Genomic DNA, 144179 nt, shown 5'->3' on the forward strand with positions numbered 1-144179 from the left:
GAGTATAGTGAATCAAGGGGATGAGCTCAGAGCGTGGGTCGATGCCTGGAAGTATGATGTGGTGGCCATTACGGAGACTTGGATGTCTTGGATGTATTGGAGGGCGGCACGGTAGCACAGTGGTTAGCACTGCTGCTTCACAGCTCCAGGGTCCCGGGTTCGATTCCCGGCTCGGGTCACTGTCTGTGTGGAGTTTGCACATTCTCCTCGTGTCTACGTGGGTTTCCTCCGGGTGCTCCAGTTTCCTCCCACAGTCCAAAGATGTGTGGGTTAGGTTGATTGGCCAGGTTAAAAATTGCCCCTTAGAGTCCTGGGATGCATAGGTTAGAGGGATTAGCGGGTAAATATGTGGGGGTAGGGCCTGGGTGGGATTGTGGTCGGTGCAGACTCGATGGGCCGAATGACCTCCTTCTGCGCTGTAGGGTTTCTATGTTTCTATGTCTCAGGGACAGGACTGGATACTCCAGGTGCTGGGATTCAGATGTTTCAGGAAGGACAGGGAGGGAGGCAAGAGAGGGGGTGGAGTGTCACTGCCCATCAGGGATAGTGTCACAGCTGTAGAGAAGGTGTATGCTGTGGAGGGATTGTCCACCGAGTCTCTGTGGGTGGAAGTTCGGAGTGGGAAGGGGCCGGTCACTTTGCTGGGAGTTTTCTATAGGCCGCCCAATAGTAACAGGGAGGTGGAGGAGCAAATAGGGAAACAGATCCTGGAGAGATGCAGTAATAGCAGAGTTGTTGCGTTGGGAGACTTTAATTTCCCAAACATAGATTGGAATATCCCTAGGGTAAGGGGATTGGATGGGGAAGAGTTCGTTAGGTGTGTTCAGGAGGGTTTCCTGACACAGCATGTGGACAAGCCTACAAGAGGAGAGGCTGTACTTGATCTGATACTGACCAATGAACCTGGACAGGTGTCAGATCTCTCAGTGGGAGAGCATCTTGGGGATAGCGATCATAACTCTATCTCCTTTAGGCTTGCATTGGAAAAAGAGAGGATCAGGCAAGCTAGGAAAGTGTTTATATGGAGTAAGGGGAAATATGAAGACATTAGACAGCAAATTAGAGAAGTAAATTGGAAGGAAGTATTCTCAGGGAAATGTACTGAAGAGAGGTAGCAGTTTTCCAAGGAATGTCTGTCTAGAGTTCTACAGGACAACGTTCCGAGCAGACAGGGAGGTGTTGGTCGGTTAAAGGAACCGTGGTGCACGAAAGCTGTGCGGGACCTAGTCGAGAAGAAAAGGAAAGCGTACAAAAGGCTCAGAGAGCTTGGCGAAGATAGGGATTTAGAAGAGTATACGGCTTGTAGGAAGGGATTAAAGAAGGAAATAAGGAGAGCCAGAAGGGGTCACGAGAAGGCCCTGGCAGGTAGGATTAAGGAGAACCCTAAGGCGTTCTATAAATATGTGAAGAGTAAAAGGATGAGACGTGACGGAATAGGGCCTATAAAAGGTGAAGACGGGAAAGTCTGTATGGAAACAGTAGAAATGGCAGAGGTGCTCAATGAGTATTTTGCCTCGGTTTTCACAGAGGAGAAGGACCTGGGTGGATGTACTGCGGGCGTGCGGTGGACTGAAAGGATTGAGTACGTGGACTTTAAGAAAGAGGTTGTGCTGGAATCTTTGAATGGCATCAAGATAGATAAGTTGCCGGGTCCGGATGGGATGTACCCCAGGTTACTGTGGGAGGTGAGGGAGGAGATTGCAGAGCCTCTGGCGATGATCTTTGCGTCGTCGATGGAGTCGGGATAGGTGCCGGAGGATTGGAGGATTGCGGATGTGGTTCCTATTTTCAAGAAGGGGAATAGGGATAGCCCAGGTAATTACTGACCGGTGAGTCTAACCTCAGTGGTTGGTAAACTGATGGAGAAGATCCTGAGGGACAGGATATATGAGCATTTAGAGAGGTTTAGTATGCTCAAGAATACTCAGCATGGCTTTGTCAAGGGCAGATCGTGCCTTACGAGCCTGGTGGAGTTCTTCGAAAATGTGACTAAACACATTGACGAAGGGAAGGTGGTAGATGTGGTTTATATGGATTTTAGCAAGGCGTTCGATAAGGTCCCCCATGCAAGGCTTCTAGAAAAAGTGAGAGGGCATGGGATCCAAGGGGCTGCTGCCCGGTGGATCCAGAACTGGCTTGCCCAAAGAAGGCAGAGAGTGGGTATAGATGGGTCTTTTTCTAAATGGAGGTCGGTCACCAGTGGTGTGCCCCAGGGATCTGTTCTGGGACCCTTGCTGTTTGTCATTTTCATAAATGACCTGGATGAGGAAGCGGAGGGATGGGTTGGTAAGTTTGCCGACGACACGAAGGTTGGTGGGGTTGTGGATAGTCTGGAGGGATGTCTGAAGTTACAGAGGGACATAGATAGGATGCAAGACTGGGCGGACAAGTGGCAGTTGGACTTCAACCCAGATAAATGCGTCGTGGTCCAGTTTGGTAGGACAAATGGGATGAAGGAGTACAATATAAAGGGAAAGACTCTTAGTACGGTAGAGGATCAGAAGGACCTTGGGGTCTGGGTCCATAGGACTGTAAAATCGGCCCTGCAGGTGGAGGAGGTGGTTAAGAAGGCATATGGCGTGCTGGCCTTTATCAATCGAGGGATTTAGTTTAGGAGTCCGCAGATAATGATGCAGCTATATAAGACCCTCGTCAGACCCCACTTGGAGTACTGTGCTCAGTTCTGGTCACCTCACTATAGGAAGGATATGGAAAAGATTGAAAGGGTGCAGAGGAGATTTATAAGGATGATGCCTGGATTGAGTGGCATGCCTTATGAGGATAGGCTGAGGGAGCTCGGTCTTTTCTCCTTGGAGCGACGAAGGATGAGAGGAGACCTAATAGAGGTGTATAAGATGTTGAGAGGCATAGATCGGGTGGACTCTCAGAGGCTTTTTCCCAGGGTGGAAATGTCTGCTATGAGAGGACACAGGTTTAAGGTGCTGGGGGGTAGGTACAGGAGAGATGTTCGGGGTTCGTTTTTCACACAGAGAGTGGTGGGCGAGTGGAATCTGCTGCCGTCAGGGGTGGTGGAGGCGAACTCAATAGGGTCTTTTAAGAGACTCTTGGATGAGTACATGGAGCTTAATAGGATGGAGGGTTATAGGTAGGTCTAGAAGGTAGGGATGTGTTCGGCACAACTTGTGGGCCAAAGGGCCTGTTTATGCTGTAGTTTTTCTATGTTTCTAAAATGTAGATGGACAGGTAAGTAAGTGTGCAGATGACTTTTCTCATTTTGGTCAATTAAACTCGGGCAGGACTTACTCAGTCAATGGTAGGCCGTTGGGGAAAGTTATACAACAAAGAGATCTAGGGGTACATGTTCATAGCTCATTGAAAGCGGAGTCACAGAGTGGTGAAGAAGGCATTCGGCATGCTTGGTTTCATTGGTCAAAACATTGAATACAGGAGTTGGGACGTCTTGTTGAAGTTGTACAAGACATTGGTAAGTCCACACTTGGAATACTATGTAAGTTCTGATCACGCTATTATGGAAAGGATATTATTAAACTGGAAAGAGTGCAGAAAAGATTTTCTAGGATGCTACCAGGACTTGATGGTTCGCGTTATAAGGAGAGGCTGGATAGACTGGGACTTTTTTCTCTGGAGCATAGAAGGCTTGGGGTTAATCTTATAGAGGTCTATAAAATAATGAGAGGCTTAGATCAACTGGGGCGGCACGGTAGCACAGTGGTTAGCACTGCTGCTTCACAGCTCCAGGGTCCCGGGTTCGATTCCCGGCTCGGGTCACTGTCTGTGTGGAGTTTGCACATTCTCCTCGTGTCTGCGTGGGTTTCCTCCGGGTGCTCCGGTTTCCTCCCACAGTCCAAAGATGTGCGGGTTAGGTTGATTGGCCAGGTTAAAAATTGCCCCTTAGAGTCCTGGGATGCGTAGGTTAGAGGGATTAGCGGGTAAAATATGTGGGGGTGGGGCCTGGGTGGGATTGTGGTCGGTGCAGACTCGATGGGCCGAATGGCCTCCTTCTGCACTGTAGGGTTTCTATGTTATAACTAGGTAGTCAATATCTCTTCCCAAAAGTAGAGGAGTCTAACACTAGAGGGCATAGATTTAAGATGAGAGGGGACAGATACAAAAGGGTCTGAGTAATGTCAGATCAGATGTGGATTGGGGATTGGCTATCCGACAGGAAGCAGAGAGTCGGAATAAATGGGTGCTTTTCTGGTTGGCAGATGGTGACTAGTGGTGTGCCGCAGGGATCAGTACTGGGGCCTCAACTATTTACCATTTATATAGACGATCTGGAGGAGGGGACTGAATGTAGGGTAACAAAGTTTGCAGACGACACAAAGTTAAGTTGAAAAGTGAATCGTGTGGAGGGTGTAGAAGGTCTGCAGAGAGATTTGGACAGGCTGAGTGAGTGGGCGAGGATCTGGCAGATGGAGTATAAAGTTGACAAATGCGAGGTTATTCACTTTGGAGGAAATAATAGCAAATTGGATTATTATCTAAATGGAAAAAAATTACAACATGCTATTGTGCAAAGGGACTTGGGGTCCTTGTGCATGAGACGCAAAAACCCAGTCTGCAGGTGCAACAGGTGATCAAGAAGGCAAATGGGATGTTGGCCTATATCGCAAGGGGGATAGAATATAAAAGCAGAGATGTCTTGCTGCATCTGTACAGGGCATTGGTGAGGCCGCAGCTGGAATACTGTGTGCAGTATTGGTCCCCTTATTTGCGGAAGGATATATTGGCCTTGGAGGGAGTGCAGAGAAGGTTCACCAGGTTGATACCAGAGATGAGGGGTGTTGATTATGAGGAGAGACTGAGCAGATTGGGTTTGTACTTGTTGGAATTTAGGAGGCTGAGGGGGGATCTTATTGAGACCTATAAGATAATGAAGGGGCTGGATAGGGTAGAGGTGGAGAGATTCTTTCCACTTAGAAAGGAAACTAGAACTAGAGGGCACAGCCTCAAAATAAAGGGGAGTCAGTTTAGGACAGAGTTGAGGAGGAACTTCTTCTCTCAGAGCGTGGTGAATCTCTGGAATTCTCTGTCCACTGAAGTGGTGGAGGCTACCTCGTTGAATATGTTTAAATCACGGATAGATGGATTCCTGATCGGTAAGGGAATTAGGGGTTATAGGGATAAGGCGGGTAAGTGGAACTGATCCACTTCAGATCAGCCATGATCTTATTGAATGGCGAGGCAGGCTTGAGTGGCTAGATGGCCTACTCCTGCTCCTATTTCTTATATTCTTATGTTCTTATGTCTGAAAAGGCTGGGGCTCGTTTCTCTCGAAAAGGGTTTGAAGGCTGATCTTCAAAATAATGAAAGGGTTTGATAAGGTAGACATAGAGAAATTGTATTCCAATTGTGGGCTGCCCAAAACAGGAAGGTATCATTGTGAAAGTCACAAATAATGTTCACCAAAATTCAGAGGAAAACCTCTTTATTCAGAAAGCAGTGAAAATATTGAATGTGGTTATTGAGGTAAATCCATCGATGCATTTAAAGGGAAGTTAGATAAACACATGATGGAGAAATGAAATGCAAGCATATGCTGATAGTACTGAGAGTCAGGTGAAATAAGGTGGGAGGAGGCTTGTGTGCCGCATATTAGCAATATTGATTACTTGGGCACATTGGCTTGTTTTGGAGCTGTAAAATCACAGGGACATTTTCCAAAAGGCCACTTGTCCCATATCATTGAATGATATGATATTTCAAGTGCTCACCCAAATATCTTTTAAAGGTTTTAAGATTTCCACCCTCCATTACCTTCCCAAGCAGTGCATTCCAGATTCCCACCACCCTCTGTATGAAAACATTTTTTCTCAAGTGCCCTCTAGATCTCCTGTTCCTCATTTTAAAACTATGTCCCCTCATTAATGATCCCTCAAGCAAGGAGAACAGCTTTTTAAAATTTGATTTGATTTATTATTGCCATATGTACTAGTATACAATGAAAAGTATTGTTTCTTGTGCACTATACAGACAAAGAATACCGTGCATAGAGAAGGAAAGGAGAGAGTGCAGAATGTACTGTTGCAGTCCTAATTAGGGTGCAGAGAAAGATCAACTTAATGCGAGGTAGGTCCATTCAAAAGTCTGATGGCAGCAGGGAAGAAGCTGTTTTTGAGTCAGTTGGTATGTGATCTCCGACTTTTGTGTCTTTTTCCCCACGGAAAAAGGTGGAAGATAGTATGTCCAGGGTGCGCGGAGTCCTTGATTATGCTGGCTACTTTTCTGAGGCAGCAGAAAATGTAGACAGTGTCAGTAGACAGTAGAGAGTTGTAGCAGACATACCAAATTTTCTTAGTCTCCTGAGAAAGTAGAGGCGTTGGTGGACTGTCTTAGCTATAGTGTCGGCATGGGGGGACCAGGACAGGTTGCTGGTGATCTGGACACCTAAAACCACGAAGCTCTCAACCAATGTGTTGTCTGAACTGTTAGTGCTGCTTGGCTAATTGAGAGTGCTTTTTTTGGAAGGTCAAAAGTCAGAAGCTTTTTCCCAGGGTGGAAGAGTCAATTACTAGGGGGCATAGGTTTAAGGTGCGAGGGGCAAGGTTGAAAGGAGATGTGTGAGGCAGATCTTTTACACAGAAAGTGGTGGGTGCCTGGAACTTGTTGCCGAGGAAGGTAGTGGAAGTGGGACACGGTAGTGACTTTTAAGGGGCATCTTGACAAATACATGAATAGGATGAGAATAAAGGGATATGGTCCCCGGAAGGGTAGGAGGTTTTAGTTCAGTCGGGTAGCATGGTTGGTGCAGGCTTGGAGGGCCGAAGGCCCTTTTCCTGTGCTGTAATTTTCTTTGTTCTTTGAGTTGGGTGGAAACAGGGAGTTCAAGTGTTAAGTTATAAGGAGGTAAGTAGTCATTAAAATTGCTTTCTGGGGTAGCTAAATTAGCTCTTTAATCATCAAAACAATCAATCAAATTAGCCAATGGAGAGGTCCTGGATGACTGGCGAGTAGTTAATGTTATTCCTCTATTCAAGAAAGGAAAAAGGGATAATCCAGGAAATTATAGACCGGCGAGACTCACATCGGTGGTTGGGAAGTTATTGCAGAGAATTCTTAGAGATAGGATTTACTCGCATTTGGAAAGCACAGCTTAATTCGGGAAAGTCAGCATGACTTTGTGCGGGGCAGGTCATGTCTTGATCGATTTTTTTGAGGAGGTGATAAAGGTGGTCGATTTGTGTTGAGCAGTGGATGTTGTCGACATAGTTTTAGTAAGGCTTTCGACAAGGTCCCTCATGGTAGGCTCATCCAGAAGATTAATATGCATGGGATCCACAATGACTTGGCCGCCCACTGAACTGGCTTGCCCATAGAAGTCATGATGTGGAGATGCCGGCGTTGGACTGGGTTAAGCACAGTAAGAAGTCTCACAACACTAGGTTATAGATGGATATCTGCTCTCACAGTAAGAAGTTTAACAACACCAGGTTAAAGTCCAACAGGTTTATTTGGTAGCAAAAGCCACACAAACTTTCGGAGCTCTAAGCCTCTTCTTCAGGTGAGTGGGAATTCTGTTCACAAACAGAGCAAGAAAGGATGTCCTGAGGCATGGTACATTGGGGAAGCTATGCAGACGCTGCGACAACGGATGAATGAACACCGCTCGACAATCACCAGGCAAGACTGTTCTCTTCCTGTTGGGGAGCACTTCAGCAGTCAGAGGCATTCGGCCTCTGATATTCGGGTAAGCGTTCTCCAAGGCGGCCTTCGCGACACACGACAGCGCAGAGTCGCTGAGCAGAAACTGATAGCCAAGTTCCGCACACACGAGGACGGCCTCAACCGGGATATTGGGTTCATGTCACACTATTTGTAACCCCCACAGTTGCCTAGACCTGCAGAGTTTCACTGGCTGTCCTGTCTGGAGACAATACACGTCTTTTTAGCCTGTCTTGATGCTCTCTCCACTCACATTGTTTTGTTTCTTAAAGACTTGATTAGTTGTAAGTATTCGCATTCCAACCATTATTCATGTAAATTGAGTTTGTGTCTTTATATGCTCTGTTTGTGAACAGAATTCCCACTCACCTGAAGAAGGGGCTTCGAGCTCCGAAAGCTTGTGTGGCTTTTGCTACCAAATAAACCTGTTGGACTTTAACCTGGTGTTGTGAGACTTCTTACTGTGTTTACCCCAGTCCAACGCCGGCATCTCCACATCATGACTACCATCAACACCGCAAACTGCCGGCTCCAAGTGGAGAGGATCTCCAAGAAGATCGCGCATATCGACACAGACATCAAGTTTCTACAAAGATGCAAGAAAGCAGACAAAATACCGAAAGGGCTACGGATCACGAACCCACTCAGGTCAACCTATAACACAGACTATGCTGAGAGACTTTGCCGTCGCACCTCTCTCACCCTCCTCAACCACCTCATACACCAACTCTACAGCAAACGCCGCAGCCTGGAAACCAAGATAGAGTCCATCTTCTCAACTTGCGCTCAGGATGCAGACCACCTGCGAAACTCTGCCAAGCAGACGAGACAAAGGAGCTACACCATCTACATGCACACCAAGAACAGGAAACTTGAGAAACTCGGCATCTCCACCAGCATCAACCAAGCATCCCCCCGTACCACAGTAGAAAAGAGTACCACTGCAGGGAAGTCCATTGTCAACTTGTCCGACTACACACTTCAACCAGATGAAATCGAAGTTCTCAGCCGAGGGCTTAATTTTTGCCCCACCACCAAAATAGACCCCATCAGTCTCACAGCAGACACAGAGGAATTCATCAGGCGAATGAGGCTGAGGGAGTTCTTCCACAAACCCTAAGAACCCTAACGAACACAATGAGACAGCCAATGAACCGGAACAGCCGACAGAGAGATCCGCAGTGCATCCGAAGAGGAAAGAGTCGAATTGGACTCCTCCGGAAGGCCGCTGCCCTCGACTTGACATGTATGCCCAAGCCGTCAGGAGGTGCGTCAACACCAAATTCATCAGCCGCACTCACAAGACAGCCCCGAACATCACCCAAGCACAACGTAACGCCATCCACGCTCTCAAGACCAACCGCAACATTGTCATCAAACCAGCAGACAAAGGAGGGGCCATCGTCATACTGAACAGAACAGATTACTGCAAAGAGGTGTACCGACAACTCAACAACGAGGAACACTACAGACAGTTACCTGCAGATCCGACCAAAGAACACACCCGTCAACTCAACACTCTGATCAAGACCTTTGATCCGGACCTTCAGAACACCCTCCGTGCTCTCATCCCACGTACTCCCCGCGTTGGAGATCTCTACTGCCTCCCGAAGATACACAAGGCAAACACACCAGGCCGTCCCATCGTATCGGGCAATGGGACCCTGTGCGAGAACCTCTCCAGCTATGTCGAGGGCATCCTGAAACCCATTGTACAAAGAACCCCCAGCTTTTGTCGCGACACGACGGACTTCCTACAGAAACTCGGCACACATGGAGCAGTTGAACCAGGAGCGCTCCTCGTCACGATGGATGTCTCGGCACTCTACACCAGCATCCCCCATGACGATGGCATTGCTGCAACGGCCTCAGTGCTCAGCGCCAACAACTGCCAGTTTCCAGATGCAATTTTACATCTCATCCGCTTAATCCTGGACCACAATATCTTCACCTTCAACAACCAGTTCTTCATCCAGACACACGGAACAGCCATGGGGACCAAATTCGCACCTCAATATGCCAACATCTTCATGCACAGGTTCGAACAAGACTTCTTCACCGCACGGGACCTTCAACCGATGCTATACACTAGATACATCGATGACATTTTCTTCCTTTGGACTCATGGTGAACAATCACTGAAACAACTCTATGATGACATCAACAAGTTCCATCCCACCATCAGACTCACCATAGACTACTCTCCGGAATCGGTTGCATTCTTGGACACACGCATCTCCATTAAGGACGGTCACCTCAGCACCTCACTGTACCGCAAGCCCACGGATAACCTCACAATGCTCCACTTCTCCAGCTTCCACCCTAAACACGTTAAAGAAGCCATCCCCTACGGACAAGCCCTCTGTATACTCAGGATCTGCTCGGATGAGGAGGATCGCAACAGACACCTCCAGACGCTGAAAGATGCCCTCATAAGAACAGGATATGGCGCTCGACTCATTGATCAACAGTTCCAACGCGCCACAGCGAAAAACCACACCAACCTCCTCAGAAGACAAACACGGGACACAGTGGACAGAGTACCCTTCGTTGTCCAGTACTTCCCCGGAGCGGAGAAGCTACGGCATCTCCTCCGGAGCCTTCAACATGTCATTGATGAAGACGAACATCTCGCCAAGGCCATCCCCACACCCCCACTTCTTGCCTTCAAACAACCGCACAACCTCAAACAGACCATTGTCCGCAGCAAACTACCCAGCCTTCAGGAGAACAGTGACCATGACACCACACAACCCTGCCACAGCAACCTCTGCAAGGCGTGCCGGATCATCGACACAGATGCCATCATCTCATGTGAGAACACCATCCACCAGGTACACGGTACATACTCTTGCAATTCGGCCAACGTTGTCTACCTGATACGCTGCAAGAAAGGATGTCCCGAGGCATGGTACGTTGCGGAAACTATGCAGACGCTGCGACAACGGATGAATGAACACCGCTCGACAATCACCAGGCAAGACTGTTCTCTTCCTGTTGGGGAGCACTTCAGCGGTCACGGGCATTCGGCCTCTGATATTCGGATAAGCGTTCTCCAAGGCGGCCTTCGCGACACACGACAGCGCAGAGTCGCTGAGCAGAAACTGATAGCCAAGTTCCGCACACACGAGGACAGCCTCAACCGGGATATTGGGTTCATGTCACACTATTTGTAACCCCCACAGTTGCCTAGACCTGCAGAGTTTCACTGGCTGTCTTGTCTGGAGACAATACACATCTTTTTAGCCTGTCTTGATGCTCTCTCCACTCACATTGTTTTGTTTCTTCAAGACTTGATTAGTTGTAAGTATTCGCATTCCAACCATTATTCATGTAAATTGAGTTTGTATCTTTATATGCTCTGTTTGTGGACAGAATTCCCACTCACCTGAAGAAGAGGCTTAGAGCTCCGAAAGTTCGTGTGGCTTTTGCTACCAAATAAATCTGTTGGACTTTAACCTGGTGTTGTTAAACTTCTTACTGTGTTTACCCCAGTCCAACGCCGGCATCTCCACATCATATCTGCTCTCAAACAGTGCACAGACACAGAAATCAAGTTACAGAATGCTAATTAGAATGCGAAACTCTCCAGCCAGCCAGGTCTTAAAGGTACAGACAATGTGGGTGGAGGGAGCATTCAACACAGGTTAAAGAGAAGTGTATTGTCTCCAGACAGAACAGCTAGTGAGTTCACACTAGCTCTCACTAGCTGTTCTTGGAGAACGCTTACCTGAAGATCAGAGGCTGAATGCCCGTGACTGCTGAAGTGCTCCCCCACAGGAAGAGAACAGTCCTGCCTGGTGATTGTCGAGCGGTGTTCATTCATCCATTGTCGTAGCGTCTGCATGGTTTCCCAAATGTACCATGCCTCGGGACATCCTTTCCTGCAGCGTATCAGGTAGACAACGTTGGCCGAGTTGCAAGAGTAGGTACCGTGTACCTGGTAGATGGCGTTCTCACGTGAGATGATGGCATCCCTGTCGATGATCCGGCACGTCTTTCAGAGGTTGCTGTGGCAGGGTTGTGTGGTGTCGTGGTCACTGTTCTCCTGAAGCCTTCCTGTGCTCTCAAACAGTGCAAACAGACACAAAAAATGATGATCAAAAAACTTGATTTTGTGTCTGTTTGCACTGTTTGAGAGCACATTTCCACTCCATCTGACGAAGGAGCAGCGCTCCGAAAGCTTATGGTATTTGCTACCAAATAAACCTGTTGGACTTTAACCTGGTGTTGTTAAAACTCTTACTGTGTTCACGCCAGTCCAACGCCAGCATCTCCACATCATGACAAAATGTCGGCCATCCTTGACTCAGCCTCTTCATCAAGTGTCCCAATCGGCCCAAATGTTTCCACAATTTCTCTGAACCCCTGGACTAGGCTCGAAGCGTATTTTTCCCATGCTGGCTGCTGCACTTACATTGACTGAAGTGCTCAGTATTGCCACATCTATTAACCAAGTCCCTTCGATCGCCTGTAACCTAATTCCAGCGACAGTCGTGGAGAACGACTCAAAACCTTTGACGGCTCCCGAATCCATCCACTGTCTCCCACGACGCCCTCTTAGCCTCGTGGTCCTACTCATCCTCTGAGGGTTTCTTTCTTTACTGTGCACGGCGGATCTCCGGACGGTCTTTGTTGAAGATTCCAGTCCTTCATTTTATAGGCTGTCGAAAAACGGCACCTTCGTCGCCAGTGTTAAATCCTGTTACACGGAGGCTTCTCCTCAATAACTACCCTGCAGTTAGGCATCAGGGAACACAGATCTTTATTCAGTCTACTTGCTCCACACTCCAAATGTTGACTAACCACTCTGGGCGAATCCTAACAGCTCACCCCATACCCGAGGGATGTATGCCCCAACAAACATAACAATTATTCTATGTTCTGATGAAGTGTAGAGTATATTAAGGTGGAAAGTTTGTGCTGGCATCCTTCTGATCATGACTTTGTCTGCACTGTATAAACCTTGCTGAGCAAAACCTTGACTTTGATAGAACTGAAAAAACTGTGTGGAGTTTGCACATTCTCCTCGTGTCTGCATGGGTTTCCTCGGGGTGCTCCAGTTTCCTCCCACAGTCCAAAGATGTGCGGGTTAGGTTGATTGGCTATGCTAAAATTGCCCCTTAGTGTCCTGGGATGCGTAGATTCGAGGGATTAGCGGGTAAAATATGTAGGGATATGGGGGTAGGGCCTGGGTGGGATTGTGGTCGGTGCAGACTCGATGGGCCGAATGGCCTCTTTCTGTACTGTAGGGTTTCTATGATTTCTATGATAAATCAAGTTTATTTCAAATTTAATTCAACTTGTCCCTCCAAGTAAGGGACTACATGAATTTTCATAGATTTAACGTGGGAAGGGACTCATGGCTTCTCTTTGGTCTGGTAGTTTTAGATTTATTCCTAATCCAACTCATGGTCATGTTAAGCTTCACAGACTCTGAATCTTCTGGTGTAATTTCATACTCTTAGTACAAGCACAGCCCTCTAATAATTCTTTTCAACTCATTCTCAGGATGTAGGTGGCACAGTCTATATGTCATTTAACATTCAGGAAGTATTCTTGAGCAGACCAAAGCCAGAGTGCAACGATGAAGTTCCAAAACACTTTTGACTTGGTGCTCAGTTACCTTCTGTGTGGCTATTTTATTAATAGTTCTGGACTAAAGTTGGAGAATAATGGATATAGAGGCATACTTATTGCTATTAACCCTGGAGTCCCATATAATGACAAGATTATTGAAAATATTCAGGTGAGGTATTGATGTGCTATCTGGAGAGATGTAATAGCCTTTGCTTTGTTTAGAATTCAGGATTTGGTGAGGAAAGGGAGAGTTAAAGGAATATGTTATATCCTCTTCCCTGTCATAATGAAGCATGGTATTGATTTGAAATTTGTCTTTGTTTCACAGGAAATAGTGACTGCTGCCTCCTCCTACCTCCACCAAGCGACCAAGCAACAAGTTTATTTTTCAGATGTGAAAATCCTGCTGCCTCAAACGTGGTCAGTTATTTCCAGTTCGGTTCACAGACCCACGACTGAATCCTACGAGAAGGTAAGAAGTGAGTGGCGAAGTCTGAGAAATCCCTTCCAGCTGCTCCTTGACAGCCCATGGAACTTCTCCTGAAAATCCTGCTCACAATCAGCAGTGGCTCTTTATGCCAAAGCTTCACTGGCAGAACTGGTGCAATTCCAAGGGGATTTCCAGTAGAATCTCATACTTTCGAAAGGTTTTCCTAAATGTGCATGTTCTCATAAAGATTATCTATTAACAGCTCTCCCACAGTGAGTTAAGGAATACCCTATTTAATAAAAGAGGAAATCTTTTGCAATGAACAATTAAATTGTTAATCATGTGTCAAGAGACTAGAGATGAGGACACAGTTTTAAAAATAAGAAGTTTCCCATTTAAGACAGAGCCAAGGAGAATTTTTTGTCTCTGAGGTTGGTTAGTCTGTGGAACTTTCTTCCTCAGAGACCAGTGGAGGCCGGGTCACTGAATATTAATTTTAAGGCAGAGGTTGACAGATTCTTGACTAACAAGGGAGTCAAAGAGTATTAGGGGTAGGCAGGATAATGAAGTTGAAGCTACAATCAGATCAGCCATGATCTTACTGAATGACATATTCTTGCTCCTAACTTGTATGTTGAGAATAAGTTCCATTTTTGTTTCACGATATTTGCAAAATTGTTCTGGTGCTTTAAGGTGCTTGAGTTCCATAACCCTGTACATGTGAATATTAGGAAAAGTTCCTTTACCTGTGTCTAACAGTTTTGCCTTTTCCCAATTAGAAATCCTAACACACACAGGTTTATCAGCACTGGGAACTGGGTTATGGGATCCTGGAGGCTGTATGGTGATGGTAGATTTCAGAAGCATTAAGGTACCTAATTCTGGGGTTCACCAGGACCACCCAGGGTAAATCTACACTTTGATACCACTGGGCATGAAACATTAGGTTGTGATTCTTCAGGCCTGACAGCATGGTGGATGAAGGAAGGTATACGGTATTTGGCAACAGTGGGAATGGGAAGTGGTTCCAGGTGATGGCAGTACTGAGGAAAGCCAGGTAATAAGCTTTAACCCACTGTCTGGATAAGATACCTGGATCTCTCCATGTTGCATATAGGGTTTTCTGGGAATCTGCATTATGAGGCAAGGAGTCTCAATTCCAATGGTGTTGAGGTATATGTTGTGTTGAGAATGGAGTTTATGGAGGTGGGGTAGCGAAATTTAGGAGCATTGCAAGTCATAGAATCCTTACGGTGCAGAAGGAGACCATTCAGCCAATCAAGTCTGTACCAACTCTCTGGCAAAGCATCTTACCCAGGTCAACCCGCCGCCCCATTCCCTTAACCCCATGCATTTACCCCGCTCATCCCCTGACATATCTTGGGAGGCTAAGGAACAATTTAGAATGGCCAATCCATCTAACCTGCATATCTTTAGACTGTGGGAGGAAACCTGAGCACCCAAAGGAAACCCTTGTAGACATGGGGAGAATGTGCAAACTCCACATAGGCAGTTACCTAAGGCCGGAATTGAACCCGAGTCCCTGACACTTAAAGGAGGCAGTGCTAACCACTGTACCACCATGCCAGCCTCGATCTTAGAATAGGGGGGATAGCAGAGATCTGGGAATGGGTATTTGCCATCAAGGAAGATGGGAAAAAGAATTGAAAAATAGTGGGGGTGAAGGTGAATCTGTGCAGAAATATTAATTGAAATGTGGAATCTGACACCAATGGTGGGAGAGCCGGAGTCAGATAGCATTTGAGGACGAGGAGGGGAATCTAGATGCAGGATTGTTCCAGGCCACCAGGCACCATGGGACAAAGTTCTCAGACAGTGATGTCCAGCCAGCTTTGAGTACACACGGCACTTTAACACTGCAGTTGCTGACTGTTTCTTTATCCTATAAGTAACACAGCTATGATTATTCAGAATATTTAGACTCAAAGTCATGCCAACAGATTGGGAAAATCCCCACAGAATTTCAATCCCAAGTACTGCAAAGATATTTATATATATTTATATTTCTGCTTTGAGCAGTGCACTCCTCAACTGTGGGCATGTGTGTCTGGGCATATATGTGTGGGCATGTGCGCGCCTGTATGTATATTTGTGTGTGCCTATATGTATATTTGTGTGTGCCTGTATGTATATTTGTGTGTGCCTGTATGTGTATGTATGCATGTGCCTGTGTACATGTGTATCATTGTGTGTGAGCCTGTATGTGCGTGTGTGCCTGGATGCGAGTATGAATGTGCTTGTGCGTGCATATATGGGTGAGTGTGTTGTATATGACTGTGTTGTACATGTCCGTGTGCACGTGTGTGTATGTGTGGGTGGGTGTGTTGTGTATGGGTTTGTGTATGTATGTGTGCATGGGTGGGTATGTTGTGTGTGCGTGAGCACGGGTTAGTGTATGTGTACAGGTGCTTATGGATGGTGGGTGGGAGTATGCTCTCCGTTGAAGTGATTCCCATATCAAAACATCTATTTGTCTTTCCCTAGGCTGATGTGGTCATTGCAGAACCATACCTTAAATATGGAGATGACCCGTACACTCTCCAGTATGGCGGATGTGGTGAGAAGGGCCGGTATATTCATATCACCCCAAACTTTATACTGAACAGTCTGATCCCAGTTTTTGCCTCAAAAGGTAAATAACTAAGTTAACATTCTTGTAGCATGCTTCAACACTGATTACACAAGGAGTTGGCCATGCAGACCTCAATATGATCTGTGTAGATCAGAATCCTCTTTCTTTACCTATCTTGCCTCCATATCGCTTAATATCGTTGGCCAGCAAAAATCTATCTAGTTCAGATTTAAAATTATTATTTAGGCTAGGACCTTTTGCTTTTTTTAGATCTTGTGTGGAATCTAGGGATGTCTTCTGGAAGTCCATATCAACTACATCGATACATATTTCCTTATCTAATACTGTTTGATTTGTCAAACCATTGGCGCAATATCCAATACTGGATGACTCTCAATTTCATAGAATCTTAGAATCCCAACAGTGCAGAAGAAGGCCATTTGGCCCATCGAGTCTGCACCGTCTACAATTTCCTTCTGGTATATCTTGGGAACACACAGTCATTGTCTGCCACAAATTCAGTTCCCTAGTCACCAACTCCAAACCCTTCCCTGACCCCTCTCCGAGGCTGAAATTTGCAATCAATTTGATCATATATTGCCTTCAACACTGAGACGGTCCACTTTCACCTCCGTAACATTGCTCATCTCCACCCTTGCACAAGTTATTCACACCAAGTTCCACTCACCCATCTGTGTTTGTTCCCCTAGAATTAGCTCTCAGTCGAGCAATGACTTGGTCTTAAAACTCTCACACCTGTTTCAAATTCCTCCAGGGCCTCACCCTCCCAATCTTTGTACTTTCTTCCCGTGCTATAACCCTCTCAGACCTCTGCACTCCTTCAATTTTGGCTTCTGGAGCATTTCGGATTTCAATTGCTCCGCCTTTAGTGGCCATGCCTTCAGCTGCTAAGACCCTAATCCTTTGAAGTTCCTACTTAAACCACCCCACCTCTTTCTTCCTTTAACTTGCTCCTTGAAACCTTTTACTAAATGTTCAGCCAGCTGTAAATACATCTGTATGTGATTCAGCGAAGTTTGTTCAATAAAACTCGTGCAATATTCCTGGGACAATATGGCGAGATTTTCTAGCCGTTCCCGCCAGTGGGATCATCCGGTCCCACTGACGGCTAGCCTCCATTGTGGGTTCCCTGGCGGGTAGAGGATGCGAGTAACGGGTAAACCCGTTGACAGCAGTGGAGCTGGAATATTCCACCACCAGCCAATGGTAGGCTGTCTCTGCTGCCGCAAAACGCACTCTGGGGGGTGGGGGTGGATTGGTGGGGGAATCCCACCTTATGCGTTATATAACGACAAGTCATTGTTTTTTAGTTACTTCCTCAAACAATGCAACTACATTTCTTTGAAATGAGCTGACATTTACAAATTGGATCCCTAATTATCGCAGGTTTCTTTAAATGCTCATTCTGTACTTAATTATAGATTCCAATAACTTTTCCATAATAGATATTTAACTAACGTTTCCTGGTTTGATGTTGAGGAGACTTTCAAAACCCAAAGAATGAGAAGTTAAAAGCAGAAGAAACTTGATTCCCGAGCTCAAACAGCTCAGTGCCTGAGTTTAACTGAGGGACTTTTGAGCAACCTGCTAACCAGGGTTTGAGATCAATAGAACATGCGCGTGAGCAATGAATACACCCTTTAGCAGCATAGTTATAGAGTCGTAGAGATTTGTAGCATGGAAACAAACCCTTTGGGCCAATTTGCCCAGGCCACCCAGTTTTTATCACTAAGCTAGTCCCAATTGCCGCATTTGGCCCATATCCCTCTATACCCATGTAACTGTCTAAATGCTTTTTAAAAGACAAAATTGTACCCACCTCTAGTACTGCCTCTGGCAGCTCGTTCCAGACACTCACCACCCTCTGTGTGAAAAAATTGCCCCTCTAGACACTTTTGTATTTCTTCCCTCTCACTTTAAACCTATGCCCTCTGGTTTTAGACTCCCCTACCTATGGGAAAAGAGGTTGACTCTCTAGCTGATCTATACGCCTAATTATTCTTTGGACCTCGACAAGATCACCCCAACCTTCCTTCGCTCCAGAGAAAAAAGTCCCAGTCAATCCAGCCTCTCCTTATAACTCAAACCATCAAGTCCTGGTAGCATCCTAGTAAATCTTTTCTGCACACTTTGGAGGTTAATAACATCTTTTCTATAATAGGTTATATGGGAAGGAGGGAAATTTCCAATTATTTGAATATGTTTTTGAATTTAACACCTTGTAATAAGTCCTTGGAGGCAGAAGTTCCTTCACCTAAATCTTTTTATTTACAACATCCAAAAACACTACACGGAGTGCTCTCAGTATGCAGTCTACATCCGGAGTGCCAGAGGAACTGACACTCCTGTTTCGCGACAGAGCATGGGGCTCCTTGGGGGATTGGACCATCAATTTGGCCCTTAATCAGGGAGTTCATATTCAAGCAGCCAACCTCAATTACCTGATTAAAATCAACACAGATTATTCAGGTTTTATGGAACACACCAGAGAAACGGAGTTGAGACTGAGGTAGACCTCATGGGTGCTCTTTAAAGTTCAGGTTCCTCAAACTCAATAAATGCTCAGTGCAAATGCTTTTCCTGTTCCTTCCAGCAAACGATTAGCAAAAGGTTCTTGCCAGCATGGGACTTTTTTTTGGAAAAGTTTGGAAGCTTTCAACAGAACGGGAGGCGAAATGGATCACTTTTGAGAATTATGGGCTGAATTTTCTACTCCAATTTTCATCAGGCGGGTTCGGTGAGGGGAGCAGAAAGTCTTGGAGATGTCTAGATCGCAATTCACGCCAGCATAAAAGCATGGTGCGATTGTCCCCTAACCCCACCAGTGACATAATGACTTTCCCAACATTGAATGTCAGTAACAGCATTTCCATATATTAGTATCTCAGTATCGGGCCACTACGTCCGAATCATCCCCTCAGTAAGAAAGTCCATTCATGTTGGTGGGAGTGCAGACCAATGTGAGACCCAAAGGCCTCCACCTGGCGAGCAGCCCTCCCAGAAGAGCTCAGGTGATTGTATTGCTCAGGGAAGACGGTCATGACTGGGCACAACCTGATAGAGGTAGGGGGAGGGCCAGTTGCGTGACAGAGGGCATGGCTGTGGGAGGGTTTCCATGTGAATGTTTGTGCACTGGGGCAGACTTTTAAAAAAGCCCACCCAGCCAGTGTGGCGTGGCATCATGTGAATGCCATCCGGTGCCAGTGACTTCAATGCCACTTTTCCCACCCACTATCAGCCTTTGCCAACATTTGGGAAAATTTTACCCAATGGGTGAGATCCCCCCCCACCCGCCGCCGCCATGTTGACCAAAACCAGGTTGACTCTGCCTAATTGCATGGAGATTTTATAAGTGCCTCCTGATTATAATTGTTTTACATTCCTCCCTTCCTTTTGCCTCTTGAATCACAATTACTTCTGGGATTTTATTTCTACCTCTACAGTGAAGACAGATGCAGAATATTTATTAAATTCAGCTGCTGTTTCTTTATTTTCCATTATTTATTCCCCATTCGCACTCTTCTAAAGACCAACACACATTTTACTCTTTTCACTTTTAAAGATCTGTTGAATCTCTTACTGTTTTTATATTTCCAGTTAGCGTTCTCTCATACTCTTAATATCCCCTCATTATTCTTTTATTCATTCTTTGTTGTTCTTCATATTCTGTCCAACCTACTGACACATCACTCATCTTTGCAAAATTATTTTTCATTCAATTTGATGTTTTCTTTAACTTCCTTAAGTAGACCCGGATGATACATTCTTGCCTTAATGTCTTTCTTTCTCACTGGGATTTTTCTTTCTCTCTGGCAAATGCAATGTTAGCATTCATGTCGAGAGGGCTGGAATACAAGAGCAGGGATGTACTTCTGAGGCTGTATTAGGCTCTGGTCAGACACCATTTGGAGTATTGTGAGCAGTTTTGGGCCCCATATCTAAGGAAGGATGTGCTAGCCTTGGAAAGGGTCCAGAGGAGGTTCACAAGCATGATCCCTGGAATGAAGAGCTTGTTGTATAAGGAACGGTTGAGGACTCTGGGTCTGTACTCGTTGGAGTTTAAAAGGATGAGGGGGATCTTATTGAAATTTACAGGAGACTACGAGGCCTGGATAAAGTGGACGTGGAGAGGATGTTTCCACTAATAGGAAAAACTAGAACCAGAGGGCACAACCATATCCTGCAGTAAATACCATTCGGAGGCCTAGAAAACACTTCCACAAGTGACTTGTTACCTTTACGACTTCTCATCTCAACCCAAACTGATTCTCCACCCTGACCACCAGAACTAAGATCAGCCCTCTTTATTATGTCAGATTCTGTTGCTTCCCACAGGAAGAGCTGCTGCCTGCTGGGCCTGTGGTCACTCATTGTCCATTGCTGTCAAAGTTGCTAATAGCCTCAATTTCTTTGCCTCTGGCTCTTCCCATCTCCCTGTCATATTATTTCTCAATGAGCATTCCCAGTGTTCAAGATCTGTGCAGAGCATGGAGTGGATTGTGTTCCCTGATGTTGTTTCTACATTCTGCCATCAGCATGCGGTCCTGTTCATTTGCTCACTGTGAATCACCAGGTGGAAATCCTACTAACTCTCAAACAGGACCCAGCTTTGTGAGTATTCACACTGCTGCATGGCTGCACAACCTTTGAGTGAACAAAAGTTATGGGGGCGATCTTACCAAAAAAAAGTGGCAAACGAGCGTGAAAATGGGAAAGAACCACACTCATTTTTTGGGAAACTCCCAGATGCAATCATACGCCACTTGGGCTGATATTTCTGTCTAAGTGTGATTGCTCTCGGGGAGCCATTGTGCAAGGCATCCCGATCTCCCAGTACAGTGTGTACAAGTGTACACAGTGCACTGGGAGATGTCACCCCCCCCCCCCCCCGATCATCCCCCTTACACCTGCCCCCCAAATCAGCGCCACAGCTGATTGCCGATCCGAACCACCTCTGCACCGCCCCTCCCATCCTCCCGCCCCACTGATTACTGCCCCCGATCCCTCTGGCGATCGCTGCCCCGGCCAATTCCCTGTCATGAGTCTGCCCCTTCAAGACCCGTCGCTTCCCCTTAGGTCCCACCTCTTGGCATTGCCAGTGGGCAGTGCCAGCCTGGCACTGCCCAAGGGGAACAGCCCATCCCCCAACCGCCCGGAGGACTTCAATGGCCTCTGGCCCCACCGGCGAGGCCATCACATCAGGTCTCCATTGGTGGGGACTATATGTGATCTTCACTGGTGAGGACCTCCATTGGTGAACAGGTCAGGACAAGCGAGCCCAGACGATTGCATCCAGGACTCACTAATCACATGTAAATCCGTTACCGATTTATCTGGAAGAATGGGGCCTGTAACATTGCAAGAGGTGAGAAAGTGGGCACTTACCTAATTTTTCGCCTCCCACCCATATATTGGAGTACAAGGAGGCTCAGGAAAGTCGGCATGTCCACTCCATCATTATGAAGTGCTTCGAAAGGTTAGTCATAGCACAAATCAATTCCTGCCTGCCCATCAGGAAGGTGGAGAACTAAAGTTTGCAGCTGAATGCTTTGACACACCAATTCTGTGCCCGCTCAAGAGATATTGCTGCAGGAAGCCGTACCACCACGACACAGGCATGCATAGAATATTCTTTGTTTTTGTGATGCTACGGAATAACTTCATGCCACTGATCGTGCATGAGAGAATCATGGTCCGGTTTATTTTTTCTGAAGCAGGTTTATTTTTCTTGAGTACCATTTCGACCTCACAAGAAGTGACAGCATTTGGTTTCACAACTTTGAACAACAAAAATACTTGGTTTTCCCAGGTCGAGTATTTATTCATGAATGGGCCCAATTTCGGTGGGGAGTGTTCGAAGAATATAATGATCTAGAGCCTTTTTACATATCAGATGATGGAGTTTCCGAAGCGACAAGGTAGGACAATTTCTATTTGAATGATGTTGTTCAGTGAAAACAAAAAGTCTTCCACGCAAGATGACAATTACCTTTGATTTGATTTATTATTGTCACATGTATTAACATAGTGAAAAGTATTGTTTCTTGTGTGCTATACAGACAAAGCATACCATTAATAGAGAATGAAAAAGACAGTGTAGAGAAAAATCAACTTAATGTGAACATAAGAACATAAGAAATAGGAGCAGGAGGAGGCCATCTAGCCCCTCGAGCCTGCCCCACCATTCAATAAGATCATGGCTGATCTGATAATGGTTTAGTTCCACTTACCCACCCGCTCCCCATAACCCTTAATTCCCTTATTGATCAGAAATCTATCTACCTGTGACTTAAACATATTTAATGAGGTAGCCTCGACTGCTTCAATGGGCAGAGAATTCCAGAGATTCACTACCCTCTGAGAGAAGAAGTTCCTCCTCAACTAGTTTAAACTAGATTTGCAGGGGGATGGGAACCAGAGTGCCAGAGCAGTTAGTGGAGCAGGGGTAAAAATACAGGTTAGTTCAAGCAAAATCACAAATGGAAGGGTTGAATGTGGTGGAAATAACCTTTTGAGGTGTGTCTATTTCAATGCCAGGAGTATTGTGGGGAAGGCAGATAAGCTGAAGGCGTGGATAGACACATGGAAATATGACATTATAGCCATCAGTGAAACTTGGCTACAGGAGGCGCAGGACTGGCAGCTCAATGTTCCAGGGTTCCAATGTTTCAGGCGGGATAGAGGCAGAGGGATAAAAGGTGGGGGGGGGGGGGTGGCATTGTTGGTCAGGGAAAATGTTACAGCGGTACACAGGCAGGATAGATAAGGGAGCTTGTCTACAGAGGCCCTATGGGTGGAGCTGAGCAACAGGAAAGGTATGACCGCATTAATGGGGTTGTATTATAGACCACCCAATAGTCAGCGAGAGATAGCTGACAACTGCAAGAAACACAAACTTGTGATAGTAAGGGATTTTAATTTTCCACATACAGATTGGGACTCGCATACTGTTAAAGGTTAGATGGGGTAGAGTTTGTAAAATGTGTTCAGTAGAATTTTCTACATCAGTATATAGAGGTGCCAACTAGAGAGGATGCGATATTGGATCTCCTATTGAGAAATGAGTTAGGGCAGGTGATGGATGCGAGTGTGAGGGAACACTTTGGATCCAGTGATCATAATGCCATTAGTTTCAACCTGATCATAGATAAGGATAGATCTGGTCCTCGGGTTGAAGTTCTGAACTGGAAAAAGGCCAAATTTGATGAAATGAGAAGGGATCTGGGAAGTGTGGATTGGCACAGGCTGTTCTCTGGTAAGGATGTAAATGGAAAGTGGGAGGCCTTCAAAGGAGAAATTCTGAGAGTGCAGAGTTTGTATGTTCCTGTCAGGATTAAAGGCAAAGTAAATAGGAATAAGGAACCTTGGTTCTCGAGGGAGATTGTAACACTGATTAAGAGGAAGAGAGAGTTGTTTGAAATGTACAGGAAGCAAGGAACAGATCAGATGCTCGAGGAGTATAAAAAGTGCAAGAAGCTACTTAAGAGGGAAATCAGGAGGGCTAAAAGGAGACATGAGGTTGCTTTGGCAGATAGAGTGAAGGAAAATCCAAAGAGCTTCTATAGGTATGTTAGGAGCAAAAGGATAGTGAGGGATAAAATTGGTCCTCTTGAAGACCAGAGTGGTAGACTGTGTATGGAACCAAAAGAGATGGGGGAGATACTAAATGGTTTTTTTGCATCCGTATTTACTGAGGAAACGGGCATGGAAATAGGGCAAACAGGTAGGGAGGTCATGGAACCTTTAGAGATTAAAGGGGAGGAGGTGCTCGCTGTCTTGAGGCAAATCAGAGTGGATAAATTCCCAGGACCGGACAGGGTATTCCCACGGACCTTGTGGGAAGCTAGTGTTGAACTTGCAGGGGCCCTGGCAAACATATTTAAAATGTCAGTATTCACGGGGGAGGTGCCGGATGATTGGAAGGTGGTTCATGTTGTTCCGTTGTTTAAAAAAGGTTCCAAAAGAAATCCGGGAAATTATAAGCCAGTAAGTTTGACGTCGGTGGTGGGCAAGTTATTGGAAGGTGTGATAAGGGATAGGATCTACAAATATTTGGATAGACAGGGACTTATTAGGGAGAGTCAACATGGCTTTGTGCGTGGTAGGTCATGTTTGACCAATCTATTAGAGTTTTTCGAGGAGGTTACCAGGAAAATGGATGAAGGGAAGGCAGTGGATGTTGTCTACCTGGATTTCAGCAAGGCTTTGACAAGGTCCCTCATGGGGGGTTAGTTAGGAAGTTTCAGTTGCTGGGTATACATGGGGAGGTAGTAAATTTGATTAGACACTGGCACAATGGAAGAATCCAGAGAGTGGTTGTGGAGGATTGCTTCTCCGAGTGGAGGCCTGTGACTAGTGGTGTGCCGCAGGGATCGGTGTTGGGTCCATTGTTGTTTGTCATCTCTATCAATGATCTGGATGATAATGTGGTAAATTGGATCAGCAAATTTGCTGATGATACAAAGATTGGAGGTGTAGTGGACAGTGAGGAAGGTTTTCAAAGCTTGTAGAGGGATTTGGACCAACTAGAAAAATGGGCTGAAAAATGGCAAATGGAATTTAACGCAGACAAGTGTGAGATATTGCACTTTGGAAGGACAAACCAAAGTAGAACGTACAGGGTAAATGGTAGGACTCTGAAGAGTGCAGTTGAACGGAGGGATCTGGGAATACAGGTACAGAATTCCCTAAAAGTGACGTCACAGGTGGATAGGGTCATAAAGAGTGCCTTTGGTACATTTGCCTTTTCTAAATCGGAGTATCGAGTATAAAAGTTGGAGTGTTATGGTAAGGTTATATAAGGCATTGGTGAGGCCAAATTTAGAGTATTGTGTACAGTTTTGGTCACCTAGTACAGGAAGGATGTAAATAAGGTTGAAAGAGTGCAGAGAAGGTTCACAAGGATGTTGCCGGGACTTGAGAAGCTGAGTTACAGAGAGAGATTGAATAGAACATAGAAAAAATACAGCACAAACAGGCCCTTCGGCCCACAAGTTGCGCCGGTCATGCCCCTACCTACCTAGGCTTATATATAGGCTTACCTATAACCCTCAATCCTTCTAGGCTCCATGTACTCATCCAGAAGTCTCTTAAAAGACCCTATCGAGTTTGCCTCCACCACCACTGACGGCAGGTTGGGACTTTATTCCCTGGAGCGTAGAAGAATGAGGGGAGATTTGATAGAGGTGTATAAGATTTTGATGGGTATAGACAGAGTGATTGCAAGCAGGCTTTTTCCACTGAGGCTAGGGGAGAAAAAAACCAGAGGGCATGGGTTAAGGGTGAAAGGAGAAAAGATTAAAGGGAATATTAGGGGGGGGCATCTTGAAGCAGAGAGTGGTGGGAGTGTGGAATGAACTGCCGGATAAAGTGGTAAATGCGGGGTCACTTTTAACATTTAAGAAAAACTTGGACGGGTTCATGGATGAGAGGGGTGTGGATGGATATGGTCCAAGTGCAGGTCAGTGGGACTAGGCAAAAAATGGTTCGGCACAGACAAGAAGGGCCAAAAGGCCTGTTTCTGAGCTGTACTTTTCTATGGTTTCTTAACTCTGTTCTAAACTGACTCCCCCTTATTTTGAGGCTGTGTCTTCTAGTTCTTGTTTCCTTTCTAAGTGGAAAGAATCTCTCTGCCTCTACCCTGTCTAGCCCCTTCATTATCCTATATGTCTCTATAAGATCTCCCCTCAGCCTTCTAAACTCCAACGAGTACAGGCTCAATCTACTCAATCTCTCCTCGTAAGCTAACCCCCTCATCTCCGGTATCAACCTGGTGAACCTTCTCCGTACTCCCTCCAAGGCCAATATATCCTTCCGCAGATAAGGGGACCAAAATTGCACACAGTACTCTAGTTGCGGCCTCACCAGTACCTTGTACAATTGCAGCAAGACCTCCCTGCTTCTCTACTCCATCCCCTTTGCGATAAAGGCCAACATTCCATTTGCCTTCTTGATCACCTGCTGCACCTGCAAACTGAGTTTTTGCACTTCATGCACAAGGACCCCCAGGTCCCTCTGCACAGTAGCATGTTGTAATTTTTCACCATTTAAATAATAGTCCATTTTACTATTATTCCTTCCAAAGTGGATAACCACACACTTGTCAACATTATACTCCATCTGCCAGATCCTCGCCCACTCACTTAGCCTATCCAAATCTCTCTGCAGACTTTCCGCATCCTCCACGCAATTCGCTTTCCCACTCATCTTTGTGTCATCCGCAAACTTTGTTACCCTACACTTGGTCCCCTCCTCCAGATCGTCTATGTATATGGTAAACAGTTGAGGCCCCAACACCAGTCACCAACTGCCAACCAGAAAAGCACCCATTTATTCCAGCTCTCTGCTTCCTGTTAGATAGCCAATCCTCAATCCACGCTAACACTTTACCCCCAACTCCGTGTACCCTAATCTTCTGCAGCAACCTTTTGTGAGGCACCTTATCGAACGCCTTCTGGAAATCTAAAAACACCACATCCACCGGTTCCCCTCTGTCAACTGCACTCATTACATCTTCATAAAAATCCAGTAAATTCGTCAAACACGACTTTCCCTTCATGAACCCATGCTGCGTCTGCTTGATCGAACCATTTTTTTCCAGATATCCTGCTATTTCATCTTTAATGATGGATTCCAGCAATTTCCCAACTACGGACGTTAAGCTAACCGGCCTGTAGTTACCCGCCTTTTGTCTACCTCCTTTTCTAAACAGTGGCGTCACATTAGCTGTTTTCGAATCAGCCGGCACTTCCCCAGAGTCCAGCGAATTTTGATAAATTACAACCAACGCATCTGCTATTACTTCTGCCATTTCTTTCAGTACCCTGGGGTGTATTCCATCCGGGCCCGGGGGCTTGTCTACCTTTATCCCATTAGCCTACCAAGCACTACCTCTTTAGTAATAGTAATCGTTTTAAGGACCTCACCCCCTACAGTCCCACAACCGTCAATCTTTGGTAAGTTATTTGTGTCCTCTACCATGAAGACTGACACAAAAAACTTGTTTAAGGCCTCGGCCATTTCCTCGTTTCCCATTATTAAATCCCCCTTCTCGTCTTCTAAGGGTCCAACATTTACTTTAGCTACCCTTTTCCTTTTTATATATTTGTGAAAACTTTTACTATCAGTTTTTATATTTTGTGCTAGTTTAGTTTCACAATCTATCTTTCCTTTCTTTATCGCTTTCTTAGTAGTTCTTTGTTGTTTTTTAAAGCTTTCCCAATCTTCTAATTCCCCACTAGTTTTGGCCACTCTGTACGCATCGGTTTTTAATTTAATACACTCCTTTATTTCCTTAGTTATCCACGGCTGGTTATCCCTTTTCTTACATTCCTTCTTTATCACAGGAATATATTTTTGCTGAGGTAGGTCCATTCAAAAGTCTGACAGCAGCAGGGAAGAAGCTGTTCTTGAGTCAGTTGTTACATGACCGCAGACTTTTGTATCTTTTTCCCGACGGAAGAAGGTGGAGGAGAGAATATTACTCAGAATCGAATACATTTTAAATTATTTTGACTTTCAGATGTTCAAAAGCAATAACAGGAAAGACTGTTGAATGCTCCGGCAGCTCTTGTTTACTGTGTGACAATGATAGCAACACAGGGTTGCCAAAAGGAGATTGTAAATTCTATCCGGAGAAGGATCAGAGTTCGTCCTCTTCAATAATGTACCTACAGGGACTGCCAAATGTAAGTGAAGTTACTCAAAGGTGCTATTCTCAAATATCATTAACAATCTGGATCTTGCAATTCTTACACAGTGTATCCTGTTAGCCCCATGTAATTGATACAGGACATCGGACAGCCTCTCTAATAACTCAGGAAGCCCAACTGGAAAGGAATTGTATTTGTTGTTAAACACAAAATAAAGCCACTACACCATGGCATACATACACAACCCCCAACTTTCTCTTAAAGCTTATTTATTAGTCACAAGTAGGCTTACATTCACACTGCAATGAAGTTACTGTGAAAATCCTCTAGTCGCCACACTCCGGCGTCTTTTCGGGTAAACTGAGGGAGATTTTAGCATGGCCAATTCACCTAACCTGCACGTCTTTGGACTGTGGGAGTAAACCGAAGCAGCCGGAGGAAACCCACGCAGACACAGGGAGAACGTGCAAACTCCACACAAACAGTGGCCCAAGCTGGGAATCAAACCCGGGCCCCTGGCGCTGTGAGGCAGCAGTACTAACCACTGTGTTGCCTTGCCGCCCAAATACATCACAATTTATCCAAATGTATTACAAATTACAATCCAAATACATTATCATTTCAATCCATTTTATCAGTCTCTTCAAAATAGGTGCTACTGAAACAGGGTTTAGAATTAAGTGTTAACAGAATTGACCCGTTTTCTGATCAATGAAGTTGAGAAGGTGGCCAGATCCCCATTAACTGTCACCTGTATTAGACGAACCGCCACAGTCAATCTTGACACAAAACCATGGCAACTCCATGGTAGAGAGCCAACACCAGCCTCTTTTCTACAAAGGTTAAGAGTTTGAATGTTTTTACACAATGAAAAATTATTAGGCTGCTATAATCACAATATCAACAGCAAATAGAATCATAGAAATCATAGAAACCCTACAGTGCAGAAAGAGGCCATTTAGCCCATCGAGTCTGCACTGAGCACAATCCCACCCAGGCCCTACCCCCATATCCCTACACATTTACCCACTAATCCCTAAATTCCTATCTATCTCAGGACACTAAGGGGCAATTTTAGCACGGGCCAATCAATCTTTGGACTGTGGGAGGAAACCGGAGCACCCGGAGGAAACCCACGCAGACATGAGGAGAATGTGCAAACTCCACACAGACAGTGACCCAAGCCAGGAATCGAACCCAGGTCCCTGGAGCTGTGAAGCAGCAGTGCTAACCACTGTGCAACCGTGCCGCCCTCATATATGCCTCATGCAATGAAAACAGTTCATAACCTTGGAGGCTAATTAAACCAAAGGGTGTTGCCTTCCAGGATGTCACCTACTAGGAACTGGAACAACAGTTCTCACACACAACTCCAACCTTTTTGGTAAATCAAATGAACTAAATCAAACAAACTCAGGGACACTGCAAGAAGGGCAAAAGGAAGGAAACCGCATAAAAGAAAAAACAAAGCAGAAAGGAAACTTAAAACATTCAATCAAAATGTGATGTAAGGGATCGAAAATACACCCCAGTCCCTGTGGTGCCCATCGAGCACAGAAGGCATCCGTGGTGCCCTTGGTCACTGCATGTTCCCTCTCCAGGGTCACCACGTCGCGAATATAGCCACAGTAGAGGGGCAGGCTGTCAGGTTGGACGATCTTCTCGGTCACCCGCTGCCTGGACATGTTAAAGCATGTTTAGCAAGGCCCAGGAGCAGTTTCACGAGGAAGTCCTCAGCCTCCTCTGTTGCCCTCTGTACCAGGTTCCCATAAACTAGGAGCATGGGACTGAAGTGTAAACAGAACATCAATAAAAGGCTTTTTAGATAACTAAAAAGGGAGTGCAGCCTATAACATAACATAGACATGGTCCACAGATTCCACAAGATTGCAAAAGAGCAGGTTTCTTGGAAGCCCGTGAATTGGTGCAATTTACGGTAGTATGGTACTACTGCGTGCATTATCCTCCACCCCAGGTCCTCGGTGTAGTGTGCGAGGATCCCTCCATTGAGGGATCTCTGCCGCCGTCCATCAGCAAGGCATATCCATGGCATTGGGCGAGGGCATAGTAGTGGAAGGTGTGCAGCAGCCATTCCATGCAGTGGCAAAGGGCACGGAGGGCATTTCCGCAAGGCAGCTCAAGCTGTGGAGCTCCATCCCCAGGGGAGTGGGTCTGGGCTTGGGATCAATGTGAAATTCCATCCGAGCAGGGGTGTGCTCAGACAGGATTCCACCGCACAGTCGTGCCTCCTCGAGTCTACGTGTGATGTCAGGTCTGAGCATAACCAATGCAGATGACATTGGTCACAAGCTGAGCACCCACCACCACGCGCTCAGCCAACCCGTGGGGTGTCATCCAGCCCATTCCTCCACCACCCCACCAGCCACTGCCCGCCTCTCTGCCAGCGACTGGAAATGGAGTTAGCAGAGGAGCAGATTCCTGAGCAGTGAGCGGCTCCCGGATGACAACCAGAGTTTAAAGTGGTCCTGATAAAAGACGGGCAACACCTGCAAGGAGTTCTTCAGGTCTATGAACAAGAGTTGCACGTCATAATTTAGGCTGTGCACCTGGCGGAATAAATATGTCGCAGGGCACATCATCGAGGAGAGGGCTCCTCGTAAAAGGTAACGCAACAAGGTCACCACCTGGGTGCGAAGACACACCACTGCCCTCCCTAATGCAGAACCTCAGCAGCGACCCAGTGCAGTCTTTTGTCCCAGAAGAACTGCATGAGAGGCCTCTGGGTGTTTATGACAAAATCAGGGCAAGGGGTCAAAGTGACCAGCCGGTACCACAACATGGAGGCAATCAGTTGGTTTATGACGAGAACTTGATCCCTGTAAGACAGCACTTGGAGCAATTCTGTCTAACAGTTCAGGCGAGCAGTGACTTTAGCCTCCAGCTTTTGCCAATTCATCAGCCAGGATTCCTCTGCCGGGCAAAGATGGACTCCCAAGTACAGGAGGCTGGTCCTTCCCCAGGTGAAAGACCTGAGCTCATCTGGGAGGGGGTCCATCTGCCATGGACCAACCAGAAGCCCAGAACACTTAGACCAGTTGATCCTGGCAGGGGATGCAGCAGAGTACATGGCCTGGCACTTGCACATCCTCCGCAGGTCGGCCAGGTCCGTGAACATTAGGAGCAGGTGATCAGCGTAATCCAACCAGGCCACTCCTATGCCAGGCCCAATCAGTCAGTCCTGACAACCTCCTCTGCAAGATATGCAGAAATGGCTCCATGCAACTGGAATACAGTTGGTCAAAGGGCAGCTCTGCCGCCTGCTCCTCTCCCAAAGCAAAGGTGCGCCATCAGGGACCCGTTAACAAGACATTCTGCGGCAGTGTATAGTAATTGGTTCCGGGCGACAAAGTGTGAACCCGAATGCCCACACAGTCCTGAGCAGATACGCATGATCCACCCTGTTGAACGTCTTCTCCTGGTAAAGAGACAGGAAGGCGCTCGATAGACCAGCCCTCTGAGAATGATGTATTAAGGAGATCATCGTGGATGACCCAACCCGGGACTGTGTAGGACTGGGCAGGGTGGATCATGTGGTCTAGCACGGTGCCAAGGCATGATGACATGGCCCTGACAAAAATATTATAGTCCGTGCTGAGGAGGGAGATCAGTGCCAGTGTTTAAAATGGCGCAGATTCACCCTTTTTGGGCAGCAGGGCAATTATGGCCCTGCACCACAAAAGGGGTATCTCTTCCATGTAGTCATTCCCCCGGATGTCCCAGAAAGCCCTGACGAACTCCACTGTCAGCCAGTCCAGCATCAGGGATTTTCCCCGGGAGAGGCTGTCGAGGGCGCAGGATAGCTCTGCCAGGCTGATAGGAGCATCAAGCCTACCGATCTGCAGAAGGTCCTGCCACAAAACTCTAGTCATCCATGCTGGATGGATCTGGAGAGTAAAGGCCGGTGTAATCGTTTCTGGCGTGGCACTGATACCCTCCAGATCCGAGACAAGGGATCCGCTGTTGACCAGCAACATAAGGAGCTGCTGACGACCCCATGTCCTTTTTCCAATGAGGCGAGGAAAGGGAGAGCCACGGTCCAGGTCCATAAGGATCCAGCTCCGCAACCTCTCATACACACCGCGGGACTTGACAAACTGTAGGTCCTGCAGCGTACCCTTCTTCTTGCTGTACACCAGCCGCAGGGCTGGGTCCTCATCGAGCTAACCGAGGCATGACTCCAGATTGAAAACCTCTTCTTCAACTCCTCGACCCTGGATTTCTGCCTCTTTGTCGACGCCTTCGCGTACTCTTGACAAAAGGTACGGACATGAGTCTTGCCCACATCCCACCAAAGCCTCAAGTAGGGGAAGCCTCCCTGCTTCCTTCTCCAGCCTGCCCAGAAGTGACAGAATGAGTCCAGGAACTGCCCATCCTCTAGCAGCAGGTTGTTAAAGTGCCAGTGTCCACATCCCAGTGGGATGTGAAACAGAAAGAGATCCATCTGTACCAGGCAGTAGTCCAAGCACAGCATCTGCCGCATAGAGGCTGACGGAATGCCAGACGTATAAGCCCTTGAAATGTAAAGCTGGTCGAGTCTGAATGCTCCATCTCCAGGTTCCACGTAAGTGAAGACACCGGAGCCAGGATGGAGAAGTCTCCAAACGTCCAAGTTGAGGGACCCAACCAGGTTCCACAACTTGCCAGTGCCAGTTTGTGGCGCAAGGGGTCAGTGAGGTCCCGGGCCTTGAGGATGGGGTTGAAATTCCCCCCCGCCCCTGAGGAAGATGTACTCGCCCGTGTTGATGGAGCCAAGATGAGTGGACACTTTCACGTATAAAGTAGTTTGCTGTGGCCCAGCATTTGGAGCGTAGATGTTCACAAAGGAAACACCACGCTCTCCCTCGCAAGCCGTCAAATGCAGCAACCGGCCTGGCACAGGCTACTTTACCCCCAAGATCTCCGGCTCAAAATGTGGGGCCAACAAGATAGCCACCCTGTTAAAATTAGGTGCTAGGTGGTTCGTGTAGATCCCTCCTCGCCACTCCAGGAGCCATGTGGCTTTATCTTCCCGTCCCGAAGAACCGAGAAGTTCTGGAACCTCTCTGCCACCATTGATATTGAAGCTGGCTATGGACACCTTCATGTCAAAAGCATTGTGCTACCTTCACCAACACCACATTTCAGTGCTCAGAGAGAGCAGGGGCGCAAGGCGTGCCCCTCCATTCCCTCAAGAGTCCATTGAGGAAATCTTGTAGCCGGCACTGCTCATTTCAGTCGGAATCTGGCACTCCTTTTGAGAAGGCACGCACAGACCGGGCCAGCAGTGCCAGATCTGGCCAGCAGTCGAGGGCTAAATGGACTCTGTCCCGTGACCATGATTTTTTAATTAAAATTCCCGGAGTTCTCCAAAGGGGATGAGGGGGTGTCGCGGGGAGGGTCCCGAGGGAGTTCACTGCTTTGCTGCAGCTACACTCCAATTCATCTCTGCCCACCACCGAGCTGCTGTTGCCCTCATGGTCAGAGTCGCCCGCTGCAGTGAACACGACTGGCAACACAAACTCGCCAACGAGCCCTGACTGCACCTTGATGCCACCCGCAGGATCGATGAAGGAACAGTCCTCCTTGGGCCCTGGGCCAGAGGGTGGTGGTGGCTCAGACCCCCCACTCTACCACAAACACCGGGTCACCCTGGGAGACCAGAGAAAAGCTCAGTTCTGGAACAGGGGTGCCTGGTGCTAGGGGCTGCACTGGAGAGAGGGGCCCCTCCGCACCACCACCACCCAAAGTCCCAAACCATGGGGTGCTGCCGCAGCAAAGCTGCACGGGGTGGAATGGGGCCTCAGAGGTGCTCCTCGCACCTGGCCCTGGGGCATCCTGCTCGGGGGCTGTGACAGCAAATGTTTTGATCTTTAAGGTTTTTTTTGCCCCGCTGTGGGTGCAGGATACAAAACTGGGGGGTGGGGAGGTCACTACTCACTCTTCATCGGGGGGGGCAGGGGTTGTTGTTAATAACTCCATGAGCTGAGCAGTCTTCCCACCCAACCCCCTAAAGTGTAGCGCCTCTTTTTCAGGCTTGGGAAATCCAGACCCTGGATGCCCCCCTCCCCACCCCCCCCCCCCCCCCCCCCCAGCTCCACTCCCTCCCTTGATCTCCCGCCTCTTGGGCTTGTCTGCCCTTTTTAGAAAACCCACTGGCTGGAGGTCCTGTGCCTTGCCGGACCCAGGGACTTGTGCAGAGACGATGCCGGGCCCAGCACATGACACTGAGGAGTCAACGTGCCCGGTGGAGTTTTTAATGATGGAGGGCCGGGAGGTGGTCTGTTTCCCTGAGCCGGTGGTTGGGTTGTCTGGGGTGCTGAGTATAGGTACAGGGGTGATGTCCCCCCGTTTCGCTCTTCGCCGCACCTTCCAGCCGCATAGATGTTCTCTCCCCTCCCCGTTGGCAACTGAGGTGGTGGTTGCTGCCGGCATGGCCTCTCCTGTTGCGGGGAGGCAGTTGGAGTAACTGTGGGGCGGGGGCTGTGGCATTGCCAACTGCGGCTGCCTTGGTCTTTTCGGCAACCTTGGAGGTGAGGCAATTTTTATGGATATGTCCCACCCCCTTACAGGCATGGCACTGCACTGCATGTCATCTGTGGACCAGAAGACACAGTAAGTGACCCCTCGTGGGAGATGTCGAAGCCTCCCTCCAGGCACTCCTCCCAGGTGAGACAGATGAAAACCTGGCACTGGAAGGAATAGATGTGCAGATGGGAGGCCTCCCTTAGGCCGTGTGGGATCGGCACCATCTCAGACCTAATCTCCCCCAGTTAATGGAGATGGGGTGGAGGAGCTCAAGGGCATAAAGGGCAGGATATTGGATATAATGACCCTCAAGGGGGTGGCCTCAAGTGGGTCCATTGCCGGTAAAGTCCGTGAGCCCCTTTTCCAGGGCGAGGTGGCCCGCCACTCACCTTCAAAAAGAATACCCACCTTACTGTACATTTTTAAGGCAGCTACAATGGCTGAGGGGCCGACAACCCCAGCATAAGTGGCCCTGGGAGGGTCCCGCCACTGGCGAAGATGCTGCTGCTGCCATGATGGGCAATGCTACACCCACCCCAAGAGATGATGTGACTCACATGTGCTTTTTTTTAATGGAAACTGGGGAAGGGGAGGACGGTGAAAGAGTTGGGGAATGTGAGCTGAGGCGCTCTCCCCTAGGCATGGAGTGAAAGGGGTGCTTTGGAGGGAGAGAGGAGAAGGAGAGAGGGAAGAGCAGGAGACACAGGAGGAAGGCTGGATGGGTGGTGCACCAAGGTAGGCGCGTGCCCCAGGTCAGGCAGATAGGGGTGTGATAACTTGATTTGATTTACTGGCACATGTATTAGTATACAGTGAAAAGTATTGTTTCTTGCGCGCTATACAGACAAAGCATATCATTCACAGAGAAGGAAAGGAGAGGGTGCAAAATGTAACGTTACAGTCATAGCTAGAGTATAGAGAAAGATCAATTTAACGCGAGGTAGGTCTATTCAGAAGTCTGACGGCAGCAGGAAAGAAGCTGTTCTTGTGTCAGTTGGTACGTGTCCTCATCTTTGTACCTTTTTCCCAATGGAAGGTGGGAGGGAGTATGTCCAGGGTGCATGGGGTTATGCTGGCCGCTTTTCTGAGGCAGCGAGAAGTGTAGACAGAGTCAATGGATGAGAGGCTGGTTTGTGTGATGGACTGGGCTTTATTCACGACCCTTGTAGTTTTTTGTGGTCTTGGAAAGAGCAGGAGCCATACCAAGCTGTGATACAATCAGAAAAAATGCTTTCTATAGTGCATCTATAAAAGTTGGTGAGAGTCGTAGCGGATATGCCAAATTTCCTTAGTCTCCTGAGAAAGTAGAGGCGTTGGTGAGCTTTCTTAACTGTTGCGTCGGCATGGAGGGACCAGAACAGGTTGGTGGTGATCTGGACACCTAGAAACCTGAAGCTCTACAACCATTTCCACTTCATCCCTGTTGATGTAGACAGGGGCATGTCCTCCACTACGTTTCCTGAAGTCGATGGCTATCTCCTTTGTTTTGTTGACATTGAGGGTAAGATTATTGTTGCCGCACCAATTCACCAGATTCTCTGTCTCATACCTGTACTCCGTATCATCGCCGTTTGAGATCCAACCCACTATGGTGGTGTTATCAGCAAACTTGAAAATCGAGTTGGAGGGGAATTTGGCCACACAGGTGTTCCTTGGTTAGGGGAGAGGTGAGAGGACTTGAAAAGTCTTCAGCCCAGGATGGGCCTGGCTTTAAGTCCAAAAGTAGTCTTCACCTCTCATCCCTGCAGTTGAGAAAAAACAGAAGCAAGCCAACCCCCTCCTCCAGCAAGCACCAACATTCAATTGACGGGGCAGTGAGCCCAGACTCAGTCCATATGCCCCCCCTGTTCTTTCCTCCTCCTGCAGGCTGTGGGCCTTCAAGCCTCTACACCTCAAGCTCCTGCAATCCGGGCCTCTCTCTCCCTCAAAGCAGCAGCTTTTCTGTGCAGTCCTCTCAGCTTCAGCACAACTCTGGAATGATGCAGTTCAGCAGCAGTAGCAGCAGTTGATTGAGAGCAGGTGACTCCAAGCAGGTCTCCAATCTCTAGAACCATGAGTCCTGACTGGGACAACAATTCTGCAGACCCTTCCTGATGTCTGCTTTTAAAGGGCTTAGGTGATGTGGGCAGGCCTGTTACCAAGGGAACTCGTATTCAACAAGCCCCGCATAGAACTCTTGGGGGTTTATTACAGCCTCCAAGGACAAATTATTTTCATGTTTCATCAATGACCTTCCTTGTGTCCAGCAGCTTAACAGTTTGCTGTTAGTTGTGTAGTTTTCAGTTCAATTTGTATTTCTGCAAATAACAAAGCAATCCATGCCTGCATGCAGCAAGACCAACCAAAAACATTCAGGCTGATAAGTAGCAAACAATGCCAAGAAAGTGCATAGCAAACAATGCCAAGAAAGTGCAAAGCAAATGGCCATCTCCACCACCACCATCAACGTTTTGGGGATTACCACTAACCAGAAGCCTAAATGCACCAGCCATAGAAAACCAACAATCTGGCTACGAAAGCAGGTGAAGGGTTAGGGATTCTGCAGTGAATTGCTCATCTTCTGTCCCAGGCCGCGCTCCCCCTCCCCAATTCCTCACTCAACCCCAATCCACCAAAGACCACCCATCAAGGCATAATTCAAGGCTGTGATGGAATAATCTCCAATTGGAGAGGAACAGCTGCAACAACATTCCAGAAACGCAAAGACAAAGCAGCCTATCCATCACCTTAAACATTCATTCCCTCAACCACTAGGGCTGCAATGTACATGTGCTGCAGGGTGTACTATAACAACTCACAAAGTCTTTTACAGCAAAATCTCCCGAACATGTGATATTCACTCTTTATAGGACAAGCAGAGCTGGCGCTTGGGAACAGCACCAATTCCAAGTTCCCCTCCAATCACACACCAATCTAGACTTGAAATATATCACCATTCCTTTATCGTCACTGGGTCCAAACTGTGGAACTCGCTCTCTAATAACATAGTGGGTGTGCCTTCACCACAGGGATTATTTTCACAGATGTTGCTGAGTATTTCCAGCATTTCATGTCCTAGTTGTAGATTCTTTATGTTTTTCAAGACTTCGCTTAGGACTTTTAGTCAGAGCTTTTTCTCCTATAGCCTCTTTAACACAGGGCATCTTTTTATAAAATATCCAGGTGGTTGAATTCTGTGACAATACAACTCACAATCCTGACGCACCAAACATGCAGAACAAAATGTGCAACTACAGGAGCACTTGGGATGTGATCAGCAAGTCAGAGGATTTCAGAAACAATCGCCCACCCCACTTTGGTTCAGTGATACCGACATTTACAATCTTACAGGCCAACGACCGTGTGCTCTGTTTAGTCCTCGATACTTCCGGAAGTATGGCATCGGTAAGACCTATCCTAATGTTTATTTTACAGGAAATGTTGTTTGGACACAAGTCAGACCTGTTGTGTGGTTTCAGACAGTAGGGTAGAAGAGGTCAGGAGCTGGGTATTCCCAGATGGGGAAAACAGTGAAAACAGGAAGAAACTAGTCTGAACACAAGTAAAACGGGGAAATAAGAACACTGGTTCTAACTGTTTTTATCTATTGGGTGTGGTGACTGACTCTAAAGGACATGAGCCAGATGTTTTTCCTTACAAGTGTTTCGCAGGCTTTTCATTCCAGACTTTTATTTGTGGAATTTAAATTTCACCATTTGCCATGGTGGGGTTCGAGCCCAAGTCCTCGGAACATCACCCTGGGTATTGGGATTGCTAGCCGTGTGACAATACCACTACACCATCACTACCTCCCCTATCCAGCATCTCCAAGACACAAATCAGGAGCGTGATGGAATGCTCTCCACTTGCCTGACTGCAGCTGGTACAACAATGACCAATCGGTCCCAAACAGTCTGCTTGCAGAAATAAAAATTAATTATCGACAGCTGAATTCTTCAATGGAAATTGGAACTAAATTTAACTTTTTTTTAATGCAATGTATAAATAAGTCAAATGAATTACTGAGCGCATTGTCTTCTTTTTATTAAATAGGAGAATCGTATTAACAGACTTGGCCAAGCAGCTGAGATATTCTTACTGCAGATCATTGAAGCACAGTCACAAGTTGGAATTGTCACTTTTAGCAGTACTGCAAATGTTCAAACACGTTTGAAAGTGATTGATAATGATGATGTGAGGAATGAACTTGTCCAACTGTTACCTAGAGCAGCTACTGGTGGAACAAATATCTGTGCTGGTGTTCGGTCTGGGTTTGAGGTAACATCTGAAAAGCACAACGAATTTAAATAACACCTTATTTACAGTTATTACATTGTTCCCGTGGTGACAACAACCAACTGTTTTGCAGGTGCTTCGTGGCGATGACGGTGCCACACACGGTGATGAAATTGTTCTGCTGACTGATGGGGAGGACAGTGGAATAAGCAAGTGTTTCACGGAGGTTGAACAGAGTGGCACAGTTATCCACACTATAGCATTAGGACCAAGTGCGGCTGCAGAATTGGAACAGCTGTCAAATATGACAGGTAACAAACACTGAAAGGTCTGATTATTGTGCATCAGGAGACGAACATGAGCGCTTCTTTGTTTCAAATTTTTCCCCCTTTCATTGTGGTGGAAGCATGAACAGTCATTGGGCAGGGTTTTACGGCCTCGCTCGAGCGAGACCAGAAATTCCCATCTGAGGTTGATGGAGATTTCCGATGGCGGGCGAGGTGGTAGAGCTCCGGCCACTGAGTCTTAGAGGCATACAGCGCAGGAAAGGTCCTTTGGCCCACCTTGATATTTCAAGTGCTCATCCAAATATTTTTTAAAGGTTGTAAAGTCTCCGGCCTCCACTACATTCCCAGGCCGTGCATTCCAAATTCCCACCAGCCTCTGAGTAAAAATATTTTTTCTCAAATTTCCTCTGAATCTCTTGTCCCTTACCCTAAAACTATGACCCTTGTGATTGATCCCTCAACTAAGGGGAACAGTTGCTCGCTATTCACCCTGTCCATACCCCTCATAATCTTATACATCCCAACCATGTCCTTTTCTCTTCTAGAGAAAACAATCGTCTCTCCTTATAGCTCAAATGCTCCATCCCAAGCAACATCTGGTGAACCTCCTCTTTTCCCCCTCTAGTGCTATCGAATCCTTCTTATAGTAGGGTGACCAGAATTGCACACAGTACTCCAGCTGTGGCCAAACCAACACTCTGTACAGCTCCAATATTAGCTCCTTGCTCTTATACTTTTTACGACTGGTGAAAGCAAGGGTCCCATGTCACTTAACTATCCTATTCACATACTCTTCCGACTTCAGGGATCTGTGAATAATTACCCTAAGATCCCTCTGTTCCTCTGAGCTACCCAGTGTTCTGCCATTTATTAAATACTCCCTCATCTTGTTTCTTCTTCCAAAGTGCATCACCTCACACTTAAAGGTTAAATGACCTGTATAAAATAATTTAGCTAATGTCTCAACTGAAATAGTGGAAGGGAATTCCAGGTGATTGCATTCCAATTACTGGGTAGAACTCTGATAGGAAATTGTTGGGATTGTTTTCCTGTTTTTAGTCCTTGTGCTGCCCCGTTTTAGCCACAAACAGTTAACAAGGAGGAAATTAAACCCAGTGTTTCTTTAGTTTATCGTAAGCAATGTTACACAAGACTGAATAATAGTATGATATTAGCATCATAAAGGTAACACAATGGAGAACCAAAAGTCAAAGTGTTCAGATTACACTAAGATTAGTGGCATAGTATTACATAATATTTAGAGCACAGGAACGGGCTATCCAGCACAATGGGTCCTTGGAGTATTTATACTCCAGCTAAGCCTCCTCCAACCTTGGTTATTTAACGCCATCAATATATCTCCTTTTTCCTCCATGCTTCTCTCTCACTTCCTTAAAGAGTTCCACATTTTCACCAGTCTCTTAGTAACACAACTTTTCTTCTGAAATTCCTGTGGGATTGATTTGGAACTCCCTTATCTTTCTGGCCCTCAGTTCTGGTCTCCCCATCAAATAGATCCTTTTCTTTGCTTGAAAAAAAGCCTCAATTAAAATTCTTTCATAATCAAACATGATCTCATTGAGTGGCGGAGCAGACTTGATGGGCCAAATGGCCTATTTCTGCTCCTACGTCATATGCTCTTCTGTAGAAAATAGCCTGAGCCTGTTCAAACTTTTCTGGAGCGGAATCTTATGGGAATTTGGCAGAGTGTCAGTTCCGATGAGAAAACTGGTGTCAAACCCTCTAGCTCCACTGGCCACTTTTCTCTGCAGATCTGGTTTCTTCAACTGCCACAATAAGTGGGTGTGGATTTTACCGTCACTCTGGTAGGGTGGGTCTCCTAGAGCCAGGAATAGGCTCCACTGTGATTGCAATCTCAGAAATAAATATCAATTTCCTATCCCCCCCACCCCCCTTACCCATCTACCACAAAGTTATCTGTGGCTTTTCACTCGATCATCACCAACATTGTGCCCTCCTCCCCCCGCCCCACCCCTCCAAAATCATCACCGGCACTGATCGCCACCGCCCCCTCCCCCACAATCATTGCAGGCACCCCTCCCCCCTGACCAACCATCGTGCCACCTTCCACTTCCCCGCCCACCTCCTCCCTCCCCTTGTGTGGGAATGTTTCCTCCCCCATCAAGGTGAACCTCTTCCCAACGTGCGACCAGCGTTGATGTTTCAAATTTGTCCCCCAATTTTGTGCTTGATTTTCTGGAATGATATTTGAGTCCTTTTCAGAATAAGCAGCCAGAGTTCAGATTCATTGGACCAAGAAATGATACAGCACAGAAGGGGTCATTCAGCCCATCGTGTCCATGCCGGCCCAAAGACACCCAGGTGCCCCTTCTAATCCATCTTCCAGCACACTGTCCATAGCCCTGTAGCTTAGGACACTTAGAATTACAGATCCGGGTACTTTAAAAAAAAAATTAGGATCCCTGCCTCCACCATCAGCTTAGGCAGCAAATTCCAGACATCCACCACCCTCTGTGTAAAAACATTTTACCTCATGTTCCCTTCTAATCATTCTGCCCCAGAGCTTGAATCTATGACCCTGTTTTTAAACTCTCTGCTAAGGAAAACAGGTTCCTCCTGTCCACTCTATCTCTACCCCTCACCATTATGTATACCTCAATCATGTCACCCCTCATCCTTCTCTGCCCAAGGAAAACAACCGCAACCTCTCCACATAGCTAAATTCTAGTAAATCTTCTCTGCACGCTCCAGAGCAATTATGTCCTTCCTGTAATGTGGTGACCACAACTGTACACAATGTTCCAGCTGTGGCCTCACTAGTGTCTTATACAGTTCCATTATTGTATTCCTATTTTTGTATTCTATACCTGTGCCAATGAAAGAGAACATTCCATATGCCTTCTTTACAACCTAATCTACCTGTACTGCTATCTTTAAAGACCTGTGAACATGCATGTCAAGATCTCTCACTTCATCTACCCCTCTCACTATATTCCTGTTTATTCTTTATTTCCTTTCACTGTTTGACCTCCCTAAATGCATTATCTCACACTTAGGAGAGTTGAACCCTTTCTGCCACTTTTTTGCCCACTCCACGAACCCACCTATATCATTTTGGAGCTTACAGCTATCCTCCACACCATCCACTACATGGCCAATTTTTGTGTTGTCTGCAAATTCCCCAATCATGCCCCCCACATTCAAGTCCAAATCGTTAATTTATAAAACAAACAGCAGGGGTCCCAACACCAAGCCCTGCAGAACACCACTTGAAACAGCTTTCCATTCACAAGGCAGCCATCAACCATTATCCTTTGTTTCCTGTAACTAAGCCAACTTTAGATCCAATTAGCCACATTACCCTGTTTTACTTTTTTCACCAGTCTGCCATATGGAATCTTGCCAAATGCTTTACTAAAATTCATGTACACAACCATTGCACTACCCTCATCGATCCTTCTCGTCACTTCCTCAATGAATTCAATCAAGTTTGTAAGGCATGGCCATCCCTTAAAACATCATCCTGACTATCCCCGACGAGTCCATGCCTAAGTGACAGTTTATCCAATCTTTCAGGATTGATTCTAACAATTTTCTCACCACCGATGTGAGACTAACTGGCCTATAATTATTTGGCATTTCCTTCATACTCTTTTTAAACAATGGAACCACATTTGCATTCCTTCAGTCCTCTCACCTGTGTCTAATGAAGATTGGAAAATAATCCTCAAAGCATCTTTCCCCCGTGACCTCCTTCAACATCCTAGGGAACAATCCATTTTGTCCTGGCAACAGATCCACTTTCAGGGATTCCAACTCCCTTAACACCTCCTCCCTCATTATGATTATTTTATCCAATATTTTATGCTGCTCCTCTTGGATTACTATATCCACATCATCCCTTTCCTTTGTGAATATGGAGACAAAAAAATTAACTCTTCCCACATCTTCTTCACACAAGTTCCTTTCTTCATCTCTGATAGGTCCTACCTTTTCCTTAACCATCCTTTTGCTCTTTGTATATTGGTAAAACGTATTTGGGTTTTCCTTAATCTTGCTTGCTAATATTTTTTCATGCTCGCTCTTTTATTTCCTTATTTCTTTTTTTACTTGATCCCTGTACATTCTATACTCCCCTAAGCTGTCTGAAAATTTGAGTCTTTTGTGACTATCATAAGCTTTACTTTTCTATTGAATCTTACCCTGTATTTTTCAAGACATGATGTGGCAAATGAACCTGTTGGACTTTAACCTGGTGTTGTTAGACTCCTTACTGTTTTTCAAGACAACCATGGGTTGTCAGCAAAAACATCCTGCTGCCATGTGTCTATCTGTGCCCGTAGTTCATCTGTCTTGTTTGTAATACTCCATGTACTGAAGTATAAATAGTTCAACTGCATCAATTTCCTTTGCTGGACCCTTTTTAATGCTTGTTGCTTTTGTCTTTCCAAGTCGCTGACTACATCACGAACTCACTATAGTCCTTAATTCCTTTACTGTTCAAACATTTATCTATCCTTGTCTTAAAAATATTCAATGAGGTAGCCTCAACTGCCTCACTGGGCAGGGAATTCCACAGATTCACAACCTTTTGTGTGAAGAAGTTCCTCCTCAACTCAGTCCTAAATCTGCTCCCCCTTATTTTGAGGCCATGCCCCCTAGTTCTAGTTTCACCTGCCAGTGGAAACAACTTCCCTGCTTCTATCTTGTCTATAAATAGATGTTCTACCTCCTGTTTCCTGATCTTAATCTGACACATCTAAACCTACCTTTTGGTTTCAATTCCCCTGCCACATTAGTTTAAAACCTCCCCAATAGAATTAGCAAACGCTGGTCCAGCTCTGCCCGAGTGGAATCCGTCAGGCTTGTACGGTTTCCACCTTCCCCAGAACCGTTCCCAATGCCTCAAGAATCTAAACCCCTCCCTGGTGCACCATTTCTCCAGCCACACATTCATCTGATCGACCCTCTTATTCCTGTTCGCGCTAGCACGTGGCACCACGTGGCTGCCCTGTCGATATTTGTGTTATCCTCACCATTTGCCACTCTTCCAAGTTATCATTGGCAAATTTTACTCTGTATTCTGTATCCTAGTGATTGATATTCATCAAAACAGCAGTGGTTCTAGCACTGATTCTTGGGGGACACTATTGTCTATCATCGTCCAATCTGAAAAACAATAATTTACCATGACTGTGTTTTCTGTCCTTAAGTCTATTTTTTATGCAAGTTTATACTGACCTATCTTTTCCATGAGTTATGATTTTGTTTACCAACCTTTTAAGTGGTACTTTGTTAAATGTTTTCTAAAAATCCACTTCAACAATATCAATTCCATTTTCTTCATGAATCGTCTATCATTTCAGCAAAAAATTCAATTAGATTGGTCAAACGTGATATGACTTTTACAAATCTATCGCTGGCTCTCCTTAATTAACTCAAACCTCTCAAAGCACTTATTTTTTCCCCCTGAATATTTTTCCTGAAAATTTTACCCAACACTGATGTTGAAGTAAGTGGCTTGTAGTTCCTAGGCCTGTCTTTACATCCTGGCCAGAATTCTCTGACTTTGACTGCGGGTGGGATTCTCCATTCCCGCTGCTATGAGTGGAGATTTGGCTGAGATTTGTTCTCCCTGGCAGTTGTAGGGAAGATTGGAATATAATGGCAAGCTTTCCGTTACCTCCACTTTCGTTTTCCTCAGCAATCTGGGATGCAGGTCATCCAGGCCAGACAACCTCTTCACCTCCCTTGTATATCCTTTCCATCAATTTCCGCTTCATCCATTACATCAAACATCAGCATTCCTTCTGACATTATATCACCTCTTCTTTAGTCAACACCAATACGAAGGACTCAAGTATCCTGTTTGCACCTCTAAGCATCTACATTATCTGACAGGGAGGTGGTAATGCAGTGAGCCAAATCCCACCACAACAGATGGTGGATTTTGAGTTCTATAAAAATTTGGAATCAAAAATGAAACAATTGTCGATTCATTAATATCCTTGATTCATTCATGTCCTTGAGGGAAGGAAACCTGACCAACATGTGACAGCAATATGGTTGATGTGGTTGATTCTGAAATAGCCTAGCAAGCCACTCAGTTGTATCCAGTCACTAAAGACAACAAAAAGGAATAAAACAGATGAATCAACCATGGCAGTAGAAATGACAATGGCAAACCCAGCCCTTTAGACCCTACAAACCAACATCTGGGGGCTTGTACTTGTACTAATCTGACATAGTCATTATCATGGAAGTAAACCTTAGATAAATATCCCAGACACCACTATCATCAGCAGAGGTGGCAGCACAGTGGTTTACAGGAGGGAGTTGTTCTCATGGCCAAGTGGTATTATCACTAGACTATTCATCCAAAAACTCAGCTAATGTTCTGGGGACCCGGGTTTGAATCCCACCATGGCAGATGGTGGAATTTGAATTCAATAAAAAATATCTGGAATTAAGAATCTACTGGTGACCATGAAACCATTGTCGATTGTCAGAAAAACCTATCTGGTTCACTAATGTCCCTTGTGAAAGGAAATCTGCCATCCTTACCTGGTCTGGCCTACATGTGACTCCAGGGCCACAGCAATATGGTTGACTCTCAACTGCCAAAGAACAAAGAAAGGTACAGCACAGGAACAGGTTTTTCAGCCTTCCAAGTCTGTGCCGACCAAGATGCCCTAATTAAACAAAAGAAAACCTTCTGGCCTTACTCAGTCCACATCCCTCTATTCCCTCCCTATTGATGTACCCAAATCAATCCAGATTGATCCAGATGTCTCTTAAATGTTGCTAATGTGCCTGCATCCACCACCTCCTCTGGCAGCGCGTTCCAGGCACCCACCACTCTCTGCGTGAAAAACTTCCTCTGCACATTTCCCTTAAACTTTTCCCCTCACCTTGAACCTATGCCTCCTTGTAATTGACACTTCCACACAGGGAAAAAACCTCTGACTATCCATCCTATGTCTCTCATAAGTTTGTAGACCTCAATCAGGTCTCCCCTCAGCCTCTGTCTTTCCAGTGAAAACAATCCTGATTTATTCAATCTCTCCTCATAGCCAACACCCTCGAGACCAGGCAACATCCTGGTGAACCTTCTTTGCACTCTCTCCAAAGCTTCCACGTCCTTCTGGTAGCGTGGTGACCAGAACCGCACGCATTACTACAAATGCGGCCTAACCAAGGTTTTATATAGCTGTAACATGGTTTCCCTCTGAAATGGCCGAGCAAGCCACTCAGTTTAAGGGCAATTAGGGATGGGCAATAAATGCTGGCCAGCCAGTGACGCCCATGTCCCACAGAAGAATACAAAAACTAGGCCAAACATGAGCCTCCTGCTGATTACCACACTGTCCCCCCTCAGCTGATGAATCAGTGCTCCTCCATGTTGAACACTTGGAGGAAGCACTGAGGGTGGCAAGGGTGCAGAATGCATTCTGGGTGGGGGATTTCAATGTCCATCACCAAGAGTGCCTTGGTAGTAGCACCACAGACTGAGTTGGGCGGGTCCTAAAGGACTGGCTGGCTAGATTGGGATTGCAGCAGGTGATAAGGGGACCAACAGAGGAAAAACATGCTTGACCTTACCCTCACCAACCTATCTGCTGAAGATAATCTGTCCATGACAGTATCAGTAGGAATGACCACTGCACAGTCCTGTGGAGATAAAGTGCCATTTTCGCACTGAGGATACCCTCCATTGTGCTAAACTTTGAACAAATCTAGCAATTCAAGACTGGGCTTCCATGAGGCACTGTGGGCAATCAGCAGCAGAATTGCATTCAACCACAATCTGTATCATCATGGCCTGGCATATCTCCCACTCTACCACTACCACCAAGCCAAGGGACCAACCCTAGTTTAATGTAGAGTGCAGGAGGCCATGATAGGAGCAACGACATGCACACTAAAAATGAGGTGTCAACCTGATGAAGCTACAACACGTGACTACTTGCATGCCATACAGCAGAAGCAACAAATAATAGACGGAGCTAAGCAATTCCACAACCAATGGATCAGTTCTAAGTTCTGCAGTCCTGCCACATCCAGTGAATGGTGGTGGACAATCAAACAACTCACTGGAGGAAGAGGCTCCAGACATATCCCCATCCTCAATTATGGAGGAGCCCAGCACATCTGTGCAAAAATAAGGCTGAAGAATTTGCAACAATAGAACCATAGAAACCACAGAAAATTACAGCTCAGAAACAGGCCTTTTGGCCCTTCTTGTTTGTGCCGAACCATTTTTTGCCTAGTCCCACTGACCTGCACTTGGACCATATCCCTCCACACTCCTCTCATCCATGAACCCGTCCAAGTTTTTCTTAAATGTTAAAAGTGACCCCGCATTTACCACTTTATCCGGCAGCTCATTCCACACTCCCACCACTCTCTGCGTGAAGAAGCCCCCCCTAATATTTCCTTTAAACTTTTCTCCTTTCACCCTTAACCCTTGCCCTCTGGTTTTTTTCTCCCCTAGCCTCAGCGGAAAAAGCCTGCTTGCATTCACTCTATCTATACCCATCAAAATCTCTATCAAATCTCCCCTCAATCTTCTACGCTCCAGGGAATAAAGTCCCAACCTATTCAATCTCTCTCTGTAACTCAGCTTCTCAAGTCCCGGCAACATCCTTGTGAACCTTCTCTGCACTCTTTCAACCTTATTTACATCCTTCCTGTAACTAGGTGACCAAAACTGTACACAATACTCCAAATTCGGCCTCACCAATGCCTTATACCAAAGGCACTCTTTACGGCCCTATCCACCTGTGACATCACTTTTAGGGAATTCTGTACCTGTATTCCCAGATCCCTCTGTTCAACTGCACTCTTCAGAGTCCTACCATTTACCCTGTACGTTCTACTTTGGTTTGTCCTTCCAATGTGCAATATCTCACACTTGTCTGCGTTAAATTCCATTAGCCATTTTTCAGCCCATTTTTCTAGTTGGTCCAAATCCCTCTGCAAGCTTTGAAAACCTTCCTCACTGTCCACTACACCTCCAATCTTTGTATCATCAGCAAACTTGCTGATCCAATTTACCACATTATCATCCAGATCATTGATATAGATGACAAACAACAATGGATCCAACACTGATCCCTGCGGCACACCAATCTTCAGCCAGAAGTGCCAAGTGGATGATACATCTCAGCCTCCTGTGGAGATCCCCAGCATCACAGATGTTAACCTTCAGCCAATTCGATTTGCTCCATGTGATATCAAGGAATGACAAAAGGCTTGGATTTTTTGATTTGATTTGATGTATTATTGTCACATGTATTAACATACAGTGAAAAGTATTGTTTCTTGCGCGCTATACAAAGCATACCATTCATAGAGAAGGAAACGAGAGAATGCAGAATGTAGTGTTACAGTCATAGCTAGGGTGTAGAGGAAGATCAACTTAATGCAAGGTAAGTCCATTCAAAAGTCTGACAGCAGCAGGAAGAAGCTGTTCTTGAGTCGGTTGGTCCGTGACCTCAGACTTTTGTATCTTTTTCCCGAAGGAAGAAGATGGAAGAGAGAATGTCCGGAGTGCGTGGGGTCCTTAATTATGCTGGCTGCTTTGCCGAGGCAGCGGGAAGTGTTGACAAAGTCAATGGATGGGAGGCTGGTTTGCATAATGGATTGGGCTACATTCACGACCTTTTGTAGGTTCTTGCGATCTTGGGCAGAGCAGGAGCCAAACCAAGCTGTGATACAACCAGAAAGAATGCTTTCTATGGTCCATCTATAAAAGTTGGTGAAAGTCGTAGCTGACATGCCAAATTTCCTTAGTCTTCTGAGAAAGAGGAGACATTGGTGGGCTTTCTTAACTATAGTGTCGGCATGGGGGGACCAGGACAGTTGGTTGGTGACCTGGACCCTAAAAACCTGAAGCTCTCGACCCTTTCTACTTCGTCCCCATTGATGTAGACAGGGACATGTTCTCCTTTTAGACTTCCTGAAGTCGATGACAATCTCCTTCATTTTGTTGACATTGAGGGAGAGATTATTGTTGCCACACCAGTTCACCAGATTCTCTATCTCATTCCTGTACTCTGTCTCGTCATTGTTTGAGATCCGACCCACTACAGTGGTGTCGTCAGCAAACTTGAAAATCGAATTGGAGGGGAATTTGGCTGCAGTCACAGGTGTACAAGGAGTATAGTAGGGGTCTGAGAACACAGCCTTGTGGGGCACCGGTGTTGAGGATTATCGTGGAGGTGGTGTTGTTGCCTATCCTTGCTGATTGTGGTCTATGAATTAGGAAGTTCAGGATCCAGTCACAGAGGGAGGTGCTGAGGCCTAAGCCATGGAGTTTGGAGTTGAGTTTCGTGGGAATAAGTGTTGAAGGCTGAGCTGTGGTCAATAAATAGGAGTCTGACATAGGTGTCCTTGTTATCCAGGTATTCTAGGGTTGCGTGCAGGGCAAGGGAAATGGCGTCTGCTGTGGACCCGTTTTGGCAGTGGGCAAACTGTAGTGGATCCAGGGTAGTCTGGGAGGCTGGAATTGATTCGTGCCATGACTAACCTTTCAAAGCACTTCATAATGATGGATGCAAAGGATACTGCAAAGGTTATGGAGCCTGGCAATATTCTGGCAATAGTGCTGAAGACTTGTACTCCAGAACTTGCCTCAATGTGGAAATTGCCCAGGTATGTCCTATACACAAGGAACAGGACAAACAGGGCAGCACGGTGGCACAGTGGTTAGCACTGCTGCCTCATAGCGCCAGGGACCTGGGTTCAATTCCCGGCTTGAATCACTGTCTGTGTGGAGTTTGCATGTTCTCCCCGTGTCTGCGTGGGTTTCCTCCAGGTGCTCCGGTTCCCTCCCATAGTCTGAAAGACGTGCTGATTCGGTGCATTGACCCGAACAGGCGTCGGAGTGTGGCGACTCGGGGAATTTCACAGTAACTTCACTGCAGCATTATTGTAAGCCTTACTTATGACTAATAAATAAACTTTACTTTAAATAAACCGGTCAATTACCACTCCACCAGTCTATTCTCGATTATCAGTAAAGTGATGGAAAGGATCATCAACAGCGCTATTGGGTCGCACTTATTCAGCAATAACCTGCTCACTGGCGCTCAGTTTGGATTCTGCCAGGGCACTCAGCTCCTAACCTCATTAAAGCCTTCGTTCAAACATGAATAAAAGAGCTGAATGCAAGAGGTGAGAGTGAATGCCCTTGACATCAAAGCAGCATTTGACCAAGAATGGCATCAAGGAATCCTAGCATAACTGGAGTCAATGGGATTCAAGGAGGAAATCCTCCACTGGTCAGAGTCATACCTGGCACAAAGGAAGATAGTTGTAATGGTTGGAAGTCAATCATCTCAGTTCCAGGGCATCACTGCAGGAGTTCCTCAGGGTAGTGCTCTCCATAAGACCATAAGACATAGGAGCGGAAGTAAGGCCATTCGGCCCATCGAGTCCACTCCACCATTCAATCATGGTTGATTTCAACTCCATTTACCCGCTCTCTCCCCATAGCCCTTAATTCCTCGAGAAATCAAGAATTTATCAATTTCTGTCTTGAAGACGCTCAACGTCTCGGCCTCCACAGCCCTCTGTGGCAATGAATTCCACAGACCCACCACTCTCTGGCTGAAGAAATTTCTCCTCATCTCTGTTCTAAAGTGACTCCCTTTTATTCTAAGGCTGTGCCCCCGCGTCCTAGTCTCCCCTGTTAATGGAAACAACTTCCCTACGTCCATCCTATCTAAGCCGTTCATTATCTTGTAAGTTTCTATCAGATCTCCCCTCAACCTCCTAAACTCCAATGAATATAATCCCACGATCCTCAGACGTTCATCGTATGTCAGGCCTACCATTCCTGGGATCATCCGTGTGAATCTCCGCTGGACCCGCTCCAGTGCCAGTATGTCCTTCCTGAGGTGTGGGGCCCAAAATTGCTCACAGTACTCCAAATGGGGCCTAACCAGTGCTTTATAAAGCCTCAGAAGTACATCCCTGCTTTTGTATTCCAAGCCTCTTGAGATAAATGACAACATTACATTTGCTTTCTTAATTACGGACTCAACCTGCAAGTTTACCTTTAGAGAATCCTGGACTAGGACTCCCAAGTCCCTTTGCACTTTAGCATTATGAATTTTGTCACCGTTTAGAAAATAGTCCATGCCTCTATTCTTTTTTCCAAAGTGTACGACCTCGCACTTGCCCACGTTGAATTTCATCAGCCACTTCTTGGACCACTCTCCTAAACTGTCTAAATCTTTCTGCAGCCTCCCCACCTCCTCAATACTACCTGCCCCTCCACCTATCTTTGTATCATCGGCAAACTTGGCCAGAATGCTCCCAGTCCCGTCATCTAGATCGTTAATATATAAAGAGAACAGCTGTGGCTGTTCTCCTCAAATACTGAAGCAGTTCATGCCCAAGTGCAGCAAGACCTGGACAATACCCAAGTATGGGTTGACAAGTGGCAACTAACATTCATGCCACAGAAAGCAATGACCATCTCCAACAAGAGAGAAGATAATCATCACCCCATGATATTCAGTAGCATTACCATCGATGAATTCCCCCACTATCAACATTCTGGGGATTACCATTGACCAGAAACTGAACTGCACCTGCCATATAAATACTGTGACTACAACAGGTAAGAGGTTGAGAATCTTGAAGAGTAACTACCTCCTGACTCCCCAAAGCCCGTCCACCATCTACAAGGCACAAGTTAGGAGTGTAACGGAACACTCTCCACTTGCCTGGATGAGTGCAGCTCCAACAACACTAAAGAAGACTGACACCATACAGGACAAAGCAGCCTGCTTAATTTGAATCCCTTCCATAAACATCCACTCCTTCCATCACCGGCGCAGTGGCAGCAATGTGTACCATTTACTCGGAAGTCACCAAGACTCCTCAGGCAGCATCTTCCAAACCCATGTACACGACCATCTAGACAAGGCAGCAGATACATGGGAACATCACCACCTGGATGCTTCCCTCCAAGCCACTCACATTCCTGACTTGGAAATGTATCGTCATTCTTTCACTGTTGCAGGATCAGAATCCTGGAACTCCCTCCCTAACAGAATTGTGGGTGTACATGGACTGCAGTCGTTTAGGAAGGCGGCTCATTACCACCTTCTCAAAGACAACTAGGGATGGGCAATAAATGCTAACCCACATATAGTTTACTAGTCCTGTATGTGTGATTGGTGAGTTTATGTAGACTTGTAAACGCAACAACTAATACTTTGCTTAAACTACTAATATGAACTATTGTGAAAACCGATCTGGTTCATCAATCCGAAAGGGAAGGAAATGTGCCATCCTTACCTATCTAGCCTACATGTGACTCCAGACCCAAAGCAATGTGGTTGACTCTTAAATGCCCTCTGAAATAGCTGTGCAAGCCACTCAGTTGAAGGGTAATTAGGGATGGGTAATAAATGCTGGCCCAGCCAATGACGCCCACATCCCATGAATGAATAAAAAAAGTCTCCAGACTTGCTCTATGATATCAGGCTCACAGAATTGTAAGGTGCAGAAGGAGGCCATTTGGCCCTTCATGTTTGTACCAGCTAGCCACATAAGCATCACAATTTAGTACCACTCCCCTGGTTTCTATTCAAATAATCCTCTAATGCTAAATTAATTTTTGATTCATCATTATACATTCCATGATTGAGGTTTTCTCATTTTCCGGCTCTTTTGCCTTAGTTTAGACAAATAGAGAAAATACTCACCAACTAATCACCTATTTCCTGTGACATTGCATGTTGATTTCTTTTTTTTCAAATGTGGTGGTTCATTTACTCTCAACCCAGCCACCCCTCATGCTCTTTAATCCCACCCATCATATTCACTGGGCTTTTGGGTTTGCTCCCCATCAGTCTTATTGTGTATTAAGTTAGCTCATAAAAAGCATAAAATGGTAGTTCAATTAACAACTTTTTGTATCAGATTTCTTTCAGGGATCAGATTGGAATTTAATCTCATTGCATGGTGGAATTGATTCCAAGGACTGAACAGTTCATAGGTTCCTAAATATGTGAACATTTCTGGACTTGAGTACCCAGATGTCCTAAGATTGCGAACAGTGGCAAAATAGTGAAAGTACCCAAACCCTACACATGTTTCTACTGCTGGATGGTCAGCATTAAAATCAGGTCGAAAATGCTTAATAGTTTATTCCCAGCTGTCTTTCATTGGGCAGATTCTGTCACATTACAGAAATCCTTGACGCCTTTTTCTTAACTAAGTTGTGATATGATTTGATTTATTATTGTCGCATGTATTGGTATACAGTGAAAAGTACTATTTCTTGTGCGCTATACAAAGCATACCATTGATAGAGAAGGAAAAGAGAGGGTGCACAATGTAGTGTTACAGTCAAAGCTAGGGTGTAGAGAAAGATCAACTTAATGCGAGATAGGTCCATTCAAGTCTGATGGCAGCAGGGAAGAAGCTGTTCTTGAGTCGGTTGGTACGTGACCTCAGACTTTTGTATCTTTTTCCCAGGGAAGAAGGGGGAAGAGAATGCCTAGGGTTCTTGATTATGCTGGCTATTTTTCTGAGGCAAGCGGGAAGTGTAGACGGAGTCAATAGATGGGAGGCTGGTTTGCGTGATGGACTGGGCTACGTTCATGACCCTTTGTAGCTTCTTGCAGTCTTGGTCAGAGCAGGAGCCATCCAGGCTGTGATGCATCCGGAAAGGATGCTTTCTACGGTGCATCTGTAAAAATCAGTGAGAGTTGTAGTAGACATGTCAAATTTCCTTAGCCTCCTGAGAAAGTAGAGTTCTTAACTATAAAGTCGGTGTGGAGGGACCAGGACAGGTTGTTGGTGGTCTGGACACCTAGAAACTTGAAGTTCTCGACCATTTCCACTTCATCCCCATTGATATAGATAGGGGCATGTCCTCCACCACGCTTTCTGTAGTCGATGACTATCTCCTTCATTTTAACATAGGTCACGGGTTTTATCGGTCTTTGATATATTTTTCTTTCTCGGTTTTTAGGGGGTTTACAGTTTGCAGCCACTGATAACCTGGATACAAATGGATTAATTGATTCCTTCTCTGGATTAGTATCAGGAAATGGTGACACAAGCAAACGTGCCATTCAGGTTGGATTACCCGCAAATAATGACTTTCTAATTATTCTTGTGCCAATCAAGTGAAGTCCTTTCTGGTAAAAATACAATAATTCTATTTGTTTGATTCCAGCTTGAAAGCTCTGGGACAAGGATTGCTAGGGACAATTGGTTGAATGGGACAGTTTTTATCGATAAGACTGTTGGAAATAACACATTCTTTGTTGTTATATGGGGGACCCAGACACCAGACATGTTTGTACAAGACCCCAGTGGAAAGATTTACAACAAGGTTGACTTTAGGATTGATCAAACTGTATATACAGCCCGTCTTAAGATTAAGGGCACTGCCCAGGTATGGCTCAAATTACATCCTTCAATTCTTTATGTTTTGCAGTTTATTTCTTATCAATGTAACATTTTTTTCCTCTGGTAGTATTGCCTAAGTGTCATCCTACTGTCATCCATCCATCCTCAAGAAAAGATCCCATTCTATAGAAAAGTCTTCAGCGTGTTGTTGGTCATTGGTCAATTAAATACACAATATTGGGGAGCCAATGGCCTAGTGGTATTATCGCTAGACTATCAATCCAGAAACTTAACTAATGTTCTGGGAACCCGGGTTTGAATCCTACCACGGCAAATGGTGGAATTTGCATGCCATAAAAAAAATCTGGAATTAAGAGTTTACTGAGGGCAGTAGGATGACTGTAGTCGATTGTCGGGAAAACCCGTCTGGTTCACTAATGTCCTTTAGGAAAGGAAATCTGCCATCCTTACCTATATGTGACTCCAGAGCCACAGCAATGTGGTTGACTCTCAGCTGTACTCCAAGGGAAACCCGGGTGGGCAATAAATGCTGGCCAGCTAGTGATGCTCACATCCAACTGATCAATAAAAACAAATATCTGGAATTAAGAGTCCACAAATGACTATGAAACCATTGTCGATTGTCAGAAAAAGCTACCTGGTTCGCTAATATCTTTTAGGAAAGGAAGTCTGCCATCCTTACCTGGTCTGGCCTACATATGACTCCAGAGCCACAACAATGTGGTTGACCCTCCAAGGGCAAGTAGGGATGGGCAATAAATGCTGGCCAGCCAGCGACACCCAGTTTCCACGAATGGATAGAAACAAAAATATACAGAATGTAATCATAGGGTAGAATTTTTAGGACAGTGAGTGCTCTGAGAGTCAGCACATGACAGCCCACCGCCATTTCATAGAATCCCTGCAGTGCAAAAGGAGGACCATTCAAGCCTGCAAGGACAAAAATCCCACCCAGTCCCTAACCTTTTGACCCCACGCTTACCCTGCTAATCCCCCTGACACTAAGGGGCAATTTAGCATGGCCAATCCACCTAACCTGCACAAGTACAGTCGCCCCAAGGCCAGAATCGAACCCGGGTCTCTGGCGTTCCGAAGCACCAGTGCTGACCGCCCTGCTCAATTGAGTGTTGACTGGCTAATCTGACTTGGCTGAAAGTCCTCCAGGCACAGCGCTACAGTGGCCAGAAGAGGTGCTGCAGCCCTGCCTGCACCCCGGGACTCGCAGGATAGGCAAGCGGGGATGAACGTCGAAGCCCCGCGGCGGGAGGATGGCAGTGTTGGGAGATAGGCGCGGTGGGGTTCCCGGAGGGTGCCCTGAAAAATCTGATGGGGCATTCGCGTCCGAGATGGAGAATGCTGGAAAACGGAGTGGCCTCCTGCCCATGAGCGACACTTACACATCTGGCTGGTAACCATGGCAGATCGTCCTCTCCCTCTGGCGGCAGGCGCGCTGCACATGCGCAGCTGCGCCACCCGCCAACCGAAACAGCACGCGAGTGCGGCATGCGCCCGATGGGGACAGGTAACTTTGTGCCCAGGTAGAATGATCATAGGACACAAGGGAGGACCATTGACCTCATTCTAAATATCTCAGACATTCTCAAATTGGTTTCCTTTCTTACACTAATTGATTGATCCAATTTTACTTTGTACTTTCACGTTGACCAAGTTAACAGTTTACCGGTTATCTCCCTTCCCTCACCTTTTTTCCCCCTTTTGTAAATTTTACCTCTGTCCCATCCATTTCCTCCCTCCCCCAACATCTTCATCTGTCACAGTTTACCCTCTCATTTTAGCTTCTCTGCCATTTGGCCATCTCTCTTTATTCTCTCAGTGGACAGCCATGAGCAGACTTTTCCCCTGATTTCTGTGGCTATGACATCTTTTACTCCCTCCCCCTGCAGTATAAATATCTCCCACTTTCGATGCCTTTTAGCTTTGACAAAGGGTCATCTGGACTCGAAACGTCAGCTCTTTTTTCTCCTTACAGATGCTGCCAGACCTGCTGAGATTTTCCAGCATTTTCTCTTTCAGTTTACCAGCCTCATCACCTATGTAGCCACTTGGTGCTATTTCCTCCCTGCAGTTTGTTTCAGTCACACCCAATCACAAACCCACTGATACCTTTAGCCTGTGTACATCCTGGAAAGCCTCCGTTTTCAGAGGCCCAGGGAGGCGTTCCTGAACAAGACAGGGATGGAGCTCCTATCTGTCTTACAATTAAAAATGAACATTTGTTTCCCAGACTGGACCTTGGAAGTACAATATCCAGAATCTTGGAACAGAACAGGTTATAGCTATCACAGTAACATCTCAAGCGGCAGATCAGAAAGTTCCCCCAGTAAGGGTCAATGCACACATCAACAGGAAGGATTCAACCAGCCCAATGATAATTTATGCGGAAGTCAGTCAAGGATTTTTACCCATCCTGTTTGTGAATGTGACTGCAATAATTGAACGGCCCGCTGGCCCTCCAGTTGAGCAGCGCCTTTCTGATGATGGCCTAGGTAAGAAACGTAATGTGATCCTGTGAAATAGAATGTACACTTATGTTGTAAGCATCTGGAATATGGATATATCCAATTTTAGCTTTCTTTACATAAAAAGTATTCTAATTCTGCAACCTCTCCTTTCCTTTTTCCCTATGTACTCTATATACGGTATGTTTGTCTGTATACCGTGCAAGAAACAATACTTTTCACTATATCCCAATACATAGGCAGTACAATGGGACAGTAGTTAGCACTGCTGTCTCAGCGCCAGGGACCCGGGTTCTATTCTGGCCTTGGGTGACTGTCTGTGAAGTTTGCATATTCTCCCTGTGCCTGCATGGATTTCGTTTGGTGCTCCAGTTTCATTAGCAGGGTAAAGACGTGGGGTTACAGGGAGAGGGTGGGATTGTTGTCAGTGCAGGCTCGATGGGTCGAATGGCCTCCTTCTGCATTGTAGGGATTCTATGATTCAATGTGACAATAATAATCAAATCAAAGAAAGTACAGAAAGGCATGCTTTGACATGGCTCAGTTTTGAAAGGTCTTTGCAGTTTTCACTGTCAAACTAATGTAAAGGCGCCATAGTCCCAGATGACCACAGGCTGCTCTTCCCTTTGAGGGGAAAAGCTGACTGGTAGTGAGTTAATCTGAAGATCACCACACCTCAGGCAAGGGGCAAGGTTACGAAGGTACTGAATAACCTCAACTGGTACAGGAATTGAACCTGAGCTGTTGGAATCACTCAACTGCCAAGCAATTAAGCAAGCTTGAGGGTGGAGCCTCCCTCTCACTCTACTAATGCATTGGGGTAGTAAGGCAGGATTTGAGGGCTGCTGATTCCCTTTACACTGGATATCCCAGTGCACCAGCTATCTCTTAGTATTCCTACAGTGCAGAAGGAGGCCATTCTGCCCCTCAACTCAGTATCGACTCTGACCGCGGTGGCCAAGGTGATTAAGAAGGCATATGGCATGCTTGCCATATGTTCAGTTGGGGCACTGAGTACAAGAGTTGGGAAATCATGTTGCTGCTACATAAAACCTTGGTTAGGCCGCATTTGGAGTATTGCGTGCAGTTCTGGTCACCACAGTATCAGAAGGACCTGGAAGCTTTGGAGAGAGTGCAAAGAAGGTTCACCAGGAAGTTGCCTGGTCTTGAGAGTGTTGACGATGAGGAGAGTTTGAATAAACTAGGATTATTTTCATTGGAAAAATAGAGGTTGAGAGGAGACACAATAAAGGTCTACAAACTTATGAGAGGCAGAGACAGGGTGGATAGTCAGAGGCTTTTCTCCAGGGTGGAAGTGTCAATTACAAGGAGGCACAGGTTCAAGGTGAGAGGGGGGAAAATTTAAGGGAGATGTGCGGAGAAAGTTTTTCACGCAGAGAGGTGAGTGCCTGGAACGTACTGCCAGAGGAGGTGGTGGAAGCAGGCACATTAGCAACATTTAAGAGACATCTGGATGGGTACATGAATAGGAAGGGAATAGAGGGATACAGACCGAGTAAGGACAGAAGGTTTTATTTTAGTTTAGTTATGGCATCACGATCGGCACAGACTTGGAGGGCCGAAGAGCCTGTTCCTGTGCTGTACTTTTCTTTGTTCTCTGTTCTCTTTGTTCTTTGATAAAGCATCTTATCTAGACCCTATCCCCTTGACCCCACATGTTTAATCCACCTTCCTCCAATTACTGGGGTAACGGATTCCCATCATGCTCTTGACCACACCCAGCAGTAATTCCAGTGGTACACCATCGATCTGGGTGTTGCCCTTCATCCAATGTGCCTCATCCCTGCTGAACACCTCCAATGTCCATCTACACATTGCCTCCTGAAACACACCTGAGATTACATCATCCGGATGCACATCGCACTCACTGCCTATCTCGGGGATGCAAAACACAAAGATTTATTTGTACAATAGCATAGATCAAAGAACAAAGAAAATTACAGCACAGGAACAGGCCCTTCGGCCCTCCAAGCCTGCACCGAACATGCCGCCCGACTGAACTAAAACTCCTGATCCTTCCGGGGACCATACCCCTTCATTCCCATCCTATTCATGTATTTGTCCAGACGCCCCTTAAAAGTCACTATCATATCTGCTTCCACTACCTCCCCCGGCAGCAAGTTCCAGGCACCCACCACCCTTTGTGTAAAAAACTTGCCTCGTACATCTCCTTTAAACCTTGCCCCTCGCACCTTAAACCTATGCCCCCTAGTAATTGACTCTTCCACCCTGGGAAAAAGCTTCTGACTATCCACGCTGTCCATACCCCTCATAATCTTGTAGACTTCTATCAGGTCGCCCCTCAACCTCCGTCGTTCCAAAGAGAACAAACCAAGTTTCTCCAACCTCTCCTCATAGCTAATGCCCTCCATACCTGGCAACATCCTGGTAAATCTTTTCTGTATCCTTTCCAAAGCCTGCACATCCTTCTGGTAGTGTGGCGACCAGAATTGAACACTATATTCCAAGTGTTCCAATCCCTAACTAAGGTTCTGTAAACATGACTTGCCAATTTTTAAACTCAGTGCCCCGGCTGATGAAGGCAAGCATGCCGTATGCCTTCTTGACTACCTTCTCCACCTACATTGCCACCTTCAGTGACCTGTGTACCTGTACACCCAGATCCCTCTGCCTATCAATACTCTTAAGGGTTCTGCCATTTACTGTATATTTCCCATCTGTATTAGATTTTCCAAAATGCATTACCTCACATTTGTCCAGATTAAACTCCATCTGCCATCTCTCCCAAGTCTCCAACTGATCTATATCCTGCTGTATCCTCTGACAGTCCTCATCGCTATCCGCAATTCCACCAACCTTTGTGTTGTACGCAAACTTACTAATCAAACCAGTTACATTTTCCTCCAAATCATTTATATATATATATTACAAACAGCAAAGATCCCAGCACTGATCCCAGAGGAATGCCACTTGTCACAGCCCTCCATTCAGAAACGCACCTTTCCACTGCTACCCTCTGTCTTCTATGACCGAGCCAGTTCTGTATCCATCTTGCTAGCTCACCTCTGATCCTGTGCAACTTCATCTTCTGCACCAGATCATACATTCTGACTCACTGCATTGACTACTGTGTTTCCTTGTGCAATTTGATCTCCCCGTAAACCTCACAACCCCCACACACTCCTATCACCCATCACCACAAGCCAGCTGAAACGCTGCCTTGCTGTTTACATCGGGACCAATGCATTACAGGTGCGGCAATTGCAGCCATGATCTTTTTACTTTGCACTTGTCAACACTGAGTACTGATATGTGAGTGTATGAATTTCCATTTTGTGGCTTTGACAAGAACTTCTGTACAGTATTATTATTCCATGCTCCTCTCTTGAGGTGGCGCAGTGGTTAGCACACTGCCTCACTGCGCCAGAGACCAGGGTTCAATTCCCAGCTTGGGTCACTGTTTGTGTGGAGTTTGCACGTTCTCCCCGTGTCTGCGTGCGTTTCCTCTGGGTGCTCCGGTTTTGTCCCACACTCCAAAGACGTGCGGGTTAGGTGAATTGGCCATGCTAAATTCTCCCTCAATGTACCCGAACAGGCACTGGAGTGTGGTGCCTAGGGCATTTTCACAGTAACTTCATTGCAGTGTTAATGTAAGCCAATTTGTCACACTAATAAATAAACTTTTAAAATTTAAAAACTGTGTACAGCTGTTTACCCTTTCTTGCCTTTAGGTGCTGATGTTGTCAAGAATGATGGTATCTACACCAAATATTTCTACAACTTTAGTGGAGCTGGAAGGTACAGCCTTAAAGTGCGTGTGCAAGGAAAGGATGCGATTGTAAAGATGACAGGAAGACCTTCCTTGTATATACCAGGATTTGTAGAAAATGGTAATAAATACTTGACAATGGTGTGAAAGCCCATGTAGAGATCCCATAGAGTGGTGTATGATTTTATATCAGGGTGATCTTTGACTTGCAGGTTCACTGAATGAATTGAGTGCTACCTGTCTGAGTTCCTGTGTGTGGATGCCCAGATAACTTGCATAATGCTCAGATTCTCTCATCAAAAGGTGCAAGAACTCATATCAGTCCTTGCAGCCCTCCCCAGGTCCTAGTGTGAGAGGACAATGATGGAGTCGGGAGGAGGATTACTCTGATGATACTGTGCACCAGAGCTCTGTATTCTGCACCTGGACCTCCGAAATGTGGAGCGTACCTGTTCCCAGAATCCTCCTTCATAGTGTAGGATTGTCAGATGTTATAAAGCAGAGGTTGATTCCCCCCCTCTGAGAACTGACACCTTAACACCCCAAGGAGGAGTACCTTGCCCTGTAATCTGTAAAAAGTGTGAGTGACCTACTCTTCAGCAACTTCTAGTGGTTAAATAAAAATAAATCCCTGACACTCTCTCTAATATCAACACATTACAATTTATTTATCTAAATAACAGTGAACAAATTAACTAAACTACTAACAAACTAAATAAATCCCTTCTATTAACAATTCCCGGATAAGACAAGATTCTAATGGAATGCTGTTCAAATCATTACATTTCCCACTCATTAACAAAATGGAATTTTGTCACTCTCTAAATTACAACCAGGTTTGGTGTCTTCTGGAATATTCTGGGCTTTCTCTGTTGATTCTTCTGTCTGGAACTTCTTTCTTCTTTGGTACCTTTGTTATCTAGATGATGCTTTCTCTAAGACATAGACAAAACTATGAGAGCCAGCAATTCTCTCTCTCTCAAGAGCTGAGAGCTGTTAGCTCCGGCAGGTGGCAGTTGCTCTCCCCCTTTCTCCCACTGCCCCCTTCTTTTATACCCATGATGACATATCAATATTTCCCACAATAGGATTGGTCCTAGATTGTCAAAACCATCAGATTTAAATTTCATAGGTTTTTGGTATCAAAGTGCCTGATTCAAATTGATTGGCTAAATTCAAAAGCCTGTTGTCTTGGTTGCTTGGCCTTTCGATACAAATGTTTCAGTTTGGGCTCTCTGTGTATTTGCATTTTAAATCTCTAAGCACAGAAAAAGCACCACCTTTTAACGGGACCGCGCAATGTTTTCCCACCCTCCCTAGCATTTTACAATTTTACAAACACCATATTCTAACTTCCTACCTCCCAATCTACAATTACTCTGCCCAACTTCACAACACAGGGGAAGCCATACTTACTAGAGTAGCTCACTGAGGAGAATTTAAAAAGATTAAAACCAGTTTTTCCCAGGGTGGGAGAGTCAATTACGAGGGGGCATAAGTTTAAGGTGCGAGGGGCAAGGTTTAAAGGAGATGTTTTTTACACAGAGAGTGATGGGTGTCTGGAACTCGCTGCCGGGGGAGGTAGTGGAAGCAGATACAATAGTGACTTTTAAGGGGCGTCTTGACAAATACATGAAATAGGATGGGAATAGAGGAATATGGTCCCCGGAAGGATAGGTGGTTTTAGTTCAGTCGGGCAGCATGGTCGGTGCAGGCTTGGAGGGCCGAAGGGCCTGTTGCTGTGCTGTAATTTTCTTTGTTCTTTGTTCAGTTCTAACTCCTGAGTAACTGACAGCACCATGATCCAATGCAGTTTATTGTTAATAGTCTAAGTGATCTGGATCCAAAATATTCATTTCTTTCTTTTCATGTAGATGGTATTCATCCAAATCAACCAAGACCTCCAATCAACACGGATAATCCTGATAAATTAAATTTCAGCCGGGTCCAGCCAGGAGGAACTTCGGGTTCCCAGGGAAAACCCCTTGTTGACTTTCCACCGTGTAAAATCAAAGACCTTCAAGCAACATTAGTTCAAGATGAAGTTGATCTGGAGTGGACAGCCCCAGGAGAAGATTACGATCAAGGAGCAGGTAATTGTTGCTGAATTTATGTGACTGATGAGGAGTTTGTTTTCCTAGGAATGATTTGAACAGACGGTTGATGACTTCTGCTGATCAGTGATGCTATCATACATGGAAGAAAACCACCTACTCACAGGAAGAGAGAACAAGGAATATTGAACGACAGCACAGTGGTTATCACAGCACCAGGGACCCAGGTTCGATTCCGGCCTTGGTTGGAGTTTGCACGTTCTCCCCATGTCTGCTCCGGTTTCCTCCCTCACTCCAAAGATATGTAGGTTAAATTGATTGGCCATGCTAAATTGACCCTAGTTTTGGGGGGATTAGCAGGGTAAATATGTGGGTTACGGGGATAGGGCCTGGCTGGGATTGTTGCTGGTGCGGGCTCAATGGGCCGAATGGCCTCCTTCTGCACTGTAGGGATTCTATGATTCCATGAAGACGGAATCAAGCTTTGGTGATACAGCGAATTTGGCACACAAAGCTGACTCGGGTTCGATTATCGACTTGGATCACTGCCTGTGCAGAGTCTGCACGTTCTCCCCATGACTGCATGGGTTTGCTCCAGGTGCTCTGGTTCACTCCCAGAGTCTGAAATTCGTGCTGGTTAGGTGCTGCATTGGCCAAGCTAAATTCTCCCCCAATGTAGCTGAACAGGCGCCGGAGTGTGGCGACTAGGGGATTTTCACAGTAACTTCATTGCAGTGCTAATGTAAGCCTACTTGTGACACTAATAAATAAACTTTAATCTTTTATGTTGGAACTCTGGAATATTTGCAGAAAATGCTCGCAGTATTCTCGTAATACTGCAAGTCTGGCAGCATCTGTGAAGAGAGAGAGAGACAGAGAATTCACGTTTCAGGTCAATGATCTTGAATCGCCATGGATTCAAGCGCAGGTGGCAGAAAAGGGGCTTTGGGGGGAAAGGGGGAGATGTGTTGGCACCTTGATATGTTAACTCTCTCTCCACAAATGTTGGTAGATCTACTGTATTTTCACAAGTTTGTGCTTTTAGTTTAGATTTCCAGCGTCTGTCGTATTTTGCTTTTGTGTTGGCAGGTATGAGTCTTGATTGACAGAGATTGTGGGTAGCTAAGTGAATGAGATGAGGTGCATGGTGCAGTGTCCGAGGCTAGTGGAAAAGTTGCTGGAATGTGACATCTGAAGGTGCATTCACTGACCTTGACCACTTCTGTGAGGTCATTGAACTCCTGGCAGCATTGCATCCAGTTCCTCAGGACTACATTACTAGCATGGACTGTGATGGCGATCTGCTCCCGTTTCCTCTTCAGTTGTCTGGAGGGCCTCCTATTGATGAAGGACCTGTCTCCCTCTCCTCTTGTTCTCTTCCTGCACCTAGGCCTGCAGTTCTATATTCTAGAACCTTGGAGATTTCTGTCTGCCAAGTTGTGCTATTCCTTTTTCCTTCCCAAGCCCAATTCACTTCAGCAACGGATTTCAGCACCTACTTAGGCCAAAATAGACCTCCCCATTAGGAGATGCGGGCTTGCTTTAAATTTGGAACTCAAGCTAAGCTCTCAGTATTTTGAGCCTCTCTTACGGCATGCAGCTGTGCAACAGCATCTTAGTGCTAGTTATCTGGCCTACATGTGACTCCAGATCCACAACAATGTGGTGGATGCTTAAATCACCTAGCAAGCCACCTGGTCCATGGGCAATTAGGGATCCTAAATATCTCCCAGCATTGAATAATATTTAGAATACAGGATCGGGCCTTTCAGCCATTGTTCATGGCCCTGCCTCCACACCAGCTTCCTCCCAGTCTTCTTCACCCAATCCCACTTCATGTTTCTCCTGAATTCCCTATTGGTTTGATTAGTGACAGTTATTTGTGGCCCCTAGTTCTTCTCTCACCCACAAGTGGAAACATCTTCTTCATTTCCATCCCATCAAACGCTTGAATCGCCTTAAAAGCTCCTCTCCATTATCTCCGCATGTCTCAAGTTTCTCAGTTCTGAAGCAAGGTCATGGGCCTGAACTGTTTCTCTTTCCACAGATGCTGCCAGCCCTGCTGAGTATTTTCAGAATTTTCTGTTTTGATTTGAAGTTTCGCCTGTAATTTGCCGTCACACTATTTCCAAAGTCTTGACACCCCTTGCTGAGTTGCGGGGCCCAGAATCCGGTGCAAAATTCCAGCTGAGATTTGACCGCTCAGCATAGGAACATAAGAAATAGGAGCAGGAGTAGGCCATCTAGCCCCTCGAGCCTGCCCCGCCATTCAATAAGATCATGGCTAATCTGAAGTGAATCAGTTCCACTTACCCGCCTGCTCCCCATAACCCTTAATTCCCCTACCGATCAGAAATTCATCTATCCGTGACTTAAACATATTCAACGAGGTAGCCTCCACCACTTCAGTGGGCAGAGAATTCCAGAGATTCACCACCCTCTGAGAGAAGAAGTTCCTCCTCAACTCTGTCCTAAACTGACCCCCCTTTATTTTGAGGCTGTGCCCTCTAGTTCTGGTTTCCTTTCTAAGTGGAAAGAATCTCTCCACTTCTACCCTATCCAGCCCCTTCATTATCTTATATGTCTCTATAAGTTCACCCCTCAGCCTTCTAAACTCCAACGAGTACAAACCCAATCTAATAAGCTCCTCATTTTGATGCTGTGTTTTACCTATGTGGTTACGGATCTCCAGTGCTTCTTAAATACTTGTGTGAGTACATTCATTTCTTTCCAATCCTTTTTCAATTTCGCCTTTCCTTAGCGTCCCGCTATGAGATGAGAAGGAGTGGCAGCCGCCTACAGCTACGGGACAGTTTCTCAAGCGCTGCCCTGGTTAACTTGACCAACTTGAGGCCACAGCCTTTTGGCTCGAGGGAAACCGTCTCAATTGTCCTTCAGAAGGCAAGACTGCAAAATGGGTCAAACATCTACTTTGCTATCCGTGCGTACGACAAAATCAATCAGGCCTCGGAGATATCGAATATTGCCAAGATTTCAGTCTTTGTCAAATTGATTGAGCACCCAAAAGGCTACATTATATCAGAAAAGACCTGGATTGCAATCGTTGTCACATCTGTTATTTGTTTGACTGCTGGGATCATATTTTTCACTGTGTGCAAAAGGAAGCGAAAGAGAGTAAACGCAGATGCTTAACGTCCTTGCAGCTAGAACGGACAGCATGCACTTAATGAGGCCAATCTTTACACTTTGTACATGGATAAACGCGATATGGATTGAGCAGCGAGTGGGGGGGAAGGGCTGCAGATTGTCAGTGTTTATCCCATTTTCCGGGGTTCTTTGGCTCTTCGACCAAAGTTATGGTGGACTGTTAGAACACACCCCCCCCCCCCCCCCCCCCCCCCCATTCCACCCACAACTCCATTGGAGAAAGTTGCCCACTCCTTGCTTAACCGCCTGGGGGACCGGGAGAGGTAGGAAGGCTGCACAGTTTTATAGCTATATTCCACTAGTACCTCAGATGTACTCCAAGGCGTCTAAACTGTGGCTATTGGCACAAATACATAATTTCTCTGGCTTTGCAAAAATTTGTATCTCCTTACAGCAAAATAATCTGTATAATTGACCACTTCAGATTTTATTTCTGTTGCCCGCATTAATAAAAAATGTCTTGTGCAATGAGAGTGTTTGAGTGTATTACTTGGCTTTAAACTTAAACTACTTCCCAGATACTTTATTTATTATTACAAACCAAAGGACAGGAGTCCACTCAAATTCTCCTAAGCAAACTTTCATTTAGAAACATAGAAAAACTACAGCACAAAACAGGCCCTTCTGCCCCACAAGTTGTGCCGAACATATCCCTACCTTTTAGGCCTACCTATAACCCTCCATCCTATCAAGTCCCATGTACTGATCCAGGAGTCTCTCAAAAGACCCTATTGAGTTTGCCTCCACCACCACTGACGGCAGCCGATTCCACTCGCCCACCACCCTCTGTGTGAAAAGCTTCCCCCTAACATCTCCCCTGTACCTACACCTCAGCACCTTAAACCTGTGTCCTCTCGTAGCAGCCATTTCCACCCTGGGAAAAAGCCTCTGAGAATCCACCCGATCTATGCCTCTCAACATCTTATATACCTCTATTAGGTCTCCTCTCATCCTTCGTCTCTCCAAGGAAAAAGACCGAGCTCCCTCAGCCTATCCTCATAAGGCATGCCACTCAATCCAGGCAACATCCTTGTAAATCTCCTCTGCATCCTTTCAATCTTTTCCACATCCTTCCTGTAATGAGGCGACCAGAACTGAGCACAGTACTCCAAGTGGGGTCTGACAAGGGTCTTATATAGCTGCATCATTATCCCCGGACTCCTAAAATCAATCCCTCGATTGATAAAGGCCAGCACACCATACGCCTTCTTAACCACCTCCTCCACCTGCAGGGCCGATTTTAGAGTCCTATGGACCCGGACCCCAAGGTCCTTCTGATCCTCTACAGTACTAAGAGTCTTTCCCTTTATATTGTTGCAAGGCGTTCGATAAGGTCCCCCATGCAAGGCTTCTAGAAAAAGTTAGAGGGCATGGGATCCAAGGGGTTGCTGCCAGATGGATCCAGAACTGGCTTGCCCAAAGGAGGCAGAAAGTGGGTATAGATGGGTCTTTTTGTAAATGGAGGTCGGTCACCAGTGGTGTGCCCCAGGGATCTGTTCTGGGACCCTTGCTGTTTGTCATTTTCATAAATGACCTGGATGAGGAAGCGGAGGGATGGGTTGGTAAGTTTGCCGATGACACGAAGGTTGGTGGGGTTGTGGATAGTCTGGAGGGATGTCAAAAGTTACAGAAGGACACAGATAGTATGCAAGACTGGGCGGACAAGTGGCAGATGGACTTCAACCCAGTAAAATGCGTCGTGGTCCATTTTGGTAGGTCAAATGGGATGAAGGAGTACAATATAAAGGGAAAGACTCTTAGTAGGATGTTGCCTGGATTGAGTGGCATGTCTTATGAGGATAGGCTGAGGGAGCTCGGTCTTTTCTCCTTGGAGAGACGAAGGATGAGAGGAGACCTGATAGAGGTGTATAAGATGTTGAGAGGCATAGATCGGGTGGACTCTCAGGCTTTTTCCCGGGGTGGAAATTTCTGTTATGAGAGGACACAGGTTTAAGGTGCTGGGGGTAGGTACAGGGGAGATGTTAGGGATAAGTTTTTCACACAGAGGGTGGTGGGCGGGTGGAATCGGCTGCCGTCAGTGGTGGTGGAGGCGAACTCAATAGGGTCTTTTAAGTGACTCCTGGATGAGTACATGGAGCTTAATAGGATGGAGGATTATAGGTAGGTCTAGAAGGTAGGGACGTGTTCGGCACAACTTGTGGAGCCGAAGGGCCTGTTTGTGCTGTAGTTTTTCTATGTTCTATGTTCATCCCATTTGACCTGCCAAAATGGACCACTACGCATTTATCTGGGTTGAAGTCCATCTATTTAACACTTCAAGTACAGAACTCAAACTTATAACGGTTGCAACACATTGGGCCCGATTTTATCATCGTGTTGTGCCAGTTTTCAGGCACGAAAACTTGGTAAAGTCGGGCATGAGGCGAGTAGCACGAGCTGCTTCCGCCTCTGCGCCGGTTCCCCCTTTACCAAGGCCCGAAAATGGCCACAATCGAGACTGCGCCTGAAAAGGGCATGACTGCCATTTAAATGCATTTGCATGCATTTAAATTGACTTTATGGGCTGCGCGCCCAACTTTACCGGCACTTCCCCCTTTACCACCGCGTTCACCCATCCAGAATCGGCGCGAAACAGACATGCTCTATATAAGTCCGATTCAGGCGCTTCAATTAATGAGGAGGTAGGTACCTAATGTCCAAATGCTCTCTGCTTGAGATCGGTGAGGAGGGGGGGTCCGCTGCCAGTGGGCCTAAGGTCAGTGGAGGGGAAGGGGAGACGGCTGCCACTCTGTCTGTGATCAGTGAGAGGGAAGGGGGTCCGCTGCCACTCTGCCTGTGATCAGTGGGGTGGAAAGGCGGGTGCACGCTGCCACTCTTCCTATGATTAGTGGGGGGAAGGGGGGAGTGGACGCGATCGGCCTGGGGGGTGGGGGGATAAGGGGGTCAGTAATGTTGGGAGGACGGGGCAATGTCTGTGGGGGCCAGGGGGAGGCATTATCCGGCCCGGGAGCGATGTGGCAGGGGGGCAGCATTCTATAACCTTTTTGCTGCGCATGCGCAGTTGGAGGTGCCGATCAGAGCTGCAGCGTGTCGGGCGGATTAAGCCCTGCCCACAGGCTGGTGCAGCGCATTTGGGAATCGCTGATATTTTTGCAGGCAGAGTGCGTATGGGGGCTCCTGAGAACGGGTCTAAAAGTCAGATCTGAAACACTCCCAGTTTCAAGTCCTCCCAGTACTTAGAATTAAAATGGTAAAATAGGACCCTTTAACTCTTACACTTAAACATTAACTCTTAACTGAAACTCTAACTCTTAACTTTTAACTCTAACTGAAAATGGATACTACCCATTTCAGAACAAAGTGACCAAGTCTGTTTCCAATGTAGATTTATCCTTCTGGTTCTTTGTCTTCTCTGAAGATGTTCATTCAGGGCACACGTGCAATGGTTAGACTCCACATTCTTGCTGAGGACAAAGGCTCAAACACATCCCTTCATCCTAAACGTCGCACATTCTTCCAGAAAGTTCTCTGGCGTTCAGCCAATGATGTAACTGGAAACCGGTCACATTGTTCAATCAGGCCAATGGAGTTACTCACAAGCAACTCCATAATGCATAGCCTTAACCCACATTAACACTCCTGTGAAACATCTTGGGATACTTTACAACGTTAAAGGCACTTTATAAGTGTAAGTTGTAATGACTTCAACAAGGCCCATGAGGTTGGCCTCTTCGAGTATGAGCTTCCTGATTGAAGTCATAATTGCCTGCCCATTCAAGGAGCCTCACCTGTATATGACTATGGCAGTGTCAGGTCCACTGGCACTCCTAATTCTGACTTTGTACCTCAGTGGAATAGAGTTTGCAAATAAAGGGAATCCGGTGAAGAGATGCCGGCCTCTGAGTTGTTATTTCGTAAGTTGTTTTTGTTCTAGCTATGAGGTTTTAACCATCTTTGATGCCATTTGTTGGCCGAAGCATGTCCTTTCCAACCATGACATGTTAACCAAGCCGCATGAGCAATTTTCTGGCTTAACTAAGTCAATTGCCGGAATGTTACCGACAGAGCCCACCCAAGACTCGTAAGATCCCCCCCCTGAGGTCAACAGAGAATGCCGTTCTGCGAGCAGTAAAATTCCGGCCAATGAGTCTGCTGCAATGAATTGCATGAAAGGAGTGGCATTCCTCAGGTATCATAGCTTTGTCCAGAAATCCCAAAGAACGGGCTGGATTTTCTGGACACTGTCCGGTGGCAGGATCTTCTGGTCCTGCCAATGTGACCCCCCGCCCTGGGTTTCCCAGCGGTGGGGGTGTGGATTCAATGGGAAATTTCATGGATGGCGGCGGGACTGGAAGATCATTCCCATCGGTCAATGGCACAGCACCGCCCACCCCCCACCACTCACACCCCTCCCCCCCCCACTGCCGAGAAAGCGCCCGCGGGGAGCGTTGAAAATTCCTGCCAAATATCTTTCAGTAAATGCCATCATACAATTAGAATTACTCCCACCTTGTCACTTCACAGGTTCCATCCCTATATGTAAAAGGGCACCAGATCATTATATTCAGCAAAGCCATTCATGAACAAATACTCTACATGTAAAAAAAAACAAATGTACTTTTGTTTCAAATAATGAAACCAATACTTTCATTTTCTGTGAAATAGAAATGGAATTGATGCTCAGATCATTTCAATAGGGCAGCATGGCGGCACAGTGGTTAGCACTGTTGCCTCACAGCGCCAGAGACCCAGATTAGATTCCCAGCTTGGGTTACTGTCTGTGTGGAGTTTGCATATTCTCCCGTGTCTGCGTGGGTTTCCTCTGGGTGCTACGGTTTCCTCCCACAGTCCAAAGATGTGCGTGTGAGGTTGATTGGCCATGCTAAATTGGTCCTAGTGTCAGGGGGATTAGCAGAGTAAATATGTGGGGCTGTGGGGATAGGACCTGGGTGGGATGGTGGTCGGTGCAAACTTGATGGGCCAGATGGCCTCCTTCTGCACTGTAGGGATTCTATGAATATTGGAGATTATTTCCCATGTATGCACATTTTAAGTTTAAGTTTATTTATTAGTGTCACAAGTAGGCTTACATTAACACTGCAATGAAGTTACAGTGAAAATGCCCCAGTTGCCACACTCCGGCACCTGTTCGGGTCACACTGAGGGAGAATTTAGCATGGCCAATCCACCTAACCAGCACATCTTACGGACTGTGGGAGGAAATCAGAGCACCCGGTGGATATCTACGCAGACACAGGAAGAACGTGCAGACTCCGCACAGACAGTGACCCAAACTGGGAATCGAGCCCAAATCCCTGGCGCAGTGAGGCAGCAGTGCTAACCACCGTGCAGCCCACTTACACTTAGAGACATGAAGAATGTGAAGGCATTGGGGAGGGTACAGAAAAGATTCAGAAGGATGGTTCCAGGGATGAGGAAGTTCAGTTACATGGAGAGATTGGAGACGTTGGCACTGTTCTCCTTGGAAAAGAGAAGATTGAGAGGTGATTTGATCGAGGTGTTCAAAATCATGAGGGTACTGCACAGAGCAGACAGAGAGAAACTCCTCCCATGGGGAGTTTGGACTATGAGTGACCAGCAAAGTCACTCTTGAGGCGAAGTCCCATCAGTATGCGAAGTTGAAAGACTGCAAACACTCTTCTGCAAAATGACCCCATGTCAGTAAAAGGCAAAGGGCCAACTGCATCCTCAAAACTTGCCTTATATCTGTGTCCTCTTGTTCTCAATCCTGGTGGAAGAGGACACAGATATAAGGCAATTGGCAAAAGAAACAATGGTGACTTGAGGAAAATCTTTTTTCACACGGTCAGTGGTTAGGATCTGGAATGGGAAGCCTGGAATTGTGATGGAGGCAGATTAAACTGAGGAATTCAATAAAGAACTGGATTTTTATCTGAAAAGGAAGAATTTGCGGAGCAATTGAGAGAAGGTGTGCAGGATCGGAACATCCTCCAACTGGACTTTTATTAAATATAAAACCCCAAGAGCTTCATGGATATAAATATTGTAAACAACTCTACCAAAAGGAGCTAATCTTCAAACCAAGTCAATACTGAAACCAATTCACTGGGACATTACCATCTCAAAAACAAAACAGTGGCCATCAGAAAATTCAATTGAAGAAACTTGGAGACCATCAGGGCTAGTGGCCCCAAATAACACTCACTATTCAAATAAACATCGACAACAGCTAAGGAGACATGGATTTTATCACATACATATCAACTTGGAAACCAGAGACAACAAACCTAAATGGGGTCCATTGTTTCAGTAAAATAAAGTTTATTTTAGTGTCACAAGTAGGCTTACATTAACACTGCAATGAAGTTACTGTGAAAATCCCCTAGTCGCCACATTCCAGCGCCTGTTCGGTTTCACTGAGGGAGAATTTAGCATGGCCAATGCACCTAACCAGCACATCTTTCAGACTATGGGAGGAAACCAGAGCACCCAGAGGAAACCCACGCAGACACGGGGAGAACATGTCTGTGTGCAAACTCCACACAGACAGTAACCCAAGCCGGGAATTGAACCGGGGTTCCTGGCACTGTGAGACAGCAGCACTAACCACTGTGCCACCATGCCGCCCCAGTCATGGGAACAACATTATGATGAGTGGTTTGGCTGGACTGAGGCAGGAACCAGGTTAAAAGAGGATGGCCAGAATTTTACCGGCACACCCGCCTGGGGCTCATCAGATCCCCCCCGATTCCGGGATGGGCGAGGCTTGCAGAACGGCATTCTCCGTTGACCTTGGGCGGGATCATATGAGCCTCAGGTGGGCGTGAGGCGTGCCTGTAAAATTCTGACAGATGTCTCCAGAATATGCTTTGATAGTTTAGTAATAAAAAGGTCAAGACAGTTGTCTCTTGCACTGTAGTTATAGAGTAGGATCAGGAATGGTCACCTTGATTCACAGATCTATAGCTCACACCGGCAGGGTCAACCATGTGGGAGTTATAAGAATCAGCCAGATCCAATGGATATCGGGATTGAGGTTTAACGATAGGTTAAGGGTAGCAACTAAACCCTGAGGGGGATTGAGTTTAGGTGTAGGCAGAAATGTGGGTTTTTATGGAGACTTTTATTGATAAGTCTTGGGTGGCATGGCGGCACAGTGGTTAGCACTGCTGTCTCACAGCACCAGGGACCTGGGTCCTTTGATTATCCATTCTATCCAAGCCTGTCATAATCTTGTAAACCTCTATCAGGTCCCCCCTTCATCCTCCGACACTCCAATGAAAACAATCCAAGTTTGTTCAACCTTTCTTCATAGTCCATATCTTCCAAACCAGGCAACATCCTGGCAATCTCTTCTGCACCCTTTCCAATGCATCAACATCCTTCCGATAGTGTGGTGACTAGAATTGTACACAATATTCCAAATGCGGCCTAACCAAAGTCTAATACAGCTGCAACATGATTTTCCAATTCCTATACTCAACGCCCCGACCGGACGTGCCAGTAAAATTCTGGCCATCCTGTTTGGATGGTGAGTGCTTCGTACCCTTTAATCTCTTTTAACCTGGTTCCATGCCATAAGCCTTCTTGATCACCCTGTCCACCTGAGTTGCCATCTTCAGGGAACTTTGGATCTGCACGCCTAGATCCCTCTGTATGCTAATGTTTCTAAGGGCTCTACCATTTACTGTATACTTTCCTTCTGCAGCAACCTTCCAAATTGCGTCACCTCACATTTGTCTGGGTTAAATTCCATCTGCCATCTTTTAGCCTATGTCTCCAGCTGATTTATATCCTGCTGTATCCTCTGACAATCCTCCTCACTATCCACTACTCTCCCAATTTTTGTATCATCTGCAAATTTACTAATCAGACCACTTAGATTTTCCTCCAAATCATTTATATAATATTACAAACAACAGAGGCCCCAGCACTGATCCTTGTGGAACACCACTTGTCACAGACCTCCAGTTCGAAAAGTACCCTCCCACTGCTACTCTCTAATTTCTATGCCCAAGCCAGTTTTGTATCCATCTCATCGGCTCACTTCGGATCCCATATGACTTCACCTTCTGTATCAGCCTGCCATGGGGAACTTTATCGAAGGCTTTACTAAAGTCCGTGTATATAACATGGCCTTCCCAAGTCTACCCTGTCGAGCTCTGAAAGAAATTTGTGTGCTTCAATAAGATCACCTCTCATTCTTCTAAACTTCAAAGAATATAGGCTCTAAGGAACGTAAATTTGTTGCAAACCATGTGTTAGTCATTTAAGTGCTATTCATTGCTTGTCTACCATCGTACCTTTTAATGTAGTTTCCCAATCTAGCACAGACAATTGCCCCTCATACCATCATAGGTTACTTTATTTAGATCAAAGCTCCTAGTTTCAGATTGAACTACATCACTTTCATACCTCATACAAAATTCTCACATAATATGGTCACTCTTCCCTAGAGATTGCTTTACAGCGTGATCATTAATTAGCCCATTCTCATTGCACAATATCAAATCGAAAACAGCCCCTTCTCCTCTTAAGAGAGTTTCAGCAGGTAAGACTACAAGTTGCAAAACTAATAAGAAGACAAAATTAAAGGCATTCTATCCTGCCACACTCGGATGGTCAAACCCTTCATTGTTACCTTGCTATGTTGCCTTGTCCTGTCACATCTTTCCTCACTTGATCCCTCGGGGGCCTCTGATTGAAGAATCACCGAATAGTTACAGCACAAAGGAAGGCCAGTCAGCCTGTCATATCTGTGCTAGCTCTCTGAAGGAACAAATCACCCACTGCCATCCCACCTGTAAGAGGTGTACATTGGCTAAGGCTACTGGAGAGACTTTAAACTAGAAAGGTTGGGGGGAGGGAATCGAAATGAGGGGACTGAGAGCGAGGAGGTTAGCTCGCAAATAGATAAGGAATGTAGACAGGGTAAGAGGGAGGTTAGACGAGTGATGGAGAAGGGAAGTGCTCAGGCTGAAGGTCTGAGATGTGTCTATTTTAATGCCAGGAGTGTAGTGAATAAAGTGGATGAGCTTAGAGCGTGGATTGCTGCTTCGAATTGTGATGTGGTGGCCATTACGGAGACCTGGATGTCTCAGGGACAGGACTGGGTGCTTCAGGTGCCGGGTTTTAGATGTTTCAGGAAGGACAGGGAGGGAGGCAAGAGAGGGGGGGGAGTGGCACTGTTGATCAGGGATAGAGTCACGACTGTAGAGAAGGTGGACACCGTGGAGGGATTGACTACGGAGTCTCTGTGGGTGGAGGTTAGGAACAGGAAGGGGTCGGTAACTTTGCTGGGTGTTTTCTATAGGCCGCCCAATAGTAACAGAGATGTTGAGGAGCAGATGGGGAAACAGATCCTGGAGAGATGTAGGAATAACAGAGTTGTCGTGATGGGAGATTTTAATTTCCCAAACATAGATTGGAATATCCCTAGGGCTAGGGGTTTGGATGGAGAGGAGTTTGTTAGGTGTGTCCAGGAGAGTTTCCTGACACAGTATGTGGATAAGCCTACTAGAGGAGAGGCTGTACTTGATCTGGTGCTGGCTAATGAACCTGGACAGGTGGAGGATCTCTCGGTGGGTGAGCATCTTGGGGATAGCGATCATAATTCTATCTCCTTCACGATAGCATTGGAAAGAGATAGGATCAGGCAGGCTAGGAAAGTGTTTCTCTGGAGTAAAGGGAAATACAGTGTCATCAGGGAGGAAATTAGATGGGTAAATTGGAAGGAGGCATTCTTGGGGAAAAGTACCGAAGGAAAGTGGAGGATTTTCAAGGAATGTTTGTCTGGAGCTCTGCATGACAACGTTCCGATGAGACAGGGGGGTGTTGGTAGGGTACGGGAACCGTGGTGCACGAAGGTTGTGATGAACCTGGTGAATAAGAAAAGAGAGGCGTACAGAAGGTTCAGAGAGCTAGGAGGTGTTAAGGATTTAGAGGAGTATACGGGATGTAGGAAGGAGCTTAAGAAGGAAATTAGGAGAGCGAGAAGGGGTCATGAGAAGACCTTGGCGGGTAAGATTAAGGAGAATCCCAAGGCTTTCTACAAATATGTCAAGAGTAAAAGGATGAGATGTGAAGGCATAGGACCCTTAAAAGGTGAAGGGGGAAAAGTTTGTGCGGAACCGGTAGAAATGGCGGAGGTGCTTAATGAATACTTTACCTCGGTATTCACGGTGGAAAGGGATCTGGGTGGTTGTACTGCTGGTTTGCGGTGGACAGAAAGGATCGAGCATGTGGACATAAAGAAAGAGGATGTGTTGGAACTATTGAATGGCATCAAGGTTGGTAAGTCGCCGGGATCGGATGGGATGTACCCCAGGTTACTGTGGGAGGCGAGGGAGGAGATTGCGGAGCCTTTGGCGATGATCTTTGCATCGTCGATGGAGACGGGAGAGGTTCCGGAGGATTGGAGGATTGCAGATGTGGTCCCTATGTTCAAGAAAGGGAACAGGGACAGCCCGGGAAATTACCGACTGGTGAGTCTAACCTCAGTGGTTGGTAAGTTGATGGAGAGGATCCTGAGAGACAGGATTTATGATCATCTAGAGAAGTTTAGTATGATCAAAAGTAGTCAGCACGGCTTTGTCAAGGGCAGGTCGTGCCTTACGAGCCTGGTTGAGTTCTTTGAAAATGTGACCAAACACATTGACGAAGGAAGAGCGGTGGATGTGGTCTATATGGACTTCAGCAAGGCGTTCGATAAGGTCCCCCATGCAAGACTTCTTGAGAAAGTGAGAGGGCATGGGATCCAAGGGGCTGTTGCCTTGTGGATCCAGAACTGGCTTGCCTGCAGAAGGCAGAGAGTGGCTGTGGAGGGGTCTTTCTCTGCATGGAGGTCAGTGACCAGTGGAGTGCCCCAGGGATCTGTTCTGGGACCCTTGCTGTTTGTCATTTTCATAAATGACCTGGATGAGGAAGTGGAGGGATGGGTTGGTAAGTTTGCTGACGACACCAAGGTAGGTGGTGTTGTGGATAGTTTGGAGGGATGTCAGAAGTTGCAGCGAGACATAGATAGAATGCAAGACTGGGCGGAGAAGTGGCAGATGGACTTCAACCCGGATAAGTGTGTAGTGATCCATTTTGGCAGATCCAATGGGATGAAGCAGCAGTATAATATGAAGGGTACAATTCTTAGCAGTGTAGAGGATCAGAAGGACCTTGGGGTCCGGGTCCATAGGACTCTTAAATCGGCCTCGCAGGTGGAGGATGCGGTCAAGAAGGCGTACGGCGTACTAGCCTTCATTAATCGAGGGATTGAGTTTAGGAGTCGGGAGATAATGCTGCAGCTTTATAGGACCCTGGTTAGACCCCACTTGGAGTACTGCGCGCAGTTCTGGTCACCTCATTACAGGAAAGATGTTGAAGCCATTGAAAGGGTGCAGAGGAGATTTACAAGGATGTTGCCTGGATTGGGGGGCATGCCTTATGTGGATAGGTTGAGGGAGCTTGGTCTCTTCTCCCTGGAGAGACGAAGGATGAGAGGTGACCTGATAGAGGTTTACAAGATGTTGAGAGGTCTGGATAGGGTAGACTCTCAGAGGCTATTTCCAAGGGCTGAAATGGTTGCTACGAGAGGACACAGGTTTAAGGTGCTGGGGGGTAGGTACAGCGGAGATGTCAGGGATAAGTTTTTCACTCAGAGGGTGGTGGGTGAGTGGAATCGGCTGACGTCGGTGGTGGTGGAGGCAAACTCGTTGGGGTCTTTTAAGAGACTTCTGGATGAGTACATGGGATTTAATGGGATTGAGGGCTATAGATAGGCCTAGAGGTAGGGATATGATAAGCGCAACTTGTGGGCCTAAGGGCCTGTTTGTGCTGTGGCTTTCTATGTTCTATGTTCTATTCCCATTTACTGTGTCAGTTCTTGAGCTGGCAAAGTGGATACAAAACTGGCTCGGTCAAAGAAGACAGAGGTTAGCAGCGGAAGGGTGCGTTTCTGAATGGAGGGCTGTGATAAGTGGCGTTCCTTAGGGATCAGTGCTGGGACCTTTGCTGTTTGTAATATATATAAATTATTTGGAGGAAAATGTAACTGGTTTGATTAGTAAATTTGCCTATGAGGTTGGTGGAATTGCGGATAGCGATGAGGACCATCAGAGGATACAGCAGGGTATAGATCGGTTGGAGACTTGGGCGGAGAGATGGCAGATGGAGTTTAATCCGGACAGATGTGAGGTAATGCATTTTGGAAGGTCTAATACAGATAGGAAATATACAGTAAATGGCAGAACCCTTAAGAGTATTGATAGGCAGAGGGATCTGGGTGTACAGGTACACAGGCCACTGAATCTGGCAACGCAGGTGGAGAAGGTAGTCAAGAAGGTATACAGCATGCTTGTCTTCATTGGCCAGGGCATTGAGTTTAAAAATTGGCAAGTTATGTTGCAGCTTATAGAACCTTAGTTAGGCCACACTTGGAATATGGTGTTCAATTCTGGTCGCTACACTACCGGAAAGACGTGGAGGCTTTGGAGAGGGTACAGAAAAGGTTTACCAGGATGTTGCCTGGTATGGAGGGCATTAGCTATGAGGAGAGGTTGGAGAAACTTGGTTTGTTCGCTTTGGAATGACAGAGGTTGAGGGGCGACCTGATAGAAGTCTACAAGATTATGAGAGGCTGAACAGAGTGGATAGTCAGAAGCTTTTTCCCAGGGTGGAAGAGTCAATTACTAGGGGGGCATAGATTAAAGGTGCGAGGGGCAAGGTATAAAGAAGATGTAGGAGGCAGATTTTCTACACAGAGGGTGGTGGATGCCTGGAACTCGCTGCCGGGGGAGGGAGTGGAATCAGATACGATAGTGACTTTCAAGGGGCGTCTTGACAAATACATGAATGGGATGGGAATAGAGGGATATGGTCCCTGGCAGGGTAGGGGGTTTTAGTTACGTCAGGCAGCATGGTCAGTGCAGGCTTGGAGGGCCGAAGGGCCTGCTCCTGTGCTGTAATTTTCTTTGTTCTTTATAGGAATTCATAAAGGAGAAATCGCACAAGATTTTAGGCTCAACCATAAACATTTTATTAACAGAAAAAAACACTCCTAATTCCTAATACAAGAACTTTAAACTTGCGAAATGCTGCACAACATTTAAAAACATGTTTAAAGTTTTTTAAAGTTTATTTATTAGTGTCACAAGTAGGCTTACATTAACACTGCAATGAAGTTATTGTGAAAATCTTCTAGTCGCCACACTCCAGCGCCTGTTCAGGTACACTGAGGGAGAATTTAGCATGGCCAATGCGCCTAACCAGCACATCTTTTGGACTGTGGGATAAAACCAGAGCACCTGGAGGAAACTGACGCAAACACGAGGAGAACTTGCAGACTCAACACAGACATTATATTGGATTCCAGGGTCAATAGCAATAAATATGTCTCTATAGCCTTTACTCTGTCGACTGTTTACAATATAACCAAGCAGAAGATAACTGAACACTAAGTCAAAGGTTTTTTTGGAATCTTATCATTGCACTGAGGTAACAACTCAAGAATGATAATAACACATAGAATCTGTCATTTATTAATTTTCATAATGCTGGGAATGATACTTTTTCATGTGTTCCTTTCAGGATCCAAAGAATAATGGTAAATTGCCCATGCACATTCATTCTGATAACTCCAAGCAATTAACTTATTTGCAATGCAAAACAGGGGACAATAGACTGTCACATTATCGCAAAGTTATAAAGAATGAAGTGCAACATGAGTTCAAATAGGGAAAGTACCTAATGCAGGCACAATCTGGAGAATAATGCTCCCTGCTCTCTCTGATCAATTCTTCCACCTCCTGTTACATGTGAATGCATTATTACCTGGGTGTATATCAGGAAATGCCTGGTGCGCTGTGCAGACTGCTGAAGGACATGGCCACCATATGCAGAACAAGGAGGAGTCCAGCTCCAACTTGTCTCGGAGGGTGCAGACCCATTTGGTCCAACTTTGAAAGAATGGCCAGGTCCACCAGTGGAAGCCACCATATTGGAAATCTTATGCAAACTCTGACACTTTCAAGGGCAGATCACACCAGTGGCCTAGAAGCTGTTTGCTGCCACTTTGGTTTGGAGGGGTGGGGCATTGTTGAAAGGTCTTTGAGGACATTAATTCATTCCTTTACTTCCCAGCAGGGCTGTAGGAATGCTAAGGAGAGTGGCGTTGGGCATGGCAGAAAGTCACTTCCTCCAACTAACCTCTTTCAGAATGAGAATGCACCTGCTCCCTCAACAGCCACTCTGCCAGTGCTCGTGCTGCTGCAAAGCCAGTCAGCTAGGTCAGACTGCCCCAACCCATGATGGGATGTTGGGTCATTGCTTTCGAAGTTGGGCAGCATGGTGGCACAGTGGTTAGCATTGCTGCCGCACAATGCCTGGCACCCGGGTCACTATCTGTGTGGAGTTTGCATGTTCTCCGCATGTCTGCTGCGTGTCTCCCCGGGTGCTCCAGTTTCCTCCCAGAGTCCAAAGTTTTTCAGGAAGAAATATCTCATAATTTTGGCACACTGGGGCCAATTCTCCACACCCGCGTCATAACTTTCTAGTTTCCTAAACAGCAGCATTTTCAATATCTCCCCATCACTATCTTCCTGGGTCGTTGAAAGGCATGGCTGTTTGAAACTTTTCTTGTCCCTCGTCGCCAATGTAATGACTCAATGTAAGGACTGAAAGGAACATAGTGCAGAACATTACAGACTGCAAAGTAAAACCACTACCATGGTGTACACAGACTAGTCCCTGCCGGGAACTATAGTGCAGCAGGCCCAGTCCTGGGCCTGCCTTATAAAAGTCTCAGGTAATGACTTCTAGCTGGGCAGGCCACTGCCTGTTACCAGGGGAACTCATCCTCAATGAAGATCAATCAGTGATTCCCCATGGACCTTCTGGAGTTTATCAGAAATGCCTTCTAATCCCTATGACAGATGTCAGGCCTATAGTTTCCTGTTTCTGTCTCCCGCCCTTTTTGAATATTTTCTTTATTTTTGCTATCTTGCCCAAATTTATGGAATTTTGGTAAATTAAAACCAGTGCGTCAACTATCTCATGAGTCACTTCTTTCAAGATCTTTGGGTGAACACCATCTGTACCAGGGGATATGTCAGCCCAACAATTTGCTCAGTACCACTTCCATGGTGACTGTCATTTTCCTGAGTTCCTCCCTCCTTTCCATTTTCTGAATTACAGATATTTCTGAGATATTACACATGTCCTCCACAGCGAAGACTGATGCAAAACAACTGTTTAATTTATCCGCACATAGCCTTATTTTCCATTATCAATTCCTCAGACACACTTTCTATTGGAATCATGCTGACTTTGTTGACTTCTTATTTAAATATCTATAGAATTTCTTACTATCCCTCTTTATATCACTATCTATCTTTCTCTTATACTCTAGTTTTTCCTTCCTTATCAATCTTTGTGTCATTCTTTTATGTTCTTTATACTTTTTTCAATTTTCTGACCTGCCACTCACCTTTGCACACATATATGCTTTTTCTTTCAGCTTAATAATTGTCTTTAACTTTCTTAGTCAGCGACAGCTGATGGGCCCTCCCCTTGGAATGTTTCTTTCTCATTGGAATGTGTCTGTTTTGTGTATTCTGAAATATCCCTGTAAATGTCTGCCCCTGAACCCCTGTTGATCAATCCTTTAAACACATTCACCAGTTCACCCCAGCTAGCTCTGCTTTCATGCCCTCATAATTACCCTCATTTAATTTAAAAGACTAGTCTTGGATACATTCTTCTCTTCCTCAAACTGAATGCAAAATTCAATCATATTATGATCGCTACTACCTAGGGGAGCAATCAGCATGCATAAGAACATAAGAAATAGGAGCAGGAGTAGGCCATCTAGCCCCTCGAGCCTGCCCCGCCATTCAATATGATCATGGCTGATCTGATAGTGGTTTAGTTCCACTTACCCGCCTGCTCCCCATAACCCTTAATTCCCTTATTGATCAGAAATCTATCTACCTGTGACTTAAACATATTTAACGAGGTAGCCTCCACTGCTTCAATGGGCAGAGAATTCCAGAGATTCACTACCCTCTGAGAGAAGAAGTTCCTCCTCAACTCTGTTCTAAACTGACTCCCCCTTATTTTGAGGCTGTGTCCTCTAGTTCTTGTTTCCTTTCTAAGTGGAAAGAATCCCTCTGCCTCTACCCTGTCTAGCCCCTTCATTATCTTATATGTCTCTATAAGATCTTCCCTCAGCCTTCTAAACTCCAACGAGTACAGGCCCAATCTACTCAATCTCTCCTCATAAGCTAACCCTCTCACCTCCGGTATCAACCTGGTGAACCTTCTCTGTACTCCCTCCAAGGCCAATATATCCTTTCGCAAATAAGGAGACCAAAATTGCATACAGTACTCCAGTTGCGGCCTCATCAGTACCTTGTACAATTGCAGCAAGACCTCCCTGCTTTTATACTCCATCCCCTTCACAATAAAGGCCAACATTCCATTTGCCTTCTTGATCACCTGCTCCACCGGCAAACTGAGTTTTTGTGATTCATGCTCAAGGACCCCCCGGTCCCTCTGCACAGGAGCATGTTGTAATTTTTCACCATTTAAATAATAGTCCATTTTACTATTATTCCTTCCAAAGTGGATAACCTCACACTGACCAACGTTATATTCCATCTGCCAGATCCTCGCCCACTCACTTAGCCTATCCAAATCTCTCTGCAGACTTTCCGCATCCTCCACTCAATTCGCTTTCCCACTCATCTTTGTGTCATCCGCAAACTTTGTTACCCTACACTCGGTCCCCTCCTCCAGATCGTCTATGTATATGGTAAACAGTTGAGGCCCCAGCACCGATCCCTGCGGCACGCCACTAGTCACCAACTGCCAACCAGAAAAGCTCCCATTTATTCCAACTCTCTGCTTCCTGTTAGATATGATGTGGAGATGCCGGCGTTGGACTGGGGTAAACACAGTGGAGATGCCGGCGTTGGACTGGGGTAAACACAGTGGAGATCTATCCTGTTAGATAGCCAATCCTCAATCCATGCTAACACTTTACCCCCAACTCCGTGTACCCTAATCTTCTGCAGCAACCTTTTGTGAGGCACCTTATCGAACGCCTTCTGGAAATCTAAAAACACCACATCCACCAGTTCCCCTCTGTCAACTGCACTCGTTACATCTTCATAAAAATCCAGTAAATTCGTCAAACACAACTTTCTCTTCATGAATCCATGCTGCGTCTGCTTGATCGAACCATTTTTTTCCAGGTGTCCTACTATTTCTTCTTTAATGATGCGGTTATCAATTAATCCTATCTCATTGCACAATACCGGGTCTAATATAGCCTGCCATCTAGTTGGCTCCAGGATGTGCTGTTCTAAGAAACTATCCCAAAACATTCTCTGAACTCTTTATCTATGCTACCTTTGCCGGGGCGGCACGGTAGCACAGTGGTTAGCACTGCTGCTTCACAGCTCCAGGGTCCCGGATTCGATTCCCGGCTTGGGTCACTGTCTGTGTGGAGTTTGCACATTCTCTTCGTGTCTGCGTGGGTTTCCTCCCACAGTCCAAAGATGTGCGGGTTAGGTTGATTGGCCAGGTTAAAAATTGCCCCTTAGAGTCCTGAGATGGGTAGGTTAGAGGGATTAATGGGTAAAATATGTGGGGGTAGGGGCTGGGTGGGATTGTGGTCGGTGCAGACTCGATGGGCCAAATGGCCTCCTTCTGCACTGTAGGGATTCTATGATTCTATGATCTGATTTTTCCAATCTATATGTAGATTAAAATCCCACATAATTATTGCTACATCTCCCTGACAAGCTCCCTTTATCTCTTCTTTTATCCTCTGTCCTACTGCATAGTTACAATTAGGGAGGGCCTATATGTCACTCCCACAAGAAACACTCTTGCCTGGGCGGAACGATGGCACAGTGGTTAGCACAGCTGCCTCACAGAGCCAGGGATCCGGCTTCGATTCCCAGCTTGGGTCACTGCCTGTGCGGAGTCTGCACCTTCGTCCCGTGTCTTTGTGGCTGTCCTCCGGGTGCTCCAGTTTCCTCCCACAGTCTGAAAGACATGCTGGTTAGATGCATTGTCCATGATAAATTCTCCCTCAGTGTACCCAAACAGGCACTGGAGTGTGGCAACTAGGGGATTTTCACAGTAACTCCATTGCAGTGCTAATGTAAGTCTACTTGTGGCTAATAAATTAACTTTAACTTTATGTTCTCATTTCTACCCAGATTGTTTCTATATGCTCGTTTCCTGAACTCAGGTCTAAAGTGCTAATACCATCATTAATGTTATATACTCTTCAATATCCAGCTTCCAATCTATGTCATTCCAGTAGCCATGTCTCTTTAATCAGCTATCAGACCAGACTTATTTGCACTATCTGTTCCTCTGATTTGTTTTGAATGCTCTGTGCATTCAGGTACAGAGGCTTAGGTTTTGGCCGAGTGGCCAGAAATCCTAAACTGGTAACTAATCTGGACGCAATGCATGATTCCTTTGAATAACACTGAGCAGTGGGGTTCAGTCAACGTCATGTTATACTGTGTAAACTCAGTGTGTGGTGAGAGAGGTACTGGAGTGATTCACAATGGAAAACAGGTCCTTCAGGAATCACATAGCCCTCACCTACATGTTCATCTCAACTGAGAATGCTGCCTCTTGTGCTCCTGATATTAATGTTACCTCCTCCGCCAGTCTGGCAGTTGTCACATTGTAAGAAGTCCAACAACACCAGGTTAAAGTCCAACAGGTTTATTTGGTAGCAAAAGCCACATTGCCAGGTGGCAGAGTACACACTATTGCTATCTGCCATTCTGGTGGCTTAGTAGGGCTGCTTAGTACCTGAGAAATGGGTACTATACTGCATAATATCTAGTCTCTCGGTATATTTTCCCCTCAATGCCACATGGACTATTCATCATTGAGTTATGATGATTACAGTGTTATAAAATCCTTTCTTCCTCCTTTGTTTCTGCCCTTTATAACATTAGGAGTGAAATAAAATTGTCCAATGTGAGTTATCACCATTGCAAACTATGATAAAGATTTACGTCATTGTGAAAACGTGCTGATGATCTTGTTCTGTTTTTTTTATTTCCATTATAAACCTTTGGCCATGATTTTTCCAGAGCCTTGCATGAAGCAATGTCATGAGTACAGCCAAACTTCAGCGCAAATGTAAGAGAGGATTTGCTACATCGTCAATCTTTCTGCATCTCCTCATCTTCAGCCACCTATATCTTAGTCTGCATTGCTGTGAATTTCAAAACAAACTGAAAATCTGTATTTTCTTAAACATACTGTGTCAAACTTCCTCTATCCTAGGGTTTACCATTGGCCAGAAGCTGAACTGGACTAGCCATATAAATACTGCGGCTACAAGAGCAGGTCAGAACTTAGGAATCCTGCAGCGAGTAATTCACCTCCTGACTCTCCAAAGTCTGTCCACCACCTACAAGGCACAAGTCAAGAGTGTGACAGAATGCTCTCCACTTGCCTGGATGCGTGCAGCTCCAACACTCAAGAAGATCAACACCATCCAGGACAAAGCAGCCTGCTTGATTGACACCCCATCCACATCTTAAACATTCAATCCCTCCACCACCAATGCACAGTAGCAGCAATGTGTACCACCCACAAGATGCACTGCAGCCATCCATTGAAACTCCTTCAGCATTACTTTCCAAACCTGCAAATTTTTCCATCTAGACGGACAAAGGCAGCAGATACATGGAAACACCACCACTTGCAGGTTCCCCTCTGAGCCACTCACCATCCTGACTTGGAAATATATTGCTGTTCCTTCGCAGTCCCAGGAACAAAATCCTGGAACTCCCTCCCTAACTGTGGGCATACCTACACTACATGGATTGCAATCGTTCAAGAAGGCAGCTCACCACCACCTTCTCAAGGACAATTAGGCACAGTCAATAAATGCTACCCTAGCCAGTGATGCACGCATTCTGTAAAAGAATTTAAAAACTTGCATATGTGATGGCTTCAAACATTAACTTTGATACCTAATGAGTGACTGATAAATGGAATATGGCACCAGCTTCATGCCCACATAGAAGAATTAGAGTAAGTGTAGACTCTTAATGGTATATCAATTATGCTTAATTGTAGGCAGGCAGTGTGCATTAACAGAGGATTCACTTGTCACCTTCTTCACTCACACTGTTGTGAATCTTTGGAATTCTCTACCCCAGAGGGCTGTGGATGCTCCATCGACGACTATATTTAAGACTGAGATAGACAAATATTTGGTCTCTAAGGGTTATGGGGAGCAGGCAGAAAAATAAGTTGAAGCCCAAGATCAGCCATGATTGCACTGATAGTGAAACGGCTCGACTAGCCATAAGACTTAATTCTAGAATCATAGAATCCCTACAATGCAGAAGAGGCCATTCGGCCCATCGGGTCTGCACCGACCCTCTGAAAGAGCACTCTACCAAGGCCCAATACCCCTCCCTAACCCTGTAGTCCTGCGCATTGATCATGGCTAATCCACCTAACCTACACATGTTTGGACACAAAGAGGCAATTTGGCATGGCCAATCCACCTAACCAGCACATCTTACGGACTGTGGGAGGAAATCAGAGCACCCGGTGGATATCTACGCAGACACAGGAAGAACGTGCAGACTCCGCACAGTGACCCAAACTGGGAATCGAGCCCAAATCCCTGGCGCAGTGAGGCAGCAGTGCTAACCACCGTGCAGCCCACTTACACTTAGAGACATGAAGAATGTGAAGGCATTGGGGAGGGTACAGAAAAGATTCAGAAGGATGGTTCCAGGGATGAGGAAGTTCAGTTACATGGAGAGATTGGAGACATTGGCACTGTTCTCCTTGGAAAAGAGAAGATTGAGAGGTGATTTGATCGAGGTGTTCAAAATCATGAGGGTGCTGCACAGAGCAGACAGAGAGAAACTCCTCCCATGGGGAGTTTGGACTTTGAGTGACCAGCAAAGTCACTCTTGAGGCGAAGTCCCATCAGTATGCGAAGTTGAAAGACTGCAAACACTCTTCTGCAAAATGACCCCATGTCAGTAAAAGGCAAAGGGCCAACTGCATCCTCAAAACTTGCCTTATATCTGTGTCCTCTTGTTCTCAATCCTGGTGGAAGAGGACACAGATATAAGGCAATTGGCAAAAGAAACAATGGTGACTTGAGGAAAATCTTTTTTCACACGGTCAGTGGTTAGGATCTGGAATGGGAAGCCTGGAATTGTGATGGAGGCAGATTAAACTGAGGAATTCAGTAAAGAACTGGATTTTTATCTGAAAAGGAAGAATTTGCGGAGCAATTGAGAGAAGGTGTGCAGGATCGGAACATCCTCCAACTGGACTTTTATTAAATATAAAACCCCAAGAGCTTCATGGATATAAATATTGTAAACAACTCTACCAAAAGGAGCTAATCTTCAAACCAAGTCAATACTGAAACCAATTCACTGGGACATTACCATCTCAAAAACAAAACAGTGGCCATCAGAAAATTCAATTGAAGAAACTTGGAGACCATCAGGGCTAGTGGCCCCAAATAACACTCACTATTCAAATAAACATCGACAACAGCTAAGGAGACATGGATTTTATCACATACATATCAACTTGGAAACCAGAGACAACAAACCTAAATGGGGTCCATTGTTTCAGTAAAATAAAGTTTATTTTAGTGTCACAAGTAGGCTTACATTAACACTGCAATGAAGTTACTGTGAAAATCCCCTAGTCGCCACATTCCAGCGCCTGTTCGGTTTCACTGAGGGAGAATTTAGCATGGCCAATGCACCTAACCAGCACATCTTTCAGACTATGGGAGGAAACCAGAGCACCCAGAGGAAACCCACGCAGACACGGGGAGAACATGTCTGTGTGCAAACTCCACACAGACAGTAACCCAAGCCGGGAATTGAACCGGGGTTCCTGGCACTGTGAGACAGCAGCACTAACCACTGTGCCACCATGCCGCCCCAGTCATGGGAACAACATTATGATGAGTGGTTTGGCTGGACTGAGGCAGGAACCAGGTTAAAAGAGGATGGCCAGAATTTTACCGGCACACCCGCCTGGGGCTCATCAGATCCCCCCCGATTCCGGGATGGGCGAGGCTTGCAGAACGGCATTCTCCGTTGACCTTGGGCGGGATCATATGAGCCTCAGGTGGGCGTGAGGCGTGCCTGTAAAATTCTGACAGATGTCTCCAGAATATGCTTTGATAGTTTAGTAATAAAAAGGTCAAGACAGTTGTCTCTTGCACTGTAGTTATAGAGTAGGATCAGGAATGGTCACCTTGATTCACAGATCTATAGCTCACACCGGCAGGGTCAACCATGTGGGAGTTATAAGAATCAGCCAGATCCAATGGATATCGGGATTGAGGTTTAACGATAGGTTAAGGGTAGCAACTAAACCCTGAGGGGGATTGAGTTTAGGTGTAGGCAGAAATGTGGGTTTTTATGGAGACTTTTATTGATAAGTCTTGGGTGGCATGGCGGCACAGTGGTTAGCACTGCTGTCTCACAGCACCAGGGACCTGGGTCCTTTGATTATCCATTCTATCCAAGCCTGTCATAATCTTGTAAACCTCTATCAGGTCCCCCCTTCATCCTCCGACACTCCAATGAAAACAATCCAAGTTTGTTCAACCTTTCTTCATAGTCCATATCTTCCAAACCAGGCAACATCCTGGCAATCTCTTCTGCACCCTTTCCAATTCTAGTGTGGTGACTAGAATTGTACACAATATTCCAAATGCGGCCTAACCAAAGTCTAATACAGCTGCAACATGATTTTCCAATTCCTATACTCAACGCCCCGGCCGGACGTGCCAGTAAAATTCTGGCCATCCTGTTTGGATGGTGAGTGCTTCGTACCCTTTAATCTCTTTTAACCAATATCCTGGCGGGAAGGTTGGGACCAATATCCTGGCGGGAAGGTTGGCTAAGGCTACTGGTGAGACTTTAAACTAGAAAGGTTGGGGGGAGGGAATCGAAATGAGGGGACTGAGAGCGAGGAGGTTAGCTCGCAAATAGATAAGGAATGTAGACAGGGTAAGAGGGAGGTTAGACGAGTGAGGGAGAAGGGAAGTGCTCAGGCTGAAGGTCTGAGATGTGTCTATTTTAATGCCAGGAGTGTAGTGAATAAAGTGGATGAGCTTGGAGCGTGGATTGCTGCTTCGAATTGTGATGTGGTGGCCATTACGGAGACTTGGATGTCTCAGGGACAGGACTGGGTGCTTCAGGTGCCGGGTTTTAGATGTTTCAGGAAGGACAGGGAGGGAGGCAAGAGAGGGGGGGGAGTGGCACTGTTGATCAGGGATAGTGTCACGGCTGTAGAGAAGGTGGACGCCGTGGAGGGACTGACTACGGAATCTCTGTGGGTGGAGGTTAGGAACAGGAAGGGGTCGGTTACTTTGCTGGGTGTTTTCTATAGGCCGCCCAATAGTAACAGAGATGTTGAGGAGCAGATGGGGAAACAGATCCTGGAGAGATGTAGGAATAACAGAGTTGTCGTGATGGGAGATTTTAATTTCCCAAACATAGATTGGAATATCCCTAGGGCTAGGGGTTTGGATGGAGAGGAGTTTGTTAGGTGTGTCCAGGAGAGTTTCCTGACACAGTATGTGGATAAGCCTACTAGAGGAGAGGCTGTTCTTGATCTGGTGCTGGCTAATGAACCTGGACAGGTGGAGGATCTCTCGGTGGGTGAGCATCTTGGGGATAGCGATCATAATTCTATCTCCTTCACGATAGCATTGGAAAGAGATAGGATCAGGCAGGCTAGGAAAGTGTTTCTCTGGAGTAAAGGGAAATACAGTGTCATCAGGGAGGAAATTAGACGGGTAAATTGGAAGGAGGCATTCTTGGGGAAAAGTACCGAAGGAAAGTGGAGGATTTTCAAGGAATGTTTGTCTGGAGCTCTGCATGACAACGTTCCGATGAGACAGGGGGGTGTTGGTAGGGTACAGGAACCGTGGTGCACGAAGGTAGTGATGAACCTGGTGAATAAGAAAAGAGAGGCGTACAGAAGGTTCAGAGAGCTAGGAGGTGTTAAGGATTTAGAGGAGTATACGGGATGTAGGAAGGAGCTTAAGAAGGAAATTAGGAGAGCGAGAAGGGGTCATGAGAAGACCTTGGCGGGTAAGATTAAGGAGAATCCCAAGGCTTTCTACAAATATGTCAAGAGTAAAAGGATGAGATGTGAAGGCATAGGACCCTTAAAAGGTGAAGGGGGAAAAGTTTGTGCGGAACCGTTAGAAATGGCGGAGCTGCTTAATGAATACTTTACCTCGGTATTCACGGTGGAAAGGGATCTGGGTGGTTGTACTGCTGGATTGCGGAGGACAGAAAGGATCGAGCATGTGGACATAAAGAAAGAGGATGTGTTGGAACTATTGAATGGCATCAAGGTTGGTAAGTCGCCGGGACCGGATGGGATGTACCCCAGGTTACTGTGGGAGGCGAGGGAGGAGATTGCGGAGCCTTTGGCGATGATCTTTGCATCGTCGATGGAGACGGGAGAGGTTCCGGAGGATTGGAGGATTGCGGATGTGGTCCCTATATTCAAGAAAGGGAACAGGGACAGCCCGGGAAATTACCGACCGGTGAGTCTAACCTCAGTGGTTGGTAAGTTGATGGAGAGGATCCTGAGAGACAGGATTTATGATCATCTAGAGAAGTTTAGTATGATCAAAAGTAGTCAGCACGGCTTTGTCAGGGGCAGGTCGTGCCTTACGAGCCTGGTTGAGTTCTTTGAAAATGTGACCAAGCACATTGACGAAGGAAGAGCGGTGGATGTGGTCTATATGGACTTCAGCAAAGCGTTCGATAAGGTCCCCCATGCAAGACTTCTTGAGAAAGTGAGAGGGCATGGGATCCAAGGGGCTGTTGCCTTGTGGATCCAGAACTGGCTTGCCTGCAGAAGGCAGAGAGTGGCTGTGGAGGGGTCTTTCTCTGCATGGAGGTCAGTGACCAGTGGAGTGCCCCAGGGATCTGTTCTGGGACCCTTGCTGTTTGTCATTTTCATAAATGACCTGGATGAGGAAGTGGAGGGATGGGTTGGTAAGTTTGCTGACGACACCAAGGTAGGTGGTGTTGTGGATAGTTTGGAGGGATGTCAGAAGTTGCAGCGAGACATAGATAGAATGCAAGACTGGGCGGAGAAGTGGCAGATGGACTTCAACCCGGATAAGTGTGTAGTGATCCATTTTGGCAGATCCAATGGGATGGAGCAGCAGTATAAAATGAAGGGTACCATTCTTAGCAGTGTAGAGGATCAGAAGGACCTTGGGGTCTGGGTCCATAGGACTCTTAAATCGGCCTCGCAGGTGGAGGATGCGGTCAAGAAGGCGTATGGCGTACTTCCCTTCATTAATCGAGGGATTGAGTTTAGGAGTCGGGAGATAATGCTGCAGCTTTATAGGACCCTGGTTAGACCCCACTTGGAGTACTGCGCGCAGTTCTGGTCACCTCATTACAGGAAAGATGTTGAAGCCATTGAAAGGGTGCAGAGGAGATTTACAAGGATGTTGCCTGGATTGGGGGGCATGCCTTATGAGGATAGGTTGAGGGAGCTTGGTCTCTTCTCCCTGGAGAGACGAAGGATGAGAGGTGACCTGATAGAGGTTTACAAGATGTTGAGGGGTCTGGATAGGGTGGACTCTCAGAGGCTATTTCCAAGGGCTGAAATGGTTGCTACGAGAGGACACAGGTTTAAGGTGCTGGGGGGTAGGTACAGGGGGGATGTCAGGGGTAAGTTTTTCACTCAGAGGGTGGTGGGTGAGTGGAATCGGCTGACGTCGGTGGTGGTGGAGGCAAACTCGTTGGGGTCTTTTAAGAGACTTCTGGATGAGTACATGGGATTTAATGGGATTGAGGGCTATAGATAGGCCTAGAGGTGGGGATGTGATCGGCGCAACTTGTGGGCCGAAGGGCCTGTTTGTGCTGTGGCTTTCTATGTTCTATGTTCTATGTTCTAACCTGGTTCCATGCCATAAGCCTTCTTGATCACCCTGTCCACCTGAGTTGCCATCTTCAGGGAACTTTGGATCTGCACGCCTAGATCCCTCTGTATGCTAATGTTTCTAAGGGCTCTACCAATTACTGTATACTTTCCTTCTGCAGCAACCTTCCAAATTGCGTCACTTCACATTTGTCTGGGTTAAATTCCATCTGCCATCTTTTAGCCTATGTCTCCAGCTGATTTATATCCTGCTGTATCCTCTGACAATCCTCCTCACTATCCACTACTCTCCCAATTTTTGTATCATCTGCAAATTTACTAATCAGACCACTTAGATTTTCCTCCAAATCATTTATATAATATTACAAACAACAGAGGCCCCAGCACTGATCCTTGTGGAACACCACTTGTCACAGACCTCCAGTTCGAAAAGTACCCTCCCACTGCTACTCTCTAATTTCTATGCCCAAGCCAGTTTTGTATCCATCTCATCGGCTCACTTCGGATCCCATATGACTTCACCTTCTGTATCAGCCTGCCATGGGGAACTTTATCGAAGGCTTTACTAAAGTCCGTGTATATAACATGGCCTTCCCAAGTCTACCCTGTCGAGCTCTGAAAGAAATTTGTGTGCTTCAATAAGATCACCTCTCATTCTTCTAAACTTCAAAGAATATAGGCTCTAAGGAACGTAAATTTGTTGCAAACCATGTGTTAGTCATTTAAGTGCTATTCATTGCTTGTCTACCATCGTACCTTTTAATGTAGTTTCCCAATCTAGCACAGACAATTGCCCCTCATACCATCATAGGTTACTTTATTTAGATCAAAGCTCCTAGTTTCAGATTGAACTACATCACTTTCATACCTCATACAAAATTCTCACATAATATGGTCACTCTTCCCTAGAGATTGCTTTACAGCGTGATCATTAATTAGCCCATTCTCATTGCACAATATCAAATCGAAAACAGCCCCTTCTCCTCTTAAGAGAGTTTCAGCAGGTAAGACTACAAGTTGCAAAACTAATAAGAAGACAAAATTAAAGGCATTCTATCCTGCCACACTCGGATGGTCAAACCCTTCATTGTTACCTTGCTATGTTGCCTTGTCCTGTCACATCTTTCCTCACTTGATCCCTCGGGGGCCTCTGATTGAAGAATCACCGAATAGTTACAGCACAAAGGAAGGCCAGTCAGCCTGTCATATCTGTGCTAGCTCTCTGAAGGAACAAATCACCCACTGCCATCCCACCTGTAAGAGGTGTACATTCCCATTTACTGTGTCAGTTCTTGAGCTGGCAAAGTGGATACAAAACTGGCTCGGTCAAAGAAGACAGAGGTTAGCAGCGGAAGGGTGCGTTTCTGAATGGAGGGCTGTGATAAGTGGCGTTCCTTAGGGATCAGTGCTGGGACCTTTGCTGTTTGTAATATATATAAATTATTTGGAGGAAAATGTAACTGGTTTGATTAGTAAATTTGCCTATGAGGTTGGTGGAATTGCAGATAGCGATGAGGACCATCAGAGGATACAGCAGGGTATAGATCGGTTGGAGACTTGGGCGGAGAGATGGCAGATGGAGTTTAATCCGGACAGATGTGAGGTAATACATTTTGGAAGGTCTAATACAGATAGGAAATATACAGTAAATGGCAGAACCCTTAAGAGTATTGATAGGCAGAGGGATCTGGGTGTACAGGTACACAGGCCACTGAATCTGGCAACGCAGGTGGAGAAGGTAGTCAAGAAGGTATACAGCATGCTTGCCTTCATTGGCCAGGGCATTGAGTTTAAAAATTGGCAAGTTATGTTGCAGCTTATAGAACCTTAGTTAGGCCACACTTGGAATATGGTGTTCAATTCTGGTCGCTACACTACCGGAAAGACGTGGAGGCTTTGGAGAGGGTACAGAAAAGGTTTACCAGGATGTTGCCTGGTATGGAGGGCATTAGCTATGAGGAGAGGTTGGAGAAACTTGGTTTGTTCGCTTTGGAATGACAGAGGTTGAGGGGCGACCTGATAGAAGTCTACAAGATTATGAGAGGCTGAACAGAGTGGATAGTCAGAAGCTTTTTCCCAGGGTGGAAGAGTCAATTACTAGGGGGGCATAGATTAAAGGTGCGAGGGGCAAGGTATAAAGAAGATGTAGGAGGCAGATTTTCTACACAGAGGGTGGTGGATGCCTGGAACTCGCTGCCGGGGGAGGGAGTGGAATCAGATACGATAGTGACTTTCAAGGGGCGTCTTGACAAATACATGAATGGGATGGGAATAGAGGGATATGGTCCCTGGCAGGGTAGGGGGTTTTAGTTACGTCAGGCAGCATGGTCAGTGCAGGCTTGGAGGGCCGAAGGGCCTGCTCCTGTGCTGTAATTTTCTTTGTTCTTTATAGGAATTCATAAAGGAGAAATCGCACAAGATTTTAGGCTCAACCATAAACATTTTATTAACAGAAAAAAACACTCCTAATTCCTAATACAAGAACTTTAAACTTGCGAAATGCTGCACAACATTTAAAAACATGTTTAAAGTTTTTTAAAGTTTATTTATTAGTGTCACAAGTAGGCTTACATTAACACTGCAATGAAGTTATTGTGAAAATCTTCTAGTCGCCACACTCCAGCGCCTGTTCAGGTACACTGAGGGAGAATTTAGCATGGCCAATGCGCCTAACCAGCACATCTTTTGGACTGTGGGATAAAACCAGAGCACCTGGAGGAAACTGACGCAAACACGAGGAGAACTTGCAGACTCAACACAGACATTATATTGGATTCCAGGGTCAATAGCAATAAATATGTCTCTATAGCCTTTACTCTGTCGACTGTTTACAATATAACCAAGCAGAAGATAACTGAACACTAAGTCAAAGGTTTTTTTGGAATCTTATCATTGCACTGAGGTAACAACTCAAGAACGTGAATAACACTTAGAATCTGTCATTTATTAATTTTCATAATGCTGGGAATGATACTTTTTCATGTGTTCCTTTCAGGATCCAAAGAATAATGGTAAATTGCCCATGCACATTCATTCTGATAACTCCAAGCAATTAACTTATTTGCAATGCAAAACAGGGGACAATAGACTGTCACATTATCGCAAAGTTATAAAGAATGAAGTGCAACATGAGTTCAAATAGGGAAAGTACCTAATGCAGGCACAATCTGGAGAATAATGCTCCCTGCTCTCTCTGATCAATTCTTCCACCTCCTGTTCCATGTGAATGCATTATTACCTGGGTGTATATCAGGAAATGCCTGGTGCGCTGTGCAGACTGCTGAAGGACATGGCCACCATATGCAGAACAAGGAGGAGTCCAGCTCCAACTTGTCTCGGAGGGTGCAGACCCATTTGGTCCAACTTTGAAAGAATGGCCAGGTCCACCAGTGGAAGCCATCATATTGGAAATCTTATGCAAACTCTGACACTTTCAAGGGCAGATCACACCAGTGGCCTAGAAGCTGTTTGCTGCCACTTTGGTTTGGAGGGGTGGGGCATTGTTGAAAGGTCTTTGAGGACATTAATTCATTCCTTTACTTCCCAGCAGGGCTGTAGGAATGCTAAGGAGAGTGGCGTTGGGCATGGCAGAAAGTCACTTCCTCCAACTAACCTCTTTCAGAATGAGAATGCACCTGCTCCCTCAACAGCCACTCTGCCAGTGCTCGTGCTGCTGCAAAGCCAGTCAGCTAGGTCAGACTGCCCCAACCCATGATGGGATGTTGGGTCATTGCTTTCGAAGTTGGGCAGCATGGTGGCACAGTGGTTAGCATTGCTGCCGCACAATGCCTGGCACCCGGGTCACTATCTGTGTGGAGTTTGCATGTTCTCCGCATGTCTGCTGCGTGTCTCCCCGGGTGCTCCAGTTTCCTCCCAGAGTCCAAAGTTTTTCAGGAAGAAATATCTCATAATTTTGGCACACTGGGGCCAATTCTCCACACCCGCGTCATAACTTTCTAGTTTCCTAAACAGCAGCATTTTCAATATCTCCCCATCACTATCTTCCTGGGTCGTTGAAAGGCATGGCTGTTTGAAACTTTTCTTGTCCCTCGTCGCCAATGTAATGACTCAATGTAAGGACTGAAAGGAACATAGTGCAGAACATTACAGACTGCAAAGTAAAACCACTACCATGGTGTACACAGACTAGTCCCTGCCGGGAACTATAGTGCAGCAGGCCCAGTCCTGGGCCTGCCTTATAAAAGTCTCAGGTAATGACTTCTAGCTGGGCAGGCCACTGCCTGTTACCAGGGGAACTCATCCTCAATGAAGATCAATCAGTGATTCCCCATGGACCTTCTGGAGTTTATCAGAAATGCCTTCTAATCCCTATGACAGATGTCAGGCCTATAGTTTCCTGTTTCTGTCTCCCGCCCTTTTTGAATATTTTCTTTATTTTTGCTATCTTGCCCAAATTTATGGAATTTTGGTAAATTAAAACCAGTGCGTCAACTATCTCATGAGTCACTTCTTTCAAGATCTTTGGGTGAACACCATCTGTACCAGGGGATATGTCAGCCCAACAATTTGCTCAGTACCACTTCCATGGTGACTGTCATTTTCCTGAGTTCCTCCCTCCTTTCCATTTTCTGAATTACAGATATTTCTGAGATATTACACATGTCCTCCACAGCGAAGACTGATGCAAAACAACTGTTTAATTTATCCGCACATAGCCTTATTTTCCATTATCAATTCCTCAGACACACTTTCTATTGGAATCATGCTGACTTTGTTGACTTCTTATTTAAATATCTATAGAATTTCTTACTATCCCTCTTTATATCACTATCTATCTTTCTCTTATACTCTAGTTTTTCCTTCCTTATCAATCTTTGTGTCATTCTTTTATGTTCTTTATACTTTTTTCAATTTTCTGACCTGCCACTCACCTTTGCACACATATATGCTTTTTCTTTCAGCTTAATAATTGTCTTTAACTTTCTTAGTCAGCGACAGCTGATGGGCCCTCCCCTTGGAATGTTTCTTTCTCATTGGAATGTGTCTGTTTTGTGTATTCTGAAATATCCCTGTAAATGTCTGCCCCTGAACCCCTGTTGATCAATCCTTTAAACACATTCACCAGTTCACCCCAGCTAGCTCTGCTTTCATGCCCTCATAATTACCCTCATTTAATTTAAAAGACTAGTCTTGGATACATTCTTCTCTTCCTCAAACTGAATGCAAAATTCAATCATATTATGATCGCTACTACCTAGGGGAGCAATCAGCATGCATAAGAACATAAGAAATAGGAGCAGGAGTAGGCCATCTAGCCCCTCGAGCCTGCCCCGCCATTCAATATGATCATGGCTGATCTGATAGTGGTTTAGTTCCACTTACCCGCCTGCTCCCCATAACCCTTAATTCCCTTATTGATCAGAAATCTATCTACCTGTGACTTAAACATATTTAACGAGGTAGCCTCCACTGCTTCAATGGGCAGAGAATTCCAGAGATTCACTACCCTCTGAGAGAAGAAGTTCCTCCTCAACTCTGTTCTAAACTGACTCCCCCTTATTTTGAGGCTGTGTCCTCTAGTTCTTGTTTCCTTTCTAAGTGGAAAGAATCTCTCTGCCTCTACCCTGTCTAGCCCCTTCATTATCTTATATGTCTCTATAAGATCTTCCCTCAGCCTTCTAAACTCCAACGAGTACAGGCCCAATCTACTCAATCTCTCCTCATAAGCTAACCCTCTCACCTCCGGTATCAACCTGGTGAACCTTCTCTGTACTCCCTCCAAGGCCAATATATCCTTTCGCAAATAAGGAGACCAAAATTGCATACAGTACTCCAGTTGCGGCCTCATCAGTACCTTGTACAATTGCAGCAAGACCTCCCTGCTTTTATACTCCATCCCCTTCACAATAAAGGCCAACATTCCATTTGCCTTCTTGATCACCTGCTCCACCGGCAAACTGAGTTTTTGTGATTCATGCTCAAGGACCCCCCGGTCCCTCTGCACAGGAGCATGTTGTAATTTTTCACCATTTAAATAATAGTCCATTTTACTATTATTCCTTCCAAAGTGGATAACCTCACACTGACCAACGTTATATTCCATCTGCCAGATCCTCGCCCACTCACTTAGCCTATCCAAATCTCTCTGCAGACTTTCCGCATCCTCCACTCAATTCGCTTTCCCACTCATCTTTGTGTCATCCGCAAACTTTGTTACCCTACATTCGGTCCCCTCCTCCAGATCGTCTATGTATATGGTAAACAGTTGAGGCCCCAGCATCGATCCCTGCGGCACGCCACTAGTCACCAACTGCCAACCAGAAAAGCTCCCATTTATTCCAACTCTCTGCTTCCTGTTAGATATGATGTGGAGATGCCGGCGTTGGACTGGGGTAAACACAGTGGAGATGCCGGCGTTGGACTGGGGTAAACACAGTGGAGATCTACCCTGTTAGATAGCCAATCCTCAATCCATGCTAACACTTTACCCCCAACTCCGTGTACCCTAATCTTCTGCAGCAACCTTTTGTGAGGCACCTTATCGAACGCCTTCTGGAAATCTAAAAACACCACATCCACCAGTTCCCCTCTGTCAACTGCACTCGTTACATCTTCATAAAAATCCAGTAAATTCGTCAAACACAACTTTCCCTTCATGAATCCATGCTGCGTCTGCTTGATCGAACCATTTTTTTCCAGGTGTCCTACTATTTCTTCTTTAATGATGCGGTTATCAATTAATCCTATCTCATTGCACAATACCGGGTCTAATATAGCCTGCCATCTAGTTGGCTCCAGGATGTGCTGTTCTAAGAAACTATCCCAAAACATTCTCTGAACTCTTTATCTATGCTACCTTTGCCGGGGCGGCACGGTAGCACAGTGGTTAGCACTGCTGCTTCACAGCTCCAGGGTCCCGGATTCGATTCCCGGCTTGGGTCACTGTCTGTGTGGAGTTTGCACATTCTCCTCGTGTCTGCGTGGGTTTCCTCCCACAGTCCAAAGATGTGCGGGTTAGGTTGATTGGCCAGGTTAAAAATTGCCCCTTAGAGTCCTGAGATGGGTAGGTTAGAGGGATTAATGGGTAAAATATGTGGGGGTAGGGGCTGGGTGGGATTGTGGTCGGTGCAGACTCGATGGGCCAAATGGCCTCCTTCTGCACTGTAGGGATTCTATGATTCTATGATCTGATTTTTCCAATCTATATGTAGATTAAAATCCCACATAATTATTGCTACATCTCACTGACAAGCTCCCTTTATCTCTTCTTTTATCCTCTGTCCTACTGCATAGTTACAATTAGGGAGGGCCTATATGTCACTCCCACAAGAAACACTCTTGCCTGGGCGGAACGATGGCACAGTGGTTAGCACGGCTGCCTCACAGAGCCAGGGATCCGGCTTCGATTCCCAGCTTGGGTCAGTGCCTGTGCGGAGTCTGCACCTTCGTCCCATGTCTTTGTGGCTGTCCTCCGGGCGCTCCAGTTTCCTCCCACAATCTGAAAGACATGCTGGTTAGATGCATTGTCCATGATAAATTCTCCCTCAGTGTACCCAAACAGGCACTGGAGTGTGGCAACTAGGGTATTTTCACAGTAACTCCATTGCAGTCCTAATGTAAGTCTACTTGTGGCTAATAAATTAACTTTAACTTTATGTTCTCATTTCTACCCAGATTGTTTCTATATGCTCGTTTCCTGAACTCAGGTCTAAAGTGCTAATACCATCATTAATGTTATATACTCTTCAATATCCAGCTTCCAATCTATGTCATTCCAGTAGCCATGTCTCTTTAATCAGCTATCAGACCAGACTTATTTGCACTATCTGTTCCTCTGATTTGTTTTGAATGCTCTGTGCATTCAGGTACAGAGGCTTAGGTTTTGGCCGAGTGGCCAGAAATCCTAAACTAGTAACTAATCTGGACGCAATGCATGATTCCTTTGAATAACACTGAGCAGTGGGGTTCAGTCAACGTCATGTTATACTGAGTAAACTCAGTGTGTGGTGAGAGAGGTACTGGAGTGATTCACAATGGAAAACAGGTCCTTCAGGAATCACATAGCCCTCACCTACATGTTCATCTCAACTGAGAATGCTGCTTCTTGCGCTCCTGATATTAATGTTACCTCCTCCGCCAGTCTGGCAGTTGTCACATTGTAAGAAGTCCAACAACACCAGGTTAAAGTCCAACAGGTTTATTTGGTAGCAAAAGCCACATTGCCAGGTGGCAGAGTACACACTATTGCTATCTGCCATTCTGGTGGCTTAGTAGGGCTGCTTAGTACCTGAGAAATGGGTACTATATTGCATAATATCTAGTCTCTCGGTATATTTTCCCCTCAATGCCACATGGACTATTCATCATTGAGTTATGATGATTACAGTGTTATAAAATCCTTTCTTCCTCCTTTGTTTCTGCCCTTTATAACATTAGGAGTGAAATAAAATTGTCCAATGTGAGTTATCACCATTGCAAACTATGATAAAGATTTACGTCATTGTGAAAACGTGCTGATGATCTTGTTCTGTTTTTTTTTATTTCCATTATAAACCTTTGGCCATGATTTTTCCAGAGCCTTGCATGAAGCAATGTCATGAGTACAGCCAAACTTCAGCGCAAATGTAAGAGAGGATTTGCTACATCGTCAATCTTTCTGCATCTCCTCATCTTCAGCCACCTATATCTTAGTCTGCATTGCTGTGAATTTCAAAACAAACTGAAAATCTGTGTTTTCTTAAACATACTGTGTCAAACTTCCTCTATCCTAGGGTTTACCATTGGCCAGAAGCTGAACTGGACTAGCCATATAAATACTGCGGCTACAAGAGCAGGTCAGAACTTAGGAATCCTGCAGCGAGTAATTCACCTCCTGACTCTCCAAAGTCTGTCCACCACCTACAAGGCACAAGTCAAGAGTGTGACAGAATGCTCTCCACTTGCCTGGATGCGTGCAGCTCCAACACTCAAGAAGATCAACACCATCCAGGACAAAGCAGCCTGCTTGATTGACACCCCATCCACATCTTAAACATTCAATCCCTCCACCACCAATGCACAGTAGCAGCAATGTGTACCACCCACAAGATGCACTGCAGCCATCCATTGAAACTCCTTCAGCATTACTTTCCAAACCTGCAAATTTTTCCATCTAGAAGGACAAAGGCAGCAGATACATGGAAACACCACCACTTGCAGGTTCCCCTCTGAGCCACTCACCATCCTGACTTGGAAATATATTGCTGTTCCTTCGCAGTCCCAGGGTCAAAATCCTGGAACTCCCTCCCTAACTGTGGGCATACCTACACTACATGGATTGCAATCGTTCAAGAAGGCAGCTCACCACCACCTTCTCAAGGACAATTAGGCACAGTCAATAAATGCTACCCTAGCCAGTGATGCACGCATTCTGTAAAAGAATTTAAAAACTTGCATACGTGATGGCTTGATGGCTCCAAACATTAACTTTGATACCTAATGAGTGACTGATAAATGGAATATGGCACCAGCTTCATGCCCACATAGAAGAATTAGAGTAAGTGTAGACTCTTAATGGTATATCAATTATGCTTAATTGTAGGCAGGCAGTGTGCATTAACAGAGGATTCACTTGTCACCTTCTTCACTCACACTGTTGTGAATCTTTGGAATTCTCTACCCCAGAGGGCTGTGGATGCTCCATCGACGACTATATTTAAGACTGAGATAGACAAATATTTGGTCTCTAAGGGTTATGGGGAGCAGGCAGAAAAATAAGTTGAAGCCCAAGATCAGCCATGATTGCACTGATAGTGAAACGGCTCGACTAGCCATAAGACTTAATTCTAGAATCATAGAATCCCTACAATGCAGAAGAGGCCATTCGGCCCATCGGGTCTGCACCGACCCTCTGAAAGAGCACTCTACCAAGGCCCAATACCCCTCCCTAACCCTGTAGTCCTGCGCATTGATCATGGCTAATCCACCTAACCTACACATGTTTGGACACAAAGAGGCAATTTGGCATGGCCAATCCACCTAACCTGCACACCTTTGGGCCGTGGGAGGAAAATGGGGCACCTGGAGAAACCCACATAGACACAAAGAGAACGTGCAGACTCTGCACAGACAGTCAGTCAAGGCCGGAATTGAACTTGGGTCCCTGGCATTGTGAGGCAGCAGTGCTAACCATTGAGCCACCATGCCACTCATGTTTAATCGTGTTTCTATCTCTTGGGTCCTTGTGCATTCTACAAGTTGGCACAGACTGAAATTGTTGGGATTAGGAATCATCGCTTTGATTTTGTAATCGTTAACTGTGTAAATAACTGCTTATTGAATTGTGTAAAAATTAGCTCCAGATATACCATTTAACATCTGGCCAACTGGAGTTTAATATGATTGACAGTCATTTCATGGTGACCATGAGAAGGCTATATGGCTAGAAATTGTCAGCAAAGAACTGATCTCCCCATCTCCCAGATCACCCTAGCTTCTGAGATTTCTGGATAAGGATCTGTACTTTCTTTAAATCAGTGACCATTTCAATCTCAAAAAGGTGAATAACTACAGACACCAATGAAACGTCTTTCTAGTCAACTTTCCAGAAGCTTCCTTGAAGATATCAAATAAAGGATGCACTGTTTTCTTTATGTTCAGCGCAGCTCGAGCCTGCCCAAGTTAAAAAACTGGAAGAATTTTACTAAACTCTCATATCGTCATGTCAATAAAATGAATGACTTAGAAAGATGTTTCTGTCCTGGTTCGCTGTTGCCACTTGTCCTCTAAAGAGTGGAAAACAACATCTGAACCTCAAAAGAGTGCAAACAGGTGACCATGCTGCCAACCTGGAGCCAAGTAAGGAGTTATGATCACAATGAATGGTGGAACAGGCTTGAAGGGCCAAATGGCCTCCTCCTGTTCCAATCTTCTATGTTTCTATGTTTCTATAATGAATGGTGGAGGAGGCTCAAAGGGCCAAATGGCCTATTCCGGCTTCTAGTTTCTATGTTTCTATGAATTCCAGAAGCATTTTTAGCGACTGGATGAGTTGAACAGGGATCAGCAGTGAGCTGTAATATCTTGGGGAGCAGGGTGGAGAACTTCTGTTCTAGCTGTCCTCACAAAAATTCCCTCCCTTTTCTTGACTGGAGCTACAAGTGGTTCCTTTCAGGGTAGACCTCTTATGACCAGGTACAAATGGCGCAGGTAGTGGCTATTTGCCCACCTGAGTGAGTGCTGCATTGTCATAGGTGCTGTCTTTTGGACGAGGCATTAAAATCAAGGCCCATTCGGCCCCCCCCCATAATTAGGCATAATATGGACTGAGGTTAGAAATAGGAAAGGAGCGGTCACGATGTTAGGAGTTTACTATATGCCCCCAAATAGTAATAGAGATGTGGAGGAAGAAATTGCTTAGCAGATTATGGATATGTGTGGGGGTCACAGGGTAGTTGTCATGGGGGACTTTAACTTTCCAAATATTGATTGGAACCTTTGTAGGTCAAATAGTTCGGATGGGGCAGTTTTTGTGCAGTGTGTGCAGGAGGGTTTCCTGGCACAATATGTGGATAGGCCGACAAGAGGTGAGGCCACATTGGATTTGGTACTGGGAAATGAACCGGGCCAAGTGTTAGATTTGGTTGTGGGAGAGCACTTTGGAGATAGTGACCACAATTCGGTGTCTTTTGTTATTGCAATGGAGAGGGATAGGGCCATACGGCAGGGCAAGGTTTACAATTGGGGGAGAGGTAATTATGATGCGATTAGGCAAGAATTAGGGGGCATAAGTTGGGAACATAAACTGTCAGGGAAAGGAACTAATGAAAAGTGGAACTTTTTCAAGGAACAAATACTGGGTGTCCTTGATAGGTATGTCCCTGTCAGGCAGGGAGGAAATGGCCGAGTGAGGGAACCATGGTTCACGAAAGAGGTGGAATGTCTTGTGAAAAGGAAGAGGGAAGCTTATGTAGGAATGAGGAAACAAGGTTCAGATGGCTCGATTGAGGGTTACAAGTTAGCAAGGAATGAGCTGAAAAAGGGGCTTAGGAGAGCTAGGAGGGGACATGAGAAGTCCTTGGCGGGTCGGATCAAGGAAAACCCCAAGGCTTTTTACTCTTATGTGAGGAATAAAAGAATGACCAGGGTGAGGTTAGGGCCGGTCAAGGACAGTATGGAAACTTGTGTATGGAGTCAGTAGAGATAGGCGAGGTGATGAATGAATACTTTTCTTCAGTGTTCACCAAGGAGAGGGGCCATGTTTTTGAGGAAGAGAAGGTGTTACAGGCTAATAGGCTGGAGGAAATAGATGTTCGGAGGGAGGATGTCCTGGCAGTTTTGAATAAACTGAAGGTCAATAAGTCCCCTGGGCCTGATGAAATGTATCCTAGGATTCTTTGGGAGGCAAGGGATGAGATTGCAGAGCCTTTGGCTTTCATCTTTCGGTCCTCGCTGTCCACGGGGATAGTGCCAGAGGACTGGAGAATGGTGAATGTTGTTCCTCTGTTTAAGAAAGGGAATAGAAATGACCCTGGTAATTACAGACCAGTTAGTCTTACTTCGGTGGTTGGTAAATTGATGGAAAAGGTCCTTAGGGATGGGATTTACGACCATTTAGAAAGATGCGGATTAATCCGGGATAGTCAGCACGGATTCGTGAAGGGCAAGTCGTGCCTCACAAATTTGATTGAATTTTTTGAGGAGGTGACTAAGTGTGTTGATGAAGGTAAGGCAGTTGATGTCATATACATGGATTTTAGTAAGGCGTTTGATAAGGTCCCCCATGGTCGGCTTATGATGAAAGTGAGGAGGTGTGGGATAGAGGGAAAGTTGGCCGATTGGATAGGTAACTGGCTGTCTGATCGAAGACAGAGGGTGGTGGTCGATGGAAAATTTTCGGACTGGAGGCAGGTTGCTAGCGGAGTGCCGCAGGGATCAGTGCTTGGTCCTCTGCTCTTTGTGATTTTTATTAATGACTTAGAGGAGGGGGCTGAAGGGTGGATCAGTAAATTTGCTGATGACACCAAGATTGGTGGAGTAGTGGATGAGGTGGAGGGCTGTTGTAGGCTGCAAAGAGACATAGATAGGATGCAAAGCTGGGCTGAAAAATGGCAAATGGAGTTTAACCCTGATAAATGTGAGGTGATTCATTTTGGTAGGACTAATTTAAATGTGGATTACAGGGTCAAAGGTAGGGTTCTGAAGACTGTGGAGGAACAGAGAGATCTTGGGGTCCATATCCACAGATCTCTAAAGGTTGCCACTCAAGTGGATAGAGCTGTGAAGAAGGCCTATAGTGTGTTAGCTTTTATTAACAGGGGGTTGGAGTTTAAGAGCCGTGGGGTTATGCTGCAACTGTACAGGACCTTGGTGAGACCACATTTGGAATATTGTGTGCAGTTCTGGTCACCTCACTATAAGAAGGATGTGGAAGTGCAGGAAAGAGTGCAGAGGAGATTTACCAGGATGCTGTCTGGTTTGGAGGGTAGGTCTTATGAGGAAAGGTTGAGGGAGCTAGGGCTGTTCTCTCTGGAGCGGAGGAGGCTGAGGGGAGACTTAATAGAGGTTTATAAAATGATGAGGGGATAGATAGAGTGAACGTTCAAAGACTAATTCCTCGGGTGGATGGAGCTATTACAAGGGGGCATAACTGTAGGGTTCGTGGTGGGAGATACAGGAAGGATATCAGAGGTAGGTTCTTTACGCAGAGAGTGGTTCGGGTGTGGAATGGACTGCCTGCAGTGATAGTGGAGTCAGACACTTTAGGAACATTTAAGCGATTATTGGATAGGCACATGGAGCACACCAGGATGATAGGGAGTGGGATAGCTTGATCTTGGTTTCAGATAAAGCTCGGCACAACATTGTGGGCCGAAGGGCCTGTTCTGTGCTGTACTGTTCTATGTTCTATGTTCTAAAAGATCCCATGAAACTCTTTCAAGGAAGAGCAGAGAAGTTGTCCCCAGTGTCCAAGCCAATATTTATTACTCCGTACAGAGACTATATGGCCATTGCCATATTGCTGTGTGTGGGAGCTTGCTGTGCACAAATCAGCTGCCAGATTTCCCACATTACAACAGTGAATGCGCTTCATTGGATGGAAAGCATTTCAGATCTTCCTCAGGATGTGAGAGGCATTACATAAATCTATCTGGCGCATACAGGTATTTATTTTTCAAACATGCCTCACAAAGGATGGTGTGTGGCTTGACCTTTTACAGACCCACCTGAGCATTTCATCTTGAGGGTCAATGAGCTGTCAGACTGGTGCCTCTCCCAGTTCCTAGAAACAGACTGCTGACATCAGGGATGTCTGTCCAAAAACAACACAGCAAAGTGAGAACCTTTGGGTCTATTTCGTGAATGCACCATGCCCTCATTTAAAAGTTAATGTGTGATGCTATTCAAATTGGCAGCTGTAAGTATTTCCGTTCAATGGTTTCCTGTCACTTAGTCATACCTTGTAAATTACCATCAGGTGCACAATCTGATAACCTAGATTCAGCCACTGGCGCTATCGTCTGTGCGAGGTCAGCGACTGATGGAATTGTTTAAAAGTCATACACTTCCTTGAGTCAGAATTTCTTTTTATACAAACCCTACAGTGCAGAAGGAGGCCATTCGGCCCATCAAGTCTGCACCAACTACAATCCCACCCAGGCCCTATCCCCATATCCCGACATATTTACCCGCTAATCTACGCATCTCAGGACTCTAAGGGACAATTTTTTTTTCGCGTTGTCAATCAACCTAACCCGCACATCTTTGGACTGTGGGAGGAAACCGGAGCACCCAGAGAAAACCCACGCAGACACGGGGAGAATGTGCAAACTCCACACAGACAGTGACCCAAGCCGGGAATCGAACCCAAGTCCCTGGAGCTGTGAAGCAGCAGTGCTAACCACTGTGCTACCGTGCCGCCCCTGCTAACCACTGTGCTACCGTGTCACCCTACTGCTACTTCCTCCTCAGCATGTACTTTACATTCCCTGACCCTGGATTACTGCATATTCCCCAACCCTCTCCACTTACCGGTGAAGACAGAACTTTTAGCTGCTCTGTAATTCTCATGCAGTAGGCAGTGCAGAAGGCAAATGATATGTTGGCCTTCACAGCGAGAGGATTCGAGTGCAGGAGCAGGGATGCCTTGCTGCAATTACGATGTGGAGACCTGGTCCTTAACCTGGTGTTGTTAAAACTCTTACTGTTGCTGCAAAATACAGGGCCTTGGTGAGGCCACACTTGGAATAGTGTGTGCAGTTTTGGTCTCCTTCTCTGAGAAAAGATGTTCTTGCTCTAGAGAGAGCGCAGCGAAGGTTTACCAGGCTGATTCCTGGGATGGAGGGGCTGACATATGAGGAGAGATTGAGTCAGTCAGGGTTATATTTGCTGAAGTTCAGCAGAATGAGGGAGGAGTCTCATAGAAAACTATTAAATTTTAACAGGACTAGATGTAGGGAGAATGTTCCTGATGGTGGAGGTGTCCAGAATGAGGGGTCTTAGTCTGAGGATACAGGGTAGACCGTTTAGGACAGAGAGGAGGACAAACCTCTTTACCCAGAGACTGGTCAGCCTATGGAATTCACCACCACAGAAAGCAGTTGAGGCTGAAACACTGAATGTATTCAAGAAGAAATTAGAATCATATGCTGGAATTTTACTGACTGAGCCCCCCCCCCCCCCCCACCCCCCCACCCCCGAGGCTCGTAAGATCCCGCCCAAGGCCAATGGAGAATGCTGTTCTGCGAGTCTTGCCTGCCCCGATTCCGGGTGGGCGTCCCGGTAAAATGCCGGCAATAGAGTCATAAAGGTTTACAGCATGGAAACAGGCCCTTCAGCCCAACTTGTCCATGCCTCCCAGTTTTTACCACTAAGCTAGTCCCAATTGCCCGCATTTGGCCCATATCCCTTTATACCCATCTTACCCATGTAATTGTCTAAATGCTTTTTGGAAGACAAAATTATACCCACCTCTACTACTACCTCTGCAGCTCGTTCCAGACACTCACCACCCTCTGATATAGCACTTGGAGTGAAAGGGATCAAGGGATATGGGGGAAGGTGGGAACAGGCTATTGGGTTTGGTGATCAGCCATGCTCATAATGAATAGTGGAGCAAACTCGAAGGGCCTACTCCTGCTCCTATTTTTTATGTTCTATGAAACCGTTATGCCCAGTTAACACGAGGCTGCCTTAGTTCACTGAAGTATTTAGCTCTTTGACCGTACACTTGTTCAGCTCCCACATACGAATCAAACAGAAGAGGAGGGAAAACACCCTTCACTGAACCAAAGGGGCGTGAATGTAGCCCAATCCATCATGCAAACCAGCCTCCCATCCATTGACTCTGTCTACACTTCCCGCTGCCTCGGAAAAGCAGCCAGCATAATTAAGGACCCCACTCACCCCGGACATTCTCTCTTCCATCTTCTTCCGTCAGGAAAAAAATACAAAACTCTGAGGTCACGTACCAACTGACTCAAGAACAGCTTCTTCCCTGCTGCCATCAGACTTTTGAATGGACCTACCATATATTAAGTTGATCTTTCTCTACACCCTAGCTATGACTGTAACACTACATTCTGCACCCTCTCGTTTCCTTCTCTATGAACGGTATGCTTTGTCTGTGTAGCGTGCAAGAAACAATGTTTTTCACTGTATCCCAATAAATGTAACAATAATAAATCAAATCAAATCAAATTCTGTCAGTATGTGGGCATTCCTAAAAAGAAAATAAAAACAGGAAATTCTGGAAAACTTAAGCGGATCTGGCAGTATCTGTGGTTAGAGAAGCAGAGTTAAGGGGTGGGATTTTACAGTGTCGCTCTTCCCGACACTGTATAATCCTGCCTGAGGTCAATGGACCTTTCCATGATCCACCCCTCGCCCACTCCGATTCCCGGGTGGGTGGGGTGGGAAAAATATGGCCCATGTTTCCAGTATGACTTTTCTTCACATCTTTAGTAAATGTTAGGTGGCCACTTGGTGAAGCAACCACACAGGAGTACTTGCCAGACAGAGGAAGCAGCATACAATAGGCAGAGCTAAGCGATCCCTCAACCAATGGATCAGATCTATGCTCTGCAGTCCTGCCACATCCAGGCATGAATGGTGGTGGACAATTAAACTACTCACTGGAGGAGGAGGCTCCACAAATATCTGCATCCTCAATGAAGGAGGAGCCCAACGTATCAACGCAAAAAACAATGCTGAAGCATTTGCAGCAATCTTCAGCCAGAAGTGCCGAGTGGATGATCCACCTCAGCCTCTTTTGGAGGTTCTCAGCAACACAGATGCCAGTCTTCAGCCAACTCAATTCGCTCCATGTGTCTCCAGTGTCTCAAGTTTGAAGTCCTCATCCTTGTGTTTAAATCCCCCAATGCATTCACGCCTCCTTAACTGTAATTTTCTCCAGTGCTAAGCTACGCCCTCTAAAACTTTCCTTTCCTATGAGTCTGCCCACTTTGTCCTCTCTTGGCTCTACCATTGCTGGCACTGCCTTGAACAGCTTATGCCTCACACCCTGCAATTCCTATCTTAAACTGAATCTGATTGGATGAGGTGTTGCCATGGCAAATCAACCATGGAACTATTAAACCCTTTGATTTGTTTAATTCAAAAAAAGGCACAGTGAATGCACATGCTCTTCTTGCCTGGAAAATAAAAGAAAAGTGGGGACAATCGTTCCTTGGTGCATTTTCACGGTGACAACTCAACCAATCAGTGTCGACATGGCAACCAATCAGCACCCTTTTCTCATGCTGCATAAATTGTTGCTCGCTTTGAAATTGGAGTCTGTGCTGATAAATGCAAGAAAAAAACTTTGACAGCATGGACCTTCATTCAGCAGTATTCACAGGTTTGTTTGGTGACTCTGATAATAATTGAATCCTGGTTAAATGGCAGGCAAAGGACTGCTATCTGGAGTGCAGATATCAGATTTATTTGTATTTTCTGTTTTGCAGAAATAGATATGCTTTTGGTTTAAAGGTGTCAAAAGGGTGAAGCCACTCCTAAAAATGTTAACTAAATAGCAGCTCCACCGCTATTGTAAAAAAAATGACATTAATGGCATATTTGGAAGAAAATAATTCTGTAATAATATTGAAAATCAATTGTTATTTTTATTAAAGCCAAGTCTAAAGTATTTACTTCATACTTAGTTTATTACAGTACTTAAAGAACACGAACAATCGCACAAGTTTACGAAAGATATTCGCCAGAATTCTACCGCCTCGCCCATCATGGAATCGGAGCAGGCAAGGGATGGACAACGGAAATGTCCATTGACATCAGGCGGGAATTTCCGGTCTCGCTCAAGTGAGGCCATAAAATCCCGCCCATTGGGTGGGATTTACCGTCCCCCATGCAGGATGTTTTCTGCTGGCGGAAGCAGCTCGGCATCAGCCGCCGCCAGGATCTTCCAGTCCCACCAATGTCTACGGCTTTTTGCGCGGATCGCCGCTGGGGAACTCTCCCATTGTCAACGAGCTTTTCGGCTGCGTTGCGGAATCTCCCGCAATGGTTCCAGCCACAGCGGGGCCGGAGAATCCCAGCAGTTATTACAGCTCCCGGATGTTGGGACTAAAAGTTGCTTGCGTGGAAAATATCCGGGCTGGGAAATTCTGGCCATTCACATCCAACCGCCGCTGCGAGCGAGGACGGAGAATTTGGCGCTCAGCTAAATCGCCATTCACTACAGCAGGATCAGAAAATACCACCAGCGCGAACATCCGGAAAATTCCACCCCTGTTTTCATATAGAGCATCACTGTGTGCAGTGGTCAGTGCTTCCCCCTCATCTGATCATTGACCTCATTGCTGACCATGGATTCATAGAATCATAGAATCCCTACACTGCAGAAGGAGGCCATTCGGCCCATCGAGTCTGCACCGACTACAATCCCATTCAGGCCCTATCCCCATAACCCCACATATTTACTCTGCTAATCCCCTGGCACTAGGGGCAATTTAGCATGGACCTAGCCTGCATATCTTTGAATTGTGGGAGGAAACCGGAGCACCCAGAGGAAACCCACGCAGACACAGGGAGAATGTGAAAACTCCACGCAGACAGTGACCCGAGGCTAGAATTGAACCCAGGTCCCTGGCGCTGTGAGGTAGCAGTGCTAACCACTGTGCCACCGTGCCGCATTGCTATGTGCAAATATCCTGCTGCACTCGCTACATTACAAACAGTGAATATGCTGCAAAAGTGCTTTGTGACATTCTGAGATCACGCAAATAGTTATATGTAATGATGCACTCTCAGAGACTTCATTCGTGAACAAAAATGGATTTATTTACTGATCTTCAACTCTGCCAGGAACAACCCCTCCCTCTGGGGTGATTCCCCACTCTGAGTCCCGGTTGGTCACCCAGGTCAGGTGACCCTTACTCTGCTGCGTTGCCCTTAAAGGGACAATCACCACACTATTGATCTTCTTTTGACTTGTCTATTGGACGCACATTTAAGAAATCCATTGCATCTGAAGCACTTTGGAATATTGCGGAGAGGGGGGCAATAATGCATTATATAAATGCAAATCTTTTCTTCAACTGAATTACATCTGATCAAACTCTGTAAGTGGCTTTGTTATTGACCCCATCAGGAAAACTATATACAACATTCAAACTCTGGTGATACAATCCATGTTTTACCGATGGAAGTGCTGCAGAAGGACTGGGAGTTAGGTTGGGATCCAAAATTAGCAGGTCCCAGTTTGAATTTAGGAGTGATTCAGATGTCTTACAAGGACTCGAGCCTCTGCTTGCTCCAAACAAGACCATATTTACACTGGTTGCAAAATGTCTTTGCCCAAACAGGTGGAACATTAGATTCCAAACACAGGCAGGAAAATTTAACACAAGTGCAAAGAATTAAGAATATGTTAGACTCTCCAAATGATTCAGATTGCACAGGACAACTGAGCAGTCCTCCACCAGGCCTTTTAGACATAATGTACTTTAACCATTTATTTATTCTACACAAGTTGTGTTTAAAACTATTTATATCCAGTATGATGCAGTCCCAGTCCACAATCACAGGACTGGATGCTCACAGAATATCCAATCTTTCCTTCAACATATTTTGAACATGAGTTAAATTACGCTGGTACAAGTTGAACTTGATTAGCTATTGTCAACGTTGCTGAATAATTCAATTAAAATCAAGGATTGTCTGTTTATATCAGGTTCTGATGTGGAGATGCCAGCATTGGACTGGGGTAAGCACAGTAAGAGGTCTCACAACACCAGGTTAAAGTCCAACAGGTTTATTTGGTGTCACGAGCTTTTGGAGCGCTGCTCCGAGTCACTCACCTGATGAAGGGGAAGCACTCCGAAAGCTCGTGCTACCAAATAAACCTGTTGGACTTTAACCTAGTGTTGTGAGACTTCTTACTGTACCAGATTCTAGCTGGAGTGTTTCCTAACTAGGTGATACTTTCCTATGACCTTTCCTAGTTACAACACACACAGTTATGGCAATTATCAGGCACACAGCAATGACAATCGCACCAGCTACCAGGACAATTTCTGTGATGTTAACTATTATGGTTGTATGAGGTGTAGTAACTGGGAGAGGTGTAGTAGCTGGGAGAGGTGTAGTAACTGGGAGATGTGTAGTAGCTGGGGGAGATGTAGGCAGAATTGATGGGACCACTTGGGGCAATAATAAAGCAGCCTGCGCTATATTGGATAACTCGGAAGTGTGATTTGCCTTATCAAATGCACGAATTGCAAAGTAGATTACTGTCCCATTTTTCAACTCGATGTTCTCAGATACATTGAATGTTTCCTCGGAACTGGCGATGTTCGGCTGCAGATCGGTGGTGTTCACACTTTGAGCATTTGGAAAATCATCTTTTAGCTGCGTAAAGTTTTTGCTCAACCTTATTTCATAGTGGGAAGCTAAAAGAAGAGAAATGAGAAATATCAATGCAAGTTAATGTTTCATTTAGGCTCTTGAAGCTCTCCGCTGATGGACGGTCAGCATTGCTAAAGTAGCTAAGCGACGGAAATTGCAGTAAGGAACTGAATGGCAAAACTAAGCAAAGTCAGGAATAATAGAAAACCATTCAGCCCAACAAACATGATTTGGCCGGAATTCTCCGACCTCGCCTCGGCTGGGATTCTCCGGTCCTGCTGCAGTGAACCCAGATTTCACTGAGCGCCAAATTCTCCGTTCTCACTGGCAGCAGTAGTGGGGTGTGCGGGACCGGAGAATTCCGGCCCTTATTAGAACTCTTCCATTGTAATATCCACACCCTCCCCCTCCCCCCAACCCCTGTTACAATTTTGGGTCTACCTTTGGTATTCTCGAAGGTTCAGTGGTACTGAACCTTAGAGAACTAGTGGACACTAATAGTGGTCCATGGGTGCCTTATGGTTAGACACGGATCTGATTACACTAAAAAAAGGGCCTCGAAGATTCGCAATCGGCCGTACGCCAGTCGCGAGTCCCACTAAAGGCCCCCTGCTGGTGACTCCCGGCCCACTGCATGACTCGGGACGCGCAGCGAACTTGGAGAATCCCGGCCATAGTCTTTTTGTGAACGTTAAATGAATTCAATATCTCATGATCACAGAAATATGCGAGTGAAGAAAATATCTCCCTAACTGAGCAACTGCATATATGAAAGGCGGCACTATGGCACAGTGGTTAGCATTGCTGCCTCACAGCGCCAGGGACCCGGATTCAGTTCCGGCCTCGGGTCACTGTCTGTGTGGAGTTTACATGACCTCCCTGTGTCTGTGTGGGTTTTCTCCCGGTGCTCCAATTTCCTCCCACAGTCCAAAGATATGCGGGTTAGGTTTATTGGCCACAGTAAATTGACCCTAGTGTGAGGGAGATTAACACAGGGTAAATATGTGGGGTTATGGGAGTAGGGCTTGTGGGGTTGTCGTCGGTGCAGACTCGATGGGCTGAATGGCCTCCTTCTGCACTGTAGGGATTCTATGAAACCGGCTGAACAAGGCATTGACTGAATGATAAAATATTTTATGGGGGAATCTAGTACCAAAGTAGGCAGCGAGCTCAGTGATGGCATCGTTTAATGTATAATTTGAAATATAATTTACCATTTCCTTGATCAAAGTCATCGCCTGGTGCTGTCCACCTCAGCTGGATTTTATCTTCAACTATTATTGCCTTCAGATCCATAATTTTACTCGGAGGATATCTGTCAGGGAGAGGCCCTGCAGGAACCTGGCTTACAAAACACGTCCCCCCCGATTTCACCCTGTTGAAGCTTCCCAACTGTGTCTGAGAATCATCACCATCAACTGGAGGCTTTGGTGGGTTTGGCTGAATCTGGCCTGCAAGAAAAGCAAAGGAGACATTTCAGAAATGACACTGGAAAGACTTTTGTTTTATTTGCTCGCTAGCATTTATTCCTCGTCCCTAATTACTCTTGAGAAGGTGGTGGTGTGTTGCCTTTTTGAACCGCTGCAGTGCATCTGATGCAGCCGCCCCCACGGTGCTGCCAGGGAAGGGCCGTTGTCATGGACAAATGACAGCGAATTTTGACAATTTCAGCGGTAATACCACTGCAAAATCTGGGCCAACAAACCTGTTTGCTTGTTTCGGTATATGGTAAGACTCTAATGCGATAGGGTTATAATCCTTGAAGGGTCAGATCAGATGAGTCAAAGAATCTTCCACAACTGAAGGCACCTTGTTTGGTTGATTTTATTAGTGTCACAAGTAGGCTTACATTAACACTGCAATCAAGTTATTGTTAAAATCTCCTAGTCGCCACACTCTGGCGCCTGTTCGGGTACACTGAGGGAGAATTTAGCACCTAACCAGCATGTCTTTCAGACTTTGGCAGGAAACCGGAGCACCCGGAGGAAACCCACGCAGACATGGGGAGAACATGCAGACTCCGCACGTACAGTGACTCGAACTGGGGTCCCTGGTGCTGTGAGGCAGCGGTGCTAACCACTGCCATTGTGCCTTGGCACGGTGGCACAATGAAACCAATAGTGCTTGACATAAAGACTAAAATTGCTTTTATGTATTGGTAGAATGTGATCAATACCGCACTTATTGTCCATTTGGGGCTGCCATTGTTTTGCAACCTAAGTGATTGCCAGACCATCTCTGAGGACATTGGTCATTTGCATGGCAGCATTAATGACCTAGTTGGGTTTTTTTGAGTTTTAAATAATAGTTCAGCAGAGTACATGGCCATTTTCCCCGTGCTAATGCGCAAATTAGAAATTAAATAGATTATTAAACCATTGATCCTGTTGAGGTGGAAACCCATTACTTTTGAGTTATTAGTCTAGTGCCATAATTATGACCATCACTACTGAAAGAACAAGCATTTATATGATAATTTTACAGGGACATGATCAAGAAATTAATGCAAAGATGAAGAATGAAGTGTGAGGACCAAATGTTTGTTCAACAAGGATTTCACTGAGGGGCTCATAGAATCTCTATGGTGCAGAGGAGGACCATTAGAAACATAGAAAATAGGAGCAGGAGGAGGCCATTTGGCCCTTCGAGCCTTCAAAGCCAATTAAATCATTGAGTCTACACCGACTCTCCAACAGAGCTTCTTACCCAAGTCCATCCCTCATCCTATCCCTGAAACCCCACGCATTTACCACAATCCACCTAACCTGCACATCTTGGGACACTAAGGGCCCGATTTTACCATTGAGTCGGGTGTGAAGCTATTAACGCGATCCGTGCCTGCGTCCGCGCAGATTGCCACTTAACCGAAACCTGGGAATAGTGGCAATCCAATTCATGCCCGAAACGGGCGCAACGGCGATTTAAATGCATTTGCATGCATTTAAATTGAATTAATGAACTGCCTGCCCAACTTTATCAGCATTTCCCCCTTTACCATCGCGTTCGCCGATCCGGAATCGCACCGAAATGAACCTGCTGAATAAAAGTCTGAATCGGGTGCTCCAGCTGCTGAAGGGCGCGTTCAGAGCTTCCAACGGCTCCCTGACTCAGATCAGTGGTGGAGGGTAGGAGGGAGGCGGGTCAGATCATTCTCTGGTTGGGTGGGGCGAGGGGAGTGAGGCCAGATGGTGGAGGGGAGGAGGAGAAGGTGGGTCAGGTGTATCTCTGGCGGGGAGGGGTGGGGTAGGGCCGATCGTTGGGTCGGGGGGGGACGGGGGGACGCTGTTCATTGTCTGGTGGGGAGAGAGGAGGAGGCAGGTCAGATGTTCATCTGGGGAGGGGCGGTGAGTGAGGCCAAATCGTTGTCTGTGGGGGTGGGGGGTGGCGGTGAGTGAGGCCAGACCATTCTCTGGCAGGGTTGGGGGGGGGGGTATGGATGAGGCCAAATCGTTGTCTGGGTTCGGGGGGGGGTTGTGAGTGAAGCCAGACCATTCTCTGGGGGAGGATGAGTGAGGCCAGATCGTTGTCTGGGGTGGGGGTGGAGGGCGGTGAGTGAGGCCAGACCATTCTCTGGGGGGGGATGGATGAAGCCAGATCGTTGTCTTGGAGGAGTTGGGGGGGGGTGAGTGAAGCCAGACTATTCTCTGGGGGGGGTGGGGTGATGAGTGAGGCCAGATCGCTGTCTGGTGGGGGGGTGGGGTGGGAGAATGTGAGTGAGGCCAGATCATTCTCTGAGGCGGGGGGGGGTGGAGGGAGGCAGATAAGATGTATCTCTGGTGGGGGGGGGATGCCAGATCGCTCACTGGTGGATGGGGGCAGAGGGGTCCGCTGCCACTCTGCGGGCGATCGGTGGGGGGGAAGGGGGCAGGGGGTCGTGATCGGTCTGGGTAGCGGGGGGGTGTGGATAAGGGGGACAGTGATGTCTGTGGGGGCCATCGCTCCCGCTTTTCGCCCCTGGGCCGCTTTCTCTGCTTTCTGCGGCCCGGGAGCGAACTGACACGGGTGCGCTTTTTCAAATTTTTTCCAACTGCGCATACGCAGTTCAGAGCTCCGATCGCTTCGGGCGTGATAAGCCCCGCCCACAGCACGAATGGGACCCGCGATTTCTTTTTCAGGCTGAGTGCGTATGGGGGCACCTGAAAGCAGATTTCTAAGTCGGATCTGCATTCCGCCCAGATTCAGCACTTAGAATGAAAATGGTAAAATCAGGCCCTAAGTGACAACTTATCATGGCCAATCCACCTAACGTCCAAATCTTTGGACTGTGGGAGGAAACCAGAGCACCTGGAGGAAACCCATGCAGACACGGGAAGAACATGCAAACTCCACACAGACAGTCACCCAAGGCTGGAATTGAACCCGGGTCCCTGGTGCTGTGAGGCAGCAGTGCTAACCACTGTGGCACGTGTTGCCACATGTAGAGAGGGAACTCCAGAACTTGGCGTCTAGGCGGTTGAAGGCACAGCCATCAGTGACAGGGCTAAGGGAGTGGGATGCATAAGAGACCAGAGACAGAAGAATTGCGAGTTGGTGCTCACAAAGCTCAGATGTTGCAGAGGTGAGGAGGGGTGAGACCATGAAAATTTTTTAAAATTTGAGGTATTGAGAGAACGAAAAGCTAATATCAGCCAATGAAGATAGGGGTAATGGGTGAGTGTGACCTAGTGTGGGTTGGGATGTAGGTTTCCGCTGAGTTGATGTACAAGGATGGTGAAAAATGTCCATGACATCATTGGATTTGTCAAGTGTGATGGTGGCAAAGTCATGGATGGAAGTTTTGAGAGCAAAGAAGCTGAGATAGGGACAGAAACAGGTAACATTACACTACAATGACAAGTACGTATATTATCCCATCAATACGTTACCATTTTGTACATATCCTGGGATGTACATAGCACGGCTTTCCTTCCTGGTTGTTAAGCTTGCTATTCCATCTTTTCCTTGGACAGATACCTTAACGCTGTATCTCCCATTACCACCAAAACTAGTGAAGTACCGAGAATAAACACCATCATTCTTAACAGCGTCACTCCCTGAAGATAAAAAGTCAAATAAATTGTCAACAACGGTGTTGAATGTATAGAAAATTAACTTATCTGATGACGATGCTTTGCTTCACTCACAATGAAAAATACCCGATTGTTAAGTGACTTCCATAACAATGGAGGTATTTACCTGAACCGTCATCCAATAGCGCGAGATCTACAGAGAAACCATCAGCTCGCTCCACCGTGGCCTTCACATTTGCCCAAACAACAGGCAGAAAGCCTTGACTGACCTCTGCAAAAATGACCAGTGGGTTCGGCCAGGCTGTTGTATCTTGACCGAGGTGCGCATTGACTGTGACTGGGGGAACTTTCTGATCTGCTGCCCTGGATGTTACCGTGATGGTTATGACCTGAACTCCTGTTGCTCGGTTTTGTATTGCGTAGGTCCAGGCTCCTGTCTGATGGAAGACATGTCATTTTAATTTAAAGTCACAGGACCAAAAGTAAAACACAGAGAAAATCAAACAGCATAGTCCAACGAGAACCATACCTGTGCCTTGCCAGTAATTGCAAGTCGAGCTGTAAGTAATATTTTGTCAACCTCAAAGTTTGCAATGGGATAAGTCTTTCCAGTGGGGTCACGGACTAAAACAAAGGGTAAACCAATCTGCCACGTGATTACAAAGAATGTGTTGTTCCCAACTGTTTTATCGATGAAAACCGTACCATTGAACCAACCGTAATTGTTTATCTTCTTTCCAGTACTTTCCAGCTGCAGGAAAACAGAAGAATTATTTTTTTTAATACCAAAGCACCTGTTAGCAGAAAGCCAAAAATTGGAAAGTCGTTCTCAGAAGGGTGATCCAAACCTGGATTGACTGCTGACTCATGTTACCATTTCCTGATACTAATCCAGTGAATGCGTCAATTAATCCATTTTCATTCAAATTATCAGTAGCTGAAAACTTCAAACCTCCTAAAGAATTAAGATTAAAAATGATACAATCAACGTAGTGCTCACAACTGACTGGAATAAAGGACAAATAAAGCACAAATTAGAATCATAAGGTATAGAAGAGGCCCTTCAGTCCATTGAGTCTGTGCCGACACGCGAGAACCACCTGACCTCCCACCTAATCCCATTTACCAGCACTTGGCCCATAGCCTTAGAAACATAGAAACGAGAAGCAGGAGTTGGCCATCCGGCCCTTCGAGCCTGCTCCACCATTCATTTTGATCATGGCTGATCATCATATTCAATATCTTGATCCTGCCTTCCCCCTATATCCCTTTAGCCCCAAGAGCTATATCTAATTTCTTCTTGAAATCAGACAACGTTTTGGCCTCAACTACATTCTGTGGCAGTGAATTCCATACATTCACTACATTCTGGGTGAAGAAATTTCTCCTCACCTCAGTCCTAAAAGGTTTACCCCTTATCCTCAAAGTATGACCCCTAGTTCTCCCCCACCATTGGGAACATTCTTTCTGAATCTACCCTGTTAGAATTTTATACGTTTCTATGAGATCCCCACTCACTCTTCTAAACATCAGCGAATATAGTCCGAACCAACTTAGTCTCTACTCAGATGACTAGACCTGCTATCCCATGAATCAGCCTGGTAAACCTTCTCTGTCCTCCCTCTATAGCAAGGACAACTTTCCTCAGATAAGGACACCAAAATGTTATGATGTGCCAAGTGCTCAAAGAATCACAAAGTCTAATAATAAAGCCGAGAATAAAAAGGACTGAAAGTAGAAGTATCTGTTGGCAATTTGTTGGGGTGACATTAAGTGGGATAAAACCAGGTGTGGTGAATGGATAAGGTAACCTTTGAATTTGATCTTGGCAATTAGGTAGGGAGTCAAAATATAAGTACTTATAAACAAAACATAGCTCACACATACTGTATTATGTGCTCGGTGCTGAAGTGACAGTTACTTCTGCACTTTACTTACTTGTACCTGAAACAATTCATTCAGTTAAAGTACAGAAACATATCATTCAGCCCAATTGGCCTTTGTTGGTGTTAATGTAGCACACAGTACACTCCTCCCACTCTATTCACCTCACCCATCAACATGCTTTCTGCCTCATGAGTTTACCTAATTTCCCCTAATTTATGATCATCGAACCACAGAATCCCTACAGAACAGAAGGAGGCCATTCGGCCCATCGAGTCTGTGCCGACCACAAACCCACCCAGGCCCTATTCCCATAACCCCACATTTTTGCCCTGTTAATCCGCCTGACACTAAGGGTCAATTTAGTATGGCCAATCAACCTAACCCGCGTATCTTTGGACTGTGGGAGGAAACTGGCATTCAGCATGCTTGGTTTCATCTGTCAGAACATTGAATACAGGATTTGAGACGTCTTGTTGAAGTTGTACAAGACATTGGTAAGGCTACACTAGGAGTACTATATGCAATTCTGGTCACCCTATTATAGAAAGGATATTATTAAACTAGAAAGAGTGCAGAAAAGATTTATTAGGATGCTACTGGGACTTGATGGATTGAGTTATAAGGAGAGACTGAATAGACTGGGACTTTTTTCTCTGGAGCGTAGGAGGCTGAGGGGTGACCTTATAGAGGTCTATAAAATAATGAGGGGCATAAACAAGGTTGATAGTCAATATCTTTTCCCAAAGGTAGGGGAGTCTAAAACTAGAGGGCAAAGGTTTAAGGTGAGAGGGGAGAGATACAAAAGTATCCAGAGGGGCAATTTTTTCACACAGAGGGTAGTGAGTGTCTGGAACAAGCTGCCAGAGGTGGGTAGAGGTGGGTACAATTTTGTCTTTTAAAAAGCATTTAGATAGTTACATGGGTACGATGGGTATAGAGGGATATGGGCCAAATGCGGGCAATTGGGATTAGCTTAGGGGTTTTAAAAAAAAGGGCGGCATGGACAAGTTGGGCCAAAGGGCCTGTTTCCATGCTGTAAACCTCTATGACTCTATAAATGCGTGGGGTTATGGAGTTAGGGCAGGGGGGTGCCTGGGTAAAATGCTCTATTAGAGAGTCGGTGCAGATTCAATGGGCTGAATGGCTTTTTTCTGCACTGTAGGGATTCCATGATCCTATTAAAGAGCTAAACACCACTGACATTAACTTTCTTTAATATTTGCAATGTTACAATGATGCTCAGAGAAAGTTACTTGTGCTGGTTACAGGACAGTGAATTATTCGAGTAACTAAAGCTGTGTCGACTCTGGCTGGAATCCGGTTTTCCTCTGATAATTTATGTAAATTGTCATTCTGCATATTTAAGTCTGTTTATAATGAGCCAATTATGTGGAACATCAGAATCCAATGCCCAATGACCAAATGTCCACAGATGCATACTTTAGAGCAGAAAGTCACAAGCATAGTGCCTTGGAGTTGGAGCGGTGAATGAATTCCTCTACCGCCCCCACCTCACCCTCTGCCTTGGGACACCCTGAGCTGAGGGAAGGCACAGCTCCATTGGGAGTTCTTTATTTCATTCCAACCTGGAATGTCGCTGGTTTGTAAAAGTCAAGGCACTCGCTGAATCATCTTGGGAGCCCATAAAAAATGCACTTCCATCTTAATAAGTGAATATGAGGTATATCCAAAGGTACTTTAAACCACCAGTTCATCTAATTCCTGCATTACGTTTAAAGTTTATTTATTAGTGTTACAAGTATGCTTACATTAACACTGCAATGGGCGGCATGGTGTCACAGTGGTTCGCACTGCCACCTCACAGCACCAGGGACCTGGGTTCGATTCCCGGCTTGGGTGGAGTTTGCACATTCTCCCCCTGGTTGCATGGGGTGGTCCAGTTTCCTCCCACAGTCTGAAAGATATGCCAGTGAGGTGCATTGACCCGAACAGGCGATGGAGTGTGGCGACTAGGGGAATTTCACAGTAACTTCATTGCAATGTTAATGTAAACCTTACCTGTGACTAATAAATAAACTTTAACTTTAACAGTAAAGTTACTGTGAAAATCCCCTAGTTGCCACAACAAATCTGTCTGTTTCGGTGTATGGTAAGACTTCAATGCAATAGGGTTATTATCCTTGAAAGGTCATTTAAGGTGACTCAAAGAATCTTCTACAACTGAACGTACCTTGTTTGGTCTATTTTATTATTGTCACAAGTAGGCTTACATTAACACTGCCATGAAGTTACTGTGAAAATCCCCTAGTCGCCACAGTCCAGTGCCTGTTCGGGTACACTGAGGGAGAATTTAACTTGGACAATGTACCTAACCAGCATATCTTTCGGACTATGGGAGGAAACCGGAGCACCGGAGGAAACCCACGTAGACACAGGGAGGGGACGCAGACTCCACACAGACAGCGACCCAAGCCAGAAATCAAACCCGGGTCCCTGGCATTGTAAGGCAGCGCTGCTAACCACTGTGCCAACGTGCCGCCCTAGTTTTCTACTCAAATCAAATTGAATTATTGATCAGCAGTAAATATCACTTGCCTGTCATATTTGACAGCTTTTCCAATCCTGCAACCGCATATCGTCCTAATGCTATAGTGTGGACAATTGCGCCACTCTGTTCAACCTCTGTGAAGCAACTGCTTATTCCACTGTCCTCCCCATCAGTCAGCAGAACAATTTCATCACCGTGTGTGGCACCGTCATCGCCACAAAGCACCTGCAAAACAGTTGGTTATTGTCAACATGGGAACAAGTGGAATAATTGTGTAGAGAGTAATAGGGTTATTGAAAAATTTACAGGATTTCAGTACCTACCTGAAAGCCAGTTCGGACCCCTGCACAGATATTAGTTCCCCCACTAGCTGATGTAGGTAGAAGTTTTTCAAGCTCTTTCCGTGCATTTTCACCCTCAATTACTTTCAGCGGTGATGCAGAAACTGCGGAACTGCTAAAAGTAACAATGCCAACCTGTGATTGGTCTTCAATGATCTGTCGCAAGAATATCCCAGCTGCCTGTCTGAGCCTTTGAATTCGGTTTTCCTGTTTACAAAAGGAACTCAAGTCAGACTCGAAACCCAACCTCCCTCATTGTCAGCCATCTTCGTATTTTTATGCTCGGTTTTTAAGGGACTAACAGGACGCTTCTTTCAAGGCAATTTTACACAATCTCCATCGCTTGCTTTGTGGAATGAAGTCCAATCAGAATTCAGGGGCACAGTGGCACAGTGGTTAGCATTGCTGCCTCACAGCGCCAGGGACCTGGGTTTGATTCCTGGCTTGGGTCACTGTCTGTGTGGAGTCTGCACGTGTCTCCATGGGTTTCGTCCAGGTGCTCCGGCTTCCTCCCACGGTTTGAAAGACGTGCTGGTTAGGTGTATTGGCCACACTAAACTCTCCCGAACTGGCGCTGGAGTGTGGCAACTAGGGGATTTTCACAATAACTTTGTTGCAGTGTTAATGGAAGCCTACTTGTGACTAATAATTTAACTTTAACTTTAGCACATTGTCTAACCTGAAACGACAGCGTGGTTCTGCGGGAGTGCCGCACTGATAGGCTCTCTGGATGAGATGTCAAACAAAACAACTATGGCCTTGTTGATGGGAAAGCTTTTAGAAATGATATCGGCTGGAATTTTACCTTCCCCCCCACCCCCCCACGGGAATCGGAGCGGGAGAGGGGCGGACCATGGAAAGGTCCTTTGACCTCGGGCGGGATTTAATGATTTCTGGACGAGCAGGCCGTAAAATCCCGCCCGATAAACCAGAATAAAATTAGCTCTCACTTGGACAAGTGTAGATGAACTAAGGAATACCTTCATTCAATAAAAAAACAGTAAGTGCTGGAGATACGTGGATAGCGATTCTGTGGAGAGAAACACAATTGACATTACAAGTCCATGACCTTTAATTCCCAATTGATACTGCCTGACCTGCTGAATAATGGCGACATTTTCTTTATTTCAGATTACCGGCATCTGCAATATTTTGCTCTTGTATTTGTGTCCAATAGGATTTGTTAAAGGCAAATTGCATTGATCGGAACCGATTGATAATTTGGTGCGGTAAGAGAGAGGGCGGATGTGGGGAATGTCTTTGATATGGTACACATGGGGCGGGGTTTTCCGGCCACGTTCACCCCCAAAGCAGGAAAATTCCATTCAAGGTCAATAGACCTTTGCATGGTCTGTGTCCTGCCCGCTACAGTTCCCGTAAAGGGCAGAACGGGACAATTTCACCCAGGGACTTTCAAAAGATTTTCAACCAAGTGTCACATAATTGGCTTGCTAACAAAGTTGAAGGCATGTATAGTAACATAGATACAATGTTGACAGAAAACAGAGAGAGGTGGTAAATAGTTCTGTTTTTTATTGCCTGGAGGCAGGTACATCTTGGTGTTCCCTGGGTTAGCTTTCCTCAATCTATGATAAACTTTGGCGTACTATTTTAAAAATGTTTATTTATTAGTGTCACAAGTAGGCTTACATTAATACTGCAATGAAGTCACTGTGAAAATCCTCTCGTCGCCACACTCCAGTGCCTGTTCGGGTACACTGAGGGAGAATTTAGCATGGCCAATGCACCTAACCAGCACGTCTTTCGGACTGTGGGCAGAAACAGGAGCCCCCAGAGGAAACCCATGCAGACATGGGGAGAACATGCAGACTCCACACAGAAGGCGACCTGAGCCAGGAATTGAACCTGGATCCCTGGCGCTGTGAGGCAGCAGTGCTAACCACTGTGCCACCGTATAATCTGTAGTTGTTATAAAGCTCAGAAATATAGTGAACTGTGAAGAGGATAGTGATAGACTTCAAGAGGACATATTCCATTTGCCAATGGCAAGCCCATTCCTCAGAGTGTGTGTTCCTATATTTTATCACAACACGGTGGCACAGTGGTTAGCATTGCTGCCTCATAGCGGCAGGGTCCCGGGTTCAATTCCAGCCTTGGGTCATTGTCTGTGTGAAGTTTGCACATTCTCCCTGTCTGCGTGGGTTTCCTCCAGGTGCTCTGGTTTCCTCCCATAGTCCAAAGATGTGCGGGTTAGGTGCATTGGCCATGCTAAATTCTTCCTCAGTGTACCCGAACAGGCGTTGGAGTGTGGAAACTAGGGGGTTGTCACAGTGAGTTCATTGCAGTATTAATGTAAGCCTACTTGTGACACTACTAAATAAACCTTTTTTTAAATTTTAAAATAGTGCACCAAAGTTTATTATAGATTGAGGAAAGCTGTAATCTTGGTACCAATCCCAGGGAACACGAAGATGCCAAGCTAAATTGCCCCTTACTGTCAGGGGGACTGGCTGGGTAAATGCATGGGGTTATGGCAATGGGGCCTGGGTGGGATTGTGGTTGGTGCAGACTCGATGGACTGAATGGCCTCTTTCTGCACTGTAAGATTCTATGATTCTAACTGCACACACAATAAGGCATCATCCGCAAGTTTTGTAATTGTATTTTTGATTCCTGTACCCAAATCATTGATGCCAATGGTGAATCACTGTGATCCTGGTGCTAATGCTGGTGGAACACCACTTTGCATCATTTATCATAGCCACACTGCACCTATACAGGATCATACGCCCGACATCATCGTACATCATGGCTTGGGTGTGCGGGTCAGAGTTTCGGAACTTCTCTGATGAATGGCCATTTTGACCTCTGAGATGTCAATTCTGTTTCTATCCACTGATGCTGCCTAACCTGCTGAGCATTTCCAACTTTGTTTTAAAATTTCTGAATTGCTAGCTTGCTTCTAATTAAGTACCAGAAATAATCGAGTTCCTTTGGCATTTCTCCAGGGCCTGTAGAGAGGCATTTCCAAACCTTTTTTCATTATTGTTCATGGCACGATGAAATCATTTGACTGAGAAATGCAGTCCAGACCATCCATAAAGCGAGGGTTGACTGATTTACTGCAATGTTTTTATCATAAATTTATCATAGCGTAGAGGAGGCCCTTCGGCCCATCGAATCTGCACCTGCATGCATCCCCTGCATCGTTTAATGAACAATGGACAATCAAGACTGTGCATATTGGCCTTCACATAGCGTCAGTGTGAACCATCACCACAGCCTGAATCTTTCATCTGGAGGATGTGCACACTCGGTGGGACTGGTAGCCAATGTGAAACACGTTCTCCACTGCAGTCGGCCCCGGAGTGCACTTTCACACTGACTGGCCAATTAACGGACAGCCAGCCTGGGAAATGCTCAGCGCTGTCAGGGAGGGCCAGCATGGAGAAAAGGGAATGTGCGGGCAGGTGCTTCCCAATCCCTGTGGAGCTGTACCAAAAGTCCAATTACAATGGAAAAAAAAGCTGCAAGCAATGTCGAGGCAGCACATTCAAACACTCTGCTACCAGTCCCACCGAGTGCGCATATCCTCCAGGTGAAAGATTCAGGCTGTGATGATGGTTCACGCTGACGCGATGTGAAGGCCATTATGCACAGTCCTTATTCATCAAGAAGTCTCACAACACCAGGTTAAAGTCCAACAGGTTTATTTGGAATCATGAGCTTTCGGAGCACTGCTCCTTTATCAGGTGAGTAGGCAGGTGATGAAGGAGCAGCGCTCCAAAAGCTCGTGATACCAAATAAACCTGTTGGACTTTAACTTGATTTTGTGCGACACCTTACTGTGCCTATCCCAGTCCAACGCCGGCATCTCCACATCATTGTTCATCAAATGATGCAGGGAATCTTATTGAAACTTACAGGATACTGCGAGTCCTGGATGGAGTGGACATGGAGAGGATGTTTCCACTAATAGGAAAAACTAGAACCAGAGGACACAACCTCAGACTAAAGTGACAATCCTTTAAAATAAAGATGAGGAGGAATTTCTTCAACCAGAGAGTGGTGAATCTGTGGAACCCTTTGCTGCAGAAGACTGTGGAGGCCAGGTCATTGAGTATCTTTAAGACAGAGATAGATAGGTTCTTAATTAATAAGGGGATCAGGGGTTATGGGGAAAAGGCAGAATGGGGATGAGAAAAATATCAGCCATGAATAAATGGGGAGCTGACTCGATGGGCCGAGTGGCCTAATTCTGCTCCTATGTCTTATTGCCTTATGATCTTATGGATGCGTGCCGCGCCAGATTCAATGGGCTGAAGGGCCTCCTCGACACTATGATAAATCTATGAAAAAACATTGCATTTAGTTAGCAGTTCCCAGAGACCTTTTTACATTTTATTTCAGCCCAGACAGTTCATCCCAGCTGGGATTGAGGTTGAAGCTAAACGTAAAGGCCAGTCGGCCTGCCCACCATCTGTAAAAGTTAGATGGGTCATGTCAAATTGCGTTCAATTGGCCCTTCAATGGACTAAATAGCCTCTAGATTGTTGTCGGATTAGCTTTGACTTTCGTGTGTTCCCGGCGGCCGAATTATTGCGCTAGTGCACGATGGCTTTGGGACGTGTGCCCGACATCTTTGAGTGCGATTTTATATATTTCCAGGTGGGGCGCGCACCAGCCTGATCAATGTAACATTCTGACCTAGTTTTTTCCTACCGCTATCATGCTTCCAGAAGTGTCGAGAACTAAACACAGCACTCGGTCTTTGACATGCAGCAAAGTAAACTTTGGCATTGGGGGAGAGATGTTAGTTGGAGGATTGTTCGTGAAATCCGCTGATTTGCTGATCACGTCCCAAGTGCTCCTGTAACTGCACATTTTGTTCTGCATGTTTGGGGCTTCAGGATTGTGAGTTCGATTGTCACAGAATTCAACCACCTGCAAAAGGAATACAAGTGTCAGAATCTAAAATAATTCCAGGTGATGTCAAGTGTGCGAAACACGTACTTTCTGGGTCAACACTGTTATAGGAACATTGGAATTAGCAACAGAAGTAGGATACTTCAGCCCTTCGAGCCTGCTCCAGTCAGATCATGGCTGATCTCTCCCTGGTCTCAAATCCACCTCCCCACCTTTTCCCCATATCCCCTTTTTTAAAAATCAGAAGCATACCTATCTCCTTCTTGAAACCATTCAATGAGTCAGACTCCACCGCGCTATGGGACAGCGAGTTCCACAAATTCACCACCCTCTGCGAGAAGTAATTCCTCCTCATCTCAGTTTTAAATCTACTGCCTCTCAACCTATACCTGTGACCTCTTGTTTGAGATTGCCCCATAAGAGGAAATACTTGGTCTATATTTACTTTATCAATCCCTTTTGAAATGTTACATATCTCGATCAGATCCCCTCTCATCCTCTCAGAAAACTGTAATGAGTAGTCTATCTCAGCTAACAGCTTCCCCCTCCCTCGTGTCAGATGTTCAAGCCCAGCTCCAAGCTTTGTCCTTTCCTATCTCCATAACTTTCTCGAATCCTCTGCAAACTTTGCTTCCCAAAGAGGTGACAGTTGATGGTGTGTTTGTTAAAGACTGAGAAGAGGAGCCATTAACTACAGTTCACTGGCAGTGATTTGAGACATAATTATCACAATGCACACATTGCACAGTAAAGAATATATAAACCCAAGCTCAACAAAGTCAAACTTTAGAAACAGAGACATGTTTAAGGTACAGAATGAGGCCATTCAGCCCATTATATCTGTGCTGGCCAAAGAGTTATCCAGTAACCACTTTCTAACTCTTGGTTCACAGTCCTGTAAGTTACAACAGCTCAAGTGTATCTGCAAGTATTTTTTCCAATGTTATGATTTTTGAGTTGATTTGATTTGATTTATTATTGTCATATGTATTAGCATACAGTGAAAAGCATTGTTTCTTGCGTGCTATACAGACAGAGCATACCGTTCATAGAGAAGGAAAGGAGAGAGTGCAGAATGTAGTGTTAGCTAGGGTGTAGAGAACGATCAACTTAATGCAAGGTAGGTCCATTCAAAAGTCTGATGGCAGCAGGGAAGAAACTGTTCTTGAATCGGTTGGTACGTGACCTTAGACTTTTCCGAGGCAGCGGAAAGTGTAGACAGAGCCAATGGATGGGAGGCTGGTTTGTGTGATGGATTGGACTACATTCACAACCTTGAGACAGTGAGTTCCAGCCACCACCACCTCCTGCGTGAAAAAAATATCCCTCAACTCTTTAATTCTTCTACCAATTACTTTAAATCCATATCTCCTGACCTTTCACCTGTCTGCTGATAGAAATAGATCCTTATGATCCATTCTATCTAGCTGCCTCATAATTTCACACAACCCAATTAAATCTATTGTCAACCTCCTTTATAACAAAAAAAAACGAACCCAGCCTATTCAATCTTTCCTCATGGCAAATATCCTCATAAACCTCCTCTGTACCCTCCCTGGTCTGGTCGCCATCTCTCCTGTAATGTGGTGATCAGTACTGTACGTGGCATTCAAGTTTATTTATTAGTCACAAGTAGGCTTACATTGACACTGCAATGAAGCTACTGCGAAAATCCCCGAGCTGCCACACTGCAGCACCTGGTCGGGTACACTGAGGGAGAATTTAGCATGGCCAATGCAGTTTAAAAGTTTATTTATTTATTAGTCACAAGTAGGCTTACATTAACACTGCAATGAAGTTACTGTGAAATTCTCCTAATTGCCACACTCCAGCGCCTGTTCGGGTCAACGCACTTAACCAACAAGTCTTTCAGACTGTGGGAGGAAACCGGAGCACCCGGAGGAAACCCACGCAGACACGGGGAGAATGTGCAAACTCCACACAGACAGTAACCCAAGCCAGGAATCAAACCCGGGTCCCTGGCGCTGTGAGACAGCAGTGCGAATGACTGTGCCATCGTGCCGCCTCTATCAGCACGTCTTTCGGACTGTGGGAGGAAACCAGAGCATCCGGAGGAAACCCACGCAGACACAGGGAGAACCTGCAGACTCCACACAGACAGTGACCCAAGCCGGGAATTGAACCCAGGTCCCTACCATTGTGAGGCAGTGGTGCTAACCACTGTGCTGCCCTGATACAGTTCCAACAGAAACCTCCTGGCTTTATAGGCAAAGAAAAGTTACAGTTTTACTCGGTTAAAGAAAGAAAGTTGCGGGGTCAATTTCAGGTTGAATTCTGGCCCGTTTCCCGTATCAAACATCCTGAAACGGGAATATTTGCCCAATATGTTGCAGCAAGCAAAGGAAGGTTGACATCTAGATCGTGTTCTAATTGAGTTGGAAATACTGGGTATTATACTTTGTTGCGGGAGTAGCTGTGAAGAATGTGCGAGGAAAATACCGCTTAATAATTCTATTTACCTCTGGTAGCCCTTGCATGTACATTATTGAAGCAGATGTGTGTTGGCTCTTGTCTGGGTAAAACATACAATCACTATTCGGAAAGCCTGTGCTGCTGTTAATGCCACAGCGGGAACAGGAACCCCCAGTGCAAGAGCCAACCATTCCTGTTAACTCTTTTGAACACCTGGCAATGCAAACAAAACACGGTGTGGCATTAGTCATTTTAATTTCTGTGGCAGTCATTCAGCCATTTATCAAAAACGATTTAAGACAGACTTTGTTTAAGTTTAATGTCCCAAGTAGGCTTACATTAACACTGTAAATGAAATTACTGTGAAAATCCCCTCGTCGCCACCCTCCGGTGCCTGTTCGGGTACACTGAGGGAGAATTTAGCATGGCCAATGCACCTAACCAGCACGTCTTTCGGAACGCGGGAGGAAACCTGAGCACCCGGAGGAAACCCATGGAGACACAGGGGAGAACGTGCAGACTCCACACAGACTGTGACCCAAGCCAGGAATCAAACCCAGGTCTCTGGCGCCGTGAGGCAGCAGTGCCACCCACATTATTCTGATACTCATGATTCAGAATTGTCCTGCGGTTCGTGGTACTGCACTTTTTTGAAGTTTGGAGCTGGCTGATGTCCTATGATGCTCCTCATATGTACAGGTGGGATTTTCTAGCCTTTCCTGCCAACATGATCTTCCAATCCCGCCGGCGGCCAGTGGCGAGTCGCCTCTTCTGCCAGCAAATCTGTTGCGGCGGGACAAAGCGCGGGGAGGGAATGGAAAAACCCATCCAATGGTGGTCTGTTCCCACTCCGAGGCCAGAAATTTCCATATGAAATCAACAGACATTTATGGGTTCAGCCAAATTTTCTGTCCCGCCCAATGCGATTCCCGGGCAGGCGGGACTGGATAATTTTCCCCAATGGTGGGTTTTAAATATGGTTGCGTTGTTTACCTGGCCTATGTTGAAGCTACTTCAAAGTCATTAGGATCAGTGTGCAGTTGTAACTGCCTATAAATTACAGACTGAAGGTCAATCACTCATTTTTTATTCTACTGTTTTGCATCTGTAATGATAGTGAAAAAAAACCCTGGAGTTCACTTTTAGTCAATGTGGCCTTTCCTTCACCTTTGGATCTGGCTACCTTACCTCCTGTCTATCTGAACCATCGAGAAAATATCTGGAATGAAGGATCGTTTCTCTGGTTGGTGGAGGGGGAGAAGGGAGGGGAGGGGGGAAGGGGGAGGGGGGAAGGGGGAGGGGGAGGGGGAGGGAACGGGTGGGGGGGTGTGGAAAGGGGGGAGTGGAGAAGGGGGAGGGGAGAGGGGAGGGAGAGGAGGGAAGGGGGAGGAGACTGGGAGGGGGAGGAGAGGGAGGGAAGGAGGGAGTGGGAAGGGGGAGGGAGTGGGAAGGGGGAGTGGAGAGAGGGGAGGGGAGGGAGGGGAGGGGAGAGGGAGGAGACGGAGAGGGAGGAGGGAGTGGGGAGGGGGAGTGGAGAGGGGGAGAGAGGGAGGGGAGGGGAGGAGGAAGAGACAGGGAGCGGGGAGGGGAGGGAAGAAAGGAGGGAGTGGGGAGTATGCAAGCGTGTGTGGGGAGAGGGGGGTTGCAGGCAGGCGGGTTATATGGCCTGGGCCTGAAGCTCAAGGCGGGGGGCGGGGGAGAGGGTGCTCAAATTTCCACTCTTGTTAAATTTTTGGCATTTGATAAGTTTCGCAACTTGTTTTTATGCGCAAAGGGAAATAATAAAGTAAGATTTGCTGTTCCATATTGTACATCAGGCAGCGTTTGTGCAGCCTATCCCACTGGCTCATGAAGGAGGGTATAAGTACGTACATACATTAAGGCAGCCAAGCTGGTACATAGTTAAAGTTGTCACACTATTCGTTCACAGTAACTCTTTATAATGGATAGTTTCTCAACATAAAGTCGTAAGAATGAAAACGCTCTTCTCTGGATTGTGTGGTGAACCATTGTTGGTTCCCACCAGGTAGTGCTGAGCCATGGTCTGGCCAGTACTATGAGTCTGTAGATATGTTACTGTTGGGGTTAGGGTTGGGCTGTTCTACCTGTTAATATAGTCCTATGGTACACCCCAGTTGGCTCCGCCTCCTGGGAGAGGTATTCTCTGCCTGGTGAGAGGTATTCACTGCTCTGCCTGGTGACCCTTTAGTCTGGGATCGTATACTGTATATAGTAGCTCTGTTATTGTTGGCAATAAAAGCCTTTATTTCCCGAGTACATCCTGCCTCTCGTGTGTTATATCGCGCATCAGATTGTAAGCCAATGGAAAGGGTGGCACAGTGGCTAGCACTGCTACCTCACAGCGCCAGGGACCTGAGTTTGATTCCAGCCTCAGGTAACTGTCGTGTGGAGTCTGCACATTCTCCCCGTGTCTGCGTGGGTTTCCTCCGGATGCTCCAGTTTCCTCCCACACTCCAAAGATGTGCAGGTTAGGTGGATTAGCCATGCTAAAATTGCCCCTTGGTGTCCCAAGATGTGTATGGTAAATGGATTCGCCATGGTAAATGTGTGGGGTTAGGGGGAGAGGGCCTGGGTAAGACACCCTGTTAGAGAGTCAGTGCAGACTTGATGGGCCGAATGACCCCTTCTGCAATGTAGGGATTTTATGAACTGCCTCAAGAAATAACAACAGAAAATGCTGGAAAATCGCAGCTGATCTGACAGCATCTCTGGAGAGAGAACAGAGCTAACGTTTCAAGTCTGTATGACTCTTGGTCAGAGCTTCAAGGAATACTTGAACTTGGACTCTCCGGGGTGTTTCCCAATATCACAATTGCATTGCGTATTTTTGTCAGTTTGCTCACATCAGTGATTTCAGTAAATGCAGTTTCAACGTGTCGAAGCAGGTAAAGACCTGTCACCATTTATCTCGGGGACAAGAGCATTTGATTGGGCTCAACATCAACTGCGACATTGGGATCAAAGGTTATGGGGAGAAAGCAGGATTAGGCTATTGAGTTGGACAATCAACCATGATCATAATGAATAGCGGAGCAGGCTTGAAGGACCGAATGGCCTCCTCCTGCTCCTATTTTCCATGTTCCTATGTTTCTATCAGTGCTCCAAAGCTAGATTTCTCCTCAATAATTAGTGCATTTGCACAGAAAAAGTCTCAAAATGCATTTGTTAATTTTTTTTAAATTCAAATTATGGGCGGGATTTTATAACCTCGCTCAGGTGAGGCTCGTAGAGTCCCGTCCGAGGCCAACAAAGAATTCCATTCTGCGACCTCCCGGAATCGGGGCGGGTGAGACGGTAAAATTCCACCTTATGTCTCACTTTTATTTTGTTTTCATGTATCTTTGTTTTTTTTAAAAATATGGCTGGGGCCTCAAAAGCTGGAAATGTCCCAGGATTCTCGGGATCTCTGCGAGGGTCTGGTCATCGATAGACTTTTAACTCCAGATTTTTAAAAATTTCACAACCTGGTGTGATGGGATTCAAACCCAGGACTCCCGAGCATTACCCTGGGTCACTGGATTACTAGCCCAGTGACAATACCACTACACCACCACCTCCGCTTCTGCTCATAAAGAAGGCTCACCAATACTAAGCCTGCTGGTGATTCTCACCCCAAGAATCAATTACCAAAAATCTGGTGATTATTTGCTCATTGCAATTGATCTGAATCTTTGACCAGTATTTAAATTGTAATGTATTATGAGAATTCTCTCCCAGCTATTGATCGGAAATGGAAAAAGGATTTTTTGACTTAAGTAACAATTGAAGAATGTCATACCTTGTTGCTTTGATTTGCTGGTTGGACAAGTAAAAGGGCACCAGATCATTATATTCATCAAACACTCCCCACTGAAGATGGGCCCATTCATGAACAAATACCCTACCTGTAAAAATAAGAACATTTGTTTAAAACAACCTCTATTTCACTCAAACTTAAATGGGTACATTAGGACTCCTAATACTATTGCGAAGAAACAATCAAGGCCAAAGTACAATATTTGACATGAAGCAGGATTAGGGGGCAGGTATTTTGTCAAAGTAAAGGAGGGGGGAAGTAGGGTGAGGGGGAGAAGAAGTGATGGTAGGAGGGAAAGGAAGGTAGGAAGAAAAGTTGAAAGTTTATTTATTAGTGTCACAAGTAGGCTTACATTAACACTGGAATGAAGTTACTGTGAAAATCCCCCAGTTGCCACACTCCTGCGCTTGTTCGGGTACAAAGAACAAAGAACAGTTCAGCACAGAAACAGGCCCTTCGGCCCTCCAAGCTTGCAACGACCACGTTGTCCTATCTAGACCAACCACCTGTATCCTTCTATATCCTGCCTGTTCATTTGTCTAAAAGTGAAGTTTATTTATTAGTCACAAGTAGGCTTACATTAACACTGCAATGAAGTTACTGCAAAAGTCCCCTCGTTGCCACACTTCAGTGCCTGTTCGGGTACACTGAGAGAGAATTTAGCATGGCCAATGCACCTAACCAGCACGTCTTTCAGACCGTGGGAGGAAACCAGAGCACTTGGAGGAAACCCACACAGACATGGGAAAAAAGTACAAACTCTACACAGACAGTGACCCAAACCAGGAATCAGACCCAGGTCCTTGGAGCTGTGAGGCAGCTGTGCTAACCACTGTGCCACCCTAATCCAGATAAGATTATCCAGATAAGTATTAAATGTCGCTAATGTGTTTGCCTCAACCATCTCACTTGGCAGTGCATTCCAGGCCCCCACCACCCTCTGTATAAAAAACTTCCCCGCACATTTCCACTGAACCTTCCCTCCCTTATCTTGCCCCCTTGTGATTGTAATTTCTGCCCTAGGAAAAAGCTTCCAACTGTTCACCTTATCTATACCCCTCATAATTTTATAAACTTCTATCAGGTCGCATGGCCAATGCACCTAACCAGCACATCTTTCGGACTGTGGGAGGAAACCGGAGCACCCTGAGGAAACCCACGCAGACACGGAGAAGGGAGGAACAGATTGATGCAACTTGGCATCCCTGATTTATATTTTAAGATTTGTTGCGGATATTGCTGTTGTTAACACTCCTGTACATTTTGTATTTGTTTTTGGTGTGAATCAAATGGTTTTGAAATAAAAGTGAGTATTTTGTTGTGTTTAAAACTGCAGTAGCACTACAGTACCAATTCCTGCCTGCACTTCCTAAGACAAGCTCGAAAGCCCATTTGTTACAATGGCCTTCTTCAGGCCTTAGCAGAACATCACCCAATGTAAAGATTCGCTCAGTTTCAGCTTTGTGAAGCCAAGGTGAGTGTATTTCCATTTAGAGGGGGAGGAACAATAATGAACAAAATATGAAAGGAATCTCCTGCAAAGTTGTTACCTCTTGCACCGTAAACGGCGGTCAGGGTATCGTTCAGCATGAAGTTCGAGGTAAAGTGAATGTACCGCCCCTTCTCACTACACCTGCCATACTGCAGGGTATACGGGTCATCTCCATGTTTAACATGGGGATTAGCAATGATCACATCAGCCTGTTAAAATAAAAATGGAGGAAATAACACTAGGGAAGCAAGTAAACAAAGAACAAAGAACAAAGAACAGTACAGCACAGGAAACAGGCCCTTCGGCCCTCCAAGCCTGTGCCGCTCCTTGGTCCAACTAGACCAATCGTTTGTATCCCTCCATTCCCAGGCTGCTCATGTGACTATCCAGGTAAGTCTTAAACGATGTCAGCGTGCCTGCCTCCACCACCCTACTTGGCAGCGCATTCCAGGCCCCCACCACCCTCTGTGTAAAAAACATCCCTCTAATATCTGAGTTATACTTCGCCCCTCTCACCTTGAGCCCGTGACCCCTCGTGAACGTCACTTCTGATCTGGGAAAAAGCTTCCCACCGTTCACCCTATCTATCCCCTTCATAATCTTGTACACCTCTATTAGATCTCCCCTCATTCTCCGTCTTTCCAGGGAGAACAACCCCAGTTTACCCAATCTCTCCTCATAGCTAAGACCCTCCATACCAGACAACATCCTGGTAAACCTTCTCTGCACTCTCTCTTACACCTCCACGTCCTTCTGGTAGTGCGGCGACCAGAACTGGACGCAGTACTCCAAATGTGGCCTAACCAGCGTTCTATACAGCTGCATCATCAGACTCCAGCTTTTATACTCTATACCCCATCCTATAAAGGCAAGCATACCATATGCCTTCTTCACCACCTTCTCCACCTGTGTTGCCACCTTCAAGGATTTGTGGACTTGCACACCTAGGTCCCTCTGTGTTTCTATACTCCTGATGACTCTGCCATTTATTGTATAACTCCTCCTTACATTATTTCTTCCAAAATGCATCACTTCGCATTTATCCGGATTAAACTCCATCTGCCACCTCTCTGCCCAATTTTCCAGCCTATCTATATCCAGAAACTACTGTAAAACATAAACAGCAATGGTGTGGACAGAAAGACAGCAGAGGAAAAATATCAATAGGAGAAAACAACACAAGAAATAGAAGCAGGAGTAGGCCATCAGGCCCTTCAAGCCTGTCCCGCCATTCAACACAATCATGGCTGATCTACGACGGCCTCAACTCCTTTTCTGTGCCATTTCCCCCCAGCCCTCTATTCCTCGATCTGTCAAATATTTATCCACCTCCACTTTAATACTTCTAATGACCCAGCCACCACCACTCTTTGGGGCAGAGAATTCCAGAGATTCGCCACCCTCTGTGAGAAGAAATTTCTACGCACCTCAGTTTTAAATGACCGGCCCTTTATCTTGTAACGATGTCCCCTTGTTCGAGACTCTCCCACTAATGAAAACATCTCACCATCTACCCTGTCAAACCCCCCCGCTCAGCATCTGCTATGTTTGAATAAGGTCACCGCTCACTCTCCTAAACGCCAAGGAATACAGAGCCAGATTATTTAGTCTCTCTCGATAGGACAACCCTCTCACCCCAGCAATTGGGAAGGTTGGAAGGAGCAAGGTTTTCTCCTCTGAATGCAAAGTAACAAAATACTTTTTTACTAAATTCTCTTTTTAAACGAAGATGTGTTGGCAAGGTAAAGCAGAATGCATTTTCCAAACCTTGCCACGTGTTACTTGGATTAAATGAAACTAGTGATGCTGTATTGCACTTTTTCTCAAGTATCACAGTAAAGAGTAAGTAAGTAGAATAAAGGGGAGGTGGTGGCCTAGTGGTATTATTACTAGACAAATAATCCAAAAACTTAGCTAATGCTCTGGGGACCTGGGTTCAAATCCCACCACAGCAGATGGAATTTGATTTCAATAAATAAAATATCTGGAATTAAGAATCTACTGATGACCATGAATCAATTGTCTGGTTCACTATTGTCCTTTAGGGAAGGAAATCTACCATCCTTAGCTGGTCTGGTCTACATATGACTCCAGAGCCACGGCAATGTGGTTAACTCTCAATTGCCCTCTGGACAAGGGCAACCAGGGATGGGCAATAAATGCTGACCAGCCAACGACACCCATGTCCCACAAATGAATTTTTAAAAAGCATGGGTGATAGAATACCTGCAAAATAGAAAAAAAGTAATGCTTGCGATATCATTGTTCCAGCTGTTACCTTTTGATATGACTGGGTGGTTGGTCTCTGATATTCAGGTTTGGGTGTCCAAGTGATGGGCAACAGAATTTTCACATCTCGATAATAAGCTCGATGTTTAGTGGCATTGTACAAGAAGGAAGAAGCTGAATCCACCATTTCCTGCAGGAAACACAGTTATTGCAACACTTGTGAATCACTCTGTACTCTCTCCATAACGCTGGCAACCATTCCTTAAGCATGTAAAATGTTAGCAATTAAGTTGCGGACTTTGAAATCAGACTCGGGTATTGGGTGGGCAAGGGGGGTGGGATGTGGTGAATGGCAGGCATTTATGACTTTATTACACTTCTGTATGATCAACAAAATCTGACATCTATAGAGAGCCTTTAACATTGCAAAACGTCCAATTAAGGCACTTGGAAGGAGCATTACGAAACAACATGTGACACCGGGCCACACAGGAAACATACTCTCTTCAACCTTCTTCTGTTGGGAAAAAGGTATAAAAGTCTGACATCACATACCAACCGACTCAAGAACAGCTTCTTCCCTGCTGCCATCAGACTTTTGATAGAATCCTACAGTGCAGAAGGAGGCCATTCGGCCCATCGAGACTGCACTGACCACTACCCCACTCAAGCCCCAACCCCATGCATTTACCCTAGCTAGTCCCCCAGACAGTAAGGAGCAATTTAGCATGGCCAATCCAGTTAACCCGCACATCTTTGGACGGTGGGAGGAAACCCACACAGACATGGGGAGAACGTGCAAACTCCACACAGACAGTGCCCCAACCCGGGAATCGAACCTGGGTCCTTGCTGCTTGAGGCAGCAGTGCTAACCACTGCGCCACCGTGCCGCCCACTAATGTCCTTTAGGGAAGGAAATCTGCCCTCCGTACCTGGTCTGGCTTACATGTGACTACAGAGCCACAGCAATGTGGTTAATTCTCAACTGCCCTCTGAAATGGCCTAGCAAGCCACTCAAGGGTGACTAGAGATGGGCAATACATGCTGACCAGCCATGTCCCAAGAATGAATAACAAATAATGAAAAGCAGTCAACGAGTGCATCGAAAACTGAGATAACTTTCCTACCTTAATTTTTGTGATGAGACGTGAATCCTCTGTAAGTTCAGGGTCAATCGCAATGACAACATTATCATAACCGTTATTCACCAACTTCACCTTAGAACATCTTGCAACGTAGACAGAGATAAGGCACCCCAGGGTCAAGAGAAACACCCCTGTAGATTTCATTACTATAGCCCCACTGAAACCTCTTCTGCTCCCAAGTGAGCACACTTCGGACGTTAAACTAATTTATACTGAACCGGATCAAAGTGTTTTCCATCAGCCACAAATTTTATGACAGAAATAAGGAAATCACCTTGGATAGCTCTCTAAATTAATTCTTTCTTGTATTACTCATTTGTAAGATAAGTGTTATCAGGCTTCCTTTTATTGGTGTTGATGAAATGGACAGTGACTTGGATTTTCATCCCCGAGGCGGATACGCAGTGTCAGGAAATTTCCTGGCTTCCCACACCTGCCTCAGGAGAAAAGTGTCTCAAAGCGCAGGGTCTCCAACTCCATCCCGCCCACCCGCTCCCGGATGCAGGTCAGAGACAGCCACAGGGGCGGCTGAGTGCCAAGATGAACTGGTTAAAAAGCCGCACCTCAGCTCGCTGGAAACTCGGCCAAGATATTTCATTAAATTTTAGGCTCTCTAGGTTTCACCCCTCACATGCCCGACGCACCTCCCATGCCAACCCAACCTCCCCACCTGCCACCATGGCCCCCTGTAGCACCAATGCCAACTTAGTACCAATTTGGGACCCCCCCCCACTAACCGCCATGGTCTCTTAGCACCTAAATGGCAACTTAGTAGCAAGACCCCTACCCATTCCTCTACTATGACTCTCCTAATATCCACCATGCACACAGCTCAGGAACCAGACCGATTTGAAATACAATGAAGTTTCATTTTAAAGTTTAAAGTGCAGCAGTGAAGCTCACTTATGTGTCCTAGTAGCTACACGTATTCACACACAAGGTCATGTCCTTTGCAGAGAGAAGGAGCAATGTCCATGGTATTGCACCTTTTTCAATGAAACAAAAGCTTGGGGGTCAGCCATTCCCTGGCTCCTTCCCCATGGCAACGCCTCGACCAATCAGAGTCAACTGGTCTGAATGAATTTGAACCAAGGATTTGCAGTTAACTGTTCCCTGGTGCATTCTCCATGGCAACTCATATACCCAGAGTCCATTTGCCAACCAGTCAGCCCTCTCTTTTCATGCAGTATAAATTGTTGTTCCCTTCAGTATCGCAAGAAGAGGTACTTGGGAACTGACCACGGAGTGAGGCATAGATTGAGTGAGGAGTTGAGAATTTGGTTCAATGGGGATTAGATGCGGGGGGTATAGAGATCCTCCTTTTCCTATTTTTTTGTCAACCACCAGTGGCTGATAAGTTTCCTTACTTGTCTCCAAGCTGGATGAGTGCAACTTTCCATTGTTTCATCTGTGTATATTATTAATTAATTAACTAATCAAAGAATTTAATTTGATTTATTATTGTCACATGTATTAGTATACAGTGAAAAGTATTGTTTCTTAAGCGCTATACAGACAAAGCATACCGTTCATAGAGAAGGAAAGAAGAGAGTGCAGAATGTAGTGTCACAGTCATAGCTAGGGTGTAGAGAAAGATCAACTTAGTGCGAGATAGGTCCATTTAAAAGTCTGACAGCAGCAGGGAAGAAGCTGTTCTTGAGTCGGTTGGTGCGTGACCTCAGACTTTTGTATCTTTTTCCCGATGGAAGAAGATGGAAGAAAGAATGTCCGGGGTGCGTGGGGTCCTTGATTATGCTGGCTGCTTTTCTGAGGCAGCGGGAAGTGTAGACAGAGTCAATGGATGGGAGGCTGGTTTGCGTGATGGATTGGGCTACGTTCACAACCCTTTGTAGTTTCTTGCGGTCTTGGGCAGAGCAGGAGCCATACCAAGCTGTGATACAACCAGAAAGAATGCTTTCTATGGTGCATCTGTAAAAGTTGGTGAGAGTCGTAGTGGGCATGCCAAATAAAGTTGGACAGAAACTGCAGGGCTGGCAGTGTGCCATGATTGCAACATATGGAATGCATCATGGTCCCAGACAAGCATATCTACGGAAAGTGGCTGCAGTTTAGACAACTCTGGTTCCGAGTCACTGAGCTGGAGTCTGAGGATATTACGAGGCATGAGGAAGGGATTGAGTTACCTTTACTCTAACAGGCATTCATTCCCCATGGGTTAGGCAGATTCTTAGAGTTGGTCAGTGGTCAGATGATAGTAGACAGAGTGGGATAGGATTAAAGCTGGGATTCATTTGGAGGATACAGAGAACAATATTGGGAATAAAAAGAGACATTCAGAGGGATTCTAAGAAGTAAAACAGAGTTTAGGTGATAGCTATGGATGAAGGAACAAGCTTTTAAAAAAAGAAATAAAATAGACACTAATGGACAGTTGAAAGCTCACAATACTGTTTTCTGAGCTTGGAATAGTTCTTAACAAATGATGGTGTTATTTCAGAAGATGAACGAGCAATCAAAATAAGTTACTGCCCGGAATCAAATTGAAAAGTTTGATTTCTGTTTCAAAGATGTTGTGAGCTTTCAACTGTCCATTAGTGTCTATTTTATCTTATTTTTTAAAAAAGCTTGTTCTGTCATCCATAGCTATAGAAACCCTACAGTGCAGAAGGAGGCCATTCGGCCCATCGAGTCTGCACCGACCACAATCCCACCCAGGCCCTACCCCCACATATTTCACCCGCTAATCCCAGGACTCTAAGGGGCAATTTTTTTAACCTGGCCAATCAACCTAACCCGCACATCTTTGGACTGTGGGAGGAAACCAGAGCACCCGGAGGAAACCCACGCAGACACGAGGAGAATGTGCAAACTCCACACAGACAGTGACCCGAGCCAGGAATCAAACCCGGGACCCTGGAGCTGTGAAGCAGCAGTGCTAACCACTGTGCTACCGTGCCAGTGGTCATCTAAACTGCATTCAAAGATGTTATTATGTTGTAGAAGTCGGTCAGGAAAAGAGGAATTCCAGGGGACCGCAAGAAAATTATATTTTATGTGCAAAGACTTCTCATCAGGCAGGGGTAAGACCAATATTGGAGCCTTTTAACTATTGCAGGAATTTTGTGGAGGATTATGCTGTACTTGCCAAACCTTGACATGACCTGATTAGGAGAGGAAAGGCTAGTAGCGAGGAAGTAGTATGGGGAGACACGGAAGCACAAGCCTTTGTCATTAAAACAAAGATTTAAAACAAGCCATGGCAAGAGCCCCAGCCCTGGGTCTACCGGATCTTACCAAGCCATTTCACATTTTTGTCAGGAGAGTGACGGAGCGCAAGCTGCAGTCGTAACCCAACGGCATGAAGATAGATAGATTCAGTAACCAGGGGAATGCATCAATGTGTGAGGGCTTTAGCGTGTGTCTCCTGGGCCATGAGAGTGTCCAAGCCACTTACCTTGATGGGAAAACTAATTCTCTACAGCCCACACACAAGCATTCAGCTTTTAGAAGCAAGGAGGTTAAAAAGAGTTTCTGATCGAAGACGTTTAAAGTGGCAAAAGTGTATCTTTTGCTTGGAGATAAACATGTAGAGATCAGCAGAGGTGTAAGAGAAAATCCTGCAGGAGGGTTAACAGTGGAAGGAACAGAGCATGAATGGAGAGCAGAAGCGACAGAAGGAGTGAGCGAAGGGGGTTAGCAAAGGCACCACTCACCGGGGAGGGAGTGTTTAATATATATGTAGATGGAGCCAGAAAGTATGTCAATGGCCAACCCTGCACGGCGTGGGCAGTGGTGAATGGCAAAAGAACAGTAATTGCAGGAGAACAAATCCCAGGGAGCAATTCAGCACAAGTAGCAGAGGTGTTAACTTTGACCAATGCTTTAGAACGGGGTAAAGGAAAATGAGTAAATGTGTTCACAGACAGCTGGAACGCCTTTGGTGTGGTCCATGACTACATGACAGCTTGGGGAAGAAGGAGATTTGTAATATTTAGCGGGGACATACCCAGCATGAACATCTAATCAGGAATTTACTTCAGGCAGCTCACAGTTCCTTGGAAGCTGCAGTAATTAAAATACAGGCCCATCAGGTGATTTCCACCCAGGCCTAAGAAGAAAACAGTGGAGCAGATAAGGCAGCTAAAAACCTGTTACAACAGAATTTGGAAGAAATCCAAACAGAAAATGTGGCAGCAGCACAAGCCAGGGAAGTCACGAACATCAATGTGAAACAAATACAGGAATAGGCGTCAGAGGAAGACAAACAGGAATGGGAAAAACATGGAGAACAGAGAGGTCGAGATAGCATATGGAGAAGGGAAGGTAAAATAGGCCCAGAAGTAATACAACAGACCTTATTGGAGGCATATCATAGATTAGCACACACGGGCAGGGACCGCATTGTCAAAGGTGCCTGCAGTGCACCCTAGTGGAACCAGGTTGACCCTGCAAGGTCTCGATGAGTAATCAACCACAGCTTTTGACAGGGCCCTTACCCAGAGTGCAGGAAAGACCTGTTACCTGGTAATTATTGATCAGTTTACTCAGTGGGGAGAGGCATACAGAAATGTTACAGTCAAAGCAGTGGCTTTGATATTAGTAAATGAGCTAATACCCAGGTAGGGTGTGCCTCTTCAGTTAGATTCAGATCAGAAAACCCACTTCACAGGGAAAGTTTTAAGAGAAGCCTGTAAAATGTTGGGAATAAAGCAAATATTTCACATACCAACCACCCCCAGAGTTCAGGAATGGTAGAGCGATGGATGAACAAGATGTTAAAGAACATTGTCTTAAATTACAGGTGGTTACCCTACAGCAGCACAGAGACTGGACGAAACTAGCAGAGGAGAACACTCCTAAATTACTTACACCAGGGGATAAGGTAAAGGTGAAACTTATGACAGACAGAAAAAGGTTGGGGGTCAGGTGGGGAGGCCCTCACAATGTAATCATTGCAGGAAAACATGTGTCCTCATTGATGTGATGGAGACACTGGACTCAGTTAAAACTTTATCTCGAGTAATCCTGAAGGGGTAAATATCAGTAGATCACCCCAGTGGATTTATAATCCTACTGAACAGGAGGTAATAATGGCTCTTGTAGGAGCTTGGGAACTTCGCTGGAGTAATTTGAATTTGTAGATTAGCAATTAGGTTAAGTTGGATAAGAGCGCAAAATAAGCAGGGTAGTATTAGAGGGAAAGACCCAGGAATGATTGAATTGATAAGGAATTAACTTAATGCTGTGAGGCATCAGACTTATGTTTTATAGAGATGTGAGAGTTCTTGTAAAAAGAAGACAATCCAAGTCCAAGTCCACATCCCAGCGGCAGGACAACGGGACTACACCCAACATTGATGACAAGAAGACCACATCAAGTGTACCGTGATTGCAATGCGCGATACAATTGAAGTTTGCTCATTTAACATTGCCCAGCGGTCGAAACTTGTGTAAAGGGAGAATCATGGCAATTTTTATAATTAATGTTTGTGTTTCCATTTTTTCTAGTCGTGAATATGCAGATATTGGCTCAAATGGGACCAGCATCTAAGATCATTCAGCCTCTTCATCAGGAAACACAGATTAATACTTATATTTGGCACATACATGAGGACATTACATATTACAATTTTTAAGTTAGGAGGTAAGGGAGTAGTTTCACAACAGTGAGGCCTGTGTAGGAAGGCTAACTGCATGTAGAGGTACACACTTGTTTATAATTTAATAGGATCAGCTCCTAGTCTAGATTTAAAGCAGCATCTACACCGAGAGAAATCTATTGCACAGAGAAGTTGGGAGATTCTGGGAAAACTTAGGAGTAAGCAAAAGTGATTATATAGTAAGCCCAGGGAGTATGCCATGCCTGAACCCACTCAATAATGACCAGTCATGTAATACATCGTATTGCTTCAGTGAACCATAATATCCAATTTAAAAATGGTGCATTGGATTGATGGAGATAGAGCCTACGCTTAGCTC

The 144179-nt window shown here is 45.8% G+C and overlaps 2 protein-coding genes across 2 annotated transcripts; one reads left to right on the forward strand and one right to left on the reverse strand.

The window, feature by feature from the left end:
• The first annotated feature begins 13234 nt into the window (after positions 1-13234).
• Positions 13235-66252, forward strand: LOC144497541 (calcium-activated chloride channel regulator 1-like). The gene is made up of 14 exons (XM_078218943.1): positions 13235-13396; positions 13556-13699; positions 16163-16310; positions 22081-22189; positions 27793-27958; positions 37610-37831; positions 38480-38704; positions 38796-38973; positions 53930-54036; positions 54137-54358; positions 56579-56840; positions 60527-60685; positions 62439-62657; positions 65380-66252. The coding sequence occupies exons 1-14, from the start codon at positions 13235-13237 to the stop codon at positions 65769-65771; spliced, it is 2715 nt and encodes a 904-aa protein (XP_078075069.1). The 3' UTR covers positions 65772-66252.
• Positions 66253-109723: 43471 nt separating this feature from the next.
• Positions 109724-138414, reverse strand: LOC144497980 (calcium-activated chloride channel regulator 1-like). The gene is made up of 14 exons (XM_078219445.1): positions 138222-138414; positions 137144-137284; positions 134924-135074; positions 133356-133461; positions 129604-129769; positions 126920-127141; positions 122219-122443; positions 121943-122120; positions 118348-118454; positions 118029-118250; positions 117666-117936; positions 117356-117523; positions 113705-113941; positions 109724-112534 (listed from the first exon to the last, which is right to left on the reverse strand). The coding sequence occupies exons 1-14, from the start codon at positions 138381-138383 to the stop codon at positions 112053-112055; spliced, it is 2838 nt and encodes a 945-aa protein (XP_078075571.1). The 5' UTR covers positions 138384-138414; the 3' UTR covers positions 109724-112052.
• Positions 138415-144179: the final 5765 nt, after the last annotated feature.

The sequence above is a fragment of the Mustelus asterias genome, chromosome 8 (genome assembly GCF_964213995.1).
Source record: "Mustelus asterias chromosome 8, sMusAst1.hap1.1, whole genome shotgun sequence".
Taxonomy (NCBI): domain Eukaryota; kingdom Metazoa; phylum Chordata; class Chondrichthyes; order Carcharhiniformes; family Triakidae; genus Mustelus; species Mustelus asterias.

Coding starts and splice junctions, on each gene's coding strand:
- LOC144497980 (XM_078219445.1), bottom strand. CDS start 138,383: ATGAAATCTACAGGGGTGTTTCTCTTGACCCTGGGGTGCCTTATCTCT. Junction 118,455..121,942: donor AAAGCTGTCAAATATGACAG/GCAAGTGATATT, acceptor TTAATTCTTTAG/GAGGTTTGAAGTTTTCAGCT. Junction 112,535..113,704: donor TGACTTTGATCAAGGAAATG/GTAAATTATATT, acceptor CTCTTCTTTTAG/CTTCCCACTATGAAATAAGG.
- LOC144497541 (XM_078218943.1), top strand. CDS start 13,235: ATGAAGTTCCAAAACACTTTTGACTTGGTGCTCAGTTACCTTCTGTGT. Junction 13,700..16,162: donor CGACTGAATCCTACGAGAAG/GTAAGAAGTGAG, acceptor GTCTTTCCCTAG/GCTGATGTGGTCATTGCAGA. Junction 60,686..62,438: donor ACCAGGATTTGTAGAAAATG/GTAATAAATACT, acceptor CTTTTCATGTAG/ATGGTATTCATCCAAATCAA.